Source organism: Meles meles, chromosome 18 (assembly GCF_922984935.1).
Source record: "Meles meles chromosome 18, mMelMel3.1 paternal haplotype, whole genome shotgun sequence".
NCBI classification, from domain to species: Eukaryota; Metazoa; Chordata; class Mammalia; order Carnivora; family Mustelidae; genus Meles; species Meles meles.
This window is the reverse complement of record NC_060083.1, coordinates 10,107,357-10,229,252: the sequence shown is the minus strand read 5'-3', so window position 1 is coordinate 10,229,252 and position 121,896 is coordinate 10,107,357. Positions and strand designations below refer to the sequence as shown.

At 59.1% G+C, this 121,896-nt stretch overlaps 12 protein-coding genes across 28 annotated transcripts in view; 5 read left to right on the top strand and 7 right to left on the bottom strand.

The window, feature by feature from the left end:
* The first annotated feature begins 697 nt into the window (after positions 1 to 697).
* Positions 698 to 4,789, top strand: CHRNE (cholinergic receptor nicotinic epsilon subunit). The gene is made up of 11 exons (XM_045984932.1): positions 698 to 838; positions 946 to 1,104; positions 1,196 to 1,240; positions 1,350 to 1,459; positions 1,579 to 1,734; positions 1,835 to 1,935; positions 2,248 to 2,448; positions 2,523 to 3,943; positions 4,035 to 4,221; positions 4,302 to 4,420; positions 4,519 to 4,789. Exons 1-11 carry the CDS (start codon positions 698 to 700, stop codon positions 4,666 to 4,668), a joined length of 2,790 nt encoding a protein of 929 aa, XP_045840888.1. The 3' UTR covers positions 4,669 to 4,789.
* A 410-nt stretch (positions 4,790 to 5,199) lies between these two features.
* MINK1 (misshapen like kinase 1) lies at positions 5,200 to 47,485 on the bottom strand. Of its 9 annotated transcripts, none has more exons than XM_045985247.1 (34): positions 47,197 to 47,485; positions 19,921 to 19,986; positions 18,390 to 18,446; positions 18,177 to 18,302; positions 16,533 to 16,643; positions 16,174 to 16,264; positions 15,648 to 15,778; positions 15,356 to 15,410; positions 15,140 to 15,218; positions 14,752 to 14,927; positions 14,495 to 14,564; positions 14,094 to 14,307; positions 12,719 to 12,832; positions 12,188 to 12,274; positions 11,797 to 11,991; positions 11,486 to 11,659; positions 10,781 to 11,053; positions 10,298 to 10,383; positions 10,029 to 10,139; positions 9,783 to 9,892; positions 9,567 to 9,655; positions 9,337 to 9,360; positions 9,057 to 9,217; positions 8,682 to 8,784; positions 8,463 to 8,600; positions 8,257 to 8,365; positions 7,766 to 7,933; positions 7,519 to 7,662; positions 7,207 to 7,341; positions 6,995 to 7,095; positions 6,764 to 6,913; positions 6,513 to 6,672; positions 6,277 to 6,416; positions 5,200 to 6,022 (listed from the first exon to the last, which is right to left on the bottom strand). In XM_045985247.1, the coding sequence occupies exons 1-34, from the start codon at positions 47,251 to 47,253 to the stop codon at positions 5,939 to 5,941; spliced, it is 4,089 nt and encodes a 1,362-aa protein (XP_045841203.1). In that variant the 5' UTR covers positions 47,254 to 47,485; the 3' UTR covers positions 5,200 to 5,938. The 9 variants fall into 9 exon arrangements, with proteins under 9 accessions (XP_045841203.1, XP_045841205.1, XP_045841204.1 ...); XM_045985249.1 differs by having other exon boundaries at positions 10,781 to 10,993; XM_045985248.1 differs by lacking the exon at positions 9,337 to 9,360.
* A 4,580-nt stretch (positions 47,486 to 52,065) lies between these two features.
* On the bottom strand, positions 52,066 to 64,427 carry PLD2 (phospholipase D2). Of its 3 annotated transcripts, none has more exons than XM_045985257.1 (24): positions 63,937 to 64,427; positions 63,727 to 63,857; positions 63,495 to 63,637; positions 62,961 to 63,066; positions 62,804 to 62,869; positions 62,616 to 62,674; positions 62,394 to 62,486; positions 62,142 to 62,294; positions 61,605 to 61,754; positions 58,908 to 58,991; positions 58,667 to 58,745; positions 57,880 to 57,990; positions 57,516 to 57,686; positions 57,055 to 57,181; positions 56,731 to 56,849; positions 56,543 to 56,656; positions 56,315 to 56,419; positions 56,012 to 56,100; positions 55,796 to 55,909; positions 55,611 to 55,660; positions 55,264 to 55,398; positions 54,986 to 55,106; positions 54,092 to 54,206; positions 52,066 to 53,819 (listed from the first exon to the last, which is right to left on the bottom strand). In XM_045985257.1, exons 1-24 carry the CDS (start codon positions 64,076 to 64,078, stop codon positions 53,595 to 53,597), a joined length of 2,802 nt encoding a protein of 933 aa, XP_045841213.1. In that variant the 5' UTR covers positions 64,079 to 64,427; the 3' UTR covers positions 52,066 to 53,594. The 3 variants fall into 3 exon arrangements, with proteins under 3 accessions (XP_045841213.1, XP_045841214.1, XP_045841212.1); XM_045985256.1 differs by having other exon boundaries at positions 52,067 to 53,819; positions 54,953 to 55,106; positions 63,937 to 64,426; XM_045985258.1 differs by lacking the exon at positions 56,543 to 56,656 and having other exon boundaries at positions 54,953 to 55,106; positions 56,315 to 56,497.
* Positions 64,428 to 64,756: 329 nt separating this feature from the next.
* On the top strand, positions 64,757 to 71,575 carry C18H17orf114 (chromosome 18 C17orf114 homolog). Of its 3 annotated transcripts, none has more exons than XR_006815928.1 (2): positions 64,757 to 65,056; positions 71,307 to 71,575. XR_006815928.1 is itself a non-coding variant. In XM_045985259.1 (2 exons), exons 1-2 carry the CDS (start codon positions 70,814 to 70,816, stop codon positions 71,471 to 71,473), a joined length of 240 nt encoding a protein of 79 aa, XP_045841215.1. In that variant the 5' UTR covers positions 69,778 to 70,813; the 3' UTR covers positions 71,474 to 71,575. The 3 variants fall into 3 exon arrangements, 1 of the variants encoding a protein (XP_045841215.1); XR_006815929.1 differs by lacking the exon at positions 64,757 to 65,056 and adding an exon at positions 67,459 to 67,538; XM_045985259.1 differs by lacking the exon at positions 64,757 to 65,056 and adding an exon at positions 69,778 to 70,886.
* Positions 71,576 to 74,020: 2,445 nt separating this feature from the next.
* Positions 74,021 to 76,363, bottom strand: PSMB6 (proteasome 20S subunit beta 6). Its single transcript, XM_045984596.1, has 6 exons — positions 75,866 to 76,363; positions 75,406 to 75,473; positions 74,954 to 75,085; positions 74,709 to 74,838; positions 74,365 to 74,509; positions 74,021 to 74,238 (listed from the first exon to the last, which is right to left on the bottom strand). The coding sequence occupies exons 1-6, from the start codon at positions 75,965 to 75,967 to the stop codon at positions 74,096 to 74,098; spliced, it is 720 nt and encodes a 239-aa protein (XP_045840552.1). The 5' UTR covers positions 75,968 to 76,363; the 3' UTR covers positions 74,021 to 74,095.
* Positions 76,364 to 79,619: 3,256 nt separating this feature from the next.
* On the bottom strand, positions 79,620 to 82,726 carry GLTPD2 (glycolipid transfer protein domain containing 2). Of its 3 annotated transcripts, XM_045984592.1 has the most exons (4): positions 82,530 to 82,726; positions 82,358 to 82,422; positions 81,942 to 82,108; positions 79,620 to 81,847 (listed from the first exon to the last, which is right to left on the bottom strand). In XM_045984592.1, exons 1-4 carry the CDS (start codon positions 82,651 to 82,653, stop codon positions 81,310 to 81,312), a joined length of 894 nt encoding a protein of 297 aa, XP_045840548.1. In that variant the 5' UTR covers positions 82,654 to 82,726; the 3' UTR covers positions 79,620 to 81,309. The 3 variants fall into 3 exon arrangements, with proteins under 3 accessions (XP_045840548.1, XP_045840551.1, XP_045840550.1); XM_045984595.1 differs by lacking the exon at positions 81,942 to 82,108 and having other exon boundaries at positions 82,358 to 82,445; XM_045984594.1 differs by lacking the exon at positions 81,942 to 82,108 and having other exon boundaries at positions 82,358 to 82,726.
* Positions 82,590 to 86,453, top strand: VMO1 (vitelline membrane outer layer 1 homolog). 2 transcript variants are annotated; one of them, XM_045984599.1, is made up of 3 exons: positions 84,502 to 84,909; positions 85,017 to 85,132; positions 85,406 to 86,453. In XM_045984599.1, the coding sequence occupies exons 1-3, from the start codon at positions 84,715 to 84,717 to the stop codon at positions 85,701 to 85,703; spliced, it is 609 nt and encodes a 202-aa protein (XP_045840555.1). In that variant the 5' UTR covers positions 84,502 to 84,714; the 3' UTR covers positions 85,704 to 86,453. The 2 variants fall into 2 exon arrangements, 1 of the variants encoding a protein (XP_045840555.1); XR_006815898.1 differs by lacking the exon at positions 84,502 to 84,909 and adding an exon at positions 82,590 to 82,726 and having other exon boundaries at positions 85,017 to 85,547.
* A 143-nt stretch (positions 86,454 to 86,596) lies between these two features.
* On the bottom strand, positions 86,597 to 92,575 carry TM4SF5 (transmembrane 4 L six family member 5). The gene is made up of 5 exons (XM_045984598.1): positions 92,361 to 92,575; positions 87,610 to 87,690; positions 87,170 to 87,306; positions 86,778 to 86,958; positions 86,597 to 86,688 (listed from the first exon to the last, which is right to left on the bottom strand). The coding sequence occupies exons 1-5, from the start codon at positions 92,535 to 92,537 to the stop codon at positions 86,674 to 86,676; spliced, it is 591 nt and encodes a 196-aa protein (XP_045840554.1). The 5' UTR covers positions 92,538 to 92,575; the 3' UTR covers positions 86,597 to 86,673.
* On the top strand, positions 87,197 to 89,472 carry LOC123929202. The gene is made up of 3 exons (XM_045984597.1): positions 87,197 to 87,329; positions 87,746 to 88,171; positions 88,614 to 89,472. Exons 1-3 carry the CDS (start codon positions 87,260 to 87,262, stop codon positions 88,736 to 88,738), a joined length of 621 nt encoding a protein of 206 aa, XP_045840553.1. The 5' UTR covers positions 87,197 to 87,259; the 3' UTR covers positions 88,739 to 89,472.
* A 19,340-nt stretch (positions 92,576 to 111,915) lies between the features above and the next one.
* ZMYND15 (zinc finger MYND-type containing 15) lies at positions 111,916 to 117,349 on the bottom strand. The gene is made up of 14 exons (XM_045985804.1): positions 117,164 to 117,349; positions 116,151 to 116,757; positions 115,543 to 115,777; positions 115,300 to 115,455; positions 114,928 to 115,088; positions 114,314 to 114,466; positions 113,922 to 114,002; positions 113,658 to 113,774; positions 113,471 to 113,559; positions 113,282 to 113,380; positions 113,013 to 113,166; positions 112,873 to 112,931; positions 112,422 to 112,582; positions 111,916 to 112,167 (listed from the first exon to the last, which is right to left on the bottom strand). The coding sequence occupies exons 2-14, from the start codon at positions 116,725 to 116,727 to the stop codon at positions 111,996 to 111,998; spliced, it is 2,214 nt and encodes a 737-aa protein (XP_045841760.1). The 5' UTR covers positions 116,728 to 116,757; positions 117,164 to 117,349; the 3' UTR covers positions 111,916 to 111,995.
* Positions 117,350 to 117,743: 394 nt separating this feature from the next.
* On the top strand, positions 117,744 to 121,484 carry CXCL16 (C-X-C motif chemokine ligand 16). Its single transcript, XM_045985803.1, has 5 exons — positions 117,744 to 117,879; positions 118,201 to 118,339; positions 118,602 to 118,684; positions 120,167 to 120,571; positions 121,184 to 121,484. Exons 1-5 carry the CDS (start codon positions 117,813 to 117,815, stop codon positions 121,228 to 121,230), a joined length of 741 nt encoding a protein of 246 aa, XP_045841759.1. The 5' UTR covers positions 117,744 to 117,812; the 3' UTR covers positions 121,231 to 121,484.
* Positions 121,315 to 121,896, bottom strand: part of MED11 (mediator complex subunit 11) — a 2,004-nt gene continuing 1,422 nt past the window's right edge. Inside the window, exon 3 of one of the 2 annotated variants that reach the window (XM_045985801.1) lies at positions 121,315 to 121,896. This exon is cut by the window's right edge and continues 249 nt beyond it. The gene's annotated coding sequence lies outside the window, so the exon portion shown is untranslated. The other variant, XM_045985802.1, reaches the window with a different exon arrangement.

The window sequence follows — 121,896 nt, the reverse complement described above, 5'->3', positions numbered from 1 at the left end:
TCGATTAGGGTGGTCTAAGGAAACTTTAAGAAAAAACATCAGTCCCAGGGCGCCTAGGGCGGGAAGCCGGCGTGCCCACGCGCGGCCACAAGGCGGCAGCAGGGAGGCCCGAAGCGGGTGTGGATGTGAGGGGCGGCGGGTGGGCGCACCTGGGATTCGGGCTGTGGGAGGCGGCGGGCTGTGGTGCCACAGGGTTCCCCTGCCAGGTGGCCCCTTCCTGCCCAGTGCTCCCCTGTGGGTGCCTGTCTTACTAGCAGATCTTTGTGGGGACTTTACCAGCATTGCTGTGACCTTGGCTGGGTGGGGGATGGGGAGTGAAAACGTGTCCCACGTGAGAGAGAGGAGGCACGGGAGGTCACCTGCAGGGGCGGCTTCTCTAGGGACACCGGCGCTTGTTCAGAGCAGGGCTACCCATCCCCCACCGCCATAAGGTGCTCTGCGAGGACCTGCACCTGCCCCCGGCTCACTCCCCAGCTTAAAAAGGTCCGGTCTGTGGCCAAACAGCAGGCAAAGGATGCCAGGACCGGGCAGCTGCCCGTGGGAGCGGCCAAGAGGTCTCTGGCCCGTGGGAAGAGGATTAGGTGACAGTCCCCTAACCCAGCCCGGAACTAACACCCCCGCCCGCCCTCCCTCCCACACCCCAGCCTGCCCCCCTGAAGCCTGCCCGAGCTCAGAATAACCCCGAGGACCAGACAGGATGGCGGGGGCTCTGCTGGGCGCGCTGCTCCTCCTGCGGCTCCTGGGTACGGACGGGCTCGGTCCCACGCATGGGGTTAGGGACGCCGAGGGACGGGCCAAGACAAAGGACAAGAAGCAGGCTCGGTGGCAGGCTCAGGAGGTGGGCCAAGACACAGCCTCAGGGGCTCACTCGCAGCAGAGCCCCGTACAGACCCCGGGGCAGCAGAGAGCCCCCCAGCCCCTCGTCTGCAGCGAGCCCACGGCTAGACCCCCCCCCCCCCAGGTGCCGGTGAGGCGGGGAACGAGGAGCTGCGTCTTTACCACCATCTCTTCGACAACTACGACCCAGAGAGCCGGCCCGTGAAGAAGCCTGAAGAGACGGTCACCATCACCCTCAAGGTGACCCTGACCAACCTCATCTCCCTGGTAAGACACTCCACCCCCACCCCGGAGCCTGGAATTCCACTCCTGGCTCTGGACTCCCACTTCAACCGTCCTGACCCCTTCGTTTGTGCAGAACGAGAAAGAGGAGACCCTCACCACCAGCGTCTGGATCGGAATCGTGAGTCAGCTCTGGGGGGCAGCAGGTGGTCTCGACCCCCTCCCCCAAACTCCTGGCGGGCACAAGGCGGGAGGTCTCGGGCACTTGTGCGACCGTCCTCACTCCTTAGGACTGGCAGGATTACCGACTCAACTACAGCAAGGACGATTTTGGGGGCGTGGAGACCCTGCGGGTCCCTTCAGAACTCGTCTGGCTCCCGGAGATTGTGCTGGAAAACAAGTGAGCACCGGGGTGGTCGGTGGAAGCCGGGCCTGGGGCTGCACCTGGCGTGGGGCTGGGCTTGCTGGGAGGGCAGGGGTTGGCAGCCCGGCCAACGCCGGCTCTCCCGGGGTCCCCAGCATTGACGGCCAGTTCGGCGTGGCCTACGACGCAAACGTGCTGATCTACGAGGGTGGCTACGTGAGCTGGCTGCCCCCCGCCATCTACCGCAGCACCTGCGCCGTGGAGGTCACCTACTTCCCCTTCGACTGGCAGAACTGCTCGCTCGTCTTCCGGTGGGGCGAGCCTCTCAGAGGCGGGGACGGGGGTGTGATGACGGGACAGGGCGGGGTGGGGGCGGGGGGCGGCACGGACGCGCTGGCCCTGGCCCCGCAGCTCGCAGACCTACAATGCGGAAGAGGTGGACTTCGTCTTCGCGGTGGACGACGAGGGCGAGACCATCAGCAAGATCGACATCGACACCGAGGCCTACACGGGTGAGGCCTCCTCCGGCTCCGAAAACCCGCCCCTAGACGCGGTCCGCGGAGGGGACTCGCCGAAGGCGGTGGCCCCAGGTCATGGAGGCGGGGCAGCTGATCTTAACCTTGCCCCTCCACCGAAAGCACGGTCCGCGGTGGCGCGGGACCTCCCCTTCCCGCCGGAACCGCCTTCGTCCCGGCGGTCCAGACCACCCGAGGTCCCACCTGTCGGGGCGGGCCGGCCACACCTCCCCACCACCCGCAGCCCCAGGTGTCCCGGCCAGGTGTGCGGCCCCGCGCCGGCTGACCGCACCACCGCCCCCTCCGCAGAGAACGGCGAGTGGGCCATCGACTTCTGCCCCGGGCTGATCCGCCGCCCCGACGGCGCCTCCGCGGGCGGCCCGGGGGTGGTCGACGTCATCTACACGCTCATCATCCGCCGGAAGCCGCTCTTCTACGTCATCAACATCATCGTGCCCTGCGTGCTCATCTCGGGCCTGGTGCTGCTGGCCTACTTCCTGCCGGCGCAGGGTAAGGGGCGGCGGGGGCCCGACCCGGGGCGCGGGGCTGGCGGCGGGGCCGGCCTCACCGGGCGCTCCCTCCAGCCGGCGGCCAGAAGTGCACGGTGTCCATCAACGTTCTGCTGGCCCAGACCGTCTTCCTGTTCCTGATCGCGCAGAAGATCCCCGAGACGTCGCTGAGCGTCCCGATGCTGGGCAGGTGGCGGCGCGGCACCGGCCGGGGACCCACGTGTGCGGGCGGGACCGGGCCGCGGGGCGGGGCCAGGCGAGCCTGGGGCGGGGCTACGGCCGCGAGAAACCGGGAGCCGCTCGGCCGTCCGGGCCCGCCTGGGCTTTATTCGAGCGTGGGGCGGGGCTGGGGCGGCGGTGGGTTCTCGGGTCCCCCGTTCTCCGCGCTGCTACTGGACGCCACCTTGAGGTCCCCTGAGTATCTCTGCGGGGGGCGGGCAGGCTCAGTGCCCCCCGCCAGCCCCGCCGTCCCCGGCCCCCCGCTCCTCCCCCCTGCCTCTCCTCCCCCCTGCCTCTCAGTCCTGAACTCACCGGTCCCCCGGCCGCCGCGAGGCCCAGCGGGCGCCCCCAAGGCGGCAGGAGGGAGGCGGAGCCCTGCAGGCCCCGCCCGCACAGGCACAGCCACGCCCCCTGCAGCGCCAAGCGGACCCCCGCGCCCGCCGCAGCCCCCGCTCGCCGAGCCCCCTGCCCCACCGCCTGGGCTACCCGGGCCAGCGCTCCGCCCGGGTCCCCGGCGCCTGGGGCCGGGCCCGGGCTGCCGGCGTCGCCGTCCAGTCGCCGCACCTCCTGCTGCAGCCACAGGGCTGAGATCTGCGGTGGGGGTACGGGAGTTGGCGGGGCCGCAGGGACCTCTGCCGCCGCTTCCCCGCCCCTCAGCAGCCCCCGCGCCCCACCTCGAACAAGGTGGCGCCGAAGCTCACGACGCTGGCCGCGGCCTCTTTCAGCACCAGCCCCAGGGTGGGCTTCGGGGCGGGCGGCCCCTGCGGCTCCCGCGGCTGGCGGGACTCGAGCTCCCGGAAACTCTGCTCCAGATACTCGTGGGCTGCGGCCACGGCGAGTTCCAGGGAGGACAGGAGCGGGGGCTGCAGGGCCACCTGGACAAGGAGCGGGGGCGGCGGGGGCGGCGGCGCCGGCGGGTCACTGGGCGGAGCTCCCGGGGGCACCCGCCCCGGGCGGGGCCGCCGGCGGAGCCTCACCTCCGTGGAGCTGTGGAAGTGGTAGACCCACAGCAGGGTTTCCAGCGAGCTGGGGGTCCCCTCCATGGCCGCCGGCGGAAAGGGGGGCATTGGGGCCGCGCGCGCGCCGTCTGGCCCCGCCGGGGAGGAGCAGCCTCGCGGGCCGGGAGGGTCGTTTGTGAGGTCAAGCGCGGCGGACTCCGCAGGTACCTCATCTTCGTCATGGTGGTTGCCACGGTCATCGTCATGAACTGCGTCATCGTGCTCAACGTGTCCCTGCGGACGCCCACCACGCACGCCATGGCCCCTCGGCTGCGCCACGTACGCGCCGGGTGGGCGGGGGCGAGGCTCGGGTGGGCGGGGCCGGCGGCCCGGTGGGCGGGACCTCGATCTCGCCCCGCCCCTCCGCCAGGTCCTGCTGGAGTTGCTGCCGCGCATCCTGGGTTCGGGTGCGCCCCCCGAGGCTCCCCGGGCCACCTCACCTCCCAGGCGCGCTTCGTCTGTGGGCCTGCTGCTCCGGGCCGAGGAGCTGATACTGAAAAAGCCGCGGAGCGAGCTCGTGTTTGAGGGGCAGAGGCACCGGCACGGGGTCTGGACCGGTGAGCGGAGGGGAGCGCGCTGGCGGGCGCGTGTGGCGGGGCGGGCTCCCCGCTGACCCTCCCCTCCCCTTCCCTCCCGGACGTCCCACCAGCTGCCCTCTGCCAGAGCCTGGGCGCCGCCGCCCCCGAGGTCCGCTGCTGCGTGGACGCCGTGAACTTCGTGGCCGAGAGCACGCGGGACCAGGAGGCCTCCGGCGAGGTGGGACAGGCCGCAGGGTGGGAGGGGGCGGGTGGTGGCCTGGAGGCCCCCAGTCCCTGGCGCCGCGGGAGACGCAGCTTGTGTCCGCCCCTCCCCAGGAGGTATCCGATTGGGTGCGCATGGGGAAGGCTCTGGACAACGTCTGCTTCTGGGCCGCCCTGGTACTCTTCGGTGTGGGGTCCAGCTTCATCTTCCTCGGGGGCTACTTGAACCGAGTGCCCGAGCTGCCCTACCCGCCGTGCATGTAGACGGCGCCCCCCCCCCCCCCCCGCACCCGTTTCTGGAGGAAACCGATTTTGAAAGACGCGCTGCGGGCCCCTGCTGCGGTGCGGTCGTGTGTTCGCTGCCGCAATAAATGGGCGCTGTGCCAACTTCCCCGGCTGTGCGTGGGCTCGTGTGGTTGAGTGCGCGCCCATGTGAAGGTCTGCCCCGCCGGGGTCGGGGCAGAGCACGGTCCTCCGGAAACCACTCGTCACTCCTGCATCCAGACTTGCTGACCCCCCAGTGTTTCTGAAAGCCTAGGCTCTCGTAACCCTCTCCAGCCCTGGGAGCTGCCTGCTGCCTTTATGGGCAGAAAACGGCAGGACAGCCCTGGAGGCGGCTGGAACCTGGAAGCCGTGTGCCTCCCTCGGGGAGCCGGCAGGGCTCACATGCCCTGGGCGAAGGTCGCCCCGAAGACCATAGGGATAAGGCCCCCTGGGCGGCCCCCTCATCCCAGGCCTGCTGGCTAAGCCGGGTTGGTTTCCGGGACTGGGAGAGAAGACAGGGGCCCTGGATGGTAGGAGCTGGTTGAATTGTCTTTATTAACAAACGGAATATCCAAGGCCACTACATTGGGGGGGGGGGGGGCAGGGCTACTTGCTGCTCACACTATATACAGAGGCAAGCAAGGGGGTGCAGGGGGGAGCGAGAGCTCCCCACTCCCTCCCTCCACCAGGGAAGGACAGAGGCTAGAAAGAAATGGGGTTGGAAAGGGGGAAATGTTTTGGCTGGCGGGGTCCCCCCTCCATTCCCTGGGGTTTGGGGGGAGGGGAATCATTAAAGTGCTTTCAGAAAATGAGGAAATGGTCCCTGCCCCTGGAGTGGCGGGCGACCCCCCTGAAACCTAGGGCCCAGTGACCCCCCCCAGGGTCTGGTACATTCAAGGGGGGAGCCGGCTCCCCTGACGTGCAAATGAAGGGGCCCAGGGCCCTGCCCGGTCAGCAGCAGTGGGGTACGGGTGCCCGCCCCGAGCACTCTCCTCGGAAGTGGAGAAAATGGGGGTGGGGATCGGCCCTCTGGATTTCTGGTAAGGGGAAGCCGTGCCTCTCCCTGGAATTGGGACAGGCACAGTTTTGGGGAGAGAACGAACTGGGGTGGGGGGGCGGGAAACAGGATGGTCACGTGATCACAAAAGCATCAGGGGTCAGAGGTCACGTTCCCAGCAGGCTCCAGTGAATCAAACCAGTCAAAAGCAAAAGCCCAGGGAGGGGAAAGGAGGGCGGCCTGGGGGGTCCGGCTGCGGGGACGGCTGTCCCGTCACCAGTTCATGATGCAGTTCCGGTTCAGTGTCATGAAGTAAACCTGGCTGCTGCCCCCGGAGCGGACGGAGGCGAAAAACACCTGCCGGGTAGGAGAGGTCAGGAGGGATGGGGGCCGGGGCTGAGCCGCAGCCAGAGGGGGAGAGCTGGAAACTGCAGAATTTAGTTTTAGCGCTCCCCCCCCCAAAAGGCAGAGTTGCTTGGGGAGAGGGCAGCCCCGTGATGGTGGGGGGGGAGGGAAGGAGGCTGCGACACAGGCTGTACCCCCAGAAGACCCCATGGCGACCCCCACCCCCACCCCAGTCCGCCAGCAGGGGCAGGACCAGGGGCTCCCACCTTGTCGTTCCGCTCGCACAGGAACTTGAGCCTCTGGGCCCGTTTGTGCATGAAGACGCCATCCAGGTGGCCGGTCTCCACCGAGCGGATCTCAATGGCTTTCTCGCCCCAGCCCATGATCTGGTTGGAGCAGATGTAGGCTGGGGGAGAAGGGCAGGAGGGCCAGTGAGTGGGCTTCAGCGGTAGCTGGGGGCCGGGGGCCCAGGGGGCAGCCCTGGTGCGGGCGCGTCGCTTACCCACGGAGGTGGGCATCTCTCCCCACTGCAGCACCACGTCCTTAATGATCCGCCCGTAGGTGTTCACGTAGACGCCCTCGTCCTCGTAGCAGAGCAGCATCTCCATGCCGTCGGTGTCGGGGAGGAAGATGATGGCGTGGGGTGTGATCTGGCTCTGGATCTGGGGGCGAGAGGGAGCGCTGCAGGCCATGCCCCCGCACCCCCCCCCCACGGCTACGGCTACGCCCTGCGCCAAGCCCCGCCCAGCTTACGTGCACTGGGATGTAGATGTCGTAGCTGTTCCCCGAGTCCACGTCCACCGCGTGGAAGCCAGCGCTGGAGCCGTAGATGACCTTGAGCCGCTGACCCTCTTCCACGGTCAGGTCGACCAGCAGAGGGCGGTGAGGGAGGTCGGCGAAGGACTGTGGACATGAGGGGGCTCAGGGTCCGCAGCCGGGCCGCTGTGGCGGGGCTGGGCAGGTGGGGAGCTGCGGTAGGGCTACCTTGAAGGCCATGAACTTGTGGTACGGCTTGGGGGCCCAGGCGTACACCTCCACGGAGCTCTTCAGGGCGATGACCAGGAACTTAATGCGCTCGTATTTCACTGCGGGCAGGGCAGGGGAGGGTCCCGCAGGCCTGTCACTGAGCGCCTGGCCCCGTCGCCCCGCCATGCCGCCCAGGCCCCCCCGGGGCCGCCCCGCGGTGACCTCCTCACCCACGCGGTAGTGCCCGCAGCCCTCCATGTCCCCCACGGTGGTCCAGCCCTGCTTCTTCTCCACGTCCGGGTCGTTGTGCAGAATCTTGTTCCGGAGCCAAGACAGGTAATACACCCGCAGTTTGTTCCTTTTCCCTGGGGGCGGACACACAGGCCCTCACCCGCCGCCCCCCACCTGCCTCCCGCCCCCTCCGCCCGCGGTCGGCCGCACCCCACCGCGGTGTCAGGGGAGGCCCCGCCTCCTCCCAGGCTGCAGGTGGGACAGCGCGGGGGACCCCGCGCCATGCCCCATGAGCGCTCCGCCCCGCGCACCTGAGATGGTGATGAGCAGGTTGAGACCTTCCAGCACGTCCATTTGCTGAAAGCGCCGCCGCCCGATGAGCCCGTACACCTTGCCCTGGCCGCTGCGGTCCAGAAGCATCAGGCCGTTCTCCGTGCCCACCAGCAGGTTGACGCCTGCGACGGGAGCCGGCGAGCTGGTCATGGGCAGCCCGCCCACCCGGGCCCCAGCACAGGGGCGCGCCGCCCCCGCTCTCCCCCGCCCCTGGCCCCGGCTCACCCCAAAGGGCCGCACAGAGGATCTCTGAATTGAACCGCTTCTTGTACTTCCGAATCTCGGGGGTCTCGCTGTGGGCGCGGGTGTTGGTGGGGTTCACGTTGACCACAGACCCTTTCCGGACGTCGTATTGGAGCTGATCCAGCCGGCCGCCCTCTCCCCCGACCAGGGCTGCCGGAAAGAGAAGAGAAGGGGGAGGAGGGCTGCAGCCCCCTTCCCCCAGCCCTCCCCACCCACCCCTGCATTTGGGGGGGCTCCTCTGCATACTCAGCAGGACAGGGGGAGGGTGGAGAAAGGAGGAGGTGCAGGGAGGAGTGGAAAGTGGGCAAAGGCCCAGCAAAATCCCCATCCTGTCCCTCAGGCGCCCCAGCTGCCTCTGTCCCCGGCGGGCGCTCAGGCCCAAGTGCAGGCCGGGCAGCTTGGGAAAGCCACGCCACCAGTGGCCAGCCTGTGCCCTCCCCCAGCCTCGGCCACGCCTGTCCTCCCGTCCTCACCTGTGATGGGGATGGTGTCCCCACTGCCTCCGGGCTGGTAGACCCCTAGGTCCACAAACATGGTGAATGAGCTCTTGCCAGGGGCCTTTACCAGCCCACGAGACTGGTACTGTGGGGGTGGGGCAGCGGTCAGGCAAACGCTGGCGACCCGGACCCGCACCCCCGCCCACGGCCCCACGGCCCTGGGGCTGCATCTGCCCACTTACATCGCTGCCTCCGTCCTTCGAGGGGGGGCTTTGGCCTTTGCCGCTTTCCGTGGGCGAGTGGCTGGGCTGGACGACATCCGGAAGGTTGGTGTAGCCGTTGCTGTCCGCGTGCAGCAGGCCGCGCTCCTCCTCAGGGGTCTGAGGACCAGAGGGAAGGGAGCCAGTGCCGGGCGGAGGCGGGGGGCACGGCAGGCGCAGGGAAGAAGGGGGGCCACTCACGCGCTGGACCACCATGGTGCCGCCCCCATAGGGGGTCTGGGTCCCGGCCATCTCCTCCACGTCGTGGACCACCATGGTGCTGACGCTGTCGGTGTCTCCGTCGCTGCCGTGGGAGACAGGACGGCCGTCGGCCCCCAGGTCCGGCCCACCGCGGGGAGCGGCCGGGCAGGGAGGGCCAGCGCTGTCCCCTCCAGTGGTCACTGCCCCGCGGGGGTGGGGGGTGCTGGCCCCTGGGGGAGGCCCGCCCTCAGCGGACACAGCAGTGGGAGACAGGTGGGTACACCAGCCCAGATCCCCTTCTCTAGAGACTGGAAAAGCCAGGGTCCCCCAATCTAGGAGAGGGGGAGCCTGCCTTCCCCCAGGGTGCCCCCATACCGGGCCCCGGGGGTATCTCTGCTCCCCTCGGAGGGCTCGCCGTTGCTTTCCTCCTCATCTTCGCTGCTTTCCACCTCCTCGCTGGAGGACGAGTAGTCCATGGCCTTCTTGGGAGGCCGCGGGGCCTCGTCTAGGGCTCGCTCTTTCAACAGCACGAAATCCTATGGGGGTGGGGGGAGGACCCATGAAGAGGGCGGGTGGGGAGGGTGGAGGCGGGTATGAAGGAAGCCAGAGAAGAAGAAGCAGGCACGGGGGCTCCCAAGCAGGCCTCATCACTGACCTCACCGATGGCGCGCTTATAGCTCTGAGAGGGGCCGTGGGGGGCCGCAGGGCAGCGGGAGGAGCGGAGAGAGGTGGAGAGAGATCAGTAGCCGAGAAGCGTGGCCCCTAGCCCCTTGGCACCAGGTCGCAGAGGGCCCAGCCCGGGCCTCCTGGGGGGCTCTGAGGCCCCAAGCCCCACCCCATCCCCCACACGAGCATGCGGGGCTGCGGCCGCTGCCCAGGACTTACTGCGGGCCGGCCTGGACGGGAGCGGTGGTCCTCGGGCTTGGCTTTGTTCCCGGAGGAGAGCACGGGGGAGCTGTCCAGTTTGGAGGAGGCTGCATAGGGCAGGGCAGGAGAAGGGAGGTCACAGATCCCTGCGCCCTCAGTGACCCACAGCCAGTCAGGCCCGAGGCAGCGTCCCCCCAGTGTCTGGGTGGGCCCCAGAGCCGGGCCAAGCCATACCTCCCACACGGTTCCGCTCCAGCGAGCCGGCCTGCGGGAGGTGCCCGTGAGACGGGAGGGCACCTTCTGGGCGCTCCCAGCCAGGGTCGCTCCTCCTGAGGTCGGGGTTGCTGTGGGAGGGCAGAGGCGGGTCAGGGAGCCGCACACCCCCTCCAGTGTAGCGCCGCAGTGCAGAGAGCCACCACCAGGGGGCAGCCCGTGGCCGCAGTGAGGGTGGGACTTGGGGGCGGGGCGCAACTCCATTACCTACAGGCGTTGGGCGGGCCAGGGGGCTGAGCAGGGGGCCCTGGAGGCTTGGGGGTGCCCCGCTCTGCCCGCCTTTGCAGATAGATTTGCCAGGCGGAGTTGCTGCGAGGTCTGTGGAGGGAGCACAGGGGTGCCCGGGGGGCGGGGCGGGGGCGCTGAGGTGACTGGGGTGGGGCTGGCCCACCCCTGAGCGGGTGACCTGGCAACCTCCCCCGTGCCCCCCCAGCCCCCCGCCCCAGGGCCACCATGCAACCCCACCCGGAGGCTACCTGGCGCGGACAGCCTGGGCGGGCCGGGCCCCTCCAGCCCCACTGGTGTTGAGGGCGGCGGCGATGGATGAGGTCCTCTGAGGCACCTGCGGGGCACCGGGGTGGGGGTGGTCAGTGCGGTGCGTCCTCCACTCGCCGGTGTTCTCCCGGCTTTCGCGGACCCGCCAGCCGAGGTCAGGGACGCTCACGGATCTTCCACCGTCGTGAAGCTGGGACTCCAGTCCCGCAAGTCCACCCCTGAGGGTCCCCGAATGCCGTGGGCGCATTTCGGGTCCCTCACTGAGCCCTGGGGGCAGGGACGTGGTCCCAGAGCAGGCGGCCTGCCCTCCGGCCTGGAGGCTCGTGGGACAGGGCCCAGGGCAGGCGCCTGGCCCTTCTTTTCCCTTCCAGCCCTGAACCCTGTTTCCACCGGGCCTGCTCCCCCCAGTTCCTCCTTTTCCTTCCCATTTCTCTTCTTTCCTGGTCCTGCGGCACGGCCCTTACCTTGGGTGGGGCCTCAGGATCCGGCCGGACCCAGGCTGGGGGGCTGGGGCTGGGGCCAGGCCCTTCAGAGGTGGGATCGGAGTTCTGGCGGATGACGGCTCCTCGGGCGCTGGGCGTGGCGCTGGGCGTGGCGCTGGGCGTGGCGACGGCGGGGTCGGGCTCGTGGGCGGCCGGGAAGGCAGCCAGGTTTCGGGTGGGCTGGTCCTGCAGGGACTGGGATCGGGGTACAGGCGCTGCATATGGCTTCAGTGGGACCCGGTGCGCCACCAGGCTCTGCAGGGAAAGACCAGGAAGGGTGGGCTGCCCGCTCTGTGGCGCGTCCCCACCCGGGAGCGGGGGCCTGGGCTGGGAGGAAGCTATGAGGAGAGCCTCTGACTTCCAGGTGTCCACTGGAGGAGAGGGGCTCTGAAAGCCCAAGAACAGGGGACAGGGCCAGACTCATGCACAGGCAGGCAGGTGGCTGTCTTTGCCCCTGTACCCTGAGATCTGTGACCCCCGGCTGAGGGTGTGCGTGTGTGTGCATGAGCTCGTGTGCATTTGTGTGTGCGCGTTTGTGCACACACGTGTTTGTGTGCGCACACGCATGTGCTTGTATGTGTGTGCCTGTTTGCACATGCGTGTTCATGCGTTTACACGGCTGTGCCGCGGCCGTGCCGAGGGAGGCACCTGTATCCGCGCGTGAACTCGGGCCGGGGAGAGGCTCACCTTGTGCGGTCCCTCCTGGGGCTCCACTGGCCTCTGCATAGGAGGGGTTTGGGAAAGGGGGCCCGGGGGCCCGGGGGTGGCCTGGGGGAGGGGGGGCTCGGGCCCCGTGCTGCCGGGCTTGGTCTTGGCCAAGGGGGAGTTCTGCTGCTTGTTCATCCTCGTTCTCTCCTCCACCTGCGGCGTGAAAGGAGGGCCGGGGTGGGGGGGCCGGCTTCACTTCCCCATCCTCGGAGAACAGGCCCTCCGCCCCCGTCCCGCGCCCGGCGCCGCGCTCCCCATTCCCGGACCCGCCAGGGCGCCGCGGCCAGTACCTCCCGGGCCCAGGCCGGCTTGTCGGCGGCAGCAACACCGCGGCCATAGTGGTAGAGTGGCTTCCTGTCCCCGGGCAGGCCCTGCTGCTGCTGCTGCTGCTGCTGGAGGGACTTGAGGTAGGCGTGCTCCTGCTGCAGCTGCCGCTGGAGCCGCTCCGACTGCCGCTGCTCCTCCAGCTGCTTCCGCTTGTACTCCTGGGCCCGAGGGGAGGGAGAGCGGCTCAGCCGCGCGGCCCAGGCCGAGGCAGGCAGGCCCTCTCTCTGGCCAGCCAAGACGCGGGGTCTTTCCCCGGCGCCCGGCCGGACCCCCTGCCCTGCGGTGTCCCCATCCCACTCCGGCACAGAGGCTCCACAGCCGCCGCTTCCCAGAGGAAGCCGGGGACCCCGTTACCAGCAGCAGGGCCTGTTCCTGGAGCAGCTGTTGCTGGAGGATCTCGAGCTGTCGCTGCTCTTCCTCTAGCCTGTGACGGATATACTCCTGGGGGGCGGGGGGGGGGGGCAAAAGGCAGGGGGAGAGGCAGGGGGCGGCGGCGTTGGAGGACGGGATCGGTGGGGTGAGGATGAGGAGAGCGGGGAGCATCAGAGAGAGGACAGATGGGAGGGCATGAGACCCAGGAGGCAGGCGATGAGGAGGAAGCCGGGGTGGAAGGCCCGTGAGGGGCGGAGGGCAGGTGCAGGGGTGAGGCGTCAAGGATGGGGCAGAGAGACAGGGAATGAAGGTGCAGAGATAGGAGGAGGGCAGGAGCCAGGGTGGGGGTTGAAGGGTGGGAGAAAACAGAGAGAGAGTGAAGCTGGAAAAGACAGGAATCTAGGGACGGGAAAGATGGGGCAGGGCATCGGGGTGCAGGGGAGGCAGGCAGCAGGAGCAGAGGGGAGGTGGGCAGGGAAGGGGTGAGTCCGGTGTGCGCTGGGGGCGCTGTACCTGCTCGCGCTCAGCCTGCCGCCGCTCCTCCTCCCGCCGCAGGGCCTGCATGTCCTCCAGCCGCTGCTGCTCCTTCTCCTGCAGCTTCCGCTGCTCCCGCTCCCGCCGCTGTTGCTGTGGGCGGGAAGGGGCGCTCTTCAGGCCTGCGCTGGACACCCAGCCCGGCAAGAGGGGCCCGGCCCGCTTCTGGCGCCTGCTGGGAAGGGGACCCCTGCCAGACAGCGCAGTGAGGCCTCTCTGGGGCTCGGGCCCACGGCGGTGGGCGACTGCCGCCCCTGGGGTCCGCCGTGGATGACGCTTTCTGTCCACTCGTGCAGGAAGCAAGCTACGCGACGGCAGCCAAGTGCCGGGGAGCTAGACGCCAAGCCCCTGGCCCCTCACAGGCCCGGCGGCCGGCAGCTTGGACTGGGCCGCAGGGACAGCCTCTGGCCACAAGGGGGCGGCAGGTGCCCGCGCAGAAGCCCCGGGTCCAGGTTGGCTGCAGGGGTGGCCTGTGTCCACACTAGAGAGGAGGCCTCCCAAGGGGTCCCTCCAGCCCTGGAGCTCCCTGTGCCCTGCCTGGCCCCTCTCTGTTCTGCCGCTGCCAGGAATGTGCGCCCCCCACCCCGGGGCCAGCTCCTGCCGGTCCTTTACTCAGGGGCGGTTTTGGGGGCCAGCCATGGGTATCGCCTGCGACTTAGACGGTTTTCTTAAGTCTGGCTCTCTGTGAACTTGGAGGTCACATCACTGTTTCGACACAAATGCCGACGCTGAGGCCGCGTTTATGCCTTCTTCCTCAGCCTGTCCCTCTGCAGAATAAAGGCACCTGAGCACGCGTGCATACGGATGCCTGTTTTCTACACTGACCTAAAATACCTCCAACACTTAAATGTGCTCCTCTAGTGGGTGCCTGGGTGGCTCAGTGGGTTAAAGCCTCTGCCTTCGGCTCAGGTCATGATCCCGGGGTCCTGGGATCGAGTCCCACTTCGGGCTCTCTGCTCAGTGGGGAGCCTGCTTCCTCCTCTCTCTCTGCCTGCCTCTCTACCTGTGATCTCTCTCTGTCAAATAAATAAATAAAATCTTAAAAAAAATTTTAAAAAATGTACCCCTCTATTAACTCAGAGATCTTTCTCCCACCCACCCCAGTGAGTCCAAGCGACCGGACCGCGTTTTCTAGCAAATCTAAAACCGAAACGATCTAAGACTGAATACGAAAGGAGGGTCTCGGGAAGGGATTTCCGGATCAGACCGGACAGCTGTGCCAGCAGAAGCCCAGGGCACTGGAGGGCGCGCGGGGACAGCGGGGACCGGCTTGTCCACGAGGAAGGCGCCCCCCTGGGGCCGGGGCCTCCTCCCACCTCACAGGGCCAGCACGGGCACCCCCGGGCCTCCGCACCTCCTCCACGCGCCGCCGCTCCTCCTTCTGCTCCTCGATGCGGCGCTGGCGCTGGTGCAGCAGGTGCTGGATGTGCGCCTCGGGGTCGCGCTGCTGCTGGAGCTGCTGCTGCTGCAGCTGCTGCTTCACCGCCTCCGAGTTGCTCTTGTTCTCCTGCTGCAGCCGCAGGAACTCCCGGCGCAGCGTGGACTCCCCGGGCACGTTCATGATGGAGCTGGGGGGCGGGGGGGGCGGTACTTGGGGGGACGCCGCTGCCGCCCCTACCCCCATGACCATCGCCCCCCTCTCTCAGTCCCTCTGCTCCTCCGACACCCGGGCCGGGTTCTCTGCCCCCGACCCCGGACCTGGGTCCCCGCGCCCGCGAGTGCAGCTGCCCGGCCTCGTCCGGGGCTGGGGCCCACCTGGGCTCGCCCTCCTCTCCGTGGCTGTCGTCCTCCTCCTCGCTGCCGCTGTACTCGTACTCCGTCTCCTCTGCAGAGGGAGGCCGCTGCTGTTCCTTGGCCTGGCGTCCCAGACCCCACCCGGGCTAAGGAACCTTCCACAGGGGTGAGCAGCCCGGGCCGCGAGGGGGGGCACAGGGCTCCCGGGAGTGGCAGGACCGGACTCCGGGGGAGGCGGGGCGGGGCGGCAGAGGAGGGCCTCGGCGCCGGGGGCCTACCCTTCTCGCCTCGCTTCTTCCGGGAGCGGTCTATGTGGTCCTTGAGCTGGATGCGGACCTGGCGCTCGGTGGGCTGGTCACGGATGAAGGGGAACTTGAGCAGCTGCTCCGTGGGCGGGCGGCTCAGGTACGTCTTGATAAGACACGTGTCGATGAAGTCGGTGAACTTCTTGGACCTGGAAAGTAAGGGGGCTCACGCTGGGAGGGGCCCCCCCAGAAGCGGGGGGCGGTCACAGGCCAGAGAGAGGGATCCTCCATCCAAAAGCCATCTCAGTTTCCCTCGAGGTCTTCTCCACGTCCCCAGCCTGGTCCGGCCCCCAGCCCTCTGTGGTGCAGACCCTCACTGGGCGCAGGGGTGAAGGCGGGGGGGCCTGGTCCAGGGACCTACCATTTCTTGGACTTGAGTCTGGGGGGTGGGTTCCGTGGGATGAGGAAGAGGGCTCGCATGGGGTGCATGTCGCACAGAGCTGGCACATGGGGGGGGACACACCATGAGTCCCTCTCACAGCCCTGCGCAGAGACCCAAGCAGTCCTTCCCACCACGACCTCCCGTGGCCCCCCCACAGCCCCTCTAGGCTCCCTCCACTCTTGGGTCCACACTTACGGGGGGCCCCCTCTGCCATCTCGATGGCTGTGATTCCTAGAGACCAAATGTCACTCTGCAGAAGGAAGGAGGGACGGGAGCATGTTCCTGACGGCCCTCTGTGCCCACCATTCCGGCCTTTTCAGGGCCATTTTCTGGGCTCCAGCTGACCCTACCCCTCAACACAGGCACAGCACCGCACCTTCACCATGTCACCCGGGCCATCTGAGCACCCCCTGTCTTCAGTCTACCCGCCACCCCATCCCCATCCCGTCCTCGGCTGCCTCCATGCGGCCCACCCCCTGCTCCGTACCCGGTAATCATAGGTGGCGTCGGGGTTCTCGTCGCAGGCGATGACCTCTGGGGCCATCCAGTAGGGGGTCCCGATGAACGTGTTCCGCCTGCCCACGGTGCGGTCCAGCTGGGCACTCACCCCAAAATCCACTGCGAAGACACAAGGGGGTCGTCCTGGGGGTCTTGGCGCTGGCAGGTGAATGCCCCAGGGGCAGCGGGGGCCCTCGCCTACCCAGACGTTCCCGGACACCTCCGCCACCCGTCCACATCCTGAGGAGCCTGACCTAATGTCCCTGCGTCTGGGGGGACAACCAGTGTGAAAGGGCCAAGGGCCAGGCAGGAGGGGCCAAGGCATCCCATCTCCCCAGAGGGACCTGCACAGCACCTGGGACGAGAGGTGGGCGGGGGGACTTCTGCACTGATTCCCAGCAGGGGAAAGGGCCTGGCCGGGGAGGAGATGGGACAGGCCCAGAGCAAGATGCCCAGCCTCCTTCTGTCCTGGACGTCAGAGCGCCCCACCAGCCGCAGCGAAGGAACTGCCGTACCTAGCTTGACCTCGGCATTCTCCGTCAGCAGCACGTTCTGCCCCTTGATGTCCCGATGGATCACCTTGTGAGCGTGGAGATGGGCCAGACCCTGGGGCAGGAAGGGAGGGAGGGGGAGATCAACCCTGGCGCCGGAGGAGAGGGGCACACGGGGCTGGGCTGAAGGGGCAGCCCCCAGGCGACCCAGGAGTGTCCTCAGAGGAGCGGCCCCTGGAGGAGGCCCAGCAGCTGCAAGGTGGCAGGGACGGTGGCAGGTGGCTGTGCCCCCCACCGCCGCCGGAGGGTTCTGCCGGGCCGGCCTCGGTCTCCCAGCCCCGACCCGCCCGGGGCATCCGGCGCAGGCAGAGGCGGGCGCTCACCCGCAGGATCTCCCGGCAGATGTAGGCGATGCAGTCCTCCTTCAGGGCGTTCCCCTTCGTGTTCTTCACCAGGTCCGTCACGGAGCCCGCGCCGCAGAACTCCATCACCAGCTGCGGCCCGGGTGCCGGGGAAGAGCATCTGTCAGGCAGGGCCTCCATCCCCCCGCCCCCTCCCCGCCCCTGCAGGAGGGCCAGAGGCCTCCAGGTGGCCAGTGAGCCGGGAGAGAAGGCCATGCATGCGAGGCTGAGAGAGGTGGTCTGGGCCCCAAGGGGGAGCCCGAGGAGCCCCGAAAACTAGACAGAAGGAAGTGCCCTTGCGCGTTTTCCTCGGGGACGGCCCCAGGCTTCCGTCTGGGCCCCACGGGGACCCGCAGCCCAAAACCAAAGCCACGGCCCCAGAGCACGCACTGGCAAACTTTGGCCCGTGAGCCAAGCCTGGTTTTCACATTTCTAAATGGTTGGAAAAAATCAAACTAAGAATCCTATAAAATTGGAGTTAGAATGTCCTAAGTCAAGGCTTCTGGGGACCCAGTGACACTCCCGTCCCCATTCACATGCGCACTGCCCATGGCTGTTTTGGGGCCCAGCGGCCGCCGTGAGCAGCCGTCACAGACTGCAGGGTCCACAGAGCCCCAGACATGGGCTGCCCAGCCTTCGCAGCCAGCCCTGGGCCCAGAGGCACAGCGGTGACTAAGAACGGTTCTCCAGGCCTGCTGGGGACCGATGAGACAGGCAGGGCGGGCCAGCGAGCTGCAGGAGCGGTCCTGGGGAGACCCCTGCACGCACCGCGGGGGCGGGCCGCCAGCACCCTGGGGATCGGGTGGCCCGTCCCCGTGTTCCTCCACACATCCCATGCGGAAAAAGGCCGGCGGGGACGTGTACACACCCAAATGCAGCGCCGGGATCTGCGAGCGCCCCTCCCCGCCCCAGGCCTGGGGTGGTGGTGCTGTGTCCAGCAGGGGGCGCCCGGGGGAGGGCCTAGCCTCGGGTCCGGGGTGGCCCACCCACCACCCCGCGGGCAGTGTCGCTGCCCCTGCTCCAGGCACAGTCCGTGCACGCGCGCCTCGGGAACGTGGACCATGACGCACGCCCATGTGCATAGTGCACAGGCGGTGCTCGGGAAGCACCTGTCTGTGGCTGGCGGGAGGGGAGCCCCAGCTGAGCCCTGAGCCCGCGGCTTCCGTCCCTGGTGCGCTCCCCCGGCGCTGGGCTGCGGACCAGGAAGGGCGAGGCTGGGGAACAACAGGCCTGGCCGGGAGGGCAGTGACTCTCGGGAGAGGATCTGGGGGAGGCCCAAAGGAGCCACAGCAAGCTCTGATGGAGGAATCATCTAGAAGGACTTGGGCTCTCTAGGAGGGTCTGACCTCTGCCTCCATGCAGTTTTGGGGGCTGTGGCTCCCCACGGAGCTGGGCAAGGAGGCAGGACTGACGGACTCCCCTCCTGCCCCAGCCCTGCTCAGTGAGGATGCAGGTGAACCCCAGGACCCCGTAGGGCCTGGCAAGAAGCCGCAGCGTGTGGGTCGAGAGGCAGGGAGGCAGGGAGGCAGGGAGGCAGGGAGGCCGTGTGCACGGAGAGAGGGCTGGGGGTCTGCGCTGGCGCGCCGGTGGGCCTGGAGGCAGGGAGGGCTGGGGTGGCCGGCTCACCCAGAGCTGGTCGTCGTTCCCGGGCGGGCTCTTCTTGATGAAGGCCCCGTAGTAGGTGGCAATGTTGCGGTGGTGTGAGTACTTCTTCAGCATGTTGATCTCCTGTTTGATCTCCTCCTCCTCGTCCTAGGAGGACCGGGCGGCTGAGCCCCAGCCCCTCCGCCCACCTCGGTGTCCCTGCCCGCCCCCCCCCCCGCCCCCGTCGCTCCCTACCTCCGTGACGTCCATGACCTTGATGGCAGCCAGCTGCCCAGTCTTGACGTGCCGACCCTGTGGGGCAGAGAGCCACACGCGGAGGCTCTGAGTCTATGTCTGGGGACGCGTGATTCTGGGACAGGCCGTGCCTTCTGGCTGTTTCAGTCTTAGAAAGTGTCCCCGTGGTGACGAGACACTCCATCTATGGGTCCGGCACAGGGGCAGGCAGAAGCCTCTCAGAATAACTACGGAGCCCGGACTCCAAGCGCTACGTTGAATCGAGACGACGGGTCTGCTCTGCCCCCTAACGAGCTCAGGGAGGCGCGTGGGAGTCACCTCTGTCCCGGGCCTCCCGGTTTGAAGAGCAGGGGTGAGAGAGGTCCTCTCCTGCCTTGGGGGGAGCTGGGGGAGGGGTTCCGCCTCTCTAGCACCTTCTATGCCAGACCCACAGCCTCGTGCTTTCAGGAAGCCTTTCCCAGAATCGCCCCCTTCCAAGGCTTTTTATTATTACTGGCAGGAAAGAACAAAGACAGAGCTGGGATTTGGGGGAACTCAGGGAAACCCAGAAAGCGGACCAGTCTGCCGATGCCCCACCACTAGTGCTAATGGAAGGAGCTTCTAGAGTATGTCCCTGCCATTCTCTCTCCTCCCCGCCCCCATTCCTCTGACGTTCCTCCAGGAGCCATCCCAGCCTGGGACAGGGGAGTCCAGGCTTCCTGGGAAAGAGCAGGGGGCTGGGGGAGGCAGGTCAGCCCCCGCATCATTCCTATCTTCAGCAGTCATTCAAGACCCCAAGCCCAGAGCAGCAGCAGAACACAGCTACTATTTCCATGGCAACGACCAGGCTGGCAATAGGAGACTGGGGCAGGGGGCGCACCTTTCCCCCAAAGCTCACAGGGTGGTCCCGATGACCCAGGAAATGCCCCTGCAACGCAGAGACTGGTGGAAAAGCCTAGCGTCACATCAGGAGAGGCAGAAGGCCGGCGTGTGCCCTAGAGGCTCCGGCTCTGGGGACAGCATCTGCCCGGGACATCTGGTGTGCCACTTCCTCCTCCCAGCGGGCCCTGTGGTCGGGCTGGCGGGGCCACGCTGAAGCGACAGCAACGGTCTCGGAGCTGCTGCTTTGTGTGGCGGACAGGGACGGGCCCCGGAGCAGAAGGCCAGAGCTCAAGAAAACCACTTTCTCTCTGTGACAGGTCCTGGGGCTCCACCAATGCCAAGGCTGGGCCTCGGTGAGGTCTGGGAAGAAGCCAGCACCGCCCTTGTGGCCTGAGCTCTGCTCGGAGTTCCCAGGTGGGCCCTGACGGACGCACACGCGCACACACACGCACACACACACGCACGCACTTGCTACCGCCCGGCTCCAGACCTCCTCCTGCTGAACCCGGGACTCATGGAGACTCCACGCACAGCCCAGCAAAACACCCCACGTGCTGGGCTTCTCTCTCCCACCACGTTCACGCTCCTTACCTCTCCCAGCCTCCGTCCCGTCTCACAGCCCCAGAACTAGGGCCTGCTCCCCGCGCCAAGGGCCCCATTAGCGCCTCACCTTGTACACCTGTCCGTACGTTCCATTGCCGACCACTTCCACCAGCTCGAAGATTCCAGCAGGGTCCTGTGGGGAGGCAGAGAGAAAAGGCGTGGGGACTTCAGAACAGAGCGGGAGAGATGTATCCGGTCAGAGTGAGCACAGGGATAGGACGAAGGGGCTTCGGTGAACCCAGGCCCAGCTGTGGTTTCGGTGGGTTCAGGGTTCGTGTTCTACAGGGAAGGTCAGAAGAAGGGGAGAGACGACAGCACTGGGAACCCCACTGGCCTTCAGACGTGCCCATGATCGCACAGGCAGCGCCAAACTGGGAGGCTGCGGCCGCCTCTGCCAGACGGGGGTGCCCGAGCGTGCACCTCCGGAGCGGGGGTCCCCTGCACACACCTGCGATCATGGTGAAGGGCTTGGGACAGAGCCCAGCACAGAGCGTGTGCGCACAGTACAAGATAATCATCGTTATGATTTTTTTTTTAAAGATTTTATTTATTTGACAGAGACACAGCGAGAGAGGGAACACAAGCAGGGGGAGTGGGAGAGGGAGAAGCAGACTCCACACTGAACAGGGAGCCCAATGCGGGGCTCGATCCTAGGACCCCAGGACCATGACCACAGCCGAAGGCAGACGCTCAACTGACTGAGGCCACCAGGTGCCCACTGTTGTGGGTCTGTAAAAGCAGGGAGGAGGGAAGCCAGCCAGAGGCCACAAACCCAGCAGCCTCCTCTCTTGTCCCTTTCCCGCTTCTTCCCAGTCCTCCTGATACGCAGTGTGGGACAGCAGGTGACAGAGAGGGCCACGGGGAGGGCCCGGGGGCTGGAGTACTTCCAGGCCCCGCTTTCTGGAGCCAGGCGGTGCCAGGGGGAGAGGCTGGAAGGGCTCAGACAAAGCCACCAAAGAGGCTCCCGGCTTGCTGGCCCGAGAGCACACGGCCAGCCCAGCTGCGGGGATGCCCTCCGCACCCTCTGGCGGGGCCTTCTTTTGGAGACAAGCCAGGAGGTCAGCCTGCCCCTTGGCCCCCTGCCAGGGGGGCAACACCCCCGAGAACACACTCTCCGGGCAGTGCCCGGACCTCTGGACTGATCAGCACAGAACCTGAAACTGCTTTCTCCCTGATTCTGAAACCAGGATAGGATTTCTGGAAAACAAAAGAACCCCTGATGGCCCCTCCTCCGCGAGCAGCAGAACCTAACTTGGCCAGGCTGGACAGCGGAGACGGCGGCCCAAGGCTTCCGCAGGCGTCTGCACCAGACACCGACTGTGCCTACTTTCCTGGCGAGGGGACCCGAGGGCCCACACCCGCAGTCCCCTCCCCGTCCGTCCCCTCACAGTGCACACCATCACGCACCAAAGCCACGTCTTTCCTTGGCGTGGAAATTCCTGGAAGAAAGGGGCGGTACCCTCCTTGCTCAGCGGCGAGTCCAGCACCCTGCCCGGGCCCGGCTCACAGCAGCCAGAGAAGGCCCATACCTGCTCCGGGGACGAGATGGGAGATGGTGCAGAGGGGCTGCCTGGCTGTGCTCCCCTGGGCCTGGGCTGAGCCGGCCCAGAGTTCTGCGGCTGCCTGTGCAAGCATTTGGCTCCAGCTGAGGTCACCCCACGCAAAAACAGGCCGATAACGGAACCACCCTGAGCAGGTCTGACGGAACAGTAGGCCCCAGGAAAGGGAGAAAGTATCACTGCGGGGACAGCTGATGGGAGCGGCCGGGAGCCCGGACCCGGTTCTCCTGTCTGCCTGCAGGCCCCTAGCCCCCCTGGAAGGGCTTGGCCTCTCGGGGGCCTCGAGCTTGGCCTATTGGGCTGGCCTTTTCTACGTCCACTCTACTCTTTCCAAGGTGGACAGAGGCGGAACTGGGACTCGCGGTCGTGAACTCCAGGGCGTTCCTCACTTAATGCGGAAGGACGGGCCTGGGCGTCCTAACCGCACAAAGCCAGTGCCTCAAATCAGCACGGACGGGTTCACGTCTGATCTCAGACCTGAACCCGCCTCCTCCTCGGAAGTGTGGGAGGCGCTGGGGAAGACAACAGTCCTTGAGGTCAGACGTAATCTCCGGGTTCACTTTGCGGCTCCAAGCTGGTTTCCTGACCCGCAAACCAGGACAGCCGCACTTCCTGGGAAGAGCTTTCCAGAAAATGGACCGAGACCAGGCCTTTGATGGGTGTCGCGATGCCAAGCCCCCCCCCCATACAGAATGTGGGGGCGGGACCCTCTCTACCGACAATGGGACCGTTTCCACCCCTGTCGTCAGTCCCTTCTTCCCTCCAGACATCCCTGCTGGTCTTCCTCTCAATCCTGGGGCGACCGCGCTCCCGGCTCGTGCCTCACCACGTCTCGGTCCGGGCCCAAAGTCCCCTCCTGACCTTTCCCTCGTGCCCAGAGCTGACACCTCCGTCAGGTATCCAGCTGCCCCATCGTTAACCAACCAATAAATATTTTCTGAGTGAGAGTCTACACCCACCCTGGGACAGCCTAGGCCCTAATCACGGGGAAATGCATAGGGCAACATTCTCTTCTTTTGTTTACATCAAACGTTTATTGAGCACGAGCTCAGGGACAACTCCTCAGTCAGGTGCGAACAGAGCTCAGCGATACGTGAGAAACACGGAAGGAAGGTCCGTGACGGACCTCGCAATTTACAGGCCGAGGACCCCTATGCACGCTAGGATTTTATGCCGAAAGAGGGAGCGAAAGAGGGAGCGAAGGCCCTCGAGGCATCGAGAAGCTGCCAGGCAGAGTGGGAGCCCCTGAAAAATGGCCTTCTAGGGGGTCCTGGGCATCAGCTCTGTCCTGCGCGAACATTTAAGTGTTTGGGGCTTTGTCCTGCTCACACAGAGGCTGGACTGGATGGAAGGTCCATTCTGCGGCTTCGGGGACAGGCTGAAGCAGGCCACGTGCGCCGGGCAGGCTCCTGCAGGCTGGGTGCGCGGTTGGCGGGCGCCAGGAAAGTGAGAGCCAGCGGTGTTGGGCCGGGGATGGCGGCTTGGTTTGGATGTTGCATTTGCGATGTTAGGGGACGTCAGGCAATTAGGAACGAGGGACTGGAGACAGACTGAGAGTGGACATGGGAGACAGACGTCCAGGGAAGGAAGAACCCAAAAGCCGGCCTCTGGGGAACAGCCCTGTACCCCATGGCAGACAGCAGGACGGGTGGCACTGAGGAGAGTACCAGCGGCCACAGACTTGCAGTCCCTCTGGGAGGGGGGGGCTGCAGCCGGGAGCGGGGCTGGAGGAAGTGGGGCCCACGGGTGCTCTCTGGGGAAGCCGGGCTGAGCAGAAGGGGACTCTGATGACGGGACAGCAGGGTCACAGGGTTTCCAAAACAGGAAGGTCTCCCCTGCCCATGGGAGGGAAGACGACAAAAAGACTGGAGACCGGGGCGCCTCGGTGGCTCAGTGGATTAAGCCTCTGCCTTCAGCTCAGTCATGATCTCAGGGTCCTGGGATCAAGCCCCGCATCGGGCTCTCTGCTCAGCAGGGAACCTGCTTCCCTTTCTCTCTCTGCCTGCCTCTGCCTACTTGTGATCTCTGTCTGTCAAATAAATAAATAAAATCTTAAAGAAAAAAAGACAGGAGACCGAGGAAGCCTGCTGAATTGACTTCTCAGCCTGTACGTGCGCTGCGTCCCCCGCGGGGTTCCAGGAGCGATTCGGGCGCGTCCGGGTCCTGCCCTACATGCATGCGAGGGTCCAGAAGGCCCCATTCAAATGCCCGCATTTATCCTCGACTCCGTCCGTGTGCTCGGCGGCTCTGACCGCTGGGAGTCTGCATGCACCCCTGCAGGCGGTGCCCTGTGCCTGGGAAGCACCAGGCAGCCCGGCTTGCCTCCTCCCCGCACACAGGCCCAGCTCTGGGAGAATGTGCTAGAAGCACCCTCCAGCTTTTCCTCTGGCTGCTCAAAGTTGGTCTCAGCCGCCAGGTTCCTGTCCGGCTAGACACCAGGAGGCGGGAAGGGACGGCGGCAAGGCTGCGGATGAGGACCCGAGGGACTGAGAAGAGACACTGGCCGGTCAAGGCCAGCAGGAAGATGAGGGAGCCCCAGGAGCAGCCGGGGGCTGTGCCTTCACCGACCACATGGGCGGGCAGATCATCTGCTCTGTCGGAGGCGGGCCCAAGTGAGGTGGGAAAGCTGGGGAGGAGATGCCTTCAGGATCCACCAGGATCCCTGGGGAAGACACTGCTGGGATTGGGCTCCCGGGCCTCCCACAAAACACGTGGGTGTGGCGCGAGGGGCCGAATCTATGGGACAGATTCCCCCCCCCACCCCGATTCTACTGTGGGTGGGTCGGTGGACCCGCTCTTAGAAACTTCGCACTTCAGGGGGTGCTGACAGGTGGGTGGGGTGCGGGCCTCCCCGCAGCGGGACCCGTGTGACAAACTCCCGTCCTGTAACAGCTCTGCAGCCCCTCCATGCGCAGGGACTCGCTCGTGCCCATTTTCCTGTACGTTCACGCACCGACCCTGCCCGACGAAGACCTTTTCCCTCCGCCAAGCCAACTCCTGCCTGTGTCAGGAAGTCTTCCCCGCTACCCCAGCCCGCCCCAAGCTGTCCCACCCGTGAGCGTCAATGTCGGTTTCATGTATGAATGGCACAGCAGAGACCGTGCGACTGAGTTCCTCAAGAACAGGACCACGTGGAGACGTGCTGTTCTGCGAATGACCTGAGAGCAAGACCGGTTGTCAACTCCCGCCCCTTCCAGTCGATGTCATGCTGGTGGTTCCGCCCAGTGTGATCAGGAAATAAAAGGCTTCCAGGCTGGGAAAGAAGAACGGAAACTGTCTCTGTGTGCCCATAACACAATCACGTGTACAGAAGATCCTAAGAAATCAACTAAAACTCTGCGAGAGCGCGTCAATGCGTTCGGCAAGGTTGCAGAATGTGAGACTAATGAACAAAACCAACCCCTTTTCTATGTTCTACAATGACTAACCCAAAAATGAAATTAAGAAAACAATGCCAGGGGCGCCTGGGTGGCTCAGTGGGTTAAGCCTCTGCCTTCGGCTTGGGTCATGGTCTCGGGGTCCTGGGATTGAGTCCCACATCGGGCTCTCTGCTCAGCAGGGAGCTGCTTCCTCCCCTCTCTCTGCCTGCCTCTCTGCTTACTCGTGATCTCTCTTTCTGTCAAATAAAATCTTTAAAAAAAAAAGAAAAGAAAAGAATTCCATGTACTGTAGCATCCAAAAGAATACATTTAAGCCCAGAAGTGTCAGACGCAGCCACTCAAACTATGAACATTTTTGAGCAAGTTAAAGACCACATACACGGATAGGTTTCCCATGTTCATGGACTGGAAGACTCAATACTGTTAGAGTCCACAGGTTTGGTGCACTTCTATCAAAATCCCAGCAGGCATTTTTGCAGAATTTGACAATTTTATCCTAAACATTGTACAGAAATGCAAAGGATCCAGAGGAGACAAACGATCTTGCCAAAGAAGAACAGAGGTGGAGGACTCCCACTTTTTTTTTTAATTTTTAAAAAATTTTATTTATTTGACAGAGAGAGAGAGATCACAAGGAGGCAGAGAGGCAGGCAGAGAGAGAGGGGGAAGCAGGCTCCCTGCTGAGCAGAGAGCCCGATGCGGGGTTCGATCCCAGGACCCCGAGATCATGACCTGAGCCGAAGGCAGAGGCTTAACCCACTAAGCCACCCAGGCGCCCCTGGAGGACTCCCACTTTCTGATTTCAAAACTCACTCAGAGCTACAGGACTCCAGACAGCAGTGTGGCGGAATGACAGACTTCTGGATCGGAGGATCCAAACGCCACCTCTTCGGTTTACAGTCAGCTGATCTTTGACAAGGTACCAAGGCAGACAGTCAAGTCTTTTCAACAAATGGTGCCGGGACAGCAGAGTGTCCACGTGCAGGAGAATGGAGTCAGACCCCTATCTTGTGCCATACAAAACTTTAACTCAAAGTGGATCCCAGACCTAAAAATGTAAGGGCTAAAATCACAAAAATCTTTTTTTCCCTGCCCCCTAAAACCATGGAAATCTTAAAAGAAAACACAAGAGTAAATCTTCATTACCTTGGATCAGGCAATGGTTTCCTACAAAGGGCACCCAAAGCGTATACCACGAAAGCAAACAAACCCACATAAGTCCCTGGAGCCTGCTTCTCCCTCTCCCACTCCCCCTCCTTGTGTTCCCTCTCTCTCTGTGTCACTCTCTGTCAAATAAATAAATAAGATCTTTAAAAAAAAATTAAAACATTTGTGCTTCAAAGGCACCATGAAGAAAGTGAAAAGACCAGCCACATTAGGACAGAAAACATTTTAAACTATGTATCAGATAAGAGACTTGCACGTAGACTAGAAAAGGACTCCTTAAAAACAAAATCACAGGGGCGTCTGGGTGGCTCAGTTGATTGTGCGGCTGCCTTTGGCTTGGTCATGATCCCGGGGTCCTGGGATGGAGCCCCTCATCGGGCTCCCTGCTCGGCTGAGAGCCTGCTTCTCTCTCTCCCTCTGCCTGCTGCTCTGCCTACCTGTGCGCTCTCGGTCACATAAATAAATAAAATCTTAAGAAAAAGAACAAAATAGGGGCGCATGGGTGGCTCAGTGGGTTAAAGCCTCTGCCTTCGGCTCAGGTCATGATCCCAGGGTTCTGGGATCGAGCCCCGCATCGGGCTCTCTGCTCGGTGGGGAGCCTACTTCCTCCTCTCTCTCTGCCTGCCTCTCTGCCTACTTGTGATCTCTGTCAAATAAATTAAATCTTAAAAGAAAAAAAAAAAAGAAAAAGAACAAAATAACAATAAAAAGACAAACAACCCAATTAAAAAATGGGCAAAATTTCTGAACAGACATCTGAGGACCTACGGTGGCCCATAAGCACACGAAAAGGTGCACGTCATTACTCACGAGGGAATTCGAACCCAAACCACACAAGCTCCTATGTCATGGCCACTAAGACAGGGACGGTCCTGAGGATGGACAATGACAAGCACTGGGAGGAGGCGGGGAAGTCGGAGCCCTCGTGCATCGCTGGGGGGATGTCAAATGGCACAGCCACTTTGGGAAACAACACGGGACCGAGAGTTATCACAGGACGCAGCAGGGAGATGCCCCGGAGAACCGAAAACATACGTATGCACCCAAATCCAGACACGCGGGGCTGACAGCAGCATCAGCCCCGGCGGCCCAAGAGCAGGGATAATCCCAATGCCTGCCAACTGGCGGACGAGCCCCACATCGGGTGTAGAGATGACTTAATAAAAAAAACAAAAAAGCGGGGCGCCTGGGTGGCTCAGTGGATTAAGCTGCTGCCTTCAGCTCAGGTCATGATCTCAGGGTCCTGGGATCGAGCCCCGCATCGAGCCTGCTTCCTCCTCTCTCTCTGCCCGCCTCTCTGCCTACTTGTGATCTCTCTCTCTGTCAAATAAATAAATAAAATCTTTTAAAAAAAACAACACCAAAAAAGCAAAAAAAGAAAAACGATTCTGAGAGTAGCGCCCATAGCACTCAATAAAGAATTCTGATTAGTGACAGGCTCCACACTAAGAAAGCGGCCCTACGAAAATGGAAGGGAGCCCCCTACGTGCTTTTGGTCTATTAACACATAAGGTCCTGAGCCAAACACAGAAAATGGTAAAACACAGCCACCTGGGGCACCCGGGTGGCTCCGGTCATGATCCTGGAGTCCTGGGATCGAGTCCCGGGTCAGCTCCCTGCTCAGTGGGGAGTGTGCTTCTTCCTCTGACCCTCTCCCCGCGCGTGCTTTCTCTCTCTAATAAATAAATAAAATCTTTAAAAAAGATACAACCACTTACAGGATTAAGAGTTAAGAACTTGGTTTCTATTTTTGGCTCTGCTGCGAACAGGCTGTGTGTCTGCGGGGAAGTCACCGAACCACCCTCGGTTCCCTTTCAACAAGAAGAGAAAACTTTCTGGCTCCCCGTCGGTGGCTGTAGCACACCCATGCACACTGCACGAAGGTGCCCCCCCTCCAGGCCGTGTCCTCGCGTCCTTGCCGGGTGCCAGAAGACAGCAGTGAGCAACAAGGCCTCCCTGTTCCGTAAGGATGCGGTCCCATCGGCTGCTCATGTTCCTGGGGAGACCTCCAGCCCACAGCAGGCTATCAGTTAGGTTTTAGGGAAGTCAAGAATGACATGCGGGTTTCTGACTGTGCGGGGCAGGGGCGCCCCAATGCCACAGCGGTCAAGGGTCAAGTGCACTTGTGCCGCACAGGGAGCGTGTAGGGCGACGGTGACTCCTGAGAGCTTCCGGACCGGAGCGCTTCCAGACTGGGAGACAAGAACCACACCCTCTCGGGGAGGCCTGCTGCCGGCAGAGCTAGGTTCCGGGGGGACTGTGCCCCCTGCTACGTGGCGTCCCCTACGGCTTATCACCCTGCATGTATGCCCATGCAGCAGCAGCTGTGGGGCTAGGGCCGTGTGTCCCACCGCCAGGCAATGCCGCACCACACAGCTGGGACGTGGCTCACGCGGGACAGCGGCCTCTCAGCCTGCCTCCTCCCAGCACCAGGCACGTCTCTCAGTGCACGGGAGCTACTCAGGGTCCCTGCAAGCCCCCCTTTAAAGACTTCACGGAGTTGGTGACCCCAGCTATGGCCCCAGGACCCTTCCAGCATCAGGTGCAGGCCAGGGGCCCGACAAATGTCAGTGAGTGACAGTGAGGCCCGGCACTGGGGTCCTTCCCTTGCTCACTGGCTCTGCTGGCCAGTGCCCTGGCCTTGGCGCTACGTCCCTGCTCTGTGGGCCCTCCAGCAGCTCCCAGGCCTCCCACAGCTCCTATCTGGAGGAAGGACAAGGGGGAAATGGCAAGTCGGACTGACAACCAGCAGGACACCCAGTCCAGGGCCGGGGGCCCAGCACCAGCTAACACCTTGCTTTTCCCTCCCTGAACCCCACGGCCGTTGAACACGGTAGCGGGACAGGCTGAGATGAGGTTCAGTATGAAGGCTGTGACCACCTCCCAAGAGAGAACGCACCGCCAGTCAGTTCACGGTCAGGCCCAGGCTGCGATGCAGTGGGCGGGGGGGGGGGGTGCGCTAACTGAAAATCAGGCTCTCGGGAGCAGAGGGCCAAGGCCATAGGGCAAGGCACAGACAGACTAGCGTGCAGGGACCAAGAAAGGGACAGAAGGACAGGAGAGCTCCGGGTTCCCTGCAGTCTGGGAGGAAAGCGGGGGGTGACAGAATGGACAAAGGCAGGCCAGCACCTTAGGGCAGGCGTGACATTTCCGGGAAGTGGCCCCAACCTGGCAGGGCTGAACCCTGGCATCCGGTCCTGTTCCACGGACAACGGGCCTGCTCCAGCGGCCAGAGCGCCGTGTTGGCACCACTTGCAGATGGAGCCCCGGGGGGGGGGGGGGGGGGAGGGCTTTGTGAAGTTCGTCACCAATGCAAACTGTTGTTACCGGTGTCAGCCGCAGCTTTTCTAAGCGCTTGTCACACGGGGCCTCCTTAAACCCTGGCTCTACCTTCTAGGAGCTTCTAAGTCAAGACACCAGCACGGAGGGGACAGGATGAATGCACTGACGAGTCACGTGTGCCACAGCAGGACAGAGAGGTATGATGGGAAATGGACCCCCCAACTTTTCTGCTGACCCATGGGCCTTTTTAAAAGATTTTAAAAGATTTTATTTTTTAAGGGCGCTTGAGTGGCTCAGTGGGTCAAGCCTCTGCCTTCGGCTCAGGTCATGATCTCAGGGTCCTGGAACTGAGCCCCGCATCGGGCTCTCTGCTCAGCAGGGAGCTTGCTTCCCCCCCTCTCTCTGTCTGCTTCTCTGCCTACTTGTGATCTCTGTCAGATAAATAAATAAAATCTTTAAAAAAAAAAAGATTTTATTTTTTAAAAGTAACCTCTACGCCTAACACGGGGCTCAAAGTCACAACCCCTGATCAAGAGGCACATGATTCTCCAAGGAGCCAGCCAGGAGCCTCTCCCCCTCCCATAGGTCTTAGAGTTACAGAATTTCAGAGCAGGAATGGTCCGTCCACTCAGAATTCCCAAGAGATTCTAGGAGGCTCTGGAGTGGCAGGAAGGGGACTCTGTAAGGCCTGGGGAGAGGGGGTGGGGGAGGGCGGGTCTGTCCTGCGCTCCAGGCCCCCGTGGCACTTAGGCACTGGGATGAGCCCTGACAGGTCCCGCCACTATACGCAGGGCCCAGAGGTGCCACTGTGCCCTGGACAGGAGGCGGGGCTGCAGGGGTGGGGGCAGGTCTTCACAGAAGAACCTGTGGCAGACAGACAGACAACAGACAGACAGGAAGGTGCTCTAGGGAAAGAGTGGGGAGCTGTGGTCCACAGAGGGACCCAACAACGGCAGCACAGTAGAGCCCCGGGCCACGCAGCTCTCGGGCCTAGGGGAGCCTGGGGGAGCCTGGAGGAGTCTGGGGGAGCCTGGGGGAACGGGCTGCCGTGGCTCTGATCCTGAGAGTGGGCGGGCACAGTGGCCCTCTGCCCACCTCCCAGAGGGAGACAATAGGCTTGGCTGCCTGAGCTTGTCCTGTGACCACGAAAGGCCCACACAGAGAGGAAGAGGGGCAAAGGCCACGTGGTACCGAGGTCCAGGCTGGCGAGGGGCCCTCACCCTCCTTGGGGCCAGACAGCGGCCTCAGAGCCACCCCCACAAGCCCAGCAGCCCAGGAGCCTACGTGCACACAGTGGCTGCCTAGCACAGGCAGCTTGGGACCTGCCCTCGGTCCCATCACCAACCACAGGACTCCCGGGAAGCCAGGGCCAGGCAGGGATAGGCTAAGGGGCGGGGCTCAGCCTCCCCCACCAGTTCAGGTCTCAGGGGGACACGGGACACTGCAGGGGGCAGAACCTCAGGGTGGCCGTCTAGCCATCCTCCAATGAGCGAGGAGCAGCCCCAGGCCGAGTGCGCCTGCCAGCCCAGGAGAGAGCTCCGCAGCCGCAGCCGGGTGTGCGTTTGTGGGAAAGTGTGCGAGAGCATGAGGCAGAGGGGAGTGGATCCTCGGGAGAGGCGGGAGTCTCACCCAATCACCTCCTCCTCCGGGCCCGCAGAGACCAGGCAGGCTCCCCTGCAGGAGGCAGCTCCACTTGTGTGGCGCCCCCCGTGCCCGTGAGGACCTGAGGGGGTGGGGAGGGTGTCACTGCCCCTTCCTCGCCGAGGAGGCAGGCTCCAAACCACAGCATGTGAGGACAGGCTCCCGGTGAGGAAGGAAGCCCACCCAGGAGCAGGGCACCAAGCCCCCATCAACTGCCCCACCCAGGAGTACTTAAAATCTCCAGAAAGTCGCTCCCGGTTCTCTGTTCTCCGCCCCCCTTCCGCCTGGCCCTTCCTCCCATGCTGGAGCGGCCCTCCTCTTCCTGGGATTCTGGTTCGGTTCAGGGGTTCAGTTCGGGTTCAGGGAAGGGCTTTCAGGAGGAAGGTGGGAACTGGAGGGCAGCGAGGGAGGGAGAAGCAGGCTCTAGGGGCCGAGGGGACAGAAGGAACCCAGAAAGGTTTGTGTGCTGGGGAGAGCCAGAGTTTTTGAGCCTCTCCTCCAGAAGGGGATACACACACACACAGACATGCACACACATGTGACCTGGACTCGCACGCACAGAGGCAGAAACAGGTCCAGACATGACACGTGCATGAACACAAATGCCACTCTAATAGGAAGCCAGTCAGAGCAGTGAGGAGGGGGGAGGATGCGAGCGGCCCCCTGCACGCCTGCATGCCCAGCTTCCCCAGGGACACACGGACAGGAGCCTGGGCAGGTGGAGGGGAGGGAACTAGGCAGAGCCTCGTGGGGGACAGGGACGTGTAGGGGGAGTCAGCAGCAGAAGGGAGGGAAGGAGGAGAGGGGCCAGAACACCAGCAGTGGGGCGGGTTCTAAAATGGCCACAGGCAAGGCAGGGGACAGATGGTCCCTTTCTGCCGCTGAGCGGGAGAAGTGGGGAAAGGGAAAAGAAAAAATAAATATCACCACAGTCAGGAATTTAAAAATAAACCCCAGCCCCTAGAAGATAAACAGCGTGTGTCCGAGGTCCCACCTGCCTCCATATTGCTCTGGGCAAAGAAGGGAATAGCCGCAACAGCCCCCGTTCACAGCCTTGCGGTTCAGCCACGCCCCTGCCCCAAGCCGGGCCCCCGGAGTCTGCCCTGGCCTGGCCTCAGCCTCCTCACAGCTCAGGGGCTGTGCTCCTCAAGGGTCCCAAGCCAGGGAGCGGTCTGGTCGCGGCGCAGTCACAGAACCACCCGCGGCCACCGCAGCCCCTTCTGTCACCGTGCGCTTGGGAAGCTCCGCAGCCAACGCCCGATCGTCCAGACCTCTGCCGCCCGGTGTTTGCACCTGGGACTGGCAGGGGCCAGGCAGGACCTGCCAACCCATTTCACAGACGAGGATCAAGGCTCCCAGCATGGAAACAGCTGCTGAGGCACAGCTGGGACTCTTGAGCTCCAGGAGGGTCCAAGGGGGCTTCCCGCCGCCCATACGGCGCTGCCCCCACCCTGCGCTGCCGCCCCGCCCACTCCCTCGCCAGGCAGCGCTTCTCCCCCCTCGGAGCCCCACCCACTCCCGGAGATCTCACTTGCCATCTGCGGACCAGATGCTATCCTCAGGCTCAGATCCCACCGCCTCCCAGCTGGCCTCCACGCTGGCCTCCCAGGCGGGACTCATCTGGAGTCTGCCAACCCCACCTTGGGGTCACCTGTTTCTTGTCGGGGCGGAGGCCCAGGGCCCTGCACTTCCCTGGGCTCTTCTAACTCGCCAGGCCCTGGCTCAGCGCTCCCCACCTGAACTGCAGCCCTGTCGTCCTCTGCGAGGCCCCAGCTGCTCCACACGCATTTGCAGGCACAAGCACATTCTTGCCACCAAGTCTTTCTCTGCCTCTCTGCTAGGCTATTCTTACGGGTCAGGACCCCTTCGAAACCTGTCTGTTGAACGAATACAGGAAGTAAAGAAAGCTGGTGTTCTTCCTTCCTCCCTAGCACCATGGATGGTTTCTAACGCTAGTTTTGGGTTTATCTCCATTCCTCCCAAATAATCCACGACAGTTACTTAAAAGCAATGCACTATGGCAGCTGCTAGAGTGAACCCCTTTTTGTCGCATGACTCGGTGCCCCATAACCTATATGCGGGGTGAATCTGGGCCTCTAGAAAGTGGACTTTGTTAAAGAAGCAAACTCCTACATAGATGACAAAACCCAAACAAGAACATGATTCTTTTTTAAGTGGGCTCCAACGTGGGGCTTGAACTCACGACCCTGAGATTAAGACCTGCACATTCACTCCACCAACCAAGTCAGCCAGGCACCCCCAAACCAGACCAGTAATAAGGGTCCAGACACTGTGGGAAGCCAGCAGGCAAGAAGAGATCCAGGGAAAACGTCCTGGAGGAGAAAGGAGAAAGAAGGAGACAGCTGGGCTGGGTGAGAGGGGCAGAAGGTCCTGCCTCGGAGGCAGCTCCCAGGAGGATGGGAGGCACAGGAGGGCAGGGACACCGAAGCCCAGCCTGGCTAGCACGCCGTGTCACTGAGACCCAGAAGACCTGGCACGGGTTCTGAGGCCTCCATGTGATGGGGGCAAACCAGCAGGTCCTTTCCTCTGTGAGAGCCCCTTCTCCTCGTCTACTCAATCCCGTCCCAAGAATTCCTGGATGGGAAAACGTTCTGAAATTCACTATGTGCTACAAATTCGCACAGAGTCATTACGAAGAGACTGCCTCCCAGAGAGCAAGGGGAAACTGTCAAAAGGTGACTAATGAACACTGCTGGTGTCCTGGGGATTTAGGGTGAAGACTGGCAACACGGGAGAGGAAAAACCAGTCAAAAGCGGAACCGAGTACAGGACAGGTGAAAGACGGTGGGGGGGTGGGTGTGCAGACTGATTGCCCTGGAGGCAGGGCTGAGAGGAGCTGGGAGGAGCGAGGAAGGCTGACCCTGCTGAAGGCAGAAGGGGAGGAGGGGGAGGAGGGAAGGGGGGAGGAGGGAGGAGGAAAGAGGGGGAGGGAGGAGGAGGGTGGAGGGGAAGAGGAGGACAGAGGGGGAGGAGGAGGAAGATGAGGGAGGGGGGAGGAGGGAGGAGGGGGAGGCAGAGGCAGCGGCAGCAGGGTCCGAGGGGGCGGGAAGGGACTGCCAGCCGGTTCAGCCTCAGACAGGGAGCTCACGGAGGAGGACACAGTAATCAGGGGCTGGGTAATAATAAGGCTTCTCACTGATGGGTTTCCACTGTAGCACAAACAAATCATTATACCTCATTGCCAACCTCCTCCTTGGGAAGTCAGGTGTCCGCAGATCCGGGGAAGGGACAAGGAAACCTGTGGCCTGTCTCTCGCCTCACTGCTTCTGACTCTGGGCATGGGGGTGGCGTCTGGCCCGCTCAGAGGCGGAGCCACTCCTGAATCTCGGGCTCGTGAGTTCGAGCCCCACACGGAGCAGAAAGACTACTTTTAAAAGATAATGATAAATAAATAATAATGGTAATAATATATATTATGTTACATATCATAATAAATACTTACTACTACGACTAAGTAATTCCAGACGGTGGCCATCCAGGTGTGGTGAGGACACCCTTGGGAGAGATCCCCCAAGAGCGACGGGGGGGGGGGGGGCGTAGAAGGCGCCCGTGGGAAGGGCAGGGAGGGAAGAGGGCACAGACCTGAGTCAGGCAGCAAGGCTGGGGGAGGGCGAGGCCAGCAGGAAGTGGGGAGGACTGTCTGAATCACAGACTGAGGAAGGCAAACCCAGACTATTCTTCAAAGGGTGGGGACCAGATCTTCCCGGCCCCACCAGGGGCCAACTCAGAGCCAGTGACAGCTGTGGGGAGGGAAAAGACACAGGAGAGCTTCCTGACCAGCAGGATGGAGACAACCGGCTCCCCCAACCCTTCCCTTGCTCTCCTGGGGAACCTTCCCTGGTGGCGTTCCCGCCAGGTGGGGGGCCTGGTGAACCGGCTCACATATTCCGTCAGCCAACAGCGATGGAGCACCTGCGGGAGACGTGACCATGACCATGGTGATGAAAGGAGCAGAGCAGCGCCCCCCTTGGGCACTTATGGGAAGCAGCCTTTCCGGAAGGGCGAAGGCAGGGTCCCGGCAGCACAGGGGGCCAGGAGAGGCCCGCTGGGGCTACAGAAGGCTCCCGGCTCTGGGGCAGGAAAGCCTTCCTTCTCTCGCCGGGGGAGCCCGGCCGCCCCAGCCCTCAGCCTGGCGTCCAGAACCGGGCCTTCGGCTAAGCACTTTGCAGGTCTCTGTAGCTGAGTCCCGGGTACCACTTCCTAACAAAGCCACGCGTCCCCCTCGGCGCGGCCAGGGTGAGGCCAGGCTTTGCCCCTGGGCCCAGTACTTTCTCTGGGTGGGCTCGAGCTCCCAGCAGAGGGCGAGTTCCCAGCAGAGGGCACAGCACAGGCCTCCTGACTCAGGGGCAGGAACAACAGGAGCGTCTGGTTCAGACACAAGATTTTGCAGTATCTCTTCCAGGAACGCGGGCAACCCTTCAGGGGATGGTGGAAGGCTCTAGGGCAATGAAAAGGAAGCCAGTCATGCTCCCACCTGGGGGCTCGGTGACTTGCCCACCCACGGCCTAGGCCAGCTACTCTTTCCCGAACAGCATGCCAAGGAGGACAGGCTTGCCCACAGACCCCAGGAGACGCCCTTCCTGGGCCTTTCCGAAGTGCAGTCAGACAACTCCCACCTCCAGCAAGCGGTCACCCACACGTCGTCACCACACCCTGTGACATGGGTCTGGCTGTCTCGTTTGACGAAAATGAGGCACAGGGGTAGCAACAGACATGGCCAGCGGTCGCCCAGCAAGCGCTGGGAACTCGGATGTGAATCCGACTCTGGCTCCAAGGCCTGTGCTCTCAGGGGCGAGCAACAGGGAAGGCCCCATGAGTCCAGGCCCCTCCCCGTCCCCCCAGATCAGTCCTCACCTGTGCGGCTGCTCTGGCCCTGGGGCCTAGCGGACTCGGGAAGCAGTCCCCAGAGCGCACACAGAGGTCTGTGCTTCAGACAGGCCTGGAGACCTTCTTCTGAGCCTTCCCGTTAGTTCGTGTCCTTCCCAGATGCCCGGCCACAAGCTCACAGCCCAGCTTTGCCCCCTGAGGTCTGTACAGAGGCGCTGCTGTTCCCCAGACAAGCCGGGATGTCACCCTGGGCTGTCCCATCCTGGCCAGCCCCCAGCCCAGGCCAGCTTCCCTCCACTCCCTCCAGCCCAGCTTCCCCTGCACACTCGCCCCCCGGTTAGTGTGCCTTTCCTCACGCGCAGCACACTGCAAGTCACGCATCTTACTGCTCGTGTGTTTGCAGTGCTGAGAACAGGCAGCACCAGCTAGCAGGCCCTCCAAGACTTCTGGGAAGGAAGAGGGGAAAGAAGGGGAAAGTGCGTGCACGGCAACGGCCCCCAAGGCAGGGCTGGTGCACACAAAGGGTAAAGAAGCCGGATGAACAGTCACTGCTCTCACCCCTCATTCCGCAAGCGAGGAAGCCGGGTCCCAGAGAGACGATAGGCACCCGGGAACCGAGCGACGGGCCGGAAGCTGGAACCGGGTCTCCCAGCATTGCGATGCCTCAGCCCCAGCGGCCCCCGTGTCTGCGGGCCTCCCGAGGCAGCTGTCTGGGGTCGTCACCTTGACCCCATCTGAGGTCATGAGGCGGCCAGGGCAGCAGATCTGCAGAGAATGCCCCTCGGACCCCAGGCGGACCTCACGGGAGCCCTGGGCTGCAGGGGGTGCTGAGGCGTGCGGCAGGCGGTTAGCGTGTGAGCGCGGGGAGTCCGATGACCTACTGCAGGCCCCTTTACAAAGGGAAGATGGCCCGCGTGTGCTCTGCCTTCCACACTGGCCCTTATCCTACTTGTCTGAGTGCGGCGGTGACGACCTGACCCAGGCGGCATATGCTGCCGGACCACGAGGTGACACGCAAGCCAGGCAGTGCTTCTGGGGGGCTGAGCCGAGCACAGCTTCATTCTGACATCGAGCCCTGACATCACGGAAAGCAGGTCATCCAAGAAAAACCAGCAATCCCCATTCAAACCCCGCTCAAGGTAAGGGCACTGCAGGCTGTAGATGGTTGTCCGCGGGGCGGGGGGAGGAGGGCCTGGGAGCCGAGGGGAGCACGGGAAGCCTCCTCTTGGGCGCGCACAGAAGACAGACAAAAAGTCCTCCACAAAGACTGATCCGGGACAAAGCCCCGAACACGGACCCTAAGTCACCATGCCCAAGCCACTGGCTTGGAGGCCCCCGTGGCCTGGGCCTCTCTGTGATGGAGTCTCCTGCCCTCCTTGCGCCCTGGGCGACTCGAATCCCAAGCCTGCCTTTCCCCTCTTTTCCCTTGAAGGGCAACGAAGAAATGGCAAATAGTGCGGCCAAAGGCAGGCCAGGAGGCCGGGTAGGCCATCTCACTGGGCACCTCTACCCTAAAAAACCCAACCCAACTCCAGGTCCCACTCTGGGTCTGCCGGGGTTGTGGGCACCCCCGACGCAGCTGACCCCGCACCAAACCCTACAGTCCTGGAGGCCCATGAGGGGCCCCCGAAGGGTCCTCAAGGGCTGCCCACGTCTTCCCCAAAACACCTGGAGCAGCTCGCCACCCCTCCCCCGTTAAGTATTCAGGCCTTTCCAGCAGCCCCTCACCCCACCAGAGACACGTCGGGGTGCGCCACCTGCTGCCCTAACAAGAGTTGTCCGTGTCTGAACTTCCAGCACCTGGACACCCAGAATGGTCCCTACTGATACCCCAGTACACGTCTGCTGAACACCGCTGCCAGCCAGAGCCACACCCCACCCACCCTGGGGACGGGGCGCACAGGGAGGACCGGGAGGGTCAGGAGCGCAGGCTTCCAGGGCCAGAGCTTCCGCATGGCAGTGGGGAGGGGACTCGGTGCTCCTGCAGGGCACACTTAACTTGGCGAAGATGGTAAAATTTTATGCATATGCAACTATAGTAAAGAACTTGTTTTTTTTTTTTAAAGGGAGGAACGAGACAGTCTCCCTCTCTTCCTGTGGAACAACAGGCCTCTTTTCTGAATCATTCAACTCTTTCTTCCAAACGAAATCCTCCAGATTCTTTTTTTTTTTTTAATGATTTACTTATTTTATATATAGAGAGAGAGCACACAAAGCAAGCACAGGGTTGGGGCGGGGGCGGAGGGAGAGAGGGAGACAATCCTAAGCAGGCTCGAAGCGGGATGCGACATCATGACCCTGACATCATGACCTGAGCTGAAAAAAAACAAGAGTCGGATGCTCAACTGACTGAGACACCCGAGTGCCCCAATCTTCTGGACTCTTGTGCACGTCTTTGTCTCCCGTCATCAGAGTTCTCTGCCCGGAAGCCCATCGCCCTGAAATCTCTATCTGTGCCAGGCACAGGCCCCGTGAAGTTTCATACTCCTGGCCCGGGCCCACCAATGCCAACGTCCTCAGAGACCTAGGCTAACGTCTCACTCCCTCTTCTCAGAACATGGCCCACGGGTCTGAATAAAGCCTGCCCTCTCCCAAGACCCAGATCCGGACCGTGGGTCCCCCAAGGGCAGGAACCACGTCTCACATGGGCTGTCCGCAAGGCAGGCCACACTCCCAAAGTCCCCAGAGGCTGCAGGCCCAGAAACACGGACAGTGGCGCGTCCCTGCGCGAGCCCACACAGGCTGCCCGCCACGAGCCTGCATTCACGACGGGAGCGGGGAGGAGACCGCACTGCTCCGAGCGCACCGTCCCGGGCGGAAGCCAGGCCGCACCCTCGACCCCGCACGGCCCCGCGCACGCCCTGCCCGCCGGGAGCAGCCCCATGGCTCAGGCGCCAACACGCTCCGGCTGTGCGGTGAGTCAGACCTGAGTCGGCCTCGAGATGTGCCATGTCCCGGCTGGCCCACCCTGGACGAGGTCCGGGACTCCCCACGTTCCGCGCGCTTGGCGACTCCACCTTGAAAGAGAGGAGATGGCCCGCTGGGAAGGGCTGCCGGGAGGGCGGGCGAGCGTCTGTAAGCACAGGAGCTACCGCTAGTGTCCTCGCTGTTCTCACTCCGACCCCAAAACCCCTCCCGTTAAAACAGAAATGATGGATCAGAACGGATAGGAGAGAACAGGGGCTCGCTGGGAGTCCAAAGCACAAAGGAACAAACGGCAGGGCCACCTGCCACCTGTCCCCCCCAACCCAGCGCTGTCCGACACGCGGGCCCGAGGTGGTTTCCAGAGAGAGGGACCTTGCTCAGGTCAGAGGACCACGGCGTCTCCACGCCCTGGCGACACGAGGCCAGGAGCCCGCCACGCTCTGCTCTAGGCCAGGTTGAGAGGCAGCAAGAAGCGATGGCAGCCCCGTCCCCGGGCTTCACCAGCTTGTCCCCATCACTGCTCTACCCCCCGCCCCTCACCCACCCCCAAAGTGTACCCGCGCAAGCTGCCTTCCTCCCTGTGCTCGCTCACCGCACCTCTGCCTTCCAGGAGCCAAGCTGAGAGTGCAGAGACCCGAGCAGAGAGATGCGTGCGCCGGCCTCCCCTGCCAGACCCCGGGGCACACCCCCTTCTGCCCGCTGGTGCTCGGCTGCGGGGCGCTCCCACCTGTCTCCCTGAAGACTCCTATCCCCAGCCACTCAGAATTAAACACCAAACACTCTGCGCATCAGCCACCCTCTCGGAAGTGTGCCTTGAAAGAAGAGCGGGCAGGCGGTAAGGAGAGCACACGCGAACCGTCTTCCTTCCAGTCTGCCTGGAGCCTGCCCGCTTTACCTTGGGAGGCGAGCGGGCAGATGCGTAGGAGCTGTCAGGACAGGTAGGTGCCGGGCACCGAGCCCATGAGCAGCCCGCACTGCTCTCCCCACCCAGAGCCCGGACCGGGGCGGGGTGGAGGGGGGACACACACACACACACACACACACACACACACGACTACACCAGGACCTTCCCAGGCAGCCCCGCTGGCAGCCCGGGTGGAAACGGGATTCTCCCCTGTGCTGCCCACACTCGGGGCATGAACGTCTCCGGTCCCCCTGCACGCACAGTGACCGTTACACGGCCCTGCCCAGCATTTCTGGACAGCCCCCCGAGGGAGGACAGTACCACCCTGGCCAAGGATGGCTGCATAAGGAACCCACTGCGTAAGGGACCCGCCGCATAGGCAGGACACACAGGCCACGCTTCACTGCCCATAGGTCCCATCTAGCGGGAGAGGACAGGTCACAGCAAGGCTCAAAGCCGCATCTCCCACGAAGCGAGTGCTTCCTGGAGCCCTACGCGTCCTGTGAGGGATCAGCAAGGAGGAAGGGTCACAGTCATGGTCCCGATCCCTGAGGAAGCGCTGGAACAGACAAGACCATAAAACAACATTCGGTGCGAGGAAGGAGGTATCCAAATGCTGAATTACAGGGTCTGTGAGGAGAAGGAGGTGACCCGTGAGGGCTGGCACGGTCAGGAGAGGCTTCTGGGAGGAAGGGGAAACTCGGGTGGCTTGAAGGAGGCAGCCTTCTCGTACCGCGGCCCCGCTGGTCCTCCGTCTGTGCCCCACGGCTCGCCGTTCAGGGACAAGTCCTCCAGACGGCTGCTTCCGGGAGCAGCTCAGCAGCGCCAGCCCCTCCAGTCCTCGCCTCCAACAGTTCCCGCTGGAGGAGGGCGCGAGGACCCCCCAGTCTCCCCCAGAAGACCAGCCCTGGGCAGGCCCGCTCCCAGGAGGCCCTCTCGTACCACAGGCCAGGAAACAGAGTGGCTTCCCTGCAGCCCAGACTCCAGGTGTGGGGGGCTCTGGGTGCCAGGGTGCAGGGGGCTCTGAATGCTGGGTGCTCTGGGGTGTGGGAGGCTCCAGGTGCGGGGGGCTCTGGGGTGCCGGGGCTTCAGGGCGGGTCCTGCAGACCCTCCCGCTGTGAGGACACTCACTTCCCAGCTGAGTCTGAGGTCTAACCACCTCTGCTGTCCAAGGCCTTCTGGCCTCCTTCCTCACCAGCTACCCCATGTTTCCTAGGCAGAGTCCCCTCCTTGCCTTCCTCCATTCATCCCTCTCTGGCCACTACGGCTCCTCCCACAGGCTGTGCCACCAAACAGTCTCCCTACTGCCCCCCCTCCGGACACCACAGATTCATTCTCCTGGCATCTGTCTCCTTTGAGAAGGCCAAGACGGTGGCTTCCCCAGCCCTGCTTCATTCCAAACGTGCAAAGCCAGGAACAGTCCCCCTGCACTCACTCTCTACTTGCACACAGTGCAAACTGACTCTCTTGTCCACTTGCGTACAGCACCTCCCAAAGCTGTGGGAGGAATCCCACCGCCCACACACCGCGAGAGCAGGAGCCAGGCCCAGGGCTGGGCCAGCCTGTGCTTATTCCTGGGAGACATGCCGACCTCGCAGCCCAGCCAGCGCTCCGGCTCACGGCCACCGGTGACACCCCCACCCCCGCGCAGGTGCGCCTGTGAGCAGATGGGAATGTGAAGGAGCTGGACGGTAGTGATCATCTCACTGTGTACGCGTGTGAACGAACACAACCTGCCGTGTGCCTTGGACGCACACCCCTTTATCACAAACCCGAGATAACCGGCCTAGTGATAACCCTTGTCCCTCACGCCCCTGCTCCAGAAACGAGCACACTCCCCCGCCCTCTGCAGCGCGGTTCCCGCTGACCCCACACACAGACCCTCCCCCCAATAAGTAAACAGGAGGGTCGCCTGAGTCATATGCCCTTCCCACAGGAAGGTTCCGAAGAAATCCTTTTGGACCTTAAGCCGCGAGTTCCCAACCCGTCCTCAGGCCGGGTACTTGGTTGTTGAGTAAACGCTCCGCCCCGAGCACGGCCCCATTTCAGGGTCTCCGGATTCTGGCGGTCACCAAACTCTTCCCGCTGGTCCTCCTCTACCTGGTCTCTTTGTGGCAGCGCCAGCTCGGTCTTTGGACATGCAATCTTCTTCTCTCATTCACCAACCAAATACTCTTGTCTTGCGAAAAGCCAAGTGGTTTCTGCTACAGGCGCTCACGCATACTGGTCTTCCAATACAGTCTATCCCACGGGCGGCAATCGGACATGTAACCATACACACGTATGTCCAAGTATTTTGTTAATGTCTCCACGCACGCCTAGCCTGCAGGAAAACCCAGTCTATTTCGCTCATCCTCTGTGCCTAGTTCCGGATCTTTCTGCAACTCAACAGGAAGCCTAGCCACAGTTAACAAGCACGTCCTCAGGCTGCAGCAGCTGGACTGAAAACCCCTGCGGCAACCTGGGTCACTGCGATCCCATCCCTTTCCTCTCTCCCCCGTGGACCATTCCCTACCCTTAGAAAGAACGAAAAGCCTCAGCTGGCCTCTCGAGGGGCCTCCTGTGGAGGGGAGAGTCCCGGGCTGGCGAGGAGGACAATGGCAGGGAGAACAGGAGAGGGAGAGAATGGGCGCGGGGGTGGCCAGGGCCCGCGTCTACTACCGAGTAAGACTGGCACCTCCCTATGCTCTGGGGGCATTCCGAAAACCCTGTGGAAGGTGACTTATTAACCTCACTACTTTTCGTTCTGCTTCTGCGACCCAGGAGAGTTGGAGGGAGTTGGGGGTGTGAGGTGGACGCTTAAGGAGGAGAAAGGACCGGGCACCAGATTTCGAGATGACGAAGACAGGACAACAGAAAATCGGTATAATTCATAGGAATCGGACTGAATAAAAACCTCCCGACCTCGAGGATGCCACGATGTTGAGAACGCAGCAACAGTTAGGAAAGGGGGAGCCTGGTGGGGCGCCCAGGTGGCCCCGTCGACTAAGGTCCGACTCCCGGTTCTGGCTCAGGTCACGGCGGCATGAGCAGTGGGATGGAGCCCCAAGGCGGACTCCCTGCTCAGCGGGGGTCTGCCTGAAGCCCCTCCCCCTCTGCTCCCCAGTCTTTCTAAAATACCTAAATAAAGGGCGCCCGGGTGGCTCAGTGGGTTAAGCAGCTGCCTTCGGCTCAGGTCATGATCCCAGGGTCCTGGGATAAAGTCCTGCATTGGGCTCTCTGCTCAGCAGGGAGCCTGCTTCCCCCTCTCTCTCTGCCTGCCTCTGCCTACTTGTGATCTCTGTCTGTCAAATAAATAAATAAAATCTTAAAAAAAAAAACAAACTAAATAAATCTTAAAAACAAACAAACAAAAGGAAGGCAGGAAGGCAGGGGCAGCCTGGGCTTGCACACACATGTCCAGGCAGCTGTGCCGGGGCTCGACGCCACAGCTCGGCGCAGCACCCAGCCCAATGAGACACCCTCCCCACAGCACCCAGAACCTGCCCGCACTGGGTGACCTCCTCATTCCTCACTTACAGACCCAGGCCTGGGCACGTGCTTGTGAAGAGCGGCTGCGTGCATCCTGCCATCTTGTCCCCAAAAATGACAGTGGAGAACACGCCACATCCAACCGGGGCAGCTGCCCCACATGAGGCACTGAGTCCCGAGTCAAAGGAGCGGAGGCCGGCTCTGACGTCAGCGCTCCACACGGCCCACTGTTTGCAGGGTCCCGCGGCCGGCGTGGGGGTGGCCGGCCGGCCCCCCTGCAGACCCATCTTCCTGCTGTCTTCACCGTCGACAGCTCGCTTTTCCACACACCGTCCCTGTCCGCCCATCTCTCGGGACCAGGGCAATCTGTTCCGTCGGACAGCGGACAGCTGGGGGGGCGGTCCCCTGTGCGGGGCGGATGGACGAACAGCTGGTCTTGCCAGGTTCCCTGTCCCCTTCTTTCCATTGTTCTGCCCAAGCAGCCCTGCACCTCACTGCCCCCCACTCTGCCCCCCACAGTTCTCGGGGGGTCATTCCCGGACGCCCCTCCTTCTGCTGCAGGTCAGGCTTCCCACAGCCTGCTTGAAGCAGGTGCCATCCACAGCTGCACGGTGAGCGGCCCGGAGCTGCCGGCTCTCCCAGCGGTGCTGGCCCCACAGCCTCCTGCCGGCGCCAGGGCCGGCAAAAGCCTTCTCCAAAGAACAGACATGACAACACAAAATCATTAGGAAAGGGCCATCCTGTCTGCACGATGACCCAGCAACAAGTCCCTCCTGACAGGGCGCCACGATGGGATCGCCACACTGTGACCCCGAACGCGGCTCCACAGTTTCAAGGACGCCACGGCCTGAAACTCTGAGCTGCCCGGACAGCGGAGAGAAGCTGTTTGATGTACGAAGTGGGTCAACCAAGAAGAGCGACGCAAAGGGAAAGAGGTCAGCCCGGGGTCTGCTCCCTCCTCGTCCCGTCCAGTTTACGGACGCGTCTCCTTTGCAGGAAGCCAAGAGCCACAGTCGGAAGATTCTTCTGGAACATCACCGAGCGTGGACACAGGGAGGTCTGAAAGAAGAGGCCCATGTTTTCTCTTGGATGGTCCTCAGTTTGCTTCAAGGGTGTCACAGGCAGATGGAGACTTCCAGAACTCCGTTTACCACCAGACAAGGTCTGATTCCACACACAAGTTGGAAGAGAGATTCTCAGTCGTGGGTTCGTACAAGAGGGGCAGGAGGATGTGGAAGCGCACACTCCCTGGATGCTCAACGAGCAAGCACCGTGCGGAGAGCGCACCCGTGTCATCACACGCGTCTGTCCAACGAACACTGAGCCCGCGTCATGTCCGAGACGCCGACGGACAGTGGCAGGCAAAAATGAGCCAAAAGGTCCAAATCCTGGCTCCCACTGACCTCTCGTTCCCGTCGAGGTGGATAGAAACAAGGGTATCTGTCCGCCGCTGGTGAACACGACGAAGCAGAAGAAAGCCGCCGGAGGGATGCTAGAGAAAACTTCCGAAGAAACGCGGCGGGGGCTGGGGCTGCATCGGAGGCAGCTGCGCTGGACGCTGGACGGTCTCTGACTGCCGTGTGGTGACAGGAGCAGCACACGGTCGCATGTGCCCCGTGCAGGACAGGGAGATGCACGGCGCTCTAAGACCCGCACCGCGACTCTCACCCCACGGAGCCGGGAGGAAGGGCTCTCCCTGGGCTCTGACAAGGTTCCACCGCGAGCAAGAAAGCTGGGACGTGAACTCAGGAGTGCCCAGCCCCACGCTCCTGGGCTGGGAGAGAAATGGAGCCTCGGAGGTCAAGTGCGCCCAGGCTCACAAAGCGGCAAGCCCACGGGCCTTTCCATGCGGGGTGAGAGCTGAGTGCCATTCAGTCTGGCCCCCTATGGGACTATTACTCTCATCACCAGCTGAAAACCAAGCCTTCCCCTGAAATGAGGAGAAAGACGATGTGGGCTCTGCAAGGCCAGCTAGTAAGTGAACATATCCCCCTCTTGTCCCCCCAGCACCCCAGGCCCCCAACACAAGATGCGGTAGGAGAAGGAAACAGGCTACTCTGCTGGCTGCCGGTTCCCAGTGGAGAACAGACAGGCACAGAACAGGAAGATGAGTGAGCCGCCGCTCCCCAGGGCCACGGCAGCTCTGGAGGTGGAGCGGAGGGGACAGGCACTGAGAAAAGGTCAGCAGCAAGGAGAAAGGAGGCCCTCCCTAGCCCCGTTTCAAAGAAAGCACAGCTCCCCGCCCTAACCTGCAGTAGCTGGGTGGTGGTGGGGTGAGGGGACAGGGAGGGGGACAGGGAAGGGGACAGGGAGTGCTTCCTTGAGAAGCAGGGGACAGGAAAGACAGATGCCCTGGGAGCAGGTCTGAGGCGCTCCTGATGGGAGGGAGAGGAGAAGGAAGCTTCTGCTTCTAGCAGAGAAGTCCAGAAAGGAAATGCCACAGCCAAGGTCAGAGGGCGTTTGCAGAATTGCTGGAAATCCCAGGCTGGGGAGTCCAGGCGAGACTGGAGGATTCAAGGAAAGGAGAAGCCGGAGCAGAGTCCCACATGATTTCAACCGAAGGTCACGGTTTGGACCCTCCCGTTTTTTGACTGTACGTCAACCCTCACAGCCACAGGGACCCGTGACCAGGGTTAATCAACTACCAAGGTGGGAAGGGAAGACGGATTCTTCTTGGAGCAGAGCACATTAAGGGGAGCCGGGAAGTCCATCATGTTATACCCTACCAGACCCTCTGCCCACCAACACACACACACAGAATGAAATTCAACGCCGCGTCTCCCTCGGCAACTTATCAACTTATCACCTTGTCTCCAGCACGCCAGGTCTCCTGGCCCAACACAGCACCAAATTATGCCCTGAATGTCAAGAAAAACTGTGTCACCTAGAGAAACCCAATTAACGACATGACTCTGTTCTCCTCAATTCCCCTCTCCCCCTCCAGGCTTATCCCGGGCACCGGTGTGGCTGACCGCCTTTTCCCACTACTGGCCACGTTCCCTGGTTGGCTCCAAAGCCAGACGGATGAAACAGGGGCCTCGGGAGAAGCCGACGGAGCGACAAGCGACGGGGGATTCCTGCCGCCCCCCACATCCCAGCCTGTGGCGGAAGCCCCAGGGACACGGCAAGAACACAGCCCAGGGCACGAACACAGCACCTGGGCGGATAGTCCCTGGCGGGTTCACCTTGAAGTCCTACGCTGCTCCTCGAGCGGCACTCTGCTTAAAAACACGAGTGCTCCCCGAGCTCCCAAACGGGGGCGGCACGTGCCCCGGGAGGGACAATAAATAGGTGTTTCCAAGAACTCCCCGCCGTGGTTGTTCCCTCCGACCCCCTTTCCCGATGGGCCCCTCCCCCGGAGAGACCTCCATCGCCTCCCCCCGCCCCGCCCCGCCCCCGCTGCTCTCCAGGCTCCCCAGACCGCCCGCAGCCTGTGTCCCGGCGAGTCCATGCACACGAACGTCCTCCCGGCGGCCGCGCCGGGGCCTCGCGCGCGGACCAGCCCCCCGCCCCCGCCCCGCGGCGCTGCCGAGGGGGCCGTGCGACCGGCGGGGACCGAGACCGGAAATGCCTGGCTCCGGACGGCTGCGCTGACACGCGAGAGCAGGCGCGGAGAGCCGAGCCCCGGGACGAGGGCGACCGCAGCAGGCGCGGGGTGCAAGGGGAGGGCCGAAATGCCGGCCAGGGGAGAGGGGCGGTCCAGGGGTGGGCGAGGAGGGGGAGCTGTCAGGACAGGGGCAAAGTCAAAACCCGAAGCGCCGCGAGCGGGGAGGAGGAGGAGGAAGGAGACACAAGTAAGGGCAAGGCTGGCAAGAGGCCCGGAGGAGGGCCGGGGCCGGGGCCGGGGAGGGGCGGCGGCGGCGAGACTCTGCAGGTGGCGGGGCTGGGGCTAGGGCAGCGGGGTGGGGGAAGGGGGTCGGGGCCCGCGTGCCGGCAGAGGTGCCGGGGGAGTGTGGGGGCGGGGCAGCACAGGGCGGGGACCGACCCGGCTCCCGGAATCTGCAGCGCGTGCACGGAGAAGGGGAGCCGAGGGCGGGGGCCCCGCAGCGGGGGGCGCCGGGGCCGGCGGAGGGGCGCTCGGGGGGCACGTGAGGCGGGCTGCCGCGGCGCTCCCCGGCGGCGGGGGGGGACAGGAACCGGGGCGAGGCTGGGGGCGGCGCGCTCACCCGCAGGGCGGACAGGTCGATGTCGTCCAGGCTGCGGGCGGGGGCTGGGTCGCCCATGGCCTCCGCGGGCAGCCGGGCCCCGGGGCCGCTCACGCTCCGGCTCGGTTATTCCGCTGCCGCCGTCGCCGCTTCTCCCCCATCGGGGGATCCCGGGGGCGGACTCCGCCGCGCCTCCCCCGGAGGACGCGGAGGGGGAGGGCCGGCGGGAGGACCGACCCACCGACTGACAGGAGCAAGCGCCCGGAGCCCGCAACCCGAGCCTCCCGACGCTCCTGCGCAGGCGCGGAGTGGCCGCGCGCCGGGAGGGTGGAAGAGGGAACGTGACGCGGGCGCGCCGGGTTCCCCTCCCCCTCGGCGCCGACACCTGCGCGCAGGCGCAGGAGGGAGCGCGAGCGCGGAAGGCGCGCGCGAGGGCCGAGCGACCGCGCGAGCCTAGCAGGCAGAAGTGGGCGGTGGCCGGGCGGCCGCGGAGCGCGCCCACCGGCCGGCGCGCGTGCGCACACGCGTTTCCTTCCCTTTCCCTGTGTTTTGCCCTTTCTCTCCCCCATTTCCTTCTTCGCTCTCCCTTGACGCTTTTCCTTACCTTTCCCTCCTCTTTCGCGTGCCCCGCTGCCAATCAAGCCACCCACCTCTATTTGCGGGGGCAGGGGGCGGGGCCCAACCCCCCTATTACTAGGGGGGTTGTTATGGTAACTCCCCACGCGAGGGCTGGGTGGCCTCTAGATAGGATGGGCTGTCCACCCACCTAATTGCCATGGCAACAGTGGAGCCGCCGAGGGAGGGGCCTCGGGCTGAGAATTTGGCTAGAGAAACCACGTGGGAGTTGGGCGGGGGCGCCGGGAGCCTCGAGGGTGCCCTTTACCCCCTTACATGGCTGGAGTCGGGAGTGTTGCGGGGTGGGGTGGGGGGGAGACCCGAGATCTCAAGACCGGGAATCCTCCCGCACACCTTTGTCTGCACAAAGGCTCTGTCTCAGCAATTGCTCGTTGACCGATGACCGGAGCCGCGCGTGGGGGAAGGGGTGGCCGCGAGAGACGGAGGAACCTGTGTCCAGCCCCTCCAGATCTTGCATGGGTCATCTTAGTCTAGTGTGGGCGCAGCACCCCCAGCCATTAGCCTCTCTGGAGCCTGGGTGACGCTATGAGAATAACCAGGAGTCATGTTCTGCCACTGTCACGCTGTGTGACCTTGAGCAAGTTGCTTTGCTTCTCTGGGCTTTTCTTTCCCTGAGAAGTTGAGGAATAAGGCTGTTCGCTCCCCGAGATCACTTCCAGCGGTACGGTCTCCGAAAGACCCCACCACCCATCTTAATGCAAACATCACTTAGCAGAGTTTGAATGAAAAGTCCTTAGAAAGGGGTTAACACCCTCCTTTCCGGATCCTTTAACACATTTGGATGCACGACCCGCTTTGCTACCCTCCCCTCCTCTTTGCCTTGCCCTTGTCCACGCCACAATCCCCACTTACCTCCATCACTTTCTATCAGCCACCTGCTTGGTCTCCCTGCCTGGACCCCCTTAAGTCAGGTTTCCATACTCACAGTGATTGTTCCAAAACTCAATTCTGATGTTCAGTGTCCTGTTTGAGACCCTTCACTGCGCCCCCACTTTTGAATCAAGTATGGCATGGAAGACCCTTTGATTCTGCCTGCTTCTCCTGCATTGTTTTCAACACTCTGCCATCCGATCTCACATGTTCTACCCATAGTGAAACCTGCACCCAGCGGCTGGAACCCAGCTCATGCTCCTTCAGCCTGCACACCTGCTGTTTCCCTCTGAATATTCTGACCACGCCCACTCTGCCTGCGCCTTGCTTTGCCCTACATAATCTAAATCATCTCCTCCGTGAAGCCTTCCTTGATGTGCCAAGGCTCAGTTAAACCGTTCTAACTGCCTGGTTTAAACCCATGGTGACATGGTTTAAACCCATCGGATTATAAATGTCTGTCGCATCTCCTTAAAGGCAGGAATCATGTCAGCCTTGTTCAGCACGGGTCTTGGCGCCCATTAGAGGTTCAGTAACATGTTAAGTGAATGAAGGCGTCTGTCCTTTGAGCAGGCACTGGATATATGGTAATGCAAGATCAAGTCCATGGGATAATAGGAAAAAATAGAATTTGAAGTTAGTCCTTTGGGCAAGTCAATCTCTCTGAGGTTCAATTCTATCATCTATGAAATAGAGAATAGATTAGGATAAAATTAGATATGTAAAGCACTTGGCATGCACTAGGTCCTCAATACATTTGCTGATGCCTGCCTTATAGGCAGTGTTTAATAGTGACACTGAGGGGCGCTTGGGTGGCTCAGTTGGTTAAGTGTCTGCCTTTGGCTCAGGTCATGATCCCGTGGTCCTGGGATCAAGTCCTGCTTTGGGCTACCTGCTCAGCGGGGAGTCTGCATCTCCCTTCCGTCTGCCTGGGGCTCCCTCTGCTTGTGCTCTCTCTCTCTCTCAAATAAATAAAATCTTTCAAAAAAAAAATAAAGAGATACTGAATCAATGAGTGAGCTGATGAAGAGGGCAGGGATAGGTTAGTCCTCCAGGGGTTTGCAGATAGACCGACAAGACAGTTCGAAGCAGAAGTCCGCCCAGCCCCAACCCAGCTCGGGATACCTGCTGTCTCCACCATCCCCCTCCACCGTTAATGAGGTAACGGTCCCCTTGGGAAAGAGGCACTTACCGCTGGCAATGAGGCTAATTAGCAGGATGCCAATTAGTACCAGGGGACTGCTGTATGTGGGAGGGGGGATTTCTTTTAAGATTTTATTTGTTTGTCAGAAAGAGAGAGCACAGCAGGCAGAAGAAGAGGGAGAAGCAGGCTCCCAGATGAGCAAAGTGCCTGATGATGCCCATTGATCCCAGGACCCTGGGATCGTGACCTGAGCTGAAGGAAGACGCTTAACTGAATGAGCCACCCAGGCGTCCCATGGGAGGGAGGATTTCTTGTGTGCAAGTGGCTTCTTCAGAGGAAAGCGTGGCTGGGCTCAAAGCATGGGAGCAAGGCAGCGGCATCCCCCCCTCCCCATTGTCATCCACCGCACACCCCTCTTCGAGGAAGCCTTTCCAAACTCTTCCCTCTGCTCCCCTCCATCTCTCCCTGCTCCTGTGATCAGTTCTGAGACTGGGGAGCGAGGCTGAGGGATGGAGGGGCAAAAGCCAGGACCTGTGCTAAACTTTTTCCTAATTGTGAAGTAGTCCAGATACATAGAAAGATATGAACATATGTATAAAAGGCAAGTTCATCTACCCACCACTCAGCTTAAGAAAGAAATGCCAGCAATTCAGGTGAAGAACTCTCTGTTACGTCATTCTGTTAGCCCTTTCCCTACGCCTGCCCTGGGAGGTCACCCTCCTCGTCCCGGTGCGGGTTCCACTCTCTTACAGACCATACCGTTTACTGGCAAACCTCCTTTTTTGGTTGCATATTTTCCGAATGGAAGGTTTGTGGCAACCCAGTGTTGGGCGAGTGTGTTGCCACCATTTTTCCAAGAGCATCTGCTCACTTCCCGTCTGTGTCACATTTTCATTAATGCTCCCAATATTTCGAACTTTTCATCATTGTTATATTTGCTACGGTGATCTGTGGTCAGTGATTATGACTCACCGAAAGCTCAAGCGATGTGTAGCATTTTTAGCGCTATTTTTTATTTTGATCTTTTTTCAGTTTGTTGATTTAAGTCATCGCTACATCCAATGTGGGGCTCAAACTCACAACCCCGAGATCAAGAGTCACATGTTCCTCTGATTGAGCCAGCCAGGTGCCCCGGCAATTATTTAAATAATTAAATGTTGTTATAATATTCATGTAATAATTATGTCATTATTTATATATTATATTAATATTTATATAATTAATAAGCCATAATTAAAATATTTTAAAATTAAGGTATATACACTGGGGTTTTAGACCTAATGCTATTGCATTTAACAGAATACAGTGTGGTGTAACATGACTGTTCTTATGATGCTAGTGTTTACATGTATGTTTTATTTTATTGGTTTTTAACTTTTTTTAAAAGATTTATTTATTTGAGAGAGAGAGAGAGACAGCATGAGAGGGGAAAGGTCAGAGGGAGAAGCAGGCTTCCCTCCAAGCAGGGAGCCTGATGGGGGACTCCATCCCAGGACTCCGGGATCATGACCCAAGCCGAAGGCAGGTGCCCAACCAAGCCACCCAGGTGCCCCTGTTTTTGTTTTTTAAATATTTTATTTATTTGGGGGCACCTGGGTGACTCAGTGCGTTAAGCGTCTGCCTTCGGCACAGGTCATAATCCCAGGGTCCTGGGGTCCAGCCCTGCATCACGCTCCCTGCTTGGTGGGGAGTTTGCTTCTCCCTCTCCCTCTGCTGCTCCCTCTGCATGTGCTCTCTCTCTCTCTCTCTCTCTCTGTCAAATAAATAAAATCTTAAAAAAATTTTTAGGGGTGCCTGGGTGGCTCAGTTGTTAAGCGTCTGCTTTTGGCGCAGGTCACGGTCCCAGATCCTGGGATCAAGCCCCGCATCGGGCTCCCTGCTCAGTGGGGAGTCTGCTTCTCTCTCTCCCACTCCCCCTGCTTATGTTCCCTCTCTCTCTCTGTCGAATAAATAAAAAGTCTTTAAAAAAATTTTTTTATAATTTATTTCAGAGAGAGATAGAGAGTGCAAATGTGGGGAGGGGAGAGAGAGACAGAGAGATCCCCCAACTGACCCCCATGGAACGTGGAACCTGGCACATTGTTCCATCTCCAGACCCAGAGATCACGACCTGAGCCAAAATCAAGCCAGTCACTTAACCTACTGAGCCACCCAGGAGCCCCTGTATATCTAGTACCGAGCAGTGCATCACAACCAACAGATCACAGTTTCTCCTTTTTAAGATTTTATTTATTTATTGCTCGGAGAGAGAGAAAGAGCAAGCGTGCGCGAGCACAAGCGGGAGCAGCAGGCCGAGGGAGAAGCAGGCTCCCCGCCGAGCAATGAGCTCAACGTGGGACTCGATCCAAGACCCTGGGATCATGACCCAGGCAAGGCTGATGCTTAACCGACTGAGCCCCCCGGGGCCCCCAGGTAATAGCTTCTTAGTGCAGGAAAGTAAACCTGATGAAGGGTGTGACCCTAAAAAGCCCTGGGAGGCCAACGAAGTCGCGGGGCTCACTATGCTGCCCTGCTGGCTTCCCGGCTCTGGCTCTGCCACCAGACGGGCAGTGTCCCCGGGGCACGTCTGCCTCCCTCTGGTCCAGAGAGGCACCGGCTGGGAGAGCCGGGTGCCCGCTTGGAAAGCGTGTGCCTGCTCTGTTCCATATGCAAGCAGGCCCCCAGCAGGAAGCGGCTACGGAGCACCCGCTCGTCTTTGGCAGAGAGTAGATGCTCAGTAAATACTTGAATCGGTGACTTCATCTTTACAGCAAGCCTCTTGTTCTCCCCATTTCCCAGCGGGGACCCCTGAGGCCCAGAGCAGTGCTAGGACCTGACGGGGTCACCTCGGCCACGACAAGCCTGGGATTCGGCCCCGTTCTTCCTGCCCTCAAGGCTATGCCCTTAACCACTCCCAAAGGGCCCTCCCTGAGCCTCTTCCCCTGTTGCCACTCTAGGACCAAGAGACACCCCTCCAGCCCTCCGGCCCAGGGAAGCACCAGCTTCCAGCTTTCTGGGGGTCCTGGCTGGGCCCCGCCCTTCCTGCCAGCCTGGTGCAGCACCTCGTCTTCTCAGCAGCCAGGTCAGCTGCTAAAAGGACCTACAGGTACAGTGGAGATGAAGGCACAAAAAGGAGCCACGCGCTGGGTGGTGAGCAGGTGCTGGGGGCCAGAGCTCAGGTGGGCGGGAAGGGGAAGGCAAGCGCTCGACTCTCGGTTTGGCCAAGGGAGAGGCAGGGACCTCTTCTATGCCTTTATTTATGAAATGCTTCTTGAACGGATACAAAGCTAGTGTCTGTCTGTAGGTAGGGGGAGTTAGTGTGCGCCCGCCATGGGGGCTGAAGCCGGGAGAGGCTTCATCCTTCCCTCTACCTTGGCTGTGATGGGCCCAGAGAGGCCCTGGGGTGGGTGGGGTTCAAGGGCAGTGGGAGGTAAGGGGGAGCTGGGAAGGCCCAGGACAGAGCCGGCCTCTCCTGCAGGGACAGACTTCCCTAGGTTGCAGGCGGGCGGGCGGACAGGCGGGAGGTTTTGCTTCTCCCCCAGCGCAGTGGTTTCAAATGGGCAGCAGGGAGGAGGAACTTCTCCGGAACAGTCTCCTGCCTCCCAGCCCAGGGTCTGGAGCATCCTCTTCGGGCTCCTTCTCAAGGGAGGGTCCGCTGCTGTGACTTCTCTAGTCCCCTTCAGGCCTGCCTGCCTGCCCCAGGTCCCAGAGGGCACTGCCCTCCGTCCTTAGGGCTGGGGGCAGGGAGCCGGCCTCGGTGGCGCCCGGCCGTCCCGGGCTGGAGCCGCCGCTATGTCCACACTTCGAGGGGCATCACGCCTTCCTTGCTCCCCAGGGGCGGCAGCAAATTCTCTTCCTCCAGGAACTTGAGGGGAAAGTGGACCAGGTGACCCTGGACCTGGGTGAGCTCAGACCTGGCCAGGGGTGGGCTGACCGTGGCCAGGGGCTCCGCGGCCACGTACTCCCGGAGTGCCCGCAGGGAGCGGGTGGCATTGGACGGCAGGCAACGGAAGATCTGTGGGCGGGGGCAGCGGCACAGAAGCTAGTAAGGCTTGGACAGACTCTGCCAAGAGTCCAAAAGCCCAACTGGGCTGGACACCCCCAGTTGTCACACCACAGCCCCCCACCCTGGCCCCGAGCACCTGAATCCCATGATCTGCCCCCCACACCTTCATCTCTCTTCTGAGAATGGCTCAGTGCTGGGGCTCTCTCCATCCTACCCCGAACAAGACAATCCATGCATTTCCACACGGAGAGCCCCCTCCCCACCCCTGCCCTGGTTCCTACCTGCTCATAGATGTTGGCATTGTTCTCAGCTGTGTCTTGCCACAGCTGGAAAAAGTCATCACAGACAGGGTCTCGGAGGTCCAGGTCCGGCCGGGCATCTGCCCCAAGAATCACGCTACAGGACAAAAGGGTGCCCGCAAGATCAGATTAAGATCCTTGGAGAACCCAGGACACCTGGGTGGCTCAGTCAGTGAAGCGTCTGCCTTCGGCTCAGGTTTCCTGCTCAGCGGGGAGTCTGCTTCTCCCTCTGCCTCTGCTGCTGCCCCTGCTTTTATGCTCTCTCTCTGACAAATAAGTACATTTAAAAATTAAAAAAAAAAAAAGGATCCTTGGAGAACTTAACTGCTACAAGAGTTATGTTGCGCCTACCCAGGTAATTCAAAATAAACACACCGTTAAATAGTAAAATAAGGGCAAACGAGCCCAACAGACTTTTAATCTGTCTCTTCTTTGACCACTAACTTGATGCTTTACAAAAAACGCCGAATTATTTTTAGAGTATTTGCTTCTCGTTTTTTTTTTAAAGATTTTATTTATTTATTTGACAGACAGAGATCACAAGTAGGCAGAGAGGCAGGCAGAGAGAGAGGAGGAAGCAGGCTCCCCACTGAGCAGAGAGCCCGATGCGGGGCTCGATCCCAGGACCCTGGGACCACGACCCAAGCCGAAGGCAGAGGCTTAACCCACTGAGCCGCCCAGGCGCCCCTGCTTCTCATTTTTTTGAGAGTCCTACTTTGCTGGTGCCCTGAGCTAGATCGGGAACTCCAGTGCTACCCGTAAGCCATCCGCACACCTGCCCAGAAGGCAGGCCAGCCCCCTCCCGACCTCTTCCTCCCCCGGAGCACCCCATCCCAGCTCTACCTGAAGCAATGCTTCCGCAAACTCAAGGCAAACCTGCCCGCCTGATATTCCCTGCCGTCCATGAGGGAGGGTTCCATCTCTGTGTCCTGGATCAGCACGGCCAGCTCACTGTCCCGCTTGCCCAGCAAGCTACGATCATTGATGTTGGCAGAGCCTGGGACAGGTGCAGGACACGCCGTGTCTGCCTGAGCCCCGGGGGGATCCTCTACCAGACGACCAGCCAGTGTCCATCACCCCATCCCCCCCTGCTGGGCCTGGCTCCACACCTCCCCCCCTCCTCTGGCTGCCAGGGGTCCCGATCCGGGACTGACCAATGATGACCGTCCGGTCATCCGCGATGAGCATCTTGCTGTGGATATAGATGAGCTCTGAGACCGGGTGCCCGCCCAGCTCTCCGTGGGTGCGCAGCCCACAGATGGACATATAGTCCCGCCACGCTGTCCCCACTGAAAGGAAGATGGGGGAGGGGATGAGGTAACAAGTACCCTCTCGTGCTGATGGAGACCTGTCCCAGCTACCTCCCAACTTCAAAAGGCCTAGAGCCTGGTCTGCACGCGTCTCCCTGAAGCCCAAGACTACCTGAGGTCTCAGAACCATGCGAGGATAGGCTCCCCTGCCCGGGGGTCCGGGACCTGAACCCCCCACCCCCAGCACTCACTGGCTGCTTTGAGGCGATGTAGGATCGAGTACTCCCCACGGCACAGGGTCCTGCGGGAAAAGAGTGGGTGAGGGAGGGGGAGGCTGGCGGATGTCAGGAGAACGGTGGACCTCAAAAGTCCAGCAGGAAGGGAGCGGGACAGACTCAGGACAGGGGCACGGGTGGGTGGCCATGGGGGGGGTCACCTGTAGGTGAAGTGCAGGATAGCCTGGATAGAGTTCCCACCACCTGTAGTGATGTCACCCTCGAAACCGGGCAGCAGGGGCAAAAGCACGTAGACTCGGAAGCACTGCCCCTGTCTGGGAAAGGGGCGGGGGTCAGAGGCGGGGCCATGCACAAGCCACGCCCCTCCCAGGCTTAAACCACGCCCAGACGCCCATCCTGCCGACCGTCCGCCTTACTTGTGGGCCTTCAGGATTCTGTCCACAATCTCATCGCCCACCTTGTTGAGAACGGTCCGCCCGTCGGAGCAGCTAATGAAGAACTGATTCTGGGGCAGGGACCCAAGACAGGCATCAGCCGCCAGGGCCTTGCCCAGCCCCCTCTGCCCCGGCGCCATCCCCATCCCAAGGTTCCGCCCGCCCCGGGCTTGCACACCTCTCCAGGCCCAGCCACACCAGTCCTCCAGGACTGATCCCACCGCTCTCCTCGGTCCCTCTCCTCGGACGCCCCCTCCCTTCCCTGCCCCCCCACCCCCGTCAGACCTCAATGTACAGAAAGTGCTGGCTCTCCCTGATGGTGTGCAGGTAGGCGTTGAGGATGGAGTTCTCCAAAGTCCCTGCTGACCAGCGGTCCACAGACCGCAAGACCTGGGAGGACAGGGAAGAGGATGTGGCTCCTGACCACAGGAGAGGAGTCCAGGCGGCTCTCAGGTCCTGGGCAGTGGGCTGAAGGGAGGGAGGGGTGAGGACAGGTTGAAATGGGAGCCTCACCTGCACGGTGGCACACTGCCCCCCGGGGAGCGTGAAGGGGAGCTGCTCTGCCGTGCTGGTGGATTTGGGCAGCAGGTAGGGGTACATGGGTATCTTGTACTTGGCCTTGGTCATCTGAGGTGGAGGGATGGCCGTCAGCGGGAGGCGGCTCCTTCCCACCACCAGCCCCCCCGGGACGGAGTGAGCACCTTGGTGAAGTTCCAGCGTTGGATGAAGTGCCGGGCCAGGTCCCGGGCGGGGAGACCGTGCACGGCCACCCCGACGTCCCGCCATGGCATCCGGGGCATGGTCTCCCTGTCAATGAAATCTGGGGGTCCCGGGGGAATCAGGGGCAAGGCCAGGGATGGTCTCTTGGGGACACTTCCGACATCCCCAAGCGCTTCCGGCTCCGACAAGGAGCCGACCACAGGGAAGGCCACTACCCTTGACCCAGCTCCTCCCATTCACAGCCCCGACCGGGACATCTGCCCCTACTCCCTCGTCCTGGGGGCTGTGGAGGAGGAGATGCTCACCCTCAAAAGGCCGGTCCAGCTGTACCCAGTCCTTCGTGATAAGATTGCTGTAGTCTTTGCCCAGCCAGAAGAGTTGATTTCGCGAGAGGTCTGGGCTGCCTGGAGAGTCGGGGCCCGGGGCGGGAGGCTGTAGGGGAACACACCCAAGCGGGGGAGCAAGGAGAGATCACAGGGGGCCATACAGAGCCAGGGCCCAGGAGAGAGGGGCACGGAAAGACTGCGAGACAGACATAGACAGTAAGAGGGACACAGAGGGTTCCCCCCAGCCCTCAGCGGCACTGGATGTCCTAGAGGAGCGGGGAGGGGTGTGGGGGCGGGGAGGGACTGGGTCTACTTCCCAGTAGCTTCTTGGGGCCCCAGCAAGAGGAACCCCGAGGTGGGCAGCGCCTGGAATGGCTGGAGGGGAAATGGTGCGCATCGATGCAGTGTTTAGGGGAGCTTGGGAAGGCCTTGGCGATTACCTTTGGGGCCGCTGGCCCGGATGGGTCCCCGAGGTCAGTCAGGCGGTAGTGCAGGTCATCCCAGCGGCCATAGGCGAGGTCCAGCCCCCCCAAGAAGGCCACTACTTGGTCCACGACCAAGAGCTTCTCATGATGGGCCCACAGGGTCACCTGGTCCGGGTGGCGCATGACCTGCGGCAGGTGGCGGGGGAGGGGTCAGGAGGGTGGGCTCTGGTGAGGGGAGACCCGAGGCGCCAGAAGAGGGAGGGAGGGAGGACAGGAAGATGGAAGAATGAGACGTTCGTTTGAGGACGGGGCGGTTTGGGGGCTGGGAAGCCCGGGGGGTAGGGCTACAGTGGGGGGGTGTCTCTGACACCCGAGTCACCTTTATGTTGCGATGCAGCAGCATTAGGGCTCTCTTGCTATAGCCACTGTTAATGCCCAAGGCCAACTCCACTTCCTTAAACAGCAGGACAGACACACGGACACCCTCCTCCTGGTGGAGAGCGGGGGGTAGCAGTGTGGGCATCAGATCCTAATGCCCCTTGCACGATGGCCCTTTGCCCCGTGCTCGGGGTTGCTGTGTGAACCCCCACTCAGCCTGGACAGCCTCCACGCTCACACCCAGCTCTGATGCTCGTGGCAATCTTGGCAATGGGCAAGCTGTTCACCTGTCCACCCGCTCGTCCATGCGCACAGCTCCTCGCTACCTGTCACTGTCTACCCACCCACGTTCCCCACCACGGACTCACCCCCTTCTGTGCCACCCAGCCTGTATCCACCCACCGCATCCCCGTTGGCATCCCCTCCGACTGCCCATCCTTCCCTCTGTCCCCCTTCCCACCATCCCTCCGTCCACCGGCCCCCACTCGCCATCATGGTCTGCGCGTCCAGTGACACCTACGGATGCCCAGACATGGCAGCCGCCGTGCCTTGAACTGAAAGCAGCAATGCTAGTCCAGTGAGAAAGGGAACACACACTCGCCCCGCAGACCCCGTGGAAACAAAGTGTAACGGGCACTGGGAGAGACATCTACACTGGCTCCAGGAGAAGCACGAAAAAGGAAGCTTCACATTCCCTACCTTCTCCCACGCTGCAGTTCCTTCTAAACCAAGCCCCCTGCATGGACCACCCCCTAGCACCTCCCCTCCAGCCCGACCCCTCTCCTCACCGCCTTCCTCTTGAGCATAATGTCGAGTCTCCAGTCATCGGAATGGGCCGGACGCTTCAGGTAAATCTCGGGACTCAGCCTGGGATTCGGGGTGGGAGGTGAGAGGCGAGCTCAGCCTTACCCAGCCAGCAGCCACTTACCCAGCCAGCAGCCACTCCCCCGTCCCTCCCTCTGTGGCCCGTGAGCTGATCCCGGCAGGCCCTACCCTGCCCCTTCCTGTTTGAGCTCTTCCCTTACTCACCACCAATCTGTGATGAAAATCTCCTCTTGAGCTTGCAGGATGGCATCCGCCACAGCGGCAAAGTAACCCGCCCCATTCACAAACCTGGGGGGAGGCCAAGCCAAGGAGGTCAGGGGAGTCAGAAGCCAGAAAGCTCTGGAGAGTGAAGACTTGAGGACAGCCACGGATCAGAGGTGACAGCAGGGTCAGTCAAAAGTCAAGAGTGATCAGAGCAGTCAGATGGATTATCAGACGTATCCAAGTGGGACAGACTTGCCAGTACAAGCTAAATAAGATTAGAAACCACAAAAGACACAATAAACTAAAGGAGATAACGACTGGAAGCATTAGTACGTCATATGTAAAGGGCTGTAACAAATCAGTAAGAAAAAGACATACAAGCAAACTGAAAAGTGAGCAGAGAATAAGAACTGAGTTCACAGAGGAAATTAAAATGCTCGACAATACGAGAAGAGGTTCAATGTCACTAGCGAGGAAGAAAATTGATAATAAGATAAAATAACTGGTCTTGGGGAGTCTGGGTGGCTCAGTGGGTTAAGCCTCTGCCTTCAGCTCAGGTCATGATCTCAGGGTCCTGGGATCAAGCCCCACCCTTGGGCTCTCTTCTCAGCAAGGAGCCTGCTTCCCCCACCCCCTCTCTGCCTCTCTGCCTACTTGTGATCTCCGTCTGTCAAATAAATAAATAAAATCTTAAAAAACAAAAGAAATAACAGGTCTTTAATCCACGAGATTAGCAAAAATAAAGACCACTGGTAACTTGCAATATTAGCACGTGGGGAAGTGAGCATTCTCACAGGCTACGGGAATACACATGGGTTACAGCCTTCCTAGAGGACAGTTTGGCAGTATCTCCGGGAATATCGAGCACACATGTCCCCGAATACCATTAAATGCACACAGTCCTTCTATTTCTAGGAATGCATCCTATTAAATGGTTAGACAAAGACTGGATTCACTACAGTGAACCCAGTCATTCTGGGTGGCTCAGTCAGGGGAGTGTCTGCCTCCAGCTTGGGTCACGATCAGGGCTTCCAGGACGTCCCTGCTCAGCAGGGCCTCTGCTTCTCCCTGGCCCTCTGCCCCTCCCCCACTCTTGCTTGCACACGCATGCCCACGCTCTCTCTCTCTCAAATAAAAAATAAAGATCTTAAAAATAAAATAAAGAAACAACCTAAATGCTTAATCCCTGACACACAAATTAAGTGAAGAAAAAACAAACCACAAAACCAAGTGCAGGATCTCATTCACATTTAAAACAAACAGTAGGGGCGCCTGGGGGGCTCAGTGGGTTAAGCCTCTGCCTTCGGCTCAGGTCATGATCTCAGGGTCCTGGGATCGAGCCCGGCACTGGGCTCTCTCCTTGGCAGGGAGCCTGCTTCCCCTCTCTCTCTGCCTGCCTCTCTGCCTACTTGTGATCTCTCTGTCAAATAAATAAATAAAATCTTAAAAAATTAAAAAAAAATAAAACAAACAATAACACACATATAAGCCCACGAAAGTATGCCGGAAAAGAGCCGAGAAGATAAACACGAAACTATTGTGAGGGCTACTTCTGGGGAGAGAAATGGGCTGCTGAGAGGCGGGTAGGGAGAAATGGGGCTGAGCACGGAGGGTTGTGCAATGAATGGAAACTTACACGCTTAACGTGTTTCCGCATCGCTTGAATTCTTATTTATTTCATTTATGTATTTTTTAAAGATTTTATCTTTTGAAGCAATCTCTGTGCCCAACGTGGGGCTTGAACTCATAGCCATGAGATCAAACATGGCACGCTCCCTGCACTGAGCCAGCCAGGTGCCCTTTGACATCTAATAACTAACAGTCTCGTGGGATGGTGAAGAGCGGGGTCTCGGCCCCGGGGCTGCCCAGATTTGAATCCCGGCTCCACTGTCTACAGGCTGTGTGACCTTGGGTAAGTTCCTCAACCTCTCCTTGCCTCAGTGTTCCCATCTGCAGAATGGGGACAACCGCACCCGCCTCACAGGGTTCGCCTGAGGCCTTCATAACACACATAAAGCACTTAGGACAGTTCCCAGCACACAATAAGTACTACGTGAGTATCAGCCGTTAGTTCTGGTGTTAAAAAAATAAATGTCCGCAGCCCTTCCAAGAAAACAAGGCTTCCCTGACTCCCTCCCTGCCTGTGATGTGGTTTAGTTGCCTCTGCTCCTTCCAGCTCCAGCCTCGGGCCATCCTTGTCCTCAAGGCTGCGGCCTCCTGCAAGCCTATCCTGATATCCCCACGCAGGGCCAGAGGCTCCCCCTCTGTGCTCGGTACCCCCACAACTACCTCCGGAATGACAACCTGTCACTGCTTCGTGACTGAATCAGCTACTGGGCTGGCTTCTTCCTCCTGCCACTGGGGCGGGCACAGAGTAGGTGCTTAGAAAATGTTTGTCGAAAGCATGAATGAATCAGAGAGTTTTGAAGAGATCCTAAGGGACAGAGAGGGACAGCATGGCAAAAGGGCAGGGGGGCGGGGTCACAGGAGACCAGAGATCAGGTCGGAGGAGATTAGGGAGTAAGGAGGGCCAGAGAGTTCAGAGGGAGATTAGATATCAGTGTGGTTAGAGGGCAGCTGGTCCAGGAGACTGGGGAAGCCGCAGGCGGAGAAGGCAGAAGAGGTTCAAGGACTCAGAAAACAGCAAGTGCACCCAGAAGCCCACAGACAAGCTCTGAAGCGACGTCAGCGTCTCACCACCGGGCCAGGGTCCCAGGTCGGGGCGGGGCATAGCTGTCATGTCGGTGCAGCTGTATGAAGTCCCTGCCCGGGCCCTGTGCCAGCTCCGTGATCTCCTGGCCCCACCACCGTGCCTGCCGGTAGCTGCCGCACTTGAGAATCAGGGACCTGAGCAGGAAGAACAAGGGGAGCCTCAGCCACCTCCCCTCTCCGGCTGTCTCCTCTTTCCCACTTCCTGCCTTAGTCCCTCGTGCCCGACTCCACCCGGACGAGGCACGTCTCTGCCTTCTGCACGGCTGGGTCATAGGCACGGAGATCAGGGGCAGACCAGGCTCTCTGGTTTGTCGGATGAGTGAGGGAACGGAGGAATGGATGGATAGCCATTTCCTTCTACTCACCGCGGCCCTCTCCGCGCCCGGCCGCTAAGAGCTCCCAGGCATGTGGCCAGACCAGTTCCCTGGTTCCAAATCAAGGCCAGCTCCAGGGGCTGGAAATCCTTCCCTTCCTTCCACTTGCTCCCCCTCCCGGGTGTCCGTCCCCCCTGGGAGGCCCTACCTGTGGGAGGTGTCGATCCTGACCCCGTAGCGGGCTTCTGTGCTCCTTTTCCCCACGTGCACCTCGAAGCCGGGGTCGAAGAGCTGAACAAAGGAGATGGCGCCCGTCTCCAGGCACATGTACAGCAGGAAGGAGTCCTTCACCACCAGCCACCTGGAGCGGAAGGGCTCCATCCATTCCTCCCTGCCCGCGGGATCTCCTCCCTCACCCCTCCCCCCGAACATGGCCCGGCAGGTCCGCTCCGGGACCCACCTCTTGGACCAGCGGTAACACACTTGGTCTCGGCCACAGCATGTGAGGCCAGGGACTCGGTGGCCCCCGGAACGCTTCCGGATCACTCCCTCCCTGTGGGGAAAATCAGGACGAGATGGCCCAAAAGGAATCCAGAGCCCCCCTCCTGCCCCCTCCCTGCAACGCTCTCCCCACCCTCCTGCAGGTTTGCTGGCTGCGGGGTGATGGGCATCAGACACTCACAGTCCTTTGGAGCCAAGGTCTGGAATAAAAGACAGCCGGCTGACTTCCAGGAATTCTGTCTGCAGAGGAAGACAACAGCTCAGAGGAGAGACTTTGCCTTTCAGTGGACCCAGGGCCTCTGTCGCCTGAGGATCTGATGATACTGTTCCACCTGGAACAGCACAAGGGCCCAGCCCCTGGGGCCTTACCATGGCATGGTAGTTGCGGTAGAAAGACATGGTCAGGAGGCGGTTAAGGTAATTCTCCAGGTACTTCTGAAGCAGGAATGAGAGACAGAGACAGATAGCACCAGAGGCATTTTTGCACACCATAAACCTTCCCGGCCAGCCTGGTGTCTGGTCGCACCTGTTTGCTGGATGCATGTCTGCTGGAGCCCTCGGGACCTGCGCGCGGTAGAGAGGGTATCTCTCGGTTGCCTGCCTCCCGGCCTGGAGGGTGGGCCACACCAAAGCTGTGGATGAGATCGGGGAGGAGGATCAAGAAGAGCCAGGACATGGAGAGCCGGGATTCCTGCAGCCCTAGAGATGGGATCCTGGGGGAGGACTGGAGGCTGGCAGAAGGCCCCCAATCCTAAGAACAGAGACAAGAAAAGGAGCGAGGCTGCCAAGGGCATTTTGGGCATCCAGCCCAGCTGAGCTATTGGCACAGAACCACGGACAGGGAGAGCTGGGCTGGGAAGGTTTCCTGGTAACCGGGGTCAGGGGAAGGGGCCCGGGGGCCAGAGCTGGGGTGGGAAAGTAGCTGGGACAGAAGCATGGGTGGCTTGGGTGGGGGGTGGCGACAGGCAGAAAGCGGTGCTGGGGATTGGGACAGGGGCTGCCCGTGTTGCCCCAGGGTGGGGACTCCTGCCCTTGACAGGAAGCAGGAGGGTCCCCTTACCGCGCCAGAGGAAGCAGACTCATCAAGACTTTGTGTCTCAGGAGGTCCCGGTGCAGCTCCTGAAAATGCCGGAACTTCTTCTTGGTCGTCCAGGTAAAGGCGCCGTGCGTCAAGCGGACAGAGTATAGGGTGCAAGTTCCCACCTGGGGGTGCGAGGGAGGGACTGAATGTTTGTCCCCTCGTTGGGCAGCAGCCCTCCCTTTGCCCAGCTCCCTGGCGCCCGCCCAGCCACCTTAGAGCCACTGGTGTATCTTTCAGTGCCCACCACTTGGGCCGTGACCGGGACCCCAGGGGCGAACACCAAGGGGCGCATTTTCAGAGGCTGCAGGTCGTAGATGGCCAGAAAGGGGTGCATCCGGTCGGCTAGGAGGAGAGAAGGTGTTAATGCGGACACCGGAGCTCTCCACCCCTTTCCTCCCCGACGGCCCTGCTCCCTGCGAACCTGGGTCCTCTCCCTCCCTCAGAGTGTCCAACTCATCAGGCTCCATATGCAACTGGCTGGAGTCCAGGTCGCCCCCAGAGGGGAAGAGGCTCTCGGGGGTCGCCGCCATCCTAGGAGCATGGGGAGGCCTCGGGGAGGTCATCTCCCCTGCAGCCCCGCCCTCCCCCTCCCACGGGAGCCCCTCTTCCCGGTCAGTCCGCAAGGCCCCGCGGACCCGCCTCTGACCTCCATCCGGTACCCGGGTCCCGCATCCAGAATCCCTCGGCCCCGCCTCCCGGCCCGACCCGGAGCGCCCAGGAACTCCCGCCAGGCCGCGGGGGCCCCCGAAGCGGGCCGGAGCAGACGCCCGGCCGGGGGGGTGGTCCCCGGGGGGGGGCTCGGGCCAGGCCCGGCCGCAAGCGAGAGGGGGTCCCGCGGGAATGAGGAAGTGCGCGCGCCCCGCCCGGGAAGGAAACCCCAAATCTCGGCAGAGTCCGCAGCCCCGCGGGCCCCGAGCGCCGCCCCCGCCGCCTCCTTCCCCTCCCCGGGCAGGGGCCCTCCGCGGCGGCCCTCCCCGGCCCCTCACCCGCAACCCGAGCCGGCGCCCGCGCGGGTCCGCCAGCCGAGGGAGCGGCGCAGCAGCCGGGCCCACACCCGGGCGGCCGGGGCGGGGCGGGGCGGGCGATCGGGGCCGGCCCCCCGGGGGCGGGCCGCCCGGCCTCACCTCCGTGCCCGCCCCGTCGGCCCCGGCCCGCCCCCGCCGCCTGCGCGCCCCGCAGCGTCTGTCCGAGCGCACGCGCCTTCCCCCGGCGGGGCCCATGGCCAGCTTCTCCCTCCCCGCGCCGGCGGAGGCGGCGGGGGCGGTGGGGGAGGCGGCCCCGGGCTCGGGAGCGTGCACAGTGCTGCGCGCACTTGTCCCGGCCGGACTCTCCCGGGGGACCAGCGGGCGGGGAGAGCCTGGACGAGCTGAGGTTCCACGACGCAGGATGTGCCGTCGTCCCCAAAGTGCGGATTTCCTTATCTGTCCTCTTGACGGACCTCTGGGCTGTTCCAGTCTCTTGCGACAGAGCGTCCGGACCTCCCGGGCTGGTGCGGTTCCCGCTCTGGGGGGACAGTTGGGGTGCGGTGGGCAGGTCGGCATGTAAGTCGGCGGGTCGGCGTGTAAGTCGGAGGGTTGGGCGTGTAAGTCGGCAGGTCGGGTGTGTAAGTCGGCGGGTGGGTGTGTAAGTCAGCGGGTTGGTGTGTAAGTCGGAGGGTCGGCGTGTAAGTCGGCGAGTGGGTGTGTAAGTCGGCGGGTGGGTGTGTAAGTCGGAGGGTCGGCGTGTAATTCGGCGGGTCGTGTGTGTAAATCGGAGGGTCGGTGTGTAAGTCAGCGGGTTGGCGTGTAATTCGGTGGGTCGGGCGTGTAAGTGAGAGGGTCGGTGTGTAATTCGGCAGGTCGGGTGTGTAAGTTGGAGGGTCGGGGTTGGTGTGTAAGTCAGCGGGTCGGGCGTGTAAGTCGGAGGGTCGGCGTGTAAGTTGGCAGGTCAAGTGTGTAAGTTAGCAGGTCGGTGTGTAACTCGGGTCAGGCGTGTAAGTCGGAGGGTCTGCATGTAAGTTGGAGGGTCGGGCGTGTAACTCAGCGGGTTGGGTGTGTGTAAGTCGGCAGGTTGGCATATGAGTTGGCAGGTTGGGTGTGTAAGTCGGAGGGTCGGTGTGTAACTCGGCAGGTCGGATGTGTAATGGTATTTTAACGTTACAAGAAACTGCAGAACTGGTTTCTGAAATGGTTGCTCCGCTGTTGCGCGGCCCGGATTGAGGGACGTTAGTCCGGCTGTCCCAGGGCACAGGCAGCATTAGACACCGTCGGTCTTTTCAGTGTTCGCCATCCAGTACGCATGCACTAGCTGTCACCGGAGTTTCTCTGGGTGTGTCTGATGCTTCACGATGGTGACCACGTTTCATGCGCTCGTTGGCCACTTGAATATCTTCTTTTGCAAAGTGTCTGTTCCACTCTATTGCTAATTAAAAAACAAAACCATGTTGTCTTATCATTGAATCATGCATTCTTTATATATTTGGTATTTTTACTTTTTTAGGTGCGTTCTAGCCCAGCCTGAGGCTTGAACTCAGGATTCTGAGATCAGGAGTGGCAGGCCCTACCAACGGAGCCAGCCGGGCGCCCCTGTATTTAGGATGGAAATCTTGTATCAGACACATGTAAAACACTTTCTCACTGAATGGGGCATGTGTGTTTCAAATAACGGTGATTCTGGGGCGCTGGGGTGGTTCAGTGGGTTAAGCATCTGCCTTGGGCTCAGGTCGTGATCCTGGGATCCTGGGACTGAATTCTACATTGGGCTGTTGCTCCCTGGGGAGCCTGCTTCTTTCCTCTCCCTCTGCTCCTCCTGCTTTCTCTTTGTCAAATAAATAAATAAGTCTTTAAAAATGATAATAATAAAAAGTAAAATAATAGTGCTCTTTAAAGAGAAGAAATCTTTTTATTTCGATCAATTCGTGGTAATGTACTGTTATTCTGCCATCGAAGCAAGTACAGTGTAAAATGGGACAGTCCCATTGGAAGACAGTTCCTCAAATGTTAAGCGTTGAGTGATACATCATCAAAAGAGTATGGTACTGGCACAAAAACAGACCAAGGGGACAGGATAGAGAGCCAGAAGTAAACCCGCATCCGTAGGGTCAATTCATGCACGGCAAAGGAGGCCAGAATATCCAGCGGGAAAAAGTCGGTCTCTTCAGTAAACGGTGCTGGAAAAACCAGACAGGTCCATGCAAAAGACGAAAGCCGGACCACTTTCTCACACCACAGACAAAAACAAACTCAGACCGGATGAAGGACCTAAATCAGAGTTAGCGCCTGAGAGGGCGCAGGCAGTGAGGTCTCTTTCTAGATGCATCTTCCGAGGCGAGGGAAACAAAAGCAAAAATAAACTACAGGGACTTCCTCAAAATAAGAGGTTGCTACACAGTAAAGGAAACACCAAAACTAAAAGACAACCTACTGAATGGGAGAAGATATTTGCATATGGCAGATCCAAAAAAAGGTTAGTATCCAAAATCTATGAGGAGTTTCTTGGGGACACCTAGGTGGCTTGAGTTGGTTAAGTGTCTGAGTCTTGATGTCAGCTCAGTTCTTGATCTTGGGATCTTGCTTGGTCCAAGCCCTGTTTGAACTTGGGCTCCATGCTGGGGGTGGACCGTGCTCAAAAACGAAAACAAAAAACGTGTATAGCTCAACACCAAAAACGACAATCTGACTTAAACATGGACAGAGGACCTGCATGGACATTTTCCCAGAGAAGACTTACAGATGGCCAAGAGACACGTGGAAAGGAAGATGGTCAACATCACTTAGTCATCAGGGAAATGCAAATCAAAACCACAGTTAGGTGCCACCTCACAGCTGTCAGAATGGCTAATATGAAAAAGAGAAGAAAAAAGCAAGTGTTGGGGAGGATGCGGAGAAAAAGGAACCCCCGTGCTCTGTCGCTGGGAACGTAAATTGGTGCAGCCATTGTGGAGCATGGAGGTTCCTCAAAACACTGAAAGTTGAGCTGGGTGCGTGATCGGGTAATTTCACTGCCGGGTGTTTACCCGGAGGAAACGAGAACACCAGTTTGAAGGTAGGCGCACCCCTATGTTTATAGCAACGTTATTTACAACTAAATGTCCATTGATTGATGAATGGGTAAAGATGTGGTACACACACACACACACACACAAACACACACACACACACACGCGGGAATGTTATGCAACCATAAAAAAGGAGTGAGATCTTGCCTCTTGTAACAACATGGATGGGTCTGGATGTTATAATGCTACGTGAAACAAGTCAGAAAGAGACAAACATCATGTGATTTCACTTATTTGCAAAATTTAAAAGAGAAAATGAACAGGGATGTCTGGGTGGCTCAATTAATTGTCAGACTCTTGATTTTGGCTCAGATCATGATCTCAGGGTCCTGAGATCGAACCCTGTGTCAGGCTCCACACCGGACATAGAGCCTGCTTAAGATTCTCTCTCTGCAGAGGTGCTGGGTGGCTCAGTCGGTGAAGTGCCTGCCTTTGGCTCAGGTCATGATCCCAGGGTCCTGGGATGGGGCCCTACATCAGCTCCCTGCTTAGCGGGGAGTCTCCTTCTCCCTCTCCCTCTGCCTGCCGCTTCCCCAGCTGCTTCTCTCTCTCAAATAAATCTTTTTTTTTTTTTTAAAGATTTTATTTATTTCACAGACAGAGATCACAAGTAGGCAGAGAAGCAGGCAGAGAGAGAGGGGGAAGCAGGCTCCCCGCTGAGCAGAAAGCCCGATGCGGGACTCGATCCCAGGACCCTGAGATCATGACCTGAGCCGAAGGCAGAGGCTTTAACCCACTGAGCCACCCAGGCGCCCCTCAAATAAATAATCTAAAAAACCAAAAAAAAATTCTCTTTCTCCCAAAACCAGAATGGACGAAGCATGAACAGATCCATAAATACAAACTGCTGTTTGCCAGAGAGTGTGGACGGAGGGGTAAAGTAGTGGAGGGGTAAAGTGGCGGGGAGTGGGAGGTCCAGGCTTCCCACTGTGGAAGGACGAAATCATGGGGATGAAAGGTTCAGCACAGGGGGCGCGGTCAGTGAAACTGGAACAGTGTCTCATGGTGATGGGTCGTAGTTACACCTGTGAGCACGGTATGCTGTACAGACCTGTCCGGTCACGGTCCGATCCCCTCAAAGTAAGGTCACATTGTGTGTCAACTATGCATCAGTCAAAGGAAAGACAGGGGCACCCGGGAGACCCAGGTGCTTAGGCAGATGATGCTTGGTTTCTGCTCAGGTCATGATCTCGGTTGTGGGATCATGCCCAGAGAAGGGCTCCGTGCTCAGTGGGGATCTACTTGAGATTCTCTCTCCCCGTCCCCTTCCCTGCTTGCACTCTCTCTTCCCCTAAAATAAATACAGAAGGGCGCCTGGGTGGCTCGGTCAGTTAAGTGTCTGCCTTCAAACAGGTCATGATCCCAGGGTCCTGGGATCGAGCCCCGCATCGGGCTCTCTGCTCAGCGTGGAGTCTGCTTCTCCCTCTCCCGCTCCCCTTGCTTGTGTTCCCTCTCTGGCTGTCTCTGTCAAATAGATAAATAAAATCTTTAAAAAAATAAAAAAAATCTTAAAAAAAAGAAAAGAAAAAAGTGCTATAGCCCGTGGTATAGCCCGTGTGCGATACCACGCAGCCGTGGAAAGGAATCAAGCACTACCACGGGCCACAGCAGGGCGACCCTTGGAAACAGGGAGCGGAGCCAGACACGGTGGACTGCACAGGGTGGGAGTTCGTGTGTGGGAAATCCAGAGACAGGAGGTAGCTTAGGGGTGGCCAGCAGCCGGGGAGGAGAACCAGGCAGGGTGACTGGAAGGGGACACAGGGTCTCTTGAGGGTGACGGAAATGTTACAAAATCAGTCGCGATGTCTGCACGGCCGTGAATATCGCAAAAACCACTGACTCGTGTACTTGAAAAGGGTGAATTTTACAAAAGTATGTCGTGCACGCCCATAATAGCGATAGTATAAAAAACACAAGGAAACTGCAGATACATACAACTCGGGTGAATTTCAAAACCATTAAGCCGACAGAAACGGGACCCAAGAAAGTAACACCATACAGCCCTTTTTTTTAAAAAATTTTTAAAAAATTTTTTTAAATTTTATTTATTTGACAGAGAGAGAGATCACAAGTAGGCAGAGAGGCAGGAAGAAGGAGAGAGGTAGAAGCAGGCTTCCCGCTGAGCAGAGAGCCTAATGCGGGGCTCGATCCCAGGACCCCGGGATCATGACCTGAGCCGAAGGCAGAGGCTTTAACCCACTGAGCCACCCAGGCGCCCCCCATATGGCCCATTTATATGAAGTTCCGATTGGGGTGGCCAGTCTCTGGGTGTACACACTTGCTAAGACTCCTAGGACTGTATATGGATGTGCGCATTCACGTGCATGGAAATTTGTACGTCCATCGAGCTGTTTGAGAAACATGAAACAGATTTCTGACGGTGCGGTATAGGCAGGGGTGCTTCCCAAACTTTGCTGCATGAGGCACCCCCAGGGAAGGGTAAGGTCACGTTCACACTGCTCTCCGGGGGTGGGGGGCATCCAGAGTCCTTGCTGCAGGTGCTCCAGGCCCCCAGGCCTGGCTGAGGGCATCAGTGCCTGAAGGTCACTGTGCCGTTCAGAGGGGCCAGGGTCAGCCTGGCAGGGGTGGGCGTGACCTCGGGAAGTTGCTGATGTCCGTGCCTCCAGCTCCTCAGCTGGGAGAGCAGGACGGCAGTAACGCTCGGCTCGAAGGATCGCGGACAGGCTGACACCAGGTGACGCGTACAAGTCCCTTGAATCTACCTGGACAGCGTCGTGAATCAACTAGGACTCCGAAAAGGGGGCAAGAGCTACCAGACCGTCCCGCGGGAACCAAGCCTTCCCCCGCCCTGCAGGTCTCATTCTACAAAAATAGACCATTCTCTAAAATCTGACATCTTGGGCATTCTGGATTCTCATTCCAGAATACAAACGAGCCCCCCTCCCCGGGCAGTGTCCCGGCCGGCACCGGGTTTTCCAGCATTCCTGTGGCGCGTCTGTGTGTCCCAGCCCCTCCGTGTCTATCTCTGCCATCCCTCCCCTTCCAGCATCCTCCTGCTTCTCCCTGCAGGCCGGAGAGTGCCCCAAGTGATGGGGGGGCACAGAGGAGAGGTGTGTGACTGCGGTACCCGTCCACCTCTTCCCTCCTCCCTCTCCTCCGTCCATCCCCTGGCGCCTGTAATCACCAGGCAGTCTGAGGCTAAGTGGTAGTTTGGGCTGCACTGGGGGGGCTTGGAAGCCACACCTCTCCTCTTGGGGCCCTCCTGGCCATTCCCAGCATCCCGGTGGCCTCCACTGTTGAGATGGGTCTCAAGGGGGCATTGTGCTTCCCGTGGTGTGGGTGCCGGAGACCGCGGGGGACAGAGAGAGAAGCAGGTACTACGGGGGGGGGGGGGGGGGGGGAGAACGAGGAAAATGGGAGGGCGCGCTCTCTCTGGGGAGAAGGGGAAATGTTCAAACCAGCGAAGGGAAAAGAATCATTTGTTTCCCAGGATGGGAGGTGGATTCTCCACAGACTGGCCAGTAGAACGAGGAAGTAAAGCCCCCTGGTAAAAAAAAAAAAAAAAAATTATGAACACCTCCAAGATGCGACTGCAAAGCCTCCCAGCCACCCCCGGGCCTTCTGCACGTTAGGCCATGTGTGACCACATAGGTCACAGGCCACCGAAAGCAGCCCCACTCTCTCTGTGTCCTCTGTCCCTGCCTTAGGATGCTCCCTGGCCTCTTTCCTCCTCCCTGCAGGGAAGGAAGGAGAAGCTGCCCCACCGCACCCTTCCTCCTCCCATCTCCCTGCAGGCCTGGATCCCGCGGCCCCTCCAGATCCGACTCCCAGCCCGGCTCCGGCCCCCATCGTGGCCGAGGGAGGGATACCCTCCTCCGGCGCCTACTTCAGCCGGAAAGCCCGACTCTCCTTCCGCCACCAGCTGCACGACCTCACATCCGCCAACGACTCCACCATCTGACCGGGACGACCAGGGGCTGAACATCCAGGACGCTTTGCAACAACCTTCCCTCCCCAGACTTCTCCGTGATCCGCCTGAGCCCAGGCCCTCCTGACCTTGTCATGAAATATACTCAGAGCTCACCCAGGGCTGCGTGCAGGGGAGCATGTGTGCGTGCCCCGGGGTGGTCGGCGGCAGGGGCCAGGGGGCCGGGAGCTGGGGCGGAGGAGGGGAGGGCAGCCTGGAGTGGAGGGGCTGCGGGGCTGGTGACCAAGTCGCCACTGATCTCCGGCAGAGCCCAGCTGGGGCTGGCAGAAGCCGGTGTGGGGTGTGCGGAAGTCCAGCTTGCAGCTGAGGGCCGCGCGAGGTTGGGAGAGGCTGGAGGCCAGACAGGACTGGGGAACCAGGCAGGGAAGCATATTCACTACTTCCTGGCGGGCAGTGAGGACGCATCAGTGGGCCAAGCAGAGAGCCTGCTCTTTTCACGGATGGGAGATAAACACAGGAGCGGGCAGAGAGGGCGACGGCTGTGGAGGAAATTACACGGTGCTGTGAGAGCGGGATGGAGGGCGCTCCTGGAACCAGGTAGTTGGGAAGGAGATGCTGAGAAGGTGTGGCATTGGAACGGTCAGGGGCCGAGTGAAAGCCGGGAACCCCTGTGTCGTGTGGACTCCGGTCACCGATGCTGACAGCGGGGTGGGGGGGGGGGAACTGGGCACGAGAGGGCAGGCACCGATGGCCGGGAACCTCCACTCGGATCTAAAACTGCTCTAAATTTTATCTGATGGGAGGCTGGGCCAGCTCCGCGGTGGAGCACGGGACTCTTGGTCTCGGCATCATGAGTACAAGCTCCACGCTAGGGGAAGAGATGCCTTAAAAAAAAAAGTTTATTAAAAAAAAAAAAAAATCAGGGAGGCTGAGTCCTGGGCAGGAAAAACAGGAAGTGTAAGGGCAAAACCCATGAGGTCCTAGGTCCTAGGGAAGAGGAAAAAAGCCAGTGACCAGAGTGTCACGGAGGGGGTCCCTGTTGGGTGAGCTGGGCCACGGAGAGGAGCCAAGGTATGATCTTAGATGGGACAGCGAGACATCGAGGAAGATCAAGCAAGGGACGACACGCTCTCACTTACATGGAAAGGTCACTCTGGTCGCTCTATGGACAAGCCTGCAGGAGGTCAAGTGTGGCAGGAGCAAGGTCACGGACGGGCCCGCTGCCATCCGGCGGGCAAGTCATGATGGTGGCTGGGATCAAGACAGGGGTGCGCAGGGAGCACAGCTGAGTTGTCCAATGGCTAGGCCGCACGCCTGAAATTCCCGTCACATCACTTACAGGAGAGCGGCGTGCAGACGGCAGCAAGCGGACGGAGGTTCTAGGACATACTGTCCGGCTCAGTGCGGAGTGCAGGCAACGGAGGAAGTTAGGATGCCTTGAGGGAGGGAGGACTGGGTGAACAGGTTTTGCAGAAAAGCCAGAAGTTCTCTGTGAGTTATTTATTTTTTTAAAGATCTATTCATTTAATTTTTAGAGAAAGAGAGCTTGAGCAAGCAGGGTAGGGGGGGTGGGGGCAGAAGGAGAGAGGATCGTGGACTCCCTGCTAAGCACGTAGGGGACACGGGGCTCCACCCCAGGACCCCGAGGTCATGACCCCAGCCACGATCCAGAGTTGGACTCTTGACTGAGCCACCCAGGCGGCCCTCTCTACGGGTATTTTAAATGTGAGGTGCACATTTGGGATCAGACGTCTTCCTCTGCTCTTTTGCACTAACGCAGAACCTCCCGCCTCCTTAGGAAGCCTCCCTTGTAACCTCGTATTCTCGAGCAGCATCGTATTCTAGAACCAAGTTTTCCCACGTGGTTCCTCCAGTTCCCTTATCCTCAGAGTTGGAGGGAAAACGGGCACCGTGACCGCACGCACACACTGAGCTCCTCTGGGTCCCCCGCTTGAGTGGGGATGGCCGTGGGGGCCCGGAGTCTGCCCTCAGCCTCCCACCCTGGGGGGCTGAAGACCGGTTCACTGTCACACCCCCGTGGGAATGACAGCTTTCAGGGCTGCCCCACAGCGCTCCCAGCACCCCCCCGCCGCCGCCACAATATCCATCTTCAACGCTAGCTGCAAACAAGGTCCACCTGTCCCCAAAGCGAACGCAATCTCGCTGCTGCTCCTGACAAGATGAGGTAACAGAGGTGGGCGTGGAGGGAGGGACCATGAGTCTGGGCCAGAGATCCGAGGCCCTCTGGCCTTTGGGTCGGTAGCCAGCCATGATGACAAGCAGGAGGCAGGTCGAGGGGACGTGGTCCCAGGGCCAGGCAGGATTCTGACTTCCGCCCTGGGCTGGAACAGGGAAGGGGGTGGGCCGTTTGTTGGCAGCCCCCATTTCAACCATACCTTGGTGTCCTAAGGACCTGGTACGGTGGAGGAAAGGCAGTGTGGGGGACGGTGGGCTGGGCAAGAGGTTTGAAAACCACTCTTGCAAAGGCTTGTCCCTCCCCGCTCAGAGCAGAGCTTTGCACACACAGGGGTGGGCCTAACACGCACAGGGTTGAGGTCAAGAAAAGAACCTCAAAGCAGATTCTTTCGGACAAACTGTTTATTGAAGTTTAGGTCACTAGGGGGTGTCTCCCATTGTATCCCAGAATTCCGGGACTCAGGGCGGTGGCAAAGTGGCAATGGTGAATTTGGGAATCTGGTCTCCCAAAAGTACCTGCCGCTCCACCCCTGATTCTGCGATGGCTGCCAGGCGGATCACCCCTCCGCTGGAGCCGTCCCGCTCCATGGCCAAGGCGAGAGCTGCGAACGAAAGAAAGCTGGGGTCAGGGTCAGATGCCGGCTTCACGACAAGGAGTGAGGAATGGATATGCGGGTGGCTCAGATATGAGGGTCAGAGTTCACAGGCCCAGAAAGCTAAGTCCGCACCATTGGCAGTGAACTGCAGACACTCGTCCTTGGTCATGCCTTCCCGGTAGGTCGCATCGACGTAGCCATAGATGTAGGAGCTCCCGGAGCCCCCGATGGCAAAGGACTGCCTTACCATCATACCCCCCATGGGCACTGAGTACACCTGCCAGATGGAAGGACGAGAAGAGTCACTGGCTGTACCGACGGCAGCACACGGACATATACCCGCACCCATGGGGGACCGGTCTGGGAGGAGTTACTATTAAGTGAAGTAGAAACTGGGAAGAAAAACAGAAAATGGGTGGAGTGGGGAGAGGATCAAAGGCCTGTGCTCTGCTGGGGGCGGGGGTGGGGGATCTCACCTGCCCTCCCTCCTGGGGGTCCCAGCCCGCAATGATGATTCCTGCCATCAGGTCCTCCCGGTATCGGTAACACATCTCCTTGAAGAGACTGGCCGCTGTGTGGACCAGCGGGGGCTCGTTCAGCTCAATGCTAGAGGGTGGGGAGAGTGACAGGAAAGGTAGCGTCAGGGCCTGGGAGTCAGACCATTTAGCACCTGGGGTCCCAGCTCCCTGCAGATACCCACCCCTCCCCTGCCCACAGGTACCTGTGGAAACCGAGCTGGTAAGTGACCGCATCGGCAACTGCCTGGGTGTCAGCCGCTGAGCCCGAACGGCAGCAGAAAATACGGTCGTGAATAGGGGTCAGCTTGTCAGTCACTCGATTGGCGATGTAGGACCTGCAGGATGGCAGGGCCGTGATGGGGCAATCCCACTCGTCTCCCACCCCTATCCCACTACTGGCCACTCCAAGGGCTCAGCATTTCCCATTAGTTCCCACCCCAACTGAAGCCAGCACAGACTTTTGCAAAAATGTCACCAAAGGGTGAGAAGGGGAAATTGAGAAGTAGTGGGAGCTGGAACAGATCTTTCAGTCCAAGGAGGGGAGAGACCTCCCTTCCCGCGAGGGGCTGTGGAGGGTAAGGACGGCCTGCCAGGCCAGGAAGGAAGGAAGGGAGGGAAAGACTGGATGCCTGGCCAAGACCTGTCCGGAGCTCACCCGGTGGTCGTTCTGGAGTCGGCTCCCAGAACCACGCCCCCTTCAAACTGCACAGCCATGATAGTGGTCTGGGGGAAGGAGAAAGGGGTGAGTCCGGGCCCCTTCCCATTGTCCCGCGTACGCAAACCCCAACGATTCCTTGGTGCAGTCCCTAGAGCACGCAAGTCGTGCGCCACCGACCCGCCAGCAAATCTCCCGGGGCCCCAGCACCCCTGCACAGCACCAGGATTCCAATCCCCACATCCCCAGAGGCCCACGCCGGCCGGAAACCCTCGTCCCGCGAGACTCCGGGCTCCGCGTTCCAGCGTCCCTCTCCAACATCCTCAGGACACCTCTTCAGCGCTCCAGCATCAGACCACCTCGATCCCCCGCCCTCCCGTATTCCAACCCACGCAGGCCTCATTCTCCCATCAAGCATCAAGCCTTGCGCACATCTCCTGAACCCCGGGCGCCTCCTCACCCCTGTGGACACTTCCCGGCTTTCCCAGTCCGGGGTAATGGCCTCGGGACCCCAGGCCGGCGCGGACCCCAAGCCTCGAGGGGCTACTAAGGTGGCCGCCATCTTCCTCCTCCGGCACTGCCACAAAGCAACTGTCGTAAAGCGCCCTGTCACTCTCTTCAGTCCCGCGGTGGAGCCGTCTGCGGGCGAAGCTCAGTCACGATTGACGGCCGAAGGGAAAGCAACGGCTCAGGGAAGATTCTTTTGCGACAGTGAACGCTTGACGGCGGGGTGGCCTGCCGACGCGCAGAAAAGCGCCCACGACGGTGCGGATGGCCTACATTTCCCATCGGGCTGCGCGGGACTGACGTAATCTGAAGGGCGTCGAGGTTCAGAGTCTTGGGGTGCATTTGGGCGTCTCTGAATTAAAATGGCTTCACAGGCCTTGCTTCTCTTGGATGTATACACCTAGGACCGTACACTCGGAGTGGAATTGCTCGGTCATGTAGGAACTCAGGCTGGGGGCTCAGTCAGTCAAGCGTGGGCCTTCGGCTCAGGGCGTGGTCCCGGGGTCCTGGGATCGAGTTTCGCATAGGGCTCCCTGCTCGGCGGGGAGCCTGCTTCTGTCTTTCCTTCTGCCTGCCGCTCTGCTGGCTTGTACTCGCTGTCAAATAAAGTCTTAAAGAAAGAAAGGAAAGGATTTAGCATTTTGCGGAAATGACAGTTTCCCATAGCAGCTGCCCCCCCCCCCCCCCAGCGGTCCGCCAGCCCCGCGTGCATCGAGCACCGCGTCTCTCCGCGTTCTCGCTGACGGTCACTGTGCGCTTCCTGTTGTGGCCGTCCTCCTGGGCTCGAAGGGGCATCTTGGGTGGCCCCCACCCCCATTTCCTTAGTGATTAGTGACGTTCAGCATATTTTCACGTGCTAATAATGGACCATTTGCATATCATGTCTGTTCAAATCCTTGGCCTGTTTTATTTTTATTCTATTATTATTTTTAAGTAATCTCTACACTCATCGTGGGGCTCCGGCTCACAAGCCCGAGGTCAAGCATCACATGCTCCAGCAACTGAGCCAGCCAGACCCCCCAAAACAGGGTTATCTTTTTATTGTTGAATCCTAGGTGTTCTATTTTATTTCTAGATACTAAGCCTTTGTCAGGCATATGATTTGCAAATATTTTCTCCCATTCTATTGATTGTCTTTTCACTTCCTTCACTGGTATTCTTTGAAACAAACATTTAAAAAAATTTTTTTTTAGATTTTATTTATTTGACAGACAGAGATCACAAGTAGGCAGAGAGGCAGGCAGAGAGAGGAAGGGATGCGGGCCGATCCCAGGACCCTGAGATCATGACCTGAGCCAAAGGCAGAGGCTTTAACCCACTGAGCCACCGAGGCACCCCACAAACACTTAAAAAAAAAAATTTTATTTGAGACCCTTGGGTGGCTCAGTGGGTTAAGCATCTGCCTTCAATTCAGGTCATGTTCTCAGGGTACTGGGATCAAGTCCCACATCAGCTCCCTGCTCAGCAGGGAGCCTGGTTCTCCCTCTGGCTGCTGTTCCCCCTGCTTTGTGCTGTCTCTCCAATAAATAAATAAATAAAATCTTTTTTTTAAAGCCTTTGAAATTAAAAAAAAAATTATTTGAGAGAGAGAGTATGAGCAGGGGGAGAGGCGGAGGGAGAAGCAGACTTCCTGCAGAGTAGCAGGGCTACTGATGCAGGGCTTGATCTGAAGCCTGATGCAGGGCTTGATCTCAGGATCCTGAGAAGGCAGACACCCAGCTGACTGAGCCACCCAGGCGCCTCTCCACTCCGACCTTTTTATTTCTTTCCGTCTGCTTTTTTTGGTTGTTGTTTTAGTTTGCTCTTCTTTTTATAGTTTCTTTTTTTTTAAAGATTTTATTTATTTATTTGACAGACAGAGATCACAAGTAGGCAGAGAGGCAGGCAGAGAGAGAGGAGGAAGCAGGCTCCCTGCTGAGCAGAAAGTCCGATGTGGGGCTCAATCCCAGGACCCCGAGATCATGACCTGAGCCGAAAGCAGAGGCTTAACCCACTGAGCCCCCCAGGCGCCCCTTCTTATAGTTTTTAAGTAGGACGCTTGATCTATTGATTTAAGATCTTTCTTCATTTTTAAAATAGGCATTTACAGGGACAAGTTTCCCTCTGAGCACTCTGATGCTGCATCCCTAAGCTTTGATGTGTTTTGTTTTCCTTTTCACGCATCTCACAATGCTTGCCCTGTGATTTCTCCTTTGACCCACTGGTTGTTCAGGATCATGTTGTTTCTTTTCTACGTATTCGTGAATTTCTCAAATCCCTTCCTGTTAGGGATTTCTGTTTCATTTCCTTTTAGGGAATATTTTGTGACTTCGGACTTTTGAAATTTATTTTTTTAAAGATTTATTTATTTGAGAGAGGAAAGAGAATCTTGAACAGACTCTCTGTTGACGCAGGTCTCGATCCCAGGTGGAAATCAAAAGTCAGACCCTTAACCGACTGAGCCACCCAGGAGCCCCTAATCTTTATTTTATTGTTTTAATCTTTTAAAGATTTTTATGTATGTATTTATCTATCTATCAGAGAGAGTGAGCACAGGCAGACAGAGTGGCAGGCAGAGGCGGAGGGAGAAGCAGGCTCCTCGCCGAGCAAGGAGCCCAATGTGGGACTCGACTCGATCCCAGGACACGGGATCATGACCTGAGCTGAAGGCAGCTGCTCAACCAACTGAGCCACCCAGGTGTCCCTATTGTTTTAATCTCTTAAAATGTATTGAGCTAGGGGCCCCTCGGTGGCTCAGAGGGTTAGGCCTCTGCCTTCGGCTCAGATTGTGATCTCAGGGTCCTGGGATCCAGCCCCGCATCGGGCTCTCTGCTCAGCGGGGAGCCTGCTTCCCTCCCGCTTTCTCTGCCTGCCTCTCTGCCTGCTTGTGATCTCTGTCAAATAGATAAATAAAATCTTTAAAAAAATTTATTGAGCTATTGCGAGGCCTAACATAGGGTGTCTCTTGGAGCATGTCATATGTGCGCTTGAGAAGAACGTGTATTTTCCTGGTGTCGTGCGGAGCGGTCTTCCTGTGACCCTGCCGCGGTCTTCTACGTACCACAGCTGGAGCGGGTTTTTGAATTTTGAGTCTGATCTAAACGACCCGCTGCTTCAGGTGGGCTCTGGAGACAGAGTCCTATCTGTGTAAGGTAGTTTGTAACATCCTCCTTGAACCTGCTCCTGCCCACCAGTCCAGAATCATGTCTCCTCTTTACTTCGTAATTTTTTTATTGCAGGAAAATATAAATAATGTAACGTAAAGTTCAGCATTTTAGACATTTTTGTCATATGATTCAGCAGCATTAATTACATTTGCATTACTGTGCAAAACCTCCTCTTTTCATTTGGACTCTAGGCTCCGGCCATCTGAGCCATTTCGCGTGTTCAGACATTCATTTAACAAAAGGCTAGTGAATGTCTACTAGGAGACAGGCACTGTTTGAGGCACTGGATGTACATCAGGGAACAAATTTCTGTCTAGAAACTCCCTGCCCCATGCAGCTTGCATTTCTTTTTGGTTTTTTTTAAAGATTTTATTTATTTATTCGACAGAGAGAGATCACAAGCAGACAGAGAGGCAGGCAGAGAGAGAGAGAGGGAAGCAGGCTCCCTGCCGAGCAGAGAGCCTGATGCGGGACTCGATCTCAGGACCCCAAGATCACGACCGGAGCCGAAGGCAGTGGCTTAACCCACTGAGCCACCCAGGCGCCCCAACAGCTTGCATTTCTCAATGGAAACAAAACACACCAAATAATTACAAAACACAGTGCGTTATTAGACCGTGACTCATGCTAAGAAAAAAAAAAAAAACAAAGTAGGGAAGGGAAATAGGAAGAGTGTGTGTGTGTGTGTGTGTGTGTGTGTGTGTGTGTGTGTGTTGAAATTTTAGAAAGAATCATCAGGGAAGGGGCCCCTGGGTGGCTCAGTGGGTTAAAGTCTCTGCCTTCAGCTCAGGTCATGATCCCGGGATCCTGGAATCGAGCTTTTGGCTCAGTGGGGGACCCACCTGCCTACTTGTGATCTCTGTCTGTCAAATAAATAAATTTTTAAAATCTTAAAAAAAAAGAATCATCAATCTCCCTGAGACTCTCCCTGAGGAGACATTTGAGTAAAGTCCAGAAGGAAGGAGTGAGGGAAATCATTTCTCTATTTCAGGGAAAAGCTTTCTGGACAGAGGGAAGAGACAGTACAAAGATCTTGAGGCAGGATCATGCCTGAAATAGTGACTGAAAAATCCAAGAGGTCAATTTGGCTGGTACAGTGTGATCACGTAGGACCTTTACGAAGGTCTTCATCATTCTCAGCTGAAAATATAACCCAGAAAATTTACTTAAGTTCTTTTTTTTTTTTTTCATCTGAGTGCAATAGGGAGCGACTGGAAGGTTTGGAGCCTGGAAGTGATGGAATATGATCTTTCAAGAGACTACTTTGCTCTGTGAAAACCCACAATAGGGAAACCGAGTATGGGACACAGAGACAGCTAGGAGGCCACTGTAATAATCCGGGTGATAGACATAAAGGTTGCTCGATAAGGGCGCTGGCAGGGGAGATTGTGGGAAATGGTCAGATTCGGCAGATCAGATGTGGGTGGGAAGAGAGAGAAACATAAGTCAGGACGACTACCAACTTTCTGGCTTAAGGACGTGGAGAGTGTGGTGCTCATGTACTGCCCTGGCAGAGACTGGAGGAAGTACCTGCGGGGAGGGAAGGCATTGGAAGCTCAGGTTGGGACATGTGAGGTTCTAGCAGACATTCCGGCGAAGACACGTAACAGAAGCTGCATAGACAGATAGGAGGAAAGTGGGTCGGACCCACCCTTTGAGTTTTCGGCGTGTGAAACGGCCACTTTCCCGTTCCCTGTTGCCGTGGGAGCGGTCAAGGGGACCTTTGCAGGAGCCGCGCGCCCGCTGGTGTGTCCTGGCGCGCAGCTTTCACGCTCGGGCGGCCGAACGCAGAAGCCGCGGCGCATACGGAGAGGTGCGGCTCCGAGGGCGGGGGCTGCATCGGCGGCGTGTGCGGACGAGCCCGGCAAAGAGCCGGCCGCGCTGGGCCGGGGCTCGGGGCGCAGGGCTGGGCCGGGGCTCGGGACGCAGGGCTGGGCCGGAGACTGGGCACGCAGCTGGCACCCGCAGGCTTGGGAGTGGCTGGGAGCGTGAGTCTCCGGCTGCCGGGAACAGGTATGACGCATCTTCCCACGTCCATTGTTCCCACTTCCCTCCAGCGCCTGCCGTCATCGCACGAGACGCCCCGAACCCGCCGCACCCCAAGAGCGTATCTTATTCCCATGGCGCCTCCCCTCGCCCCGCGGCTGCGCAGAGCGGGTGGGGCGTTACCCCACCCCTCCGGGGGCGGGCTCTCCAGGCATCGAAGTCACGCGGAGGCGTGGCTCCGGCGGCCCCGCCCACTGGGCGGACTTCAGGCCAGCTGGAGCAGGCCGCGCTCGGCCAGCAGGTCCTGGGTGCGGTTGTAGACCTCCTCCAGGGTGCCGGCCACCCGGACCAGCGCGGCCCGCGCCTCCGCCTCCCCGGCGCCCGGGCACGCGAGCTGCAGCCAGCGGCCGCGACCCGGGAAGGCGAGGAACGCAAGGCGGGCGGCCTGGCGGACCACCCAGGGGTGGTGCAGGCCCAGGGCCGTGCGGTACGCGTCGCTGCACTGCACGCCGGCGTCCGGGCCTCCGAGCCCCCCGGTCGCCACCCGGTGGAGACAGAGCTGGGACCAGCGCAGCGCTCGGTGCAGCAACAGCAGGATCCGGGAGCCCGAGGAGCTGGCGGTGTCTCGCGGGGCGACGCCGGGGCGCTCCAGCCGGCCCTCCCGCCGCTCCCACGCAGCCATGGCCAGCAGCGACGAGTAGTGCGCCGCCTCCGGGCCGTGCACCCGAGCCTCGAGGGCTGTCACTTTGGCGGAGGCCTCGCTCGTGGCGAAGGCGAAGATGGAGCCGAGGGGAGTTAGGAACCTGCGTGTTCGGTGGCGGGCAGAGCGTGGTGGTTGGAGAGGGGGCGGGGCAGCCCCGGGAGGCCGCGCCTGGTGGGGGGCACGAGAGCGCTCACCTGACCAGCGCCCTCCATCCGGCTAGGTACTGTGACAAAACCACGTCCCCTTCGGGGTCCAGGCTGGCTTGGAACGGCCCCATCACGTGGCCCAGCACGCCCTGGGGTCCCCCACACGGAGGCTCTTCCCACTCGGGGGCCTCCAGGGAACCTGACTGCCGCGGGACCTGGGGGTAGACACGCGCGGAAGGGGCGGGAGCAGAACCCCTAGCCTGCTGGGTCTCCTTCGCCCCGCAGCCCCGTGGGACCCTGCAGAAATGACCTCTGGCTGGCGTCTCTCCTGCCGTACTCGGCTGCGGGCGAGAGAGGGGAGCCAAGGCGCAGGACCCGCCCGTCACCCGACCCTCAGCCCGGCCCCTTGCCCGCGATCGGGGTCGCACCCGGAGCTCCCGGCCCCAGTCCTATGCCGGGCATACCTGGACCGGCGGCGTTCTCTCCGGAATGCACGACTGCGTCCGGGATCCGCAGCCTGGGGGCGCGCCTGGGGAGGGGCGAGGCCGAGTGCTGAGGGCCCGGAGATGGGGCTTAGGTCCCCAGCGTTTGGCTTCCCCGTTCCTCCCCGAGCCGAGGAGGGAGGCGAGCACTCACGCGAGCTCCAAGCGCGGAGAGAAAGCAGCAGCAGCAAGAGGAGCGCGAGAGGAATCGCGTGGCGGACCCAGCGCCGTGAGGCCAGCCGAAGCAACGCGACCCCGACGGCTGCTGCTGGGGCCATCGCGCCCTTCCAGCCCAAGCCACCCCTTGTCCCTGCGCCTCGGCAGAAACCTCCGGTGCCCTAAGTTGCTAAGGTTTAATAATTAACCTACTAAGTCCCCTTCCCCTGTGCCCTTTGCCCCAGAGGGCAGCATCCCCGCGGGGAAGGACCGGATGAAGAGGATTGGGGGGATTCACCGGACGGAGAGGATGGCGGCGGGGGGAGGGATCGGCAGCGACCACACGTCTCTGTGTTTGCCTTCCGCGTGGGGCCAGGTGGTAGTAAGCGCAAAGAGGGCCTGGGGTCGAACCAGCTCCCCCACTGAGCATGGTGTGGGTCCTACATTAGCTCTGGGCTTGAATTCTCGCCACTGCAAATTGAGGACAATAATAGGTACTTTGTCAATCTCACCCAAGGATTAAATGGTAACGTATGTGCAAACACTGTACATGGAAAATCTTAACCACAATTGCTCCACAAATCTTCACCTATGAAGTTCAAACGCAGGGCACCTGGGGTCCAGGAAGTACCCCCTTCTAAATTCACAAGCCTGCCTCCAGGGGACCTGTCTCCATCTGGATGCTTTATACGTTTACATTTTTGTGGTTTAGTTTCTGTAAACTCCAGATTGGTTCTGGCTCTCCGGTTATTCATTTTTTGGGGTATGTAATTTTTTTTTTTTTTAAGTAATCTCTCCGCCCAACGTAGGGCTTGAACTCATGACCTGAAGGTCAAGAGTGGCATGCTCTATGGACTGAGCTAGGCGAGACGCCCCCATTATTCTTCAAACCAAACTTTATGAACTATTTCTGCATCCAGGCCCTGTCCTAAGCCTCAAGAAGACAAAAGAGCCTTCACACAGCTCAAGGTCCAGTGGAAAATGTATCATGTCTTCCCCGTGCACATGTGGGCTCGCATGAAGACAGTGGCCTTGTTTTTCCTGGTTGCTGTTCTATTTGCAGGACTTAGAATAGTGCCTAGGCCAAAATACATTATTGGTATATAAATATGTATTGAATAAACACAGGAAAGTGTGGAAAGCAGGCAAATCGGGTGGTGTACCTCAAGACCAATGAGCTTTTTTTTTTTTTTTCTTCCCCAAATAGGAGTCCACCTGGTGGTCATAGCTAGGAAAACACTCGGGAAGGACCCAGGAAGTGATGGCAGAAACAGCATCCCTTGGGGTGCCTGGATGCCTCAGTCCGTTAAGGATCTGCCTTAGGCTCCGGTTATGACCTCAGGGTCCTGGGATCGAGTCTCACGTGGGGCTCCCTGCTCCACAGGGAGCCTGAGCCTGCTTTTCCTTCTCCCTCGGCCTATTGCTCCCCCTGCTTGTGCTCTCCCTCTATGTCAAATAAATAAATCAATCTCTCACACAAAAAACCCACCAAAAACAGCACCTCTTGTTCTTAGGGGTTCTTAATCCCCTGCCCATAAACTTCCTAGAATTGTTCCTGTCTATGTTTTCTTCTTAGGGGAAGGGGTACCCCAGATTCTCTGGGAGTCAGGGCCGCAATCACTAAGGAGGTCCTTTCTAGCTCGCACAGTTTCTGGATTCTTGCCCTATCTCTCCCTCTAATGCTCCCTCCAATCCTGGAGGTCCCTAAGGTTGCTGGTTACCCATCCTCTCCAGCATTCCAGAACATCCTTTCCATCCCCAGATGGAGGGTCTCTCCACTTCCCATAGTTGGAGCGTTTCCCAGCTTGCTGACCTTGACCTTAGGCACGTTGCTTGCCATCTCTAAGCCCCATTTCCACCATCTGCGGAGTAGAAAGGGTAATCCCCCCTCCTACACCCGCTGTGAGGATTGAATAATGCCAGAACAGAACCAGAAGTCGGGGCCTGCAGTAAATGTTCAGTGGGGGGTGGTTTATTCAACTGTTGGTCAGTTCTCTGGGCCCTTCTCTTCTCCGGCACTGGGAGCCTCTGTCTCCTTGAGCAGAGGTGGAGTCTGCAAGGTTCCCGGAACAGATTAGTTTCAGGTGTCGCTTAATCCAGGAGGCCCTTCCGTAATCGGACCCTTCAGAGGGGCAGAGGTGGTATAAATCTACGTAAGCCGCCAGGCTCACAGAGGCTGCAGGATGGAGAGGGGGCCAGGAGCCCAGCTGCTGCTGCTGCTGCTGCTGCTATGGGCCACCTGCTGGGGACAGGCACCCGCAGACCGCCTGAGCGACTACGCATCGGTCATTGATGTGACCAACGGGGGTCCTTGGGGTGACTGGGCCTGGCCCGAGATGTGTCCTGATGGATTCTTCGCCAGCGGGTTCTCGCTCAAGGTGGGGGTTCAGGCCTAGGTCTCCGAGGAGGGAGATGCACGACCCCGTGCAGGGAACACATCATAATAGTCTTAACCGGTCCTTACCCCTCTGATTGCCCTGCCCAGGAGGAGCCCCCCCAAGGCATTCCTGGCGACGACACTGCTTTGAACGGGATCCGACTGCACTGCTCGCGGGGGAACGCAGAGCGCAACAAGCAAGTGGTGCAGTCCCAGTCTGGAAGGTGCGGGACAGGGTCCAAGGGCCCCCCATGATGCGGATACGCCCCTTACCCTGTTACACGCCTACCCTCCCCGCTAAAAGGTTCCTCCAGGGCTGTGGGGCAGCTTAGACCGGGGAGTGGGTGGAAGACCTCCCCTCCGCCCCTCGGCGGAGGTCAGGTGACGAGACCCCACCCACCAGGGGTCGCGCAGCACCCCTGAGGAGACCCCAAAGCTGGGTGGGGACGGGGGTGGGGGCAAGACCCAGAGGTAGAGCTTCTCCCCTTCCCTCGCAGGTGGGGCGTGTGGAGTGAGCCCCTGTGGTGTCCCGGGGGTGGCTTCCTCGTGGCTTTCTCACTGCGCGTGGAGGCCCCGGAGGCCCGGGGGGACAACACGGCGGCCAACAACGTGCGCTTCCGCTGCTCGGACGGCACGGAGCTGGAGGGGCCCGGCCTGGCCTGGGGTGACTTTGGAGAGTGGAGTAAGGCCTGCCCCAAGGGCTTGTGCGGTTTGCAGACCAAGGTGGAGCGGCCGAGGGGCCTCCTGGACGACACCGCGCTCAACGACGTGCGCTTTTTCTGCTGCCGCAGTTAACCAGGGCGCCCGCCCCGGGGCCAGTCCCACCGCTCGCTATTAAAGCTTCTCTGTCTTGGCTCTGGTCTTGCTTGTTTCAGGGGTAGGAAACTGCGTCTCTCCGTCCTCCTCCCAGCCCGAGACACTGGGCCAGGCCCAAATTCGGGTTGGAGCTCAGGAGTCCTCAAAGGCCACTGAAAGTTACGGACCCATAACCTTGGAAAAATGCCCTTAAACACACTTTTGCACCGAAGTGCGGCAAGTCCCCGGCCTCCTGAGGGCGTCTGCGGACACCTCGTTCTCATTAGGAGCTCAGGCTGTTTGCTTTCTGAACGACTAGGGACCTCAGCTCGAGAAACTTCAAACAAATCAGGAGACGATGAAGCTAGAACACCTCAAGGTCTCATTTTCTAGAGTTTAAGCTCATTTGTCTTTTCCAGTTTCCTTCCTTTCCCTACAAAAGTGAAAGAGTGGCTTTTCCATGTGCGGATTTCCACCTGGGACTTCCCCCTTTGTCCTTGGGGCTCCCGACCTGGAACCCCCCAGCGACCCAGCTGGCTAACCCACTCACCAGATTGCAGGGCCAATTTCCCTTTCTCAGACTTCATCTTATCTTAAAAAGTCCCTCCAGCAGCCGATACCTATCCCATTACCAGCGTGTTTTTCTAAAAAGTGAAGTGATCTATTTCCTTAAAAAAAAAAAGTACCCGTCTTAGACCCCGAGGTTGTTCAATTCTTGAGCGCGTAGAGCCCGCCTGTCTCGTCTACCGCTGGATTTGAGCGCACGCTCACAGCTCAGGGATCAGTCGCTGAAACGTGCAGGGGTCCCACACCGGGGCGCCCCCGAGGCCCTGCGTGTCTGGAAGCCTTGGAGCGCTCCTGCGCGGACGGGACCCCGGATCTGAGACGCGCAAGAGAGTTCAAAGGTTTATTTCCAGGGCGGGGTGGGCCAGGCGGGCGTCCAGGAGCGAGCAGGGCGGTCAGCGCAGCCTCAGCTGGGGGAGCCCTGCGGGAATAAGGCGGTGAGGGCGCTGCCAGGCCGCCAGCGGAGTCCCGCTCCAGCCCCGGCCCCGGCCCCGGCCCCCGCCGCCCCACCTTCTTCCTGCAGTCGCCGCAGAAGACGCCGAGGGCGGCGTTCACCAGCTGCACCCCGCACAGCACGATCTCCAGGCACGAGGCGGCCACCAGCAGCGAGAACAGCGTCACGTTCCAGGACACCACGCCCGGCGGCTCCTCGCACAGATCCCACAGGGTGCGGTTCTGCAAGTAGGAGCCTCTGCGGCCGGGGGGCGGGGCGGGGGCGGGGCCACGTGAGAAGGGGCGGGCACCCGGAGCGCCCGCCCCCCAGCCACGCGCAGGCGCCGAGGGGGGTCGGCCCACGTGGAGGTGGCCACGGCGAAGGCGCGGCGTCCCGGGGTTCCCGGGCTCCCGGGCTCCCGGGCTTCCGACAGATGGCAAACGCAGGGACGGGGCGCGCCGAGGCTTACTCGGTGTCCCGGAAGTGGTAGTCCCAGCGGCGGTCCATGAAGCACTTGGGTCCAATTCGGAGCCCGGCTCCAGACACCGAGAGGCAGTAGATGGCCCCCAGCACCCCGAAGGCCGAGGAGAAGACGGAGCGCAGCATCTGGGGGCGCAGTGCGAGCGGCGGTGAGTGGGGCCGCTGCCCCCGCGTGCGCGCGCCTTACTTCGCTCGGTTCCAGGCCCAAGCGCGCGGCCGGCCCGGAGCTGCCCCAACGAGCCAGAGGCCGCGGGCGCTCGTGGGGGCCCCGGTCCCCTTTACAGGCCCGCTGAGGCCGGCGGGAGCGGGGGCGGGGAGGGGCGAGGCGGAGCTGGGACCTTGCGCCGGAGCTCCCGCGGCTTCAGGGCGGGCTCTGCGAAGGCAGGTTCCTAGACCCACCTCCGGGCCCCGCCCTCGTTTGCATCTTACCCTGCAGCGATTTCCGCAGCAGCCGGTACCGCAGCAGCCCTTGCCCCCCGCGCGAACTGCAGAGATGCCCGGACACAGCACCTGCGGAGGAAGGTCAGTGTCACAGCGCGGCCCCTCCCCTCTCCCCCCCTTCCAGGCATCCGTGCACGCACGAGTGCTCATCGCCCCCTGGAGCCGCCGGGGATGCGCTCAGCCCTTTGGACCACAGGAAGACCTTATCTCCACTGCTCCCAGAGGGCGCTGGGGTTCTACCTTTACCATTATGTAGGCGCTTACTTCTCTGGGTTCACACCGCAGCCTCCGGGAAGGCGGGGCCCAATGTCAAGATATCTGCCACAGACCTTGGTGCCTAGTAGGTGCCCATCTGAGCTGGAGTCAGGGGGCCTGGGATTAAGCCCCCCATCCCCTGGGCTCACGTCACACTCCACAAATGGATTCATCTCTCTGGGTCTTCCTACCCACCTCCCGGAGCTGTGCATACCAGGGGGACCAGAGGTCAAGACTAGCTCCATATCTATAAATCCCCTGAGTGGCAGGAAGAACCGTGATGTTGGAGTGTCTGGTGAGCTGGGGTTAGGTGGAGGGCAGAGGGCGGTGGTAGTGAATGCTCTGATGGGAAGCGTAGGGACCCCCAAGGTCCAGCCCTGGTCCTTTTTGTCCTTCTTCCTCCCTGTGACCCTCCTCCTGCAGCCCGTCCCTTCTCAGGGCACCTGCTGTCCCCTGGGGGAAGTCCTCAGCCTCAGATTCAAATCTACGTGCTGAAGGGTATGTTCCTTTCAGTGTCTTGGTTTTAGCCTAAACCAGCCAGCCTCCTACTGAGCTGGTAAGTCCGCCAAAATTCCCCAAATTCACCTCCCTGTGACCTTATTTGTCTCCGTCAGTGGAAATATTTTTCAGGTCACCCACACCAGAAAACTGGAATCCTTCCCACCCAGCCATACCTCAAGTCTTCTCAATTTCTCCTTTAATGGTTCTCAAGTCTGTCTGTCCATTTGCCTGCACAGTGCAGTGCCCGATCACCTCCCACAAGGATAACGTTCTCAGCTTCTCTACAAGACGTCTGTGTTGGCCCCATGCTGAACACCCCATCCTACATCGCTCCCACCAGAGTGAACTTAGCTTTCAATAGGGACTTTTCTCTGCCCAAAGCCTTCAGGGTCTCTTCAGACAGGAGCCCAATAAGACTGAGCTCTGGGAGGGGCGCCTGGATGGCTCCGTCGGGGGACTGTCCGACTCTTGATTTCAGCTCAGGTCATGATCTCAGGGGCGTGGGTTCGAGCCCCATGTCCAGCTCAGCACTCAGCGTGGTGTCTGCTTGGGATTCGTTGTCTCCTTCTCCCCCTGTCCTCCCGCAACCCACAGGCACGCACACACACACCCTCTCTCTCTCAAATAATAAATAAAGTCTTAAAAAAAACAAAAGACTGAGTGAGCTCTAGGAAGGCAAGCGAGCTCCTCGCTTTGACTCTAGCCTTAATCTCTTGCACAACCCGAGGTTCTTTGCCTATCGCCCATCTCTGGGATTCCACAGCTGTGTTGATCTTTGCCTCCCTGTGTGCGCACAGCGCAGCAGACAGCGTTTTGTTCCTCCCTAGGGGTGGGGCCGGGAGTTTTGATTCTGTTACCTCACTCATCCTGACCTCACAGAAGCACCTGCAGAGCTGAACCGGAGTTCTGCCGGATGCTCCCTCTCCCCGCCTCCAGATCTCCCGGCAGGTCTAGAACCATCGCTGGCCCTGGGGCTTTGCTCTCTCTTACCTGGGAAGCTCCAGGATCCAAAGACACCTAGAATTGCCCTTGGGACTGACCAGTTTTCGAATGACCTACTTCTTTGAGATTTCTGTTTTCTTTTTTAAGATTTTATTTATTTATTTGACGGAGAGAGAGATCACAAGTAGGCAGAGAGGGAGGCAGAGAGAGAGGAGGGAGAAGCGGGCTCCCCGCCGAGGAGAGAGCCCGATGCGGGTCTTGATCCCAGGACCCTGAGACCATGACCTGAGCTGAAGGCAGAGGCTTACCCCACTGAGCCACCCAGGCGCCCTAGATTTCTGTTTTCTTACTAAAAGTATTTAAGCTCCTTTCGTTGTACAAGCTCCCCTGTCTTGCTCTGCACCATCTACTCTGCGCCAAGAGAAGGGTCACGGTAAACGCAGAAGGAAACACTGAGTTCATAGCTCAAAACTGCTTCCTTGGTGCCTGGCTGGTTCTCCGCCACTGTCAACTCCCCTGGCCAACCACAGTGGCCTCTTAGGTCACCAGCTCACCTCCAGCTCTCACGCCACACGGCAGCCTGTGGGACCCCCTAAATCCAGCAGGTATGAAGCATCTAGAACTCTCCTACTTTGCTGGTGGGAATGAACTTGGGATAAGAGCTTCAGAGAACTCTGCGGCAATATCTATCAGCACTGAACGCTTGCACACCTAAAGAACCAGGAGTTCAACCCCGAGTATCCATCCAACAGCCACGCAAACAGAACTTCACCTAAAGACATTTATAGGAGCGTCTAGAGCAGACTTATTTGTAATAAACCCAAGTTGGGGCCTATCCAAACATCCATCTCCGGTAGGATGTTTAAATTAATTGAGGCCTAGTCACATACCGGAACGCTCCGGAAATAATAGACTACGTGTCTACATAATGATACCAGTGAAATCACAAACATGGATGGAGCTAGAGAAACCAGACACAAAATTATTATACTGGGCAACTTCATTTATATAAAGTGCCGAACAGGCAAAACTAGCCTACGGGGTTAGAAATCAGGAGAGTGGAGACTCTCGCGGGGGTGGAGCCCGGCATGGGAGGCCTGTCTGGGATTCTGGTAATGACCGGTATCTTGGTCTGCGCGCTGGGTCCGTGGGGGGGTTCATTTTGTGAACATTCACTGGGCTCTTCTCCGTGTGACTTACAAGTTCAAACGCTCAAAAGAAGGTAAAAGGTCCTTCAGTAGTTTGCTGTTGTCCTTGTGATAAAATTCAGATAGATTCCTCACAAGGGTGTACAGGGTCTGGCCGGTGCCCACCTCGGATCTCATCTCACTGAAGCCCGGATGCCATGGACATGCCCATACGATCCCCGGATATGCGAGCCTGGGCTGTGCCCTTGCCAGCCCCTGTCTGCCATGCGGGGTCCTTTGTTTTCTCTCATGGGGTTCAGTTTAGATCTCGCCTTATCGAGGCCTTGCAAATGCTGTAATGGGGGGCTGACCGGCTCAGTCGGTAGAGCACGTGATTCTTGATCTTGGGGTTCTGAGTTTGAGCCCCATGTGAGGCACAGAGTTTACTTAAAACAAATGAAAAGTAGACTCTTGGGGCACCTGGGTGGATCAGTGGTTAAAGCCTCTGCCTTCGGCTCAGGTCATGATCTCAGGGTCCTAGGATGGAGCCCCACATGGGGTGCTGTGCTCAGCGGGGAGCCTGCTTCTCCCTCTCCCTCTTCCCCTGTTCATGCTCGCTCTCTCAAATAAATAAATAAAATCTTCTTTTTAAAAAAGTATACTCTTTGCCTACAAGTGAAATTTAAAGGAGATAGAAGATGATGTTTAAAAGAAAAAAAGAAAGAAAATGCTGTAGACCGTGCCCCCCTCCCCCCTCCTCCCCCCAGGGTGCTGCTTTGTTTCCTTGGTGGCACCTAAGCCCATCCTGCTCATTTGTTTACATTGTTTATGGAGGGTTAATCGGAGGGTTAATCGAGTGCCTGCAAGTATAGGGCACTGAACCAGGTAGTTACCCCCCACACTCGGCAGCCCGTGAAACAGGCAGCCCATTCCCGTTTTCCGTGATCCTGCGATCTCGGCAGCAGGAGCCCAGCTCCAAGGAAAGCAGGGACAGGGACTGTGGGGGGGGGGGGGCGTGGGGTGCCAGGACTGTGTGGTGGGCTCAGGGTTTGGAGGTGGGAAGAGTGCATCTGGGAATGATCCTGGGTGAGGGGGTAAGCTAGGCGTCTTGGGGGGGCTCACCCCAGAGGCACACGGGCTAGATTGCAGGGAGGTGGGGTTGGCGGGGCTGGAGAGGGGTGCAGTGTGATATCGGGGGAGTGTGTACGGAGGAGTGTGGCCAGAGAAAGAGGCAAAGGTTGGTGAGTCCTGTCCCCGGGGACCCTCATCTGTCCCGCGGAGACTTTCATATGAGGAGTGAGGAACCCTGCTGGGCAGGTCTCTAGTCTTCACCCCATGACTTCGGTTAACCTATCCTGACCTTCCAGAAGTTCCCCCCAAAAGGGAGGGGTGGGAGGATGGGGATGAGGAGGTCCAGAGAGGCGTCTCCCCTCCCCCCACTTCTGACAGATCGAGTCTCCGGGAGGACCTGGGGCCCCTACCCCACCAGGCTGCCCCGAGCTCTGCAGCCTGAGGTGGGCCGCGAGTGAGGGGACACGGAGGTGACAGGTGGGATGACGGAGCTGTGACCCTGCCCCTGGCTCCCGCGTCCCCACCCTCCCCCTCCTCAGCCGCATCATCTTGGCCTGATGGGCGCCCACACAGCCAGCGGTCCCTCTGCCCTCGTCGTGAGGTGTGCTGGCATCAGCTGCCGAGGGGGCTGGGAGACAGGCAGGACGCCCTCCCTCCCCTCGTCCCCAGAAGTGGGGCTGCTCTCCTGCCTGCCTTCCTTCCCTTTCTCCGGGCGCATTCAGCTCAGGTGCTGAGCTCCAGGGTGCTCACTATCCGGGGGTGGCCGGGGGGGCTTCGGGTCCCCACCCCCCCCACCCCACCGCCCGGGCTTGGGGACCGCCCCCCCCCCCTTGGCCGGCTCACCATCAGGCCCCCGCCGAGGAAGCCCGCCATGAGCCAGACTTGCAAACTGAGGTGGGTGGTGTCCGTCCAGGTGGTCTGGCCCCCAGGCACCAGCAGGAGGGCGTTGGCCACGATGCACACCAGGGAGAGGGGGATGAGGGAGAGCCCCACGAAGCGGGAGCACTTGCCCGTGCACATGGCGAGGCGGCCGCGAGGACGCGAGCCCCGAGTGAAAGTGAGGCTGGACTCCCAGGTCCAGGAAAAAAACAGCGAGCCTGGAGCAAGGTACAAAGGTTGGGGAGCAGGCGGGGCAGCGGCCGGCAGGGAGAGATAAGGGAGAGAGGCCGGCGAGGAGGAGGTGGAGGTGGACAGGCCTGGGCCCCCGCCGGGGAGGGGTGGGGAGCTCGACGCGGAGGAAGTGGCCTGAGGTCAGCCTGCTCTTCCTCCTTCCCCGCACGCACCCGCTGCTCTCGGCACCCCTGGGGCTCCTCCCCGGCTTTGTGACTCAGCACAGTCCCCATGCATCTCTGCCTTGGGGTCCCTGTGGCTTCCAGGGCCTGAAGGCCGGGGTGATGCCAGGCCCAGGGGGGTAGGTTGCGTGGGTGCCACAGGCCGTGTGAGAAACACTCTGTAGCCCGGGGGCGCTCCAGCCTGCGGTGGCCCCCCTCGTTCCCAGTGAGCCCAGGAGGAGGGGCCTTTCTGGAAGGAAACTAAGAGGATGCTGGTGGTCACTCAACTTCTGCTCATCCGTGCTGTCAGTCCTTGTCCAAAAAGCCCTCCTCCTGGGGACGCTGGCGGGGGGGCTCGTTGGTTAAGGTTAAGTGTCTGCCTTCAGCAAAGGTCTTGATCTCAGGGTCCAGGATCCAGCCCCTGTCAGGCTCCCTGCTCCAAGGGGAGCCTGCTTCTCTCTCCAGTCTCTCAGGGGCTCTCCCCAGGACTGATGGATGCAAGCGCTCTGGCCCTCCAGCCTCCGAGTCTGACTCGTGTTTGGCTCGGTGATGGCTGCAGGATGCCAGCCAGTCCTGCCACTGTCATTTCGGGTTTGGGCGGTTGTCAGCCTGCGGTGGGAGGAAGGAGCTCTGTCTCTGTCCCGGCAGGCGATGCTGTTGCTGGTGGCCTAGCGTCCCCACAGGGGAGGGCTTGCCTGCTTCAGAGCGAAGTCAGTCAAGGGCGAAGAACCAAGAGATGGAGAGAAACCGTCTTGAAGGCAGATCAAGCCATACCCGAAGCCTGATCAGCCCGTCAAGGTTTTGGTTCCACCAACCAGTCCGAGGGCTGTTTCTGTCTACTGTGACATGGAGAGTCTTTTTTGATTCAAAGGTGAAGTCATGAAGCCCCCGCCATGGGCAGGGCCCAGTGCTGGAGACCATGGGGACTCACAGTCAGGGCCTGGGACCCGGATGTGGGCCCTGGCAGCAAAAAGCAAAGTGAAGGCCCAAGGAGGGTGTGGGAGTGCTGCGGAGAGGTGGGGTGGCAGGACATCAGAGGGCACATGAAGATGTCACACAGACGGCGGTGTCCCGCCAGTGGCCCTCACGTAGCTTGTCCCAGCAGCCCACTGAGGCCACCACTGAGACGGAAAGCGGAGAATGCTGATCACTCAGGACGAACACCAGAATCCGGGAGGGACTCCTCCTGTTTATAGACAACCGCGGGAGAGGGTGGGGGGGCGGTTCTGGGAGGCTCAGTCGGTTGAGCGTCCGCCTTTGGCTCAGGTCATGATCCCGGGGTCCTGTGATCGGGTCCTGCACAGGGATCTCAGTTCAGCGGGGAGCCTGCTTCCCCCTCTCTCTCTGCCTTCTGCTTCCCCAGCTCATGCTCTCTCTCTCAAGTAAATAAATAAAATCTTTGTTTAAAAGATTAATCTTTGTTTAAAAGATTTTATTTATTGGGGCGCCTGGGTGACTCAGTGGATTAAAGCCTCTGCCTTCGGCTCAGGTCATGATCTCAGGGTCCTGGGATCGAGCCCCGCATCGGGCTCTCTGCTCTACGGGGAGCCTGCTTCCTCCTCTCTCTCTCTCTCTCTGCCTGCCTCTCTGCCTACTTGTGGTCTCTGTCTGTCAAATAAATAAATAAAATCTTAAAAAAAAAAGACCGAGCCACCCAGAACCCCTAAATAAATAAAATCTTAAAAATTATATAAATCAACTGGATTCAGAAAAACCTTTGAAGAATTTGCCGCTTGGACCAGACGTGACTCTGAACCTCCTCCAGCTCAGCCTGGGACTCGTCGATGGCTGTTGTGACAACTGGTGTTTGGTTTTGCTGAATGCTTTAAAAACATGCCCACGTTGGTTCTGATGCGTCTCTTCATTGATTTTCTGTCTGTTTTCATTAATTGCTTTTTACATCCTCCCGGGTTTGGGGAGGCGTGTTCTACGTCCTGGTAGTGCTTGCTTGTCAGTGTTGCAAAAGTGTCCCTTGTCCTGACTTTCATCCCCGCAGCCTCCCTTGAGCGGCTCGTATGGATGGCTTCCCGTGCTGGGCTTTCTGGCTTTCTGGCCAGAAGCGATGTTCACTGTCGGAGCGACACCACGTCGCCAGGAACGGGCCTTCCCACAGCTGGGCTAGAGAGGGCACTTGGTGCCGGGCCAGAGAGGGCACTCGGTCCCGTCCCACTGGGCAGAGTGGGGTGCAGGGTCTGACTGGCGGTACCGCTTTTCAGGGACGTAAAGAGAAAACGAACCGTGTGTGGGTGGTCCGCAGGTGTTCCTTCTGTCACAGTTTTACAATTCTGTGTGTCTGGAATAATGAGAGAAACATCATAGGGACGGGGCGCCTGGATGGCTCGGCTGCAGGAACGTGTGACTCTCAGTCTCAGCGTCGTGAGTTGAAGCCCCATGGTGGTGCAGAGGTTGCTAAAGATAATAATCATAAACTTTAGGGGAGCCTGGGGGGCTCAGCCAGTTGAGCGTCAGACTCTGGGTTTCAGCTGAGGTCGTGATCTCAGGGTCACGAGATCGAGCCCCACATCAGGCTCCACACTCAGCGTGGAGCCTGCTTGAGATGGTCGTCTTCTGCCCCCTCCCCTGCTTGCACGCGCTCTCTCAAATAAATTTTTAAAAACCCAATAAGCTAAAAAAATAATAAACTTTAAAAATTTTAATGATAAATATGAAAATGAAATTATTAAAAAATAATAAACTTATGGAACGCCGGGGTGGCTCAGTCGGTTAGGCGTCTGCCTGCACCTTGGGTTGTGGTCCCGGGTTCCTGGGATCGAGTCCTGCATTGGCTCCCTGCTCAGTGGGGAGCCTGCTTCTCCTTTTCCCTCCAACCCCCTTGCTCATGCTCTTTCTCTCTCACACTCTCTCTCAAAGAAATGTATACAAATTTATTTTTTTAAAGATTTTATTTATTTATTGACAGAGAGAGACACAGTGAGAGAGGGAACACAAGCAGGGGGAGTAGGAGAGGGAGAAGCAGGCTTCCCTCTGAGCAAGAAGCCCAATGCGGGACTCGATCCCAGGACCCTGGGATCGTAACCTGAGCCGAAGGCAGACTCTTAACAACCGAGCCACCCAGGCACCCCTAAATGTATACAAATTGAAAAAAGAAACTTTAAAAAAATACCCCCAAAGTCATAGGGATTCTGAAAATTTTCTGCAAAACAAGGGACAGTCACATCATCCTGGAGACTGAAAGAAAGAAAAGAACGGTGGAGAAATACTTCCTGTAGGATTTGGGTGGGGTTTTCAGGCAGGTTTTCACTGGGATCCTCCTGGAAGCAGGAGGAGAGCAAGCACTGTAAGAAAGCCAGGCTGGGCTGCGAAGGGGCCAGCTTCTACTGGGGGAGAAAAGACAGGATTCACAGAGCCTCCAGTGCGGAGGGAGGGTGGAAGCCCATGCGCGAAAACAGGACTGCCACAAGGTCAGAGTGGGTGAGGGGTGCAGGGGACATGCTTGAGATGTCCCTCCGGGCTAGGACACCCACTGTTCCCAATGACCGGGTGGAGCTGGTGGCCGGACGCGGCAGTCCACAGTCTGCGTGAGGAGGAAGGTGATCCGGGTGGAGGTCTGTCTGTGTCTGCTGGTCCAACGACACATCGTCCCAGGGAAGATGTTAAAAGCCCGCAAACCTGCGTTCGTCCTGAACCACTGCACCATCAAAGGATACATCTCAGCAGCATCGTAGGTCCCCAAGAAAGGAACGAAAGTCGGCCTGGCCCCGAGAGTTCTGTGCGGCCCTCAATGCCGGAAGACAGAGAAACAGGGTCTGTGATTCTGACCCAACAAAGCTCTATGTCCCAGTGATCGTATGACCAGCCCAGGGGCTTTTCGGGAGGGAAGGGCGGTAGAATCACGTTTCTGAGAATGCTTGCATTTGAAATACAACTGTGTTTCTTTCTTCTCCTTTTTAATTCTTTTAAAAAGTATTTGAAGTCGAGGCACCTGGGTGACTCATCGTTAAGCCTCTGCCTTCCACTCGGGTCATGACCCCAGGGTGCCGGGATCGAGCCCCACATCGGGCTCCTGCTCAGCGGGAAGCCTGCTTCTCTCTCTCCCACTCCCCCTACTTGTGTTCCTTCTCTCACTGTGTCTCTCTGTGTCAAATTAAAAAAAAAAAAATCTTAAAGAAAAAGAAAAAAAAAGTATTTGAACTCAGCCAGAGATGTAGTAAAAGCAAAACCCCCCGAATGGGGAAGTCCTGACATAACTCTAAAGTTTTGTAAAATTTAGTTGGGAAACCGAATGTCTGTTTCAAAAAGAAAAGTCTTTTGGAGAGAAAAAAAATGTATCTATAAATCCTAAAAATCATGTTAAAAGAGGTAACGCTGTCCGTTGTTTATTGTCTGCTATGCCCAGAGTCTATTTTAAGGAAATAAATGTGAAGTAACAGAAAACCCAGCTCTCCTGAAACCAAAAGGGAATTTGCTGATTCGGGTAATTAAACTGTCCAAAGGTAGAACGGGCTTTGACATGATTCATAAAGAAGTAATCGATGGGCTGGACTTAATTAATATTAGAAACTTGCGCCCGTCAGGAGAACGAGACAAGCTATAGAATGGGAGAGGCTCCTTGCAGGAGACATAGTTCATCAAAGACTGTTAACCAGAACATGCAAAGCACTCTTAGGGGGCAGCAACTGGGGGGCTTAGTGGGTTAAGTGTCTGCCTTCAGCTCAGGTCATGATCCTGGGGTCCTGGGATCGAGCCCCGCATCAGGGTCCCTTCTCAGTGGGGAGCCTGCTTCTCCCTCTGCCTCCCCTGCTCACATGTGGTATCTCTCTCTCTCAAATAAATAAAATTAAAAAAAAAAAAACCCAACTCAACAATAAAAAAGGAACTACCCAATTAAAAAATTGGGCAAAAGACCCAAATAGACACATCCCCAAAGAGGACGTCCCGGTGGCAAAGAGCATATAAGAAAAGGTTCCACATCGTGTCATTAAGGAGCTGCAAACACCCCTACAGCAGGAAGACACCACCACGCACCTACGAAAACGGCCAAAATCCAAAACGCTGACAACACTCAGTGCTGGCGAAGATGTGGGGAGTCAGGAGCTGTCGGTCCCTGCTGGTGGGAATGCCATACGGTGCAGCCACTGTGGGAGCAAGTCTGGCCATTTCTTATAAAACCAAACATCCTCTCACCATGCCACCCCGTAATCAGACGGCTAGGTATTTCCCCAAATGCACTGAACACTCAGGTCCACACACAAACCCGCACGTGGATGTTTATAGCGGCTTCATTCTGGATTGCCAAAACTCGGAAACACCCAAGGTGCCCTGTAGTAGGTGAGTGGATAAAGAGACAGACGTGGTCCATCCAGACAATACACTATTGTCCAGCATTAAATGAGCTTTCAGTCGGCAGAAAGACATAAAGGAGAATTAGCCGCATAATGGTACTCGAAAAGAAGCCAGTCTGAAGAGGCCAAGTGCTATGTGATTCCAGCCCTGGGCTGGATTGGAAAAGGCAAAGCTCTGGGGACGGTAACAAGGGCCACGGGTGCCGGGGGTCAGGGAGGGTGGGGAGAGGGACGGACAGACAGACCAGAGGGCATGTTTGGGGTGGGGAAATCACTCTGAGCGATGCTCTCAGGGTGCATTCGGGTCGTGACTCACGTTTGCAAAACCCACGGAGTGTCCAACACCGAAAGGAACCCCCACCGCAAACTCTGGCCATGGGTGATGAGGGTGGGCTTGTGTAGGCTCATGGGGCGAAACACACACACCACTCTGGGGCGGGGGTGTTGACCTTGGCGGAGGCCGGGGGTTGCCCGGGGGTGTGATGGGAACGTTCTATACTTTCTACTCAATTTAGTGGCCCTAAATGGCTCAGAAAAAAGGTCTATTCTGTTCTGTTCTACTTATTTGAGAGAGTGTCATGGGCAGGCAGAGGAGCAGAGGGAGAGGGAGAAGCAACCTCCCCGGTGAGCAGAGACTCCCCCCGAAGTGGGGCCGATCCCGGGCTCCCCAGATCATGACCTGAGCTGGAGGTGGACCCTTCACCGACTGAGCCCGCCAGGCACCCCAGTGCTTTGTTTTCAAACGGTGACAAAAGGCGAAGGTGTTTAGAAAGGCATGGAAGGGACCCAGTGGGGCGAGGACTTGGTGAGCGGGAGAGTCCTTTCCGTGGCCGGCAGGTGGAAAACCAGGAAAGGAGTAGCAGCTTCTGGAGGCACTCTGGGGACAGTCGTGGGGGGTTCCTGGGAAATCCTGCCCCAGCAGGGCCCCCATCAAGGACCGGTGATCAGTGCCGGATCGCATGGAGCTCGGGATCCGGTGACAAATGCAGACTCCGGTAACTCGATCGGGACACGATTCTGGAGAGCTGGACTCCAGAGACACATTGGAGGTAGGATGACGTCGAGTTTATTTTGTGAGGCTCCAGGGGCTGCATGTCCCTGTTTTGCAGACGAGGAAGCTTGGTTCCAGGGTCCGAGCTCCTGACCATGACGCTCTATTGCTTCCACTGGGAGAGGGGACGCCCAAGGTCAGAAGGAGAGGTCGTGGAGGTTGGCGTGGCCCAGGAGGCCGGCAGGCTCTGGGCAGAGGCTCTGGGGGCACCGGAGGCTCGCATGATTAGGACTGGGGCGAGGGGTCAGAGGTGGGTGCAGAGAGGAAGGCAGGGGCTGGGTTTCGTGGGGCCTTGAGAGGCGTTTTAAACAACTGGGTGACATGATTCTGTTTAAAGAGACTGTTTGGGTGGCGTCTGGAGTGGGGGTCGTAGGGGGGGATGTGCAAACAGGGAGACCAGATGTCGAGAGGCTGTCACAGTCCAGGTGACAAGCGACGTGGGGGGAGGGGGGCAGGCAGTTGAAAATCCACGTTTAGCTTCCGACCCTCCCAGCGGCTCAAGTACCGATAGCCTAGTGTGGGCCAGAGGATGGATGGCGGACTGTGCGGGCTTTCCCGTGCTCCGTGCCGGGTTCTCACAGTAAAATAAGCGGAGACGTGATCCGGAGAGCCACAAGGAACACACATTTACAGCGTCGTTCCGTACTGACTGAAAAAAAACCCGCGGATAGAGGACCACGCAGTTCAAAACCGTGATGTCCGACGGTCGACCGTCTACTCGTTTCGGGGTTCACTCCTTGCCCGGGACCATCTTCCCAAATTGGGGACCACTGAGCCCCAGGAAGAGACCCCCGCAGATGGCAGCCCGGCTGGGAAGCCCCTCCATGCGTTCCCCTCGGGCGGGCTGTTCGGGTGGTGATTCATTCACTGGAGACGCTCGAACCCGGTGTCTGGGCCATGGGGGCTGCTCTGGAGGCCGGCAGACCAGCATGGAGAGGCTGGTGGGGCTGGTTTCCGTCGGCGCCCCCTTTCCCTGGCGTCCTTCTCTCCTTGTCTTTGTGCGATCTTCCGTCTGGACGTGTCTGTGTCCAAATCCCCTCTCTTTGGGAGGATGTCAGTCTCCGGGGATGAGGGCCCGCTGTGGTGACCTCTAACTTAGGTAAAGACCCTCCCTCCGGATACAGCCCCGTTCTCAGCTCCTGGGGGCCAGGACTTCAACATAGAACCTTTCAGGATCCACAGTTAGGCCCTAACAGGTGCAGAAACCTCCCGCCCATCATGGGGCCAGATGTGAACAGTAAGGGTCGCCTGTATCTGTAATTTCATCAACATTACCTGCGGAGGGCAGGAAGACAATATGTTTGACTTCTTGACTGAATTGGGGAAACTCTTGGCACTTTATTTTACTCTCGACTTCGCACCCAGAAATACAAGCTGAAAATATTTTTCAGGGTCACCTGGGAGGCTCGGTCGGCTCAGTGTCTGCCTTGCTCTGGTTGTGATCCTGGTGTCCTGGGATGGAGTCCCGCACCAGGCTCCCTGCTCAGCGGGGAGTCTGCTTCTCCCTCTCCCTTCGCCCCTCCCCCGCTTGTGCTCTCTCTCTCTCTCTCTCTCTCAAATAAATAAGTAAAATCTTTTAAAAAGTGCTTTTAAGATTTTAAAGGGAAGCATCAGAGATACGCAGAATGGGGTGTGTGCCTTCCAAAGCTTGGAGGAGATCAGAGCAAAGCAAAGTCAACTCGCGTAGAAGGTAAAGTATCCGGGAAAACCAGAAAGCACAAAATAAGGTGACTCATCGTGTGAAACACATAACAGTTTGCATAAGTATTTTAAACTCCTCCTTGAAAAAATTAATGTTTTCAAGTGGAGCTAACTGCCCAAATCGTGTTAGTGGTGTTGGCCCCCAGGGAGGGGCAGGGTGATGGGACACCAGAGGGGGATGGGACTTTCTCTTCGCCATCTTTGAAAGACGCTTTTTAAAAAAAGATTTTATTTATTTATTTGACACAGAGAGAGATCCCAAGTAGGCAGAGAGGCAGGCAGAGAGAGAAGGGGGAGGAAGCAGGCTCCCTCCTGACGCGGGGCTCGATCCCAGGACCCTGGGATCATGACCTGAGCCGAAGGCAGACGCCTAACCCACTGAGCCACCCAGGCATCCCCCAAAAGGCACTTTTCTGCCTTTTGGATTTTATTATTGTGTTGGGCGTTTTTTTTTTTTTTTCACTTCTCATTTTTTAAAAAGTTTACATTTGTTTACATTGTGTTGTTCCTTTGAAATAATACATACGTAACAGAATTAAACCGTGTCGTACAGAACAGAATTAAACCGTGTCGTACAGATCGTCGTTTGTTAAAGGGGCTGTGGCATGGGGTATATTTACTGTTATTACGTAACAGCCCCAAAGCTTCGGGCACCAGGTCATATCGAATGAAAATACACGAAGTGAAAACAGTTAGCAGTAAACTGGGAAGCTGTCAGAAATACAGCAGTGTGGGAACCTGTAACCTAAGTCACCAGGCGTGGGCCGGTGAAGTCGGAGAAAGTACTCAAAGGTACAAAGGTACTGAGAATCGAAGTGATGATAAGGTTGATTGATTACTTACCACTCATTCAGCAAGTATTTCCTGAGCCTGTGTGGTGTGCCCCCGGCCTGCGGCTTGATCCCAGGAACACAGTAAAGAACATGAAGTTTTCAAGCTGGAGCTTGATTTACCTGATATTTAGTGACCTTTGTATCTCATAAATGCAGAACACACCCCCGTTGACGCCCAGGAAACAGTCCCAAATATGAAGCAGGTACTAGGCTCTGGATGAAATGTCAGATTCCTCAAACCTGAAATTGTACCGGCCACATTTTCTGACCACAAGCCAATACCCCAGAAACTTCCCAATGTCTAGGTAACAGAACCAAGGCCCTGAAGAACCCCAACATGGTCCTAGATAAATTTTTTTGAAGCTTATTATTATTTATTTAGTCATCGCTACATGAACGCAGGGCTCGAACCCATGACCCTGACAAGCAAGGATCCCTTGCTCTGCTGACCAAGCCAGCCAGGCGCCCCCAGTCCTGAATAAATTTCCGATCAATGATTGCAAAGCTCAAGTGACTATGAACAGACAACGAGAAAAGGTCACTGCAAAATGTGAGGCACTGATAACACCAGGGGACCCACGACTGGTGATCAGTCAGGCTTGGTGCCAAGACTCGTAATTCTTTATCTCACATAATCCTCACGACAGGCACAACACGGTGCTTCTGTTGTAAAGCAGGCACTCAGAAAACACCGGCAGAAAGACCGTATGTGGCTCAGAGAGGCTGAGTCACTTGCCTAAGACCACACAGCAGGAAGCGGTCAAGCTGGGGCTTGTACTCAGGCCCGTCAGACTCTAAATCTCGCGCTTGTAATCGCCGTGTCACATCACCAACAGGACTGATGCAGTATGCCAAGGGGACGAGCTCAGAGTCAAGCTGACTTTATCCCAAACCAACTTTCCGGGGCCTTCCGCGTACCTGCACAATAGTTCTTTCTCCCCTCTCCTTTTTTCCTTCATAGGAAGGAAAGAGACGCGGAGTACTGATGTATGCTAGACGCTGTTGAATACGCTGGGGGTTCAGCTGAGAGAGACAAGCAGTGAGCGCGTCAGTCAGTAAACGTGCAGCTCTACGGAGCGATGAGTTATGAAGGAAAATAGAGTTCAGGAGCTACAGTAACAGCTGTTGAGGATGACTTTCGTTAGGAAGGCCAGGGAGGCTTCTCTGCGGCGGAGGTGGCCAGGAGGGAAGGCCGGGGAGGCAGAATGTTGCAGTACAAAATGGCATGTGCCGAGGTCCTGCGGAGACCAGTGCGGCCCATGGCAGGCGTGGCAGAGAGGTGGGGTGGTTGGAGCTCGGCCAGCCAGGGGAGACCTGAAGAGGTGAAGAGGGAGATGACCCCAAGGTCTGGACGTGGTGATGGGATGAGGGCCATTTATCAACATGAGGACGTGGTGGGGGGGGAGGACAGGCGTGGGGGAGGGGTGGGAGAGGGAGGGGAGTGGAGAACAGAGAGGAGAGGCTCAGAGATGGGCAAGAGGGGGAGGGGTCAGCACAGGGTCTCCGGCCAAGGTGGGAGGAAGACCAGGACCGCGTGAGTCCTGGAGGCCAAGGCCATGTTTCAGGGAGGTGGGGCCGCTCTGTTGAATGCTCCTGAGATGGGGAGAAATGACACCAGGTCCGGCATCATCTGATGAGGCCGCTTCCGCCGGGGTGGCGGAAACATGAACAGAAGAGAAAGAGAAAAACCTTCGAGGGACAAATTCAACACCAAAGAGCGAGACCCACATAGAAGAAAAAGGAATTTGCAAGGAACGATCATGGTGAGAAGCTGGAGCCTTTCTTTTCTGGGAAGACAAGAACTAGGATCGCGGGCCAAGGATGGCCAGGTGCTGCCATCTGGGGAGAGAAGCCACATGAAGCCATCATTTCCGAGGGACGGCGGGGCAGAGCTGAGAGCCTCCCTGTGGCTGGGCAACGCAGACTCGCCTCAAGATCCGAGATCCGGCCAGCGTCTGTCATCTGGCTCCAGCCGAGCCCAGCGCCGCGGGCAAAGTCCCAGGGCTGGTGGAGGTGGGTGGAGCCTGGTGGAGCCTGGCTCCTCTTGGCTTTTGCAAGTGGGATGGAGGGAGAGGACGGGAGAACTGGGGGTGTGTGGGTCGGGATGGACAGCTGGGCATACGCGGGGTGAGGTCAGATGGAAGACCCGCACAGGGCGGGGGACAGTGACCACGTGGCCTGGTCAACAGACTCCAGAGCCCAGAGGCTGGGACTAGCGCGGCTCCTGATAACGCCAGGGTCCTGGGGCTCAGCCATCGGGTTGTGTGGCTAAGGTGGGGCGAGGCGTGCAGGGGATGGGGAGCTGCTGGGGTGCCGGGCAGATCGCAGAGGCAGCTGTCCTAGTCTTCACCCAACGCTGGAGGCCCCCACCAAGTGGGTAGACTCCAGAAGATGCTTGGAAGCAGGAGCGGTGGTTAGCCGGCGGTCGTGCGCTTCAAGGAGCCTGGGGCTCTGAAGGGAAGGGAAATTTCCTGGAAGCCATTGCAGGGAGGGAGAAGGACACCTGCCTCACCCCAGGACATGGGGAATGTGGGAGAGACAACAACAATCTCTTCCAAGTGTTGCTTCGAAGCACAGCCAAGTTTCCATGAGCGCAGAGGGCAGAGGGGACGCGCGCAGAAGGCAGAGGGGATGTGGAGAGCAGACCTGGATGGTTTGGGGCAGGGTTGGGGAGGGTAGGAGATCGTCCCTCGGGGATAAGCCCAGGGAACCAGGGATGCCCTGGCCAGTGTGGACCAGGGCTAGAGGACATGGTGTCCCTGTGAAAGGTGGGGGGTTTGTTTTACTTACAGAGTCTCTCTTGGGCTGGGTCTCCCGGGCACTTTGCTGTAATAATAACGGCAACACACAGCCTGCATTGAATCCCCCCTAGACTGAAGGTCCTTCTCAGCGTTTACATGTACTAACCTCCCTTATCCTCACGGTTGTCCCGTTACTGCTCCCCTTTGGCCGATGGGGAACCAGGCACAGAGAGGGCGGGTAACTTGCCCACGTGAGGAGTCTGCATTTGAACTCAGGCACCTGACCCTTACCTAAGCCTCGTCTTTTTTTTTTTCTTTCTTTTTTTTTTTTAATTTTAAGAAGGTATTTTGTTTTTATTTATTTATTCTTTTAATGTAAGCTCTACACCCACCGTGGGGCTCGAACTCAGGAAGCCAAGATCAAGAATCATGGGGTCCTCCAACGGGGCCAACCAGGCACCCCTAAGGAGGTATTTTATTTAACTTCATAGAGCCAAATTGTTGTCATTTCAACCCGTAATCAATATAAAATGTTATTAATGAGATCTCTGACATTTTTTTCTCCATGACGAAGTCTTCAAAATCCAGTTGGTGTCTGAAATCAGAATTGCCACGTTTTTCGGGTTCAGCGGCCACATGTGGCAAGAAGCACCCTACTCACTCCTCAGGCTTGGCTCTCCTCCCATTCCAGTCCACGTCCCGCTGTCTCTGTGAGGCGGGCAGTGCCCAGTGGGGGTGGTGATTTCCCAGGGGAGCTCACCCATCCATCCATCTCCTGGAGCCTCCTGGAAATCCCTCCATGTGCTTCGAAGGAAATTTTGCAGAAGTGTTGGTGATTATTTGCGTGGCCAGTCCTGAAGGAGAAAAGGGCTCTCATGATGGAAGCCATTCTTATCTGTTCTGGGAAGTTGTGGGCTTTCCAAGAAGCAGTGTGGGGTAGTGATTCAAAGCACATGTTGGAGTTGCCTGATTTGTTTCCAGGTTCCTCTGCTTGACCTTGGTTAAGTAATGACTTCCCCGTGTCTCAGCGTCTTCATCTGTAAAATGGGAGATACTACTCATACTTGCCGGTTTGTGGTGAGGATTACGTTTATTCATATATGTACATAAAGTGCTTAGAACACGCCCAGACACAAGTAAGCCCTGTATGCATATTCCGTACCAGCCCTCACAGAGCATGGCTCCCGGGAGAGATTCTCCGGGGTTCTGGGTCTGAATCTGCCTGGCTTCAAACCAGGTTTGTCTAAATCCAGAACTCACGGCCTACCTCCAGCAGCTGGTTGGACAACTAGACAAGTCTTACCCTCCAGGGTCCACTTTCCCCACAACATAGCAGAGAGGGATATCTTCATAGAATTCCTTTAGTAAATTCCAGGTGGCTATTCTTGAAGATTTTATGTATTTGACAGACAGAGATCACAAGCAGGCAGAGAGGCAGGCAGAGAGAGAGAGGGAGAAGCAGGCTCCCTGCAGAGCAGAGAGCCCGATGTGGGGCTCGATCATGACCTGGGCCAAAGGCAGAGGCTTTAACCCACGGAGCCACCCAGGCACCCCCTGGGTGGCTATACTATCTTGGGCACAGTGCAAGGGCATATCTCTAAAGAAGACAGACCAGTCTCCCCCTTCATGGAATTTACTTTTTTTAATGTGTTGAAGGAGGAGGTGTAATAAATGTAGATAAATACATAATAAGGCAACCGGGATAAGCGCTCAGGGGAAACGGAGGTGGGACATGATGGAGAGGGATGGGGATAAAAAAGTCTCATCTAGTTCTGAACTCCAACAGTACTGAACTCCTTGCTGCTTCTCCCAAACGTCTTCCTTGCTTTTGCCCCAGGGCCTTTGCACATGCTATTACCATCTTTTCTCTTCTTTACCTGCTAACTACTACTTATTCTTCAGGTCAAGGCTTAGATGTTATTTCTTCCAGGAAACCCTTCCTGATACCCCAAGGCCATCTTAAGTGCCTCCTCTGTGTCTCTAAGAGTCTGGAACTTTTCAGCATCACACCAGTCACACTGTACTAGAACTTCCTGGTGATTTCTCCATGTCTTCCAGGCCTCCCTCTAAGCCTATGACTTTATGGTCTACAGTAAAGAATACATTTCATATCATTATGGAGTACACACACATACGAACATATATGGTAGATGTAAGTGAAGCAAACGTCTCACAAAATAATATTCACTCTCCTGACATATGATAATACCTAAAATTTATTCTGTTCTATTTCATTAAACAAAAAGAATGCTGTTTGAGGCCCACTCAATTGACTTTATGACCCACAAAAATCTCATAAATCTTCGTTTGGAAAATTTTTTTTTTAAGATTTTTATTTATTTATTTATTTATTTGTCAGAGAGAGAGAGAGAGAGAGCATAAGCAGGGGATGCAGCAGGCAGAGGGAGAAGCAGGCTCCCTGCTGAGCAGGGAGCCCAATGCAGGACTGGATCCTAAGACCCTGCGATCATGGCCTGAGCTGAAAAATCTTCTCTTTTAAGTTATTTGTTTCAGTAAACTCTATGCCCAACATGGGGGCCTCGAACTCACGACCCTGAGATCAAGGGTCACTTGCTCTTCTGATTAAGCCAGCCAGGAGCCCCTGCGTTTTGAAAATTTTGCCCTGGGGCATCTGGGTTAAGCTCATTCAACTCGGGCCATGATCTCCAGTCCTGGCATCGAGTCCCCCATCCCGCTGGGCTCCCTGCTCTGCCGGGAGCCTGCTTCTCCCTCTCCCTCTGCCGCTCCACCCCCCCCCCCATGCTTCCTCTCTCTTTCAAATAAATAAGATAAAATCTTTAAAAAAAAAAAAAGGATAAAGGAAATCTTGTCCTAGCCAGACGTCAGAGTACTTCCTCTACGGAGAGCCTGTTAGTGGATGTTTTAGGCTCTGTAGGGCCATATGGTTTCTGTGATAAGAACAATATTCAAAACCCCTGCTGTTTGCATCATGAAAGTAGCCCAGACACCAGGTGAATAGAGTGGTGGGGTCTATTTCGATATCAATTTATGGACACTGCCATTCAAATTTCTTATAATTTTCTTTTTTTTAAAAGATTTTATTTATTTATTTGACAGATAGAGATCACAAGTAGGGCGAGAGGCAGGGTGAGAGAGAGAGGAGGAGGAAGCAGGCTCCCTGCCAAGCAGAGAGCCCGATGCGGGGCTGGATCCCAGGACCCTGGGATCATGACCTGAGTGAAAGGCAGAGGCTTTAACCTACTGAGCCACCCAGGCGCCCCCATTTTTTCTTATAATTTTCACATCATAAAATCTCCTTCTTCTTCCGGCATCCTAGCTTGCCGCTTCAGAAAGCAGGCAGCGGGCTGGGTTGGGCTAGGGGCCACGGTTAACCCATCCCTGCTGCAGCCCTTAAGCTGGGCGGAGGCAGGGACGTGCTCTCCCCCACCACATCCCTCAAGTACCACACAAAGCTTTGCTTGCATTGGCTCAGTACTCAGGGAGCGGATTACGAAAGGTGGCAATGTATGAATTCAACATTTTTTTTTACACGAGGACTGCATGCTCGCGGAAGAAAAAGGAGCAACACAGCTAAAACCAAGCAGATCTTCAGTAATCCTGCCGCTGAGAGATAACCGCATCTTTTCCTACTTTTCATGCAGTAGAAGCCAGGAATTCAGAGGAAGGTTATTTTCTTGCCAACGGAACGGTAAAAAAGTTCTATTTCCTCTCAGTTCACCAGGGACCTGGGCTTCCCTTTTATGGTCTTAGGAGACAAACAGGGCATGCTGAGGGCTTTGCAGGGGTGGGGGGGGGGAAGTCTCCTTATCAGGGAGTCATGGAAGTTCTCCTTTTCCTCGGGAAGTGATGTTCAGGCTGAGATGATTGAGCAAGAAAATGGGGAAGTTGCATGGTGTCTTCAGCGGCATCTCGCAGGACGGCAGAGAGGGGGTGGGGAGGGGCATGAGATCAGCCTGCAGAGGCGGGCACAGACTTCAGGACAAGGGTCTTCTCACCTGGATCTAATTACCAGCTTACAGGAACTAAGGAAGATAGACAAAGAAATTAAAAAACCAAACCAAACCAGACGGCAAAAAACAAAAACCACAGCAGAAAACATCTCGAGGAGGTGATCGGCCAGATCCAGAATGAGGAAGATTCTACGGGACGAAGATTCTGTTTCTCATCGAATCAGTGGCATGCAAACAAAAAAGAGAGAAAAGGGAGGGAATTCCCCTACTTTACCGAAGCCAAAGCCACGTGTGGGGCCTTGTTTATGTCTTGGAACAAATCAGCTGTAAAAGCCATCTCTGAGATAATCAAAGAGATTTGAATGTGAACTTGGTATTGGAAGAGAGTAAGGAGTAATTGCTCATTTTGTTGGCTACAATAACGGGGTCGGTGGTTACATTTGTTACAAACCCTTGTTAGTTATAGATGCAAGTAAATGAGATGGCAGATATCTGGGCTGTGCTCTCAAACACCCCAGAAAGAAGCTGGGTGCGTGTGTGTGTGTGTGTGTGTGTGTGTGTGTGTGTGTGTGATCTTGTGATAGAATAATACATATTTGGTCTTTGTCCCAGTTCCTGGCACGGTGCTTCTCAAAATCTTGGAATTTCCCGAGTCAGAGGGGAGAGAGGAGGGACTTTTGTTATTCATACTAAGGCCTTTTCCATGGGGACCTGAGCTCATAATGCTTCCGGATTATTCCCCAGGAATGATGATGTCCTGATGTCTGGATGGCAGGCAGCCACCTGTGGGGGTTTAAGAAGGAGCTGGGGGGTGGGGGTGGGGGTCCTGCCTCTGTCCAGACACTCTACTCTGCAGCATTTAAGCCAAAGATATGCTCTTCAATTAGTCTCTTTCACAACCTACTTTTAAAAATGTTCTCCAGGAAGCTGATGATACCATCTACAGAATGAGGCAACTCTTTCACACCATACCCACTGGTGTCTTTGGTTTTGCAGTGCCCCCAACCCCCTCCCCGTGACCAGACCACACTTGTTCACACCCGTGGCCATCTCTGAGGCTAGTGGCCGAGACTTAGGCTGACAAAAACCTAAGCCCAAACCAGAACTCTTTTCCGATTTTATTTATGTATTTAAGAGAAAGAGAATGAGAGAGAGAGAGCATGAGTGGGGCGACAGGGAGAGGGAGAAGCCGGCTCTGGTCTGAGCAGAGACCCCAATAAGGGTCTCGACCCCAGGACCCTGGGATCACGACCTGAGTCGGAGGCAGCCCCTTAACCGACTGAGTGCCCCAAGCGCCCCAGAACTCTTTTTAAATCTCATTTTGGTCATTACAGATAATGACCAGGGGATGGTGTGTTTGTTTCCCTTTTTTCTTAGGCAGCCAGGGAACCAGCTCTCTGGGGGACGGGTCCCGTTCTAAATGCCACTGGTCAGTTTGCCTCCAGTAACAGAGTGTGGCCCCGCTGCTGTTCACACTGGGAGGGACGGCGTGTCCACCCAGGGAGGTAAGGCTCCCCATCCCTTACCCGTCCTCCTTTCTCTTCCCAAACCACATCTCTCTGGGAGCCAAGGCCAGTGTAGCCCACTTCTGACACTATCGATTAGCCGTTTTTACTCGTGGCACTCTGACACCAAAGTTGTGTGTGTGTGTGTGTGTTCCCAACACAACCTATTCTCCACCTGCCCAGATCTCGGCTTGTGGGGTGGGAAACTGATGTCCTCCTCTTCGACCAAGTCTCACACTAGGTCCGCAGAGTGAGCTCAATCCCCAAGGCTGCCCCCACTTTAGATGCCTCTGTACTTGTACGACTGAGTCGAAATTAGGGCTCCCGGGACCCCCTCCGCAGGTGCGCTAATTTACTAAAGCGGCTCGTGGAACTCAGGAACATGGTTTCCCACCACTGATTGATTACCAAGGACACAACTCAGGGACAGGCACGTGGTGGAGATGCACCGGGCAAGGGGTGGGCGGTGGGGTGGGGATCCCCCACGCCCTCCCCAGCTTACCACCTTCAGAACCTGCTTCAGGGTGCCCACCAGCACGGACGCTCTCTGATCCCCACCGGTGAGGGGGTTCTGGGGAGGGTCTATTATCTTAGCACGACTGATGAGCTCCAGCCTCTTCACCACTCCCTGGTGGTTGAAAAGTGGGGTGAAAATTCCGGCACTCCGCTCACACTATTCCCAGCAACCGGCCCCCACCCGAAGTTAAATGCGGTCCACCTAGGTTCACCTCATTAGCATAAACTCAGGTATGGTTGGGAGAGCTTGTGATGAATGACCCAAGACACTCTCCTATCACCCTTTTCACTAAGGAGCTTCCAAGGGTTTCAGAAGCTCTTGTGCCGGGAACCTGGCAAATGCCTTATTGTATCATAGATTCTCAAGAAGTAAGAATGAAATGAGAGAAACATTGATAATTGTTGAAGCTGAGTGACAGGTACATAGAGATTCTGATGCAGTCTCTGGGCTTTTGTGTGTATTTGGAAACTTAGATGCTAAAACCTTTATAATAAAAGAGAATGAAAGAAAGGGAGAGAAGAACCCGTAAGTCACCTGGCGTGTTTATGAAGACGAAGACGTTAACATTGACACAATACCGTTAGCTAAGCCCTACAGATCTCCAGGTTTTCACTAATGTGCTGCTTCTGCCCCAGGAGACAAGGCAGGGGACCACACCCCGGTCAGAGGTCCCGTGTCCTACTCCCTTCCCGTCTGTCAGTTTCTGGGACTTTTCTTGCCTTCAGTGACTTGGACGCTTTGAAGAAGGGCGGCCAGGCATTTGCCCCACAGTGCGGACTTGCCTGCTGTTTTCTCACCATCAGACCCAGGTTATGGATTTTGGGGAAGAATACGAGGGTGAGGTGACTTTCTCATTGCAAAAGGTCCGGGAGCGCAGGATGTCCCCCTGACTTAGGCTCATTAACCTTCATTACTTGGTTCAGGCGGTGTCTGCCCGGCTTGTCCACTACTCTTCTCTTTCTATACTCAGCGACCGAGTCACTAAACCCAGCCCACACTCCGGGGATTTTAAGAGTGGAGGAAGGTCACCGGAGAGATTTAAGCAGGCAAGTCGTGCGGTAGAAGGAATTCCCCGCCTGACACGCGAGTGGGCATTGAGAGTGGACTTGACCTGGATTTGAGGACGTTCCCAGTGTGACTCAGCAGAAGCTGGGTCTCCGTGGCGCGCGAGATGTGGGAGAAGGATGGCCCACGGCTGGGGGGCTGGCGGCCTTTCGCGCCCCTAAGCCAAGGCCTGCGCGCCCCCAGGAGCTGGTGTGTCCCCTGCCCGCCAGTGAGAAGCCCCTCTCCGCTCCTGGGTCCCGCCTCGACTCGGGGCGGATCGCTGAGGACTACTGGGGCCTAGAGGCTGGCGCACAGACAGCAGGAGTGTGGGGTCACAAGGAGGGTCGCAGTTGCACCGCAGCGGTCGCGGGGCTGAAAGAAGTTGGAGGAAAACGAGTCCGCCGAAACCCTGCCCCCCGCACGTCTGGCGCCAGGTCACGCGTGTGAAACCAGGGCGTCCGGACCCAGCGGTTGCAAACGATGCTTTATTCACCCCGACTCCCCGCCGGCCGCCCAGCGCCGCGCCTTTCGGTTCTCCCTCCCGGGGTGTGCGGGCGGGAGGGCGGCCACACCTGAGCCCTCACCTGCGCCGCCGCGCCCCCCGCCCGGGTTTCTTCTCCCCTCGGCGCCTGCGGGCGGGGGCGGGGGGCGCGGCGGGGGTCGGGACCGGGGGCACCGGCCCGGGCGCCGGGCGGATCCCGCTGCCCTGCGGGGGCTTGTAGACCAGGTGGAAGAGGAAGGCGTTGCAGTACCTGGGGGAGGGGGCGGGGCGCGTCAGGGGCGGGGCTTCGATGGGGGTGGGCGGGGCTGGGCTTCGACGGGGTGGGGCGGGGCGGCCCGCGCTGGGCACGCCCCTGGGCGGTGGGCGAGCGAGCGGGCGGGGTCCCGGGAGCTGCGTCCCGCCCGCCGTGTGGGCGTGGGGTCGAGGCCCGCGGGGGTGGGGGCGGGGGTTGCGGAGAGGGTTCCCGGGAGGGCGCAGGACCCCGCGGGGGTCGCGGGCCCTTACCAGGGCATGCAGTTGTCCGCGGCTCGCAGGCGAAAGGGGGAGCGGAAGGGGTTGGGCCGCGGGGGGCTGGTGCCCCCTCCCGTGGCCACCGCCATGGTCTGGTCGTCCATCACGCAGCCGTACTCGCTGCTCTCCGTGAAGAAGGCCGGGACTCGGAGGGACTGCGGTGGGCGCGGGCCTCTGACTCTCGGAGCGGCGCCTCCGCCCAGCCCCTCCCCAGGCGCCAGGGGCGCAGACCGCGGTGGAAACCCGGGACCCAGACAGACCAGGAGGGGAAGAGGCACGAAGCAGACAGACAAGACAGACAGGGTCAGGAGGGCCCTGGGCGCGCCCCGGGTCTGGAGCAGAGAGTGGAAAGAGGAGGCTTTCTGAGAAGGAGGACGATGGGGGAGTGGCAGGAGGGGAGGTCCCTTTTGGCCCCCAAGCAGGTCCCTTTTGGCCTATCCCCCACCTGTAGCCGGGGCAGCGAGCTCAGCCAAGTGTCCTTGAGACCGAAGCCAGAGTTGAATCCTGCAGGCCGAGGGAGAGCGGGCAGAAGCTGTTGCCCACGGCCTTCGCCCACGTCCCCACACTCCTACCCCAGGCTCTTACCGATAACCAGGTCCGGCTTGGGCCCCTGGAGCAGGTGGTAGGGCCGCGCGGACACCTTGATCTGCAGGTCCCTGCGGCCCCCCTTCTCCTTAGTGCTAGAGCTGAGCCTTGCGGATACTCCGGAACCCGGACGGACAGATACTTCTGGGCCATCCTGGGGAGCCAGGAGCGGAGGGGAGAAACCGCTGCAAGTTGGGGCACTGGGAGGGCATGTTAGGCAAAGGGAGAGCGGGAGGTAGGGGGGCAGCCCCTTCCCCGCCAACCCTCACCCTCTGCAGGGTAAAATGCTGCTGGTCACTGTCCGGGGGCAGGCCGTCACCCACAAACTGCAGCTCCAGGGCCACGTGGGGGAGCAAGACCAAGAGCTCCTGAAGCAGAGAGGACAGGTCAAAGTCACACCCCACCCCACCGCCAGCTCCACACCCAAATGCCCAGCCTCTGGTCCTGGAGGGACTCACCCAGAACACCGTGACTAGGTCAAACTCCTTCCCTGCTTCCACCACATGGATTTTCAGTGATTGCTTGTTCTGGATGTTGAGCTCAGGGACTGGGAGAGAAGCTAGAGGCTTAAGAAGATGGTCTCCCTTCCCCGTGTCCCCCTCCAGCTCCCTGCCCCCCTCGCTCCCGCTGCTCTGCTCTCCTTACAGGACTGGGGCACCAGGTGCGTGATGACGTAATACACAGTCAACGGGTAGGTGAGAAGCACAGCCATGGGGGAGTCCAAGCCGAGGCCCCTCCATGTGTAGTAATCGTGCCACGAGCCTGGGGAGAGGGGGTTACTGGGGGACCTGGACCCTGAATAGACCCCAGCCCCTTAGTCTAATAGCCCCCTCTTCCTCAGCCGTTCAGACTGCTGACCCGCCCGTCCTTATCCCTACCTCTAGCTCCCTTGGGGCCCCTCCAGCTCACCAAAGAGGCCCCTGGGTGGATCTGGGGGCACAGGAGGCATCAGTGCGGGCCCATCCCCCTGGAGAAGCTGGTAGGGATCTCCTGGAAGGATGGAAGGAAGAAGAGGATCCTGGTGTCAGGGAGGCCCCCACCCGGCTCATCCCCCTCTTCCTTCCAAAGGAGCTATGTTTCCTGGAGCTACAGCAAGAGGAATGGGAGATTGCCTGTGGACGTGGCCTCTCGTTGGGGTGGGCAGGGGTGACTTCTTTGAGGACTGGGGAAAGGCCTGAAAGGACTGTGGGGGTGGCATTGGAGTTGGGTGCGCGCACGGGGGCATTATCCGGGGCCCTGTTTTCTCCCCCATCCTTCCCTCTAGGCTGAGGGGCCCATGCCTGAAGAGAGGCCCCACGAACCACTGAGAAGAAGGCTGAGGGCTGGTGCGCTGCCCCGGGGGTGCCTGGGGGTGCCAGGGCCTGGAATCAGCATGCTGAGCTGGGTCCAGTAGCCGCGAGTGAGGCCCCGTGAGGCCAGAAAGGCCTCCTTGTTGAAGGTTTCACTAGTCACCTCTGGAGAAGGAGGAGGGGAGCGGTTGAGGGCCTGGTGGCTAGAACCCGAGGCTCTAGCTCTTCTTGAGGCCCCTGAACCGGGTTCTGGTCCTCCAGAGAACGAATATTTTCTAGTGTCTACAGGGCCACAGGCGCCAAACCCATAGGGTCCTTGTAACAATTCCCTGGGTTTTAGGGTTTTTTAAAATACTCATTAGACAGATGAGAAAACCGAGGGTCTAAAAATTCAGGGGATTTGTTGATGGCCCCCAGTTACTGGTGGGGCTGGATAGCGGGGGACGCAGGCTCTCACTCCTCTGCTCCAGACCCCGTCTGTCTGCAGCCCCAGGACTCTGGCCTCCAACCCTAAATCCCCAAGCACTTGGCCTTCAGACCCAGAGCCCTGTACCCAGGCACCCAACCCCGGTCCCAAACCCCTGCCTCAGTTTCCCCCCTTCCACCGCCCCGTCGCCTTGGGGTACCTGCGGTGTAGGTAAAAGGCAGGGTTGCCAGCTCCCCAACCCGCTCCATGAAGGCTGCAAGCCTTGGGCACCAAAATCGGTGGCTCACGTCATCAGGGCGTCGCCGCCAGTCGGCCCGGAGACAAGCCTCGCCACAGTACAAGACAGCGCTGCACTGGGGGCTGGGGTCACAGGGGGTGGTGGGCACCCAGCGTTCAGCCCTGTGGGTGCTTGGTCCTTGCGTGCCCTGCAGCTGCCCGTGTATCAGTCGGTCTGCTTTTCTGAATGCTCTGCTCTTCCCTCCTTTGACTTCCCAGACCCTCCCTCCCCCGCCGGCCAGTTTTCTCTGCTAGCCTGATTGCTGGGGGGCTCCCTCCCTTTTCGGCTGCTCACCAAGGTGTCAGCTTCACTTCAAAGCTATGCCTGTGACAGACGTGGCAGGTTCGAGCCCGGAGGGAGGCAAACGTGAAGCCCGGCCGGGGACCCCACGTCCGCATCGGTGCCTTGGCTAACTTCACTCCCAGCCTCGGGACCAGACTCTCCAAGTCTCTGAATGGGGGTGGACACCGTCAGGCTGGGGGGCTCAGGAGTCCAGATCCCTAGGCCTCCCCAGCCTCTGGTACCCCATTTCTGTACCGATGCAGCTGGGCGTCTCCCACGGTGAGCTGCCGGGGCTTTCGAGGGTCTCCGGAGCCCATCGGGCAGGCCATGCTGTGGCAGAGGAGAGCGTAGGCCCGAGGAGCCAGGTTCTCGGTCCCTGAGGCCTTGCCTGCACTCCCCTGGGTTCCATCCATCAGCAGGTCAATGCCCAGGATGGTGCCATGTTCATCGGTCACCAGTAAGAGGCAGGAAAGGTGCAGGGGGGCGGCCTCTGGGGAAGGAAGGAGGAGTCGGGAGCAGGGGTATGAACATCATGCATGTGGCTAGGGCAGGTCAGCTAAGAGAGGGGACCTGGTAGAGAGGGTGTGCCTCATCTGAAGGGGACTCTGGTGCCGGGGTGTCTGTGGCCATGCAGAAGTGTGAGCCTGCTTTTGGAACTTTCCAGCTTTCTTAAGACTTCTGGAATTTTTTCCTTTCAATATATAAATAGTGGCTCCAGTTAAAATAACAGAAAACATGTGGGTCCATGAAAACACCTCTCCAGGCCAGACTGCCCTGCAGGCCACCCATTGGTGACTCCCCGCTGGGCTGCCTGGTGGAGGAGGTCTTCCAAAGGGTGGAATCCCCAGCCCAGAGGTTCTTACCACTTCTCCGCCCCTTCCTCCTCTCAGGGCCGGCTTTGTCCTCTGCCTTGTCCTCTCCGCAACCATCCTCTCCGCCTCCTGCCTCCTGCTCAGCCTGCTCTGTCTCCCCTGGAGGGTTTGCTTCCTGGGGGGACTCCCTGCGGACGGGGGCTGGCTCCCCAGCCTCCTCCCGGTCTACTTTCTCCAGGCCTGCACCCTCCTCCTCTCCATTCTCTTCCTCCCCCTCCTCCTCCTCTTCCTCCCCTTCCTCCAGGCTGACAAAGCTGACATAGGGGCTTAGGTCTCGCAGGTGGAGTGGGGGTTCATCTCCCAGGAACCGGGCAGCCCCCAGGCCTAGTCCAGGGCCTGGCTCTGCCCCTTGCCCCAGGCTGATGCCCACACTTCGGTTGGGCAAGACGTGAAGCACCCAGAGGGCAGGGTCCTGGGGCAGCCTTCTGATCTGAGCCTCCAGCGGGCGCCAGCGGCCCTCCAGGCTGGCCCCCGCAGTCCCCCGCTCCGCCGAGAACTTTCGGAACCAGCCAAACAGGAGGGCAGCGAAATCAAGGAACTCATCTCGGTATCCAGACACAAACTCCATGTCTTCAGGGGCACAGGGTCTGGGCCCAGACTGAGCAGAGGAAGGGGTGTATGGTGAGGGAGAGGGTAGGGGTGGGTCACAAAATGGGGGCGTGGTTGAGGGTCCCGAGACAACTTTTCAGGGCTCGGGGTGGGAGTTCAGGGGGAGAACGGGCTAGGCTTGGAAGCCGGCGAGCAGGGGTTAAGACGAGTAGTCAGGAGTGAGATGGTATTAGGGCCCAATCTGAGGCCCAACCCCTCCAGAGTAGGGTCTGAATGATGACTAGAGTCGGAGGGCGAGTCCTGTGGGGACGGGACCGGCCAGGAGGGATTATTTTGGATCCGTTTGTAGGGTGTGGGAGGAGGGACCGGATCCGGGGCATCTCCTCCGTTTGGATCGGTTCGGCCGGGGGCCCCCGCGGACCCAGCTCCTCCCGGCCGCCCCTCCACTCCGGTACCTGCAGCCGCCGCCGCCACTTTTCGAAGGTAAATACCTCGGGGGCTGGCGGGGGGCCGGCGTGACGTCAGGGCGCCCCGAGCCCGCGGCCCGGCTGGCCCCGCCCCCAGGGCCCGAGGCGCGCGCGGAGGGGGCCGGGCCGGGTCCACCGCCGCTCGCGGACTTCCCCGGGGGCATCACCCGGCATGTGACCGCGGTCGGGCGCCCGGCGGGGAAGCGAAAGCGCCGCGGGGGTGGCGGGAGCCGAGCGGCCGCGACTCCGAGGGCCGCGGCCTGACCTGGGGCGGCCGGACGGGCACTCCGGAGCCGCGCCGAGCCCGTCGCTCCGCCGCCCGCGCTGCGCGCCCCGCCGAGCCGCCGCGCTCTCCCTTCGCTTTGCGCGCACCTCCCCGGCCGTCCCTGTCGGCGCGGGGACCCGGGGCCGTCTCGGGGCGCGGGGGCGCGGGGGCGCGGGGCCCCGCCTCCTGGGCTTTCCCCGCGGCGGCGGGCGGCGGACGCGCGCGGGCGCGCAGTACCGACCGCGCTGTCGGTTCCGACGGCGGGAGCGCGGGAGGAGGGCGCCGCCAGCTCGCGCCGCACCCCCAGCCCAGCGCCTCGGCCGCGGCTGCCGGCGTCCCCGCGGGCCCGGGACCAAGCCGCCGGCCGCGGAGATGAGCCGGAGCCCGGGCGCCCGGTTCCTCGCGCTCCTCGTCCTGCTGGCATTGCTGCCTCCGCCAGGTTGGTCCGGGGCTGGGCTGGCTCCCGCGCCCCCGAGTCCGCACACGGGGTGCGGGCGGCGGGTGGGGGGGGGAAGCGGGAAGGGGGCGCCGAGGGCCGAGGGGGGGTGTTGGGTAAGTGGCGAGCCGGGGTCCCCAGGCAGCCCGGGCAGGGGACAGGCTGGGGGACGTCCGGGTCCAGGCCGTGCTCAGGACGTGTTTGGGGGTGGGATGTGTGGGTTGGGCCCCGGGGTCAGATCCGGGATCGAGGGGAGAGGCGCAGTAACAGGGTCGGGAGCCCCCTGAACCTGCGCTGACCACCTGGGTCGCCCCCCGCCCCCAGGCCATGGCAACGAGGGCAGCGTCATCGGCAGTTGTTACTGCCACAGGAGGATTCCTTCCCACTCCCCTCCGAAGGGGGAGGTCATGGCACATTTCCGAAAGCACCTGAGAGCCTACGATCGCTGTAATTCCTACATCAGGTAACCGGGGCGCTGGGAGCGCAGCGCCTCTGGGGGCCTCTGGGAACCTCGCAGTGGACCTGGAACTCCTGGGGGGACTGACACCCCCCCCCCCCCCCACTCAGGATTCCATTCGCCCGGCAATTCCCCATGCCTTGCTTTCCCTTTCCCACCTACTTGGGATTTTCCCAGGCTGGGCAGAAAGGGCTCCCCTGCTCTTGGCAGTGACTTCACATCTTTGGAATGAGGAAAGAGCTGAGGTGACCACGCTTTTCCTTCCTAGGTTCCAACTTCACTCTCGCAGTGTGTGTGGGGGGAGCAAAGATGCTTGGGTTCAAGAACTGGTGAGCTGGTTTGATCGCAAAGGTATGGGCTTCCCCCTCCTCCCTGGGATCTGTCTCCAGGGCAGCGGTCTCCTCCTCACAGTCGGCTTTGCCTGGGTCCCCTCCCCACGACACCTCGCGTTGCTGTTGTACCTGGTGCCAGCCAAAGACCCCTCGACCCTGTTCACCGGGTGTCACCCACCATCGCTGTCGCGATCTGTGCCACTCGCGTCTGTGCTCTTAATATTTTTCTGGAAGCCAAGGCACTACTTTTGCTTTCCAGTATTTTACTGTGGAAATGGAAAGACTTACACAAAAGTTGAAAGATTTGTTCAGGGGCCACCCATGGGACCACCACTTAGATTCTACGTTTCTGGCTACGATTCTAGCTTTTATGTATTTGTATTTCATGTCTTTTATGTAGTAGGTACAAAATACAGCAGATAAAAATGTCTACATTTTAAATTCCTACATTCTAAATTTTACGTCAAGTAAACCACATTTGCTTTAGTACACACCCATCTATCTCATTCGTCATCAGTCCACCTTCTTTTTTTTACAAGATTTTATTTGAGAGAGAAAAGAGCGCATGAGCAGGGGGTGGGGGTGGGGAGGAGGGAGGAGCAGACTCCCCGCTGAGCAGGGACACCCCCCCCCCCCCCCCGTTGCAATGGGGCTCCATCCCAGGACCCCTGGGATCATGACCTGAGCTGAAGGCACATGCTCAGCTGACTGAGCCCCCCAGGCGCCCCCCTTTTTAAAATTTTTTTTTTTTATTTATTTGACAGACGGAGATCACAAGTAGGCAGAGAAGCAGGCAGAGAGAGAGGGGGAAGCAGGTTCCCTGCTGAGCGAGAGCCTGATGCGGGGCCCAATCCCAGGACCTGAGCCGAAGGCAGAGGCTTTAACCCACTGAGCCCCCCAGGCGCCCCCTCCCCTTATTTTTTGATGCGTTTCCAGGTTAGGTGCAGGCATGACCACACTTCACCCCCAAACATCTCAGCTTGTGTATCATGGAGCTCAGTACTTGATTGTTGCCTTTTCTCTTTTGAGGTTCAATTTACATACAGTAAGAGGAATAAATTCTTAGGTGTACACATGCCACTTTTGAGATGCGCCTGCTGTATTTTTCTCGTAAAATATACAAAATGTCCTAACACTCGCAGAGAAGGAGTCTTGCGTCTCCTCCATGGCGCACAGACTGGTCTGTGGGCTAGAGACCTGCACACAGGCTTTCCCTTCATCCTCCTGGCCACTGTGGCCCTTGGTAGAATTCTTCCTGCTCTATAGCTGAAAGAAAGGCGTCCCGGGGAGGTCAAGAGACAAGGGACAATGTCGCACGGCAACTCTGTAGCAGAGTCAGGGTTCCAGCCCAGGTCTTCCCCACGTCCCCGGTGCAGATGCTTGTCCCAGTGCTTCCTTGTTGCTGGTCGGTTCACTTCCTTCACCCCCCTCCCCTCCGCCTTCCTCCCCGGCCTTCAGCTGTGACCTTGATGTTCTGACCCCTTACTTCTTGCCTCTCCAGAATTTGGATATGCTAACTCTGGGAGTGCGGCCCCCCAGGAGCTCTTACCTCCTCCCAGCACCCAGGTTTCTGAGCCCACACGAACGGCACCTTTAGACACGGGCTCCCCTGCTCTGACGCACCTGCCACCCGCCTCGCAGTCCACCGCGCAGCCTACGCTTCCAGCAGGGGCCCCTTTGGACAGAAACGTCACCCACGCCGATGACATCACTACATCCACTGAGGGCCACGGTCGGGGGGCTGAGGAGAGGCAGAAGCAGCTGGTAGAAAGAGTAGCGCCTTCCGCGAGAACCTCAGCCATGGTGCCAGTGGTGTCCCTCCTGACCATCATCTTCATTCTCACTGTGGTCCTCCTGTACGTGCTGTGCAGGAGGAGGAGGGAGCAGTCACTGCGGCACACTCCAGGTAAGTTGGGGCTATGGGGCTCCTCTCGCCAGCAGCTCTTAGGTGGAAACGAGAAACCTGCCCCAGGCAGACAGATACGCATCTGTCTGCACCATGGACCGTAGGCCATGAGAGAAGAGTCAGCTAGAGACAGTTACAGAAGAGGGAGGGAGGAAGGAAAGCCATCACAAGCCCAGGGACCAACACTTGACCTTCAGAGTCAGGCAGGGCTTGGAGCAATATAAGATGGCAGCTAGGGGGTACCCGGGTGGGTCCTTGTTAAGTGTCTGCCCTCGGCTCAGGTTGATCCTGTGATGGTGGGGTCGAGCCCCACATCGGGCTCCCTACTCAGTGGGAAGCCGGCTTCTCCCTCTCCCACCTCCCCCTGCTTGGGTTCCTGCTCTTGCTACCTCTGTTAAATAAATAAAATCTTAAAAAAAGATGGCAGCTAGAGCAGGCTAAGGGGAGAGGAACCCGTGGAGGAAGGTGGGAGCCATTCGTTTAGCTTCCTGAGCACCTGCCCTGTACTGGGTTGTGTCGTTGCGCTTTGGGGGCTGAATCCCCCAGCTCAAGCTAGTCCCCCAACTTTTCTTAATTTTAAAGCTGATATCTTCATCCCCTTATCTTTTCCAGATTTGCCGCTGTATTATACACCCGTGGCATCAGACTCCAATGCCTGAGTGGAGAGCGGAAGCCTGTGAGGGTAGATGCGTCTTTTATGCAGCCCCGCACACCTTTAATTAAGACATCAGGATAATCTCTGGTACACGCTAGGCACTCCACGGCCACTTGACGTTTAATATACAAGTATCCAGCCACCGCCCTCTTGTCAGCTCTCCCTGGATTTCTTTTCCATGCTGTAATGTAAAATCTACAATTCACTGTGATACCCTAGACAAATTATGTGCTTAATGACTAAAGATTATTTTTATAATTACTGACTCTTCTATTCTGCAGAAACTGGCTTCAGGCTCCTGCCCGCTGCCCAGGGTTCCTGGCTCCAGCACCTCCCCCTTGATTTTATTTCCTCAATCCCGGTATCACCCACGTATGCTCCAGTGAGAGTCCAAGCTCCCTGCTTCCGTTGCTGTTGTTTTTTTATTAAAACCCCCGGTTCTGCTTTTGTCTCTTTCCATGAAGACGAATGTGCCTTCGCTGGTCCAGTCTACAGAAGCCTGGGGTAGGGCACGGGGTGTTGGAGGAAGTGCGCTGGGGTCTGATCTCTGTCTGAGCTCCTCAGCACTTCCTGGCGCACCTGTGGGAGCACCTGTGGGAGGAGCCAGGGCGTCCTCTGGCGGCCTGATCTTCAAGCGTCTCCATCCCCACCTTCTGCCCCCTATACCCTG

What these genes read in the sequence shown, in the direction of transcription:
- CHRNE (XM_045984932.1), top strand. Translation starts at nt 698, where the DNA reads ATGGCGGGGGCTCTGCTGGGCGCGCTGCTCCTCCTGCGGCTCCTGGGT. An exon ending in CGACACCGAGGCCTACACGG is followed by an intron (nt 1,936 to 2,247) that starts GTGAGGCCTCCT and finishes CCCCCTCCGCAG; the next exon opens with AGAACGGCGAGTGGGCCATC. An exon ending in CCGGCACGGGGTCTGGACCG is followed by an intron (nt 4,222 to 4,301) that starts GTGAGCGGAGGG and finishes CTTCCCTCCCGG; the next exon opens with ACGTCCCACCAGCTGCCCTC.
- MINK1 (XM_045985247.1), bottom strand. Translation starts at nt 47,253, where the DNA reads ATGGGCGACCCAGCCCCCGCCCGCAGCCTGGACGACATCGACCTGTCC. An exon ending in ATAAGCGCGCCATCGGTGAG is followed by an intron (nt 9,218 to 9,336) that starts GTCAGTGATGAG and finishes CCACCCCCATAG; the next exon opens with GATTTCGTGCTGTTGAAAGA. An exon ending in GGACACCATCCCCATCACAG is followed by an intron (nt 7,934 to 8,256) that starts GTGAGGACGGGA and finishes TCTTTCCGGCAG; the next exon opens with CCCTGGTCGGGGGAGAGGGC.
- PLD2 (XM_045985256.1), bottom strand. Translation starts at nt 64,078, where the DNA reads ATGACCTCCCCGAGGCCTCCCCATGCTCCTAGGATGGCGGCGACCCCC. An exon ending in AGTCTGCTTCCTCTGGCGCG is followed by an intron (nt 63,067 to 63,494) that starts GTAAGGGGACCC and finishes TCTCATCCACAG; the next exon opens with CTTTGGTGTGGCCCACCCTC. An exon ending in TTGCGGAAGCATTGCTTCAG is followed by an intron (nt 54,207 to 54,952) that starts GTAGAGCTGGGA and finishes TTTGTCCTGTAG; the next exon opens with CGTGATTCTTGGGGCAGATG.
- C18H17orf114 (XM_045985259.1), top strand. Translation starts at nt 70,814, where the DNA reads ATGGGTCTCAAGGGGGCATTGTGCTTCCCGTGGTGTGGGTGCCGGAGA. An exon ending in GGGGACAGAGAGAGAAGCAG is followed by an intron (nt 70,887 to 71,306) that starts GTACTACGGGGG and finishes ATCTCCCTGCAG; the next exon opens with GCCTGGATCCCGCGGCCCCT.
- PSMB6 (XM_045984596.1), bottom strand. Translation starts at nt 75,967, where the DNA reads ATGGCGGCCACCTTAGTAGCCCCTCGAGGCTTGGGGTCCGCGCCGGCC. An exon ending in GACTCCAGAACGACCACCGG is followed by an intron (nt 75,086 to 75,405) that starts GTGAGCTCCGGA and finishes GCCATCCTGCAG; the next exon opens with GTCCTACATCGCCAATCGAG. An exon ending in ACCCCCAGGAGGGAGGGCAG is followed by an intron (nt 74,510 to 74,708) that starts GTGAGATCCCCC and finishes TCCATCTGGCAG; the next exon opens with GTGTACTCAGTGCCCATGGG.
- GLTPD2 (XM_045984592.1), bottom strand. Translation starts at nt 82,653, where the DNA reads ATGGCCCCAGCAGCAGCCGTCGGGGTCGCGTTGCTTCGGCTGGCCTCA. An exon ending in TCTCCGCGCTTGGAGCTCGC is followed by an intron (nt 82,423 to 82,529) that starts GTGAGTGCTCGC and finishes GCCCCTCCCCAG; the next exon opens with GCGCGCCCCCAGGCTGCGGA. An exon ending in GGATGGAGGGCGCTGGTCAG is followed by an intron (nt 81,848 to 81,941) that starts GTGAGCGCTCTC and finishes CCGAACACGCAG; the next exon opens with GTTCCTAACTCCCCTCGGCT.
- VMO1 (XM_045984599.1), top strand. Translation starts at nt 84,715, where the DNA reads ATGGAGAGGGGGCCAGGAGCCCAGCTGCTGCTGCTGCTGCTGCTGCTA. An exon ending in CCAGCGGGTTCTCGCTCAAG is followed by an intron (nt 84,910 to 85,016) that starts GTGGGGGTTCAG and finishes TGCCCTGCCCAG; the next exon opens with GAGGAGCCCCCCCAAGGCAT. An exon ending in GTGCAGTCCCAGTCTGGAAG is followed by an intron (nt 85,133 to 85,405) that starts GTGCGGGACAGG and finishes CTTCCCTCGCAG; the next exon opens with GTGGGGCGTGTGGAGTGAGC.
- LOC123929202 (XM_045984597.1), top strand. Translation starts at nt 87,260, where the DNA reads ATGGCCCCCAGCACCCCGAAGGCCGAGGAGAAGACGGAGCGCAGCATC. An exon ending in GGGGCGCAGTGCGAGCGGCG is followed by an intron (nt 87,330 to 87,745) that starts GTGAGTGGGGCC and finishes CCCCCCTTCCAG; the next exon opens with GCATCCGTGCACGCACGAGT. An exon ending in CCGTGATGTTGGAGTGTCTG is followed by an intron (nt 88,172 to 88,613) that starts GTGAGCTGGGGT and finishes TTGCCTGCACAG; the next exon opens with TGCAGTGCCCGATCACCTCC.
- TM4SF5 (XM_045984598.1), bottom strand. Translation starts at nt 92,537, where the DNA reads ATGTGCACGGGCAAGTGCTCCCGCTTCGTGGGGCTCTCCCTCATCCCC. An exon ending in TCCTCGGCGGGGGCCTGATG is followed by an intron (nt 87,691 to 92,360) that starts GTGAGCCGGCCA and finishes CTTCCTCCGCAG; the next exon opens with GTGCTGTGTCCGGGCATCTC. An exon ending in TACCACTTCCGGGACACCGA is followed by an intron (nt 86,959 to 87,169) that starts GTAAGCCTCGGC and finishes CCCCGGCCGCAG; the next exon opens with AGGCTCCTACTTGCAGAACC.
- ZMYND15 (XM_045985804.1), bottom strand. Translation starts at nt 116,727, where the DNA reads ATGGAGTTTGTGTCTGGATACCGAGATGAGTTCCTTGATTTCGCTGCC. An exon ending in GAGGAAGGGGCGGAGAAGTG is followed by an intron (nt 115,778 to 116,150) that starts GTAAGAACCTCT and finishes TTCCTTCCCCAG; the next exon opens with AGGCCGCCCCCCTGCACCTT. An exon ending in GGAGACGCCCAGCTGCATCG is followed by an intron (nt 115,456 to 115,542) that starts GTACAGAAATGG and finishes ACCCCCATTCAG; the next exon opens with AGACTTGGAGAGTCTGGTCC.
- CXCL16 (XM_045985803.1), top strand. Translation starts at nt 117,813, where the DNA reads ATGAGCCGGAGCCCGGGCGCCCGGTTCCTCGCGCTCCTCGTCCTGCTG. An exon ending in CGCTGTAATTCCTACATCAG is followed by an intron (nt 118,340 to 118,601) that starts GTAACCGGGGCG and finishes TTTCCTTCCTAG; the next exon opens with GTTCCAACTTCACTCTCGCA. An exon ending in GAGCTGGTTTGATCGCAAAG is followed by an intron (nt 118,685 to 120,166) that starts GTATGGGCTTCC and finishes TTGCCTCTCCAG; the next exon opens with AATTTGGATATGCTAACTCT.